Here is a 125,294-nt window from a genome sequence, read left to right on the forward strand (position 1 = left end):
GTCTTGTCTTGATGCGCATGTGCTGGCTGAGGTAGAAACACTAGTATAGACTCCAATGACCTTTCCAGATGTAAAGGGTGGTGCCATGACCATGGCCTGAGGAAGGGGAGGGCTGGAGGGGGAAAATGGGAAAGTAGACTGCAGCGAAGACCTGCCACCTCCTGGGGCGTGTGGAAACAGCAGAGTGAAGGCTAGGCACGGAGCCTGGCTGCAGTGCCAAGGGTGAAAAGGTGCTAATGCAAGGTTAGTCATAAGAGGGGGTATAGCTCAGGGGTAGAGCATTTGACTGCAGATCAAGAGGTCCCTGGTTCAAATCCAGGTGCCCCCTGCTTTGCTGACATTTTTCAGTTACTGAAGCAGGGGCTGTAATTTCAGCCCCTTCCCCTCCCTCCCACATTTGAACAGTAAATTGACGTGCTATGTCTTGTTACAAAACCTCAGGGTTCACACTAGGACCAGCTCCAAGTATTCTCCCCTGACCATCACGCAGACAGTAGATTAGGGGGTCCTATTTCTCTGAAGAGGCTGAAGAAGTGGTCCCAGCCCACCCCCACCTCCCCCAGGGGACTCTTGTCCTTCATGGCCGGTGTGCAGACTGCCCGCTCCCATCTCCTCAACCTCGATGTAGCCTCCAGACAGAAGGCCGCTTTGCTGTTGCTGCTACCACTTGAGAAGTATGGAGGGTGCTTATCCCTAGTTTCCAGAGGTGACTGTAAAGATTGGAAAACGGTGGTAAAAGCAAAACCTTTTTCCTCTCCCTGGGAATTTCTCGAGGTGTTACTCCCGCAACAGATTTGACCACTTCTCCCTCCTTTTTCTCCTACCACATTTTCTTTCTTCTTTTTTTCCTTTGATGAGGACCAGTTTTTAAGTCTTTATTGAATTTGTCACAATACTGTTTTTGTTTCATGTTTTGTTTTTTTGGCCATGAGGTATATGGGATCTTAGTTCCCCCACCAAGATGGAACCCATGTCCCCTGCATTGGAAGGTGACGTCTTAACCACTGGACTGCCAGGGAAGTACCCCACACTTTCTATTTTTTAACTCTCAATCGGTATTTCCTTAGTGAGAATGCCTAGAAGTAGCTGTTCAGTTGCTAAGTCGTGTCCAACACTCTGCAACCCCATGGACTACAGCACGCCAGGCTTTCCTGTCCTTCACTATCTCCTGGAGCTTGCTCAAACTCATGTCCACTGAGTCAGTGATGCCATCCAACCATCTCATCCTCTGTTGCTCCCTTCTCTTCTTGCCCTCATCATCAGTCTTTTCCAGAGAGTTGGCTGTTTGCATCAGGTGGCCAAAACAACGTATCTAAAAGTCCAGATAAAATATTTAAGACATATAAATGGTATAAGGACCCATGTTAAAATTACATTTTCTTTTTTACTACTAGCATAGAGAAATAGAATGGATTTCTGTTTACTCATCGTGCTTCTGGCAAACTTGGTATTAATTTATTAGTTCTAATAGCATATCAGATTCCATTTCTATATTCACAATCATGTCTTTGGCAAATAATGATAGTATTACAAAAGTTCCAGTTGAACTTTTTACTCCTTTGTTGAACTGACTAGGAACTCTGGTTCTTTTATGCTGTGCCTCTCCTATTACTCCCTTAACTCAGTTTCGGAAGACTAGATATGCTTATTGTTAAATGCATTATATTTCTCAGCACTGTCTCTTCATGTCACTTGGTATGACTATGTGATGTTATTTCTCCTTTAATAGATTGACTATAACCTCCAAGAAGGCAGGGATAGTGTATTCTTTGTTTTCCATTGTATCTAGACAAAGTAGATGCTCAATGAATACTTATATGTTGAGGCAATGAATAAATGAGAAAAATGTTAGTAATGAAAAAAATCTTAGTAAAACAAAAGAATAAACGGTATAAAAGATTCCCTCGTAGCTCAGTCGGTAAAGAATCAGCCTGTAAAGCAGGAGACCTGGGTTCAGTTCCTGGGTCAGGAAGATCCCCTGGAGAAGGGACTGGCAACCCACTCCAGGATTCTTGCCTGGGAAATCCCATGGAGAGAGGAGCCTGGAATCGCAGAGAGTCAGACATGACTGAGCGACTAAGCAAAGCACAGCATTCCTTAATGCACAAGGTAATTTGAAACACTCTTTGCTATGAAGACAAATTAAAAGCCTGGAAAACTATTAAAAGCAGCTCATTAAAAGAATCAAAGAGCTAACTTTAGACAATGCAAGGTGGAGATTTGGAAATGATGGGAAAACAGGAAGTTAAAGCTCCAAACTACAGGCTGCTTTGGCCCTGAGTGTGAGTTTTTCAGTACAAAAGAGGCAACTGGGATGCTCATGGAACTTGTGGAAGCCTCTCAGGACCAGGGGAATGAACGTCAGGATTCTGCCCCCACCTGGAGTAGAGACACCGGTAGAAGCATCTCTGGCTTTGGGCTGGGATCCTGAGTCCGGTGAACTGAAAGAAAACAGTCACTGCAAGAACTCTTGGCTGAGAACTTTCCTGGTGGTCTAGTGGTTAAGACTCTGACTCCAATGCAGGGGGTACAGGTTTGATCCCTGGTCAGGGAAACAAGATCCCTTATGCTGTGTGACACCACCAAAAAGTTTTTTTTTAAATGAGGTTGAATTGTTTTGTTTCTTCAAGAATAAAAGTCCTCAAGGTTTTATTTTAGATTCCACATATGATACCATACAGTATTTGCCTTTTCCTGTCTGGCTTATTTCACTTAGCACAATGCCCTCCTTTTCCATCCATGTTATTGCAGACGGCAGGATTTCCTTCTTTCTAATGGCTGAATAATAATCCACTGTGTATATATATACACCATATTTTCTTTATCTGTTTATCCACTGACAGATACTAAATCAGCATTTAGAGAAATACAGCTTTGAGCAATATACTAGAAAAGAAGAATAAACATAAATAAAGAATCCATCTAAAAATTTAGGGGGAAAAAAATAAAAAGTTAGGGGAAAGACTGGATGAAAGAATACTATGAGAAACAAAGGAAATACAGGAAAAGAAATCAATAAAATGGAAAACAAACACACAGCAGAGATGACTGCCAAAACCAAAAGTTAGCCTTTGAAGAACAAAATTAACTTTTGATGAAACTGATAAGAAAAACAAGACAACAGACAAAATTAACCAAAAGCAGGAATTAGAAAGAAAAGCTGCACAATCTTTAGACTTCAAAATAATAATCATAGAACATTATGAAAACTAACGTACAAAATTTTAAATCTAACAAACCTGTACAAAGAACTTACCATGTGGAAGGCACTCTTCTATACATTTAAAAAATACTAAATTTATTTATCCTCACAAAACTCCACAAACTAGGCTCTATTATTTTGCTCATTTCTATTATCATGCCCAGTTTATATATGACAAAACTAAGACTGAGAGAGTTAAACATGTTTGCCAAGGTCACTCAGTTACGATCTAGAATCTGAATCCATCCATCATGTTTTAAGAGTCCAAAGACTTTACGATTTTGTTATGTGGAAATTTAGCAAGTACTTTAAAAACACTACAACTTACCAAAGCTGACACAGGAAGAAACAGAAAAGATGACTAGTCCTCTAAGTTTTAAATAGTTATTTTCTTAAAACAGTTATTTGAAGCTCCCTCTCCCCCAAATCCAGATAAGGGTTTTACTGGTGAGTTTTATCACATACTTAATGAGAAATAACTTTATTTTTACATAAAAATCTTTCTAAGAATAGAAAAGATGTATATATTCTAAAATTTCTTTTGTGAGACTAGCACAAACTTGATATCAAAACCCAACAAGGATAGTATAAAAAATGTATGTCAATATCACACATAAACATAGGTTCTGTGCAAAAAATTTAATTATTGTCTAACTGAATCCACAAATATATCAAAACGATAGCACTTCATGACCAAGGTAGGTTAATATCTGGAATGAAAATTTGTGTTTAATTTTATAAAATACAGTAAGTGTAATTCACCATGTTACTAGACTAAAGGAGAAAAATTATACAAGTATCTCAAAAGGTACAAAAAAGGAGTGGTTTTGAGAAAATTCTACATTGATCATGATAAAAAATTTTTTTCTGCAAACTAGAAATAGAAGTAAAATTCCTTAATGTGATAAAGACCATTTACAAAAAGTATAGTCCACAACATGTACTTAATGGTGAAATATTGAAAATTTTTCCTTTGAAATCAGAATAAAATAAGATATCCACCATCAACACATTAATTCAACATGATATTTGTGGTCCTAGGAGAAGGCAATGGCACCCCACTCCAGTACTCTTGCCTGGAAAATCCCATGGACGGAGGAGCCTGGTAGGCTGCTGTCCATGGGGTCGCGAAGAGTCGGACACGACTGAACAACTTCGCTTTCACTTTTTACTTTCATGCACTGGAGAAGGAAATGGCAACCCACTCCATTGTTCTTGCCTGGAGAATCCCAGGGACAGGAGCCTGGTGGGCTGCCATCTATGGGGTCGCACAGAGTCGCACACGACTGAAGTGACTTAGCAGCAGCAGCAGTCATTATAATAAGGAAAGAAAAAGAGGTGAAATAAAGATTGGAAAGAAGAAATTGAAATTTCAAATTTCTTAGATGACATGATCATCTGCATAGGAAATCTAAAAGAATCAACAAAATATTAGAATTAATGAGTGCTTAGCAAGACTACCAATATATATCCTCCATTCCCATACCCTCTTTTGCTTGGCAAAATTATAGCTTTTAGAATGATATACTAGAAATTTCTGCATGTAAACTTTAAAACTCTAAAGTTAATATCTTCATCTTCTTCCCAGACGACACAAAGACATCTTAATTCTTATCAGTGCTTTCCTAAAATATTATTGTTAGCCAGTATTTTCATTCTATCTTTTAAAAAACTTTATAAATTAGACACTAACATTCTTTGGACAATGACTTTTAGATCTACTAGCATATCTACCAGTTTAATTGTTCAACATCCCTTTTGCATCTCAGAGCTCCCATATGGAATCATTTTACTTTTCTCTAAAGCATATATTTTAGAATTTTCTTTAGTGAGCGTCTGTTGGCCGTACGCTCTCCAACAGCTTGCGTCTGTTCACAAAGAATGGTTTGGCTGGGAATAGAATTCTAAGCTGGCTGTTGTCTCCTCTCAACATATTGCTTGCGTTACTGCACTAGCTTCTGGCTTCTTTTGCAATTGTTGAGAAATCAGCCAGCAGTTCAGCTATTCTTCCTCTGTTGGTGATCTCAGATTTCTCTCTGGCTACCTTCAAAGGATAAAGTCCTCATCTTCAGCCAGGAGATCAGTGTACACCCTGGATCTCATGGTAGACCTGGGGAGGATCAGAGGAGGAGGACAAATGCATCATTTGAGCAAAGCTGCCTTGGTCAGAAGGGTCTCCTCTGACTCTTCACCTGCTACAGAAGCCAGATTCAGCAAGAGGAGAGGAAATTGGAACTCACTATAAGTGACTAAAAGAGTAGGGGGCACCCAGATTTGAACTGGGGACCTCTTGATCTGCAGTCAAATGCTCTACCCCTGAGCTATACCCCCTGCCACACTAGCCAGGTCCAATTAGCACCTTTGCCTGTGCTGCCACACCCCGAGCTGCCCCAGGCGTCCCTTCAGGATGGGTTGCTGAGTGGCCTGACCTGCTCTACAGCTAATTCACCTCCCTGCCTGAGAAGAAGCAACAGGTTCCTTTCTCCCATAGCTCACAACCTCTGCACCGTCAGTCCTGGAGGAGGGCGCAACCTGGGGAGCATTGCCCTGAGGCTGGAAGGATCGACAGAGGTTTTCGTGCTGAGCACCTGAAACCCAAAGTCCCCACTGGCCTGGCCAAGCATACAACACCTTGAAGACAGGACACACATGGACTGGATATGGGTCAGAGGTCTCTGCACAATGCCACACCCTAGGACGCAGGCTGGCTTCTCTCTCATTGCTCCGAATCTCCATAGAGTCAACCCTTTCACTGTTGGGTGAGATGAACTGTCAGAAGCAGCGACTGTCTCTAAGCTCCCAGCCCGCCTTTCCATGTCCTGCTCTGTGATCTGGTCTCTGTAAACCTCTCTTGTCCCTTGCCAGCTGGCTTCCTGGTTGGTCCTGCCCCCAGGCCTCTGGGGGACACTGCAGGGCAACAGTAGCTGTCCTTTCTGCCTGCTGGGGTCCTGTCCGTCTCAGCTGGTGGTCACAGTCCATCCCAGGGGATTGCCGCCTGCAGATTGGTGCTCACAGGCCAGCTTTGTCAGGTCTCCTCAGGGACACCAGCACCTCCCTAGGAGTGGGGGTCCCGGATCTACAGAGATCCTCCCCGGACTTGGAAGACCAGACTTCATCCTCCTCTTACCATGTCCACGGCCCGGGAGTGGGAGAGGCTTCTTGCAGGTCCTCCCTCCCTGATACTTCCCCTTCACCCTTTTAGTTCTCTGATTTCTGATTCAATTTTGCCCCCCTCCCCAAAAAGATGTGTTGAATCCTAGCCCCCCAAACCTCAGAATGTGTCCTTACTCACAGAAGAACGTCAAAGATGTGATTAATTAAGGCGAGATCACAGTGGATTCGAATGGGCCCTTAATCCAGTCAGATGGAGTCCTTATAAGAAGAGAAGAGACACACGGGGAGAATGCAGCCATGTGAACACAGAGGCTGAAACTGGTGTGATGTGTCTACAAGCCAAGGAATGCTGAGGATTGCCAGCCACCACCAGAAGCTAGGAGGAGGCCAGGTAGGTGCCTTCCTGAGAGTCTGCAGAGGGAGCCCAGTCCTGAATTTCAGTCTTGTAGCCTCCAGAACTGTGAGACAGTAAATGCTTGTTGTTTTAAGCCATCTATTTTGTGGCACTTTGCTACAGCAGCCCTAGGAAACTGACACACAGATGAACAATTATTTATGTTAAATTCTGTTTAAATGACCAGTGTGGTTTTTGTCTCTGGACTGGACCCTGGATAATACAGAATCTGGAACCACTAGGGCCCCAGGAAACAGGGGATGGGTATGGTCTTATCCTTGATGTTCAAGGCAGTGCTGAGTGTCTGACTGGAGCCTGAATCCTAAGGGTGGCCATCTGGGTGGTCCAGCCAGGTCTCCTTTGAGAGTGGTCTCTAAGACTCCAGTGTCAATTCAACCCAAGGAGGAAAAGGGAACTCTTAAAGGGGGCACCTGGACTTGAACCAGGGACCTCTTGATCTGCAGTCAAATGCTCTACCACTGAGCTATGCCCCCAGGTGGCAATGATGATGTGTAATTACCAAAATTCTTTACAATTCCACTCAGACAGGCTGCCATTCTGATTCAGCAGAGTCGTCAGTCCTGCTCAACTGTACACATCCCTCTTTATGCCATAACCATCCTCCTTTTCCAAAAAGGACCATCATTTCTTGGCTCCAGCTTGGAAGGTCCCTAAAGTCTGTACCTGAAGATGAAGCCCAGATGTTCATTGGCAGCTTTTCAGTTGTGACCACTTTCAAATAACCTGTAGTGTAGGACAGAGCTGACCCTCTCTCCTAGCTCACCTCCAGATTCCCTGTCTGTATAAGGCCCTTGAATTTTTGAACTGTTATTTCAGCCTTCAGTCTCATGTATCCTTCCCACCACTGCTCACTCCTCCTCCCTGTCTTTCCTTTAGCCATCCCCTGCCATCCACGCTGATGTCAATTTTCAGAACTTTTTATGTCTTTGGGTTTCTCTCTCATTGCCCAGTCACCGTCTTTTGTGTCATTTCCCAAAGTGGTCCAGGGGCTTGGTTGATGCTAGGGCAGTGTTGGGTTGAAGGTAGAAGGACTCGATATTAACTCGATATTGGTGCATAACAACACACCCTCAAACTCAGCAGCTTAGAGCAGTGAGTCTTCATCATATCGTGCAAGTTTCAGAGACTCTGGAATCTGGGTGTGGCTGAGCTGGGCAATTCTGGTTCAGGGTCTCTCATGAGGCTGTGGATAAGATGTCAGCTGGGGCTGCAACCATCTGATGGTTCACTTGGGGTGGGAGGAGCTGCTCTAAGCTGCTTACTCTCACGGCTGTTGGAAAAAGGACTATTCCTCATGGACTGTTGGCAGGAGGCTGATTCCGACACAACAGGGCATCCTCATGACACAGCAGCTGACTTCCCCTGGCATCAATCTCATCCAAAAACACCCTCACAGACCCACCAAATTTGACCAGGTATCTGGGCACCCCGTGGCCCAGTCAAGTCGACACACAAAATTAACCATCACATAGATAAGCATACATTTAGTTTTGTAAGAACTTACCAAATGGTTTCCCAGAGTGGTTGTGCCACTTTACATTCCTAGCTGCCATACACAAGTGACCCAGTTTGTCTGTATCCTCACCAGCATTTGGTATTATCACCTTTTTAATTTTAGTCATGCTCTAGGTGTGTAGTGATGTTCCACTGTGGTTTTAATTTGCATTCCCCTAACAGGTAATGATGATGACGTTTTTTCAAGTGCTTGTTTGCCATCTGTATATACTTTTCTCTGAAATGTCTGCCCATTTTTTTTTGTGCCCATTGTCTAATTGGATTTTTGGTTGAATTTTGACCACTTCATGTATTTGAGATACAGTCCCATTTTTAATATTTCTATATTCAGTAACAGTATTTAGCCTTGTTCTGTGTATCTTTACTAAAACCAAAAGGGATAACACAGAATGTATAGTTCTGTGGAGCTGTTAGTTCCCCAACATGGATCAAATCCAGGCCCCCTGCAGTGGAAGCGCAGAGTCTAACCCCTAGACCACCAGGGAATTCCAGTAGCTTGAATTCTTTTGCATACGACATCATATTTTGAGAGCTATCTTTGTCGCTCCTGTTTCTGGTACATTGACTTGTAGGACGAAAGAGGTAATAGTAAAAGCAACTTCATTTTTGCTTTCACTATCCCTTTATACTTTCTCAATGAGCTGTTTCTATTGCCCAAGTGACTTCTTTTTAAAATTTGGTTGTGCCACGTGGCATGCAGAAACTTCCCCGACCAGCAGTGGAACCCCTGCCCCCTGCAGTGGAAGCGTGGGGTCCTCACCACTGGACTTCCAGGCAATTCCCCTGCCCAAGTGATTTAAAGATCATGCATAGGTAGCAGAAAGTCCTGTGGTTGCCTCCTGAATTCGTAATTAAAACATCCAATCTCGAGAGTTCCCTGGTGGCCTAGTGGGTTGGGGTGTTTTCAGTGCGTGGCCAGTTCAATGAGATCCCACAAGCCGCACAGTGCAGCTAAAAAAAGAGAAAAGTTCTGCCTCCTGTAAAAATCAATAACCTGAAGCCCTCTTCCTTCCTTTTCTTTCTAGGCCATTAACTCCACACCCAGGGATCGAACCTGGGCCTACTACCATGACGGTGCAACACCACTACCCCTAGACCACCTAGGGATTCCAGCAGAGACACCCTCAACTTCTCTCCACCCCTAGAAGTGGGAGGAGCTGAGACATAGTCCTTCCTCTTTCTCCTCCTCCAGTATTCTTTGCTAGCCCAAGAATTGGGGAGGAGGGAAGGGAAAGAGGAGAGGTGAGGAGAATGAGAAGGTTCTCCCTTGATCAGAACTGTAGTCAAATAACGTTTGCTTTCCCTGGGCCTGGCAAGTATTTGAAATGACTTCTTGGGCATTTCCACGAAATTCCTCCCAGGCCTCCATCGGGACCATTCCACTGCTCCCGTGACCTGGCAAAGCATTCTCAAAGCATTCTCCTGGCGTTCCAGGGTCTGTGCTGCTCAGACTCTCTGCTGAGGCCTGTGACCCGTCCTTGCACAGAATTTGATTTGCTGCAAAATGGCTCTCTCCTGCGTGGCCTGGGGAAAAATACTCGGGTGCCTTCTATTTCCACCCATTCCGGTTAAACAAGGGGATTCCCAAGAGCGGTCGGCTCCCCTACACCCACAGAGCTTTGTGCTGGACACACCTCACTGCAAACCCCAACTCCGGGGTGCGTGAACCAAGGCCTTGAGTGGACCCCGCGCAGCCCCTTCGCTAGACTTAAGGGTGATCCTCAGACTCATCTCTTCAGAAGAGTGTTCTTCACCAATGCTCTGACCTCCTGCAACCTGACCCTCTCACACAGATGAGGTGGTGACTCCTGCCCTGGGGACCTAATACCTATTGTCTCTTGGTCACTCAGTTTAAACTTTCTTTTAACTGTTTTATTTTATATATTATAAGAATTCAGGAAGTTTTATTTATCTTCCTATCCTACTATTAAAGGACACACTAAGAATGTTCCCTGTTTTTTGGCACATTAACAGTAGAGCTGCAATGAACATCTTTGTACTTATCTCCTGATGCATTTATGTAGAATTTCTCAAGGGAAAATACCCAGAAATAAAATATCTGGATTTTATGCACACTTATAATTTTATGACTACAGTTTTCTGTAATTTTTAATATTTATTTTACTATTTTTATTGCCAAGATTTTCTCCATGAGTGTAGCAATTATACTCGCATTGTTAGCGAATGAAAATGCCATTGCCCTCCTCACCAGTTTTTGATCTAGTTAGACTTCAACTTATCCTAAATTCTGAAAGAGGATAAAAATGGTGCCTCTCTATCATTTTAACCACTTTCCATTTCTCTGATGTCTAACAATGCTGAGCATCTTTTCATGTGTTTATTTGTCATAAAGATACCTCTTCTCTGGGGACTTCCTTGGTGGTCCAGTAGGTAAGACTCCTCATTCCCAGTGCAGGAGACCCAGATTCTATCCCTGATTCTGCATACTGCAACTGAGACCTATCCCAGCCAAAATGAAGAAATAAACAAATAAAATATTTTTAAAAATCCCTCTTCTGTGAATTGCTTATCTGTCTTTGTCCATTTTTCTATTGGGCTAACTTTTTTTCCCCCTGTTTGCTCTATAGGAGTTCTTATCTTTTTAAATAATTTAAAAAATTTAAATGGTGGTAAAAAGCACATGAAAGTTACCATCTTAGCCATTTTAAAGTGGACAGTTCAATAGTGTTAAGCATATTTATAATATTTTGCAAAAGATCTCCACAAACTCTTAATCTTGCTTATATTCTAGTGCAAATCTATTCTCCAGTCGTGTGTGTTACAAAATTCAGAGTCTCTTGTTTAAGGAATGTTTTGTCATATAAAAATGTAAATTTTGATACAGCCAAATTTATCTTTTACAGTTTGTGATTTTGAAGTTGTGTTTAAGAAAGCTTTCCCTGAGTTATACATATTTTATAAGCAATGTTTGTGGGCCTCCCTTTCAAAATTCGTACATTGAAACCTAATCCCTAATGTGATGATATTCGGAGGTGGGCCTCAGGGAGGTGATTAAGTTATGATGGTGGAGCCCTCCTGAAAGGGATTAGTGCCCTTATGAAAGAGACCCAGGAGAGCTCTCTTGTTCCCTCTGCCACTTGAGGACACAGCAAGAACACAGTCACCCACAAACCAGAAAGAGGGTTATCATCAGACACCAGACGTGCCAGCACCTTGATCTTGGACTTCCCAACCTTCAGACCTGTGAGAAACAAATTTCTATTGTTTGTAAGCCACCCAGTCTCTGGTATTTGGATATAGCACCCCAACAAACTAAGACAATTGCATTCTGTATGTTCTAAAAGTCTGAGTCTTTACTTAGGTCTTTGAAATTTAGTTGCTCAGTCACGTCCAACTCTTTTCAACCCTGTGCACTATGTAGCCTGCCAGGCTCCTCTGTCCACGGAGTTCTCCAGGCAAGAATACTGGAGTGCATTGCCATTCCCTTCTCTAGGGCATCTTCCTGACCCAAGGATCAAACTTGGGTTTCTGGCAGTGCAGGCAGATCCTTTACCCTCTGAGCCACCAGGAAAGCCCTATTTAGGTCTTTCATCCATCTGTTTTTTTTTTTTTTTTTTGTAAAGGAGTGAAGTAGGGATTTTATGAGACTTTTTTAGAAGCCAGTTATCCCACCACCCCTAATTATATAGTCCATCCTTTCCACATTGGTGACGCTATCTAGGTGTTATATTCTGAGGTCATGCTTCATCTGGAGCAACACTGTCCAGCAGAAATATAATGCAAGCCCCAAGTACATTATATATTTTCTAGTAGCTACATTAAAAAACAAAAATAATTGTTGAAATTAATTTGAATGATCTATTTATTTAACACAAGATATCTAAGATATTATCACTGCTACATGTAATTAATATGCAAAATCAATAATGAAATCATTTGCATTCTTATTCTTGGTACTAAGTATTCAAAAATCTGATGTAATTGCAAAGGAAATTTCCATGTTTTCTGATTCTGCAGAACCTTTCAAATCCCCTTGTTGTGTATGGAGAATTTCTTTCTTTGCAAGACCTGTACTCTCAAAAAAGAAGTTACAAAACTCTGTTCTCAGGCTCCTTTGAGTTTCTGGAATAGGTCCAGGCTTCCATCACTTCATGGCAAATATAAGGGGAAAAAAATGGAAGCAGTGACATACTTTATTTTCTTGGGTTCCAAAGTCACTGTGGATGGTGACTGTAGGACCAAATTAAAAGATGCTTGCTCCTTGGAAGGAAAGCTATGACAAACCTAGACAGTGTATTAAAAGTAGAGACATCACTTTGCCAATAAAGTCCGTACTATCAAAGCTATGGTTTTTCCAGTAGTCATGTACAGATGCAAGAGTTGGACCGTAAAGAAGGCTGAGTGCTGAAGAATTGATGCTTTAGAACTGTGATGCTAGAGATGCTTGACATTTCCTTGGGCAGCAAGGAGATCACACCAGTCAATCCCAAAGGAAATCAACCCTGAATATTCATTGGAAGGACTGATGCTGAAGCTGAAGCTCCAACACTTTGGCCACCTGATGTTAAGAGTCAATTCATCGGAAAAGACCGTGATGCTCAGGAAGACTGAAGGCCGAAGGAGAAGGGGGCAGCAGAGGATGAGATGGCTAGATAGCATCACTGACTCAGTGGATATGAGTTTGAGCAAACTCTGGGAGATAATGGAGGGTAAGGGAGCCTGGCATGCTGCAGTCCATGGGGTTCAACAAAAAGCTGGACACGACTTAGTGACTGAATAGCAACAACCAATAATAAGATGTGCTTGCGTAAGGGTTGAAGAGGGGAGAGGGAGGTATAGAGTCCAGTTTGCTTTCCTGGATGGTGTCATTGTCCAGCATTCAGGGCTTGAGTGTTTGGTGCAGGTGTGGTGCACAGGCTGGTTTCTGGTGAGAATGGAAACTGGCATCTCCAGCTGGGCGACGCCAGCCCCATGCTGGCGGGTCCCCATCAGGCTAGTTCTGCAGCTTAGCTCAGGGCACTGTTCCTGGAAGGTTAGTCTGGAGACTCATTTTCCACCACTCCTACCTAGTGAGATATATATGTTTCATAAATGTTTACAGCTTAATCGACCTTCTGTGGCTGCTACCCAAGTGCCCAAGGGCCACAGCAAGCAAAAGCCTGTCGTGCTCTACTGCTGCAGCCCTAGGATGCTGAGAGAAGGACCTTGAAGGACATTAATGAAAGCAGTGAGTTTCCCACTGCCGCTGCTGCTAAGTCGCTTCAGTCGTGTCCAGCTCTGTGCGACCCCATAGACGGCAGCCCACCAGGCTCTGCCATCCCTGGGATTCTCCAGGCAAGAACACTGGAGCGGGTTGCCAGTTCCTTCTCCAATGCATGAAAGTGAAAAGTGAAAAGTGAAAGTGAAGTCGCTCAGTCGTGTCCGACTCTTCGCGACTCCATGGGCTGCAGCCTACCAGGCTCCTCCATCCATGGGATTTTCCAGGCAAGAGTACTGGAGTGGGGTGCCATTGCCTTCTCCATGGAGATTCCCACTACCTTTGGTCAAGGACAAGCTTTATTTTTATTTTCTTAAAAAGCTATCACAGCTCAATATGAGTACATCAGACCTGTGGACTTTGAGACCCACTGCAACCAGAGCTGGCCAATGTCAGATGGTAGAATTTCTGAACATAAATGAAGGGGTCGTGGGCTGGTTCTTGGACCCCACTTTGAGCAGCACTGGTCAGAGGGCAAGTGCTGACCACGCATTCCTCTGGACTCTGGGGAGGATGATCACTCTGCTAAGTTGCCTTTTCACACTGTTCATGGGGTTCTCGCAGGAAGCATAGTGGAGTCGTTTGCCATTTCCTCCTCCAGTAGACCACGTTTTGTCAGAACTCTCCACTATGACCCTTCCATCCTGGATGGCCCTGCAGGGCACGGCTCATAGCTTCATTGAGTTACACAAGACCCTCCAACACAACAAGGCTGATGCACGAAGGAGAACGATTGAAGACAAAAGGAGAAGGGGTGGCAGAGGATGAGATGGCTGGATGGCATCACTGACTCAGTGGACATGAATGTGAGCAAACTCCAGGAGACAGTGAAGGATAGAGGAGCCTGGTGCGCTGCAGTCCCTGGGGTTGCAGAGTCAGACACGACTTAGCAACTGAACAAAAACAACAACTGCCCGGTTATTTGTGCCTGACCTCTGTAGAACTCTCTTTTCCAACTGCTGGAAGAACTACATTCAGCTGCTGATAACCGATTAGAAACGGCTATTGCGCTCCTCCTGCGCTCTCTCAGCATAAGACCACGCGTTTCTTTTTCTTTTTAATTTATGTTTTTAGTTTTATTGAAATGTAGTTGATTTACAATGTCATGTTAATTTCTGCTGTACACAGAAGTGACTCAGTTGTACATATGTATTCTTTTTCATATTCTTTTCCATTATGGTTTATCAGAGGATACTGAATATAGTTCCCCACACTATACAGTAGGACCTTGCTTATCCATCCTGTGTAGTTTGTATCTGCTAATCCCAAACTCTCAATCTTTCCTCCCCTCCCCGACCCCAGCCTCCACAAATCTGTTCTCTGTGTCTGTGCGTCTGTTTCATAGATATGTTCATTTGTGTCATGTTTTAATTTTATTTACTCATTTTATTTATTTTTGGCTGTGCTGGGTCTTCATTACTGCATGGGCTTTGCTCTACTTGTGGTGTGCAGGCTTCTCATTGCGGGGATTTCTCTTGGTATGGGGCTTCCCTGTGGCTCAGATGGTTAAGAATCTGCCTGCAGTGTGGGAGATCTGGGTTCGATCCCTGGATTGGGACGATCCCCTGGAGAAGGGAATGGCAACCCACTCCAGTATTCTTGCCTGGAGAATTCCATGGACAGAGGAGCCTGGCGGGCTATAGTCCATGGGCTTGCAAAGAGATGGACCTGACTGAGCGACTAACACTTTCACTTTCTCCTGGTGTGGAGCACAGGCTCTGTAAGAGTGCGCAGTTTTAGTAGTTGTGGCACGTGGGCGCAGTCGTTGCAGCTCCGGGGCTCTAGAGCACACACTCAGTAGTTGTAGTGCACGGGCTTGGTTGCTCCGAGGCATGTGGGATCTTCCCGCATCCGAGATTGAACCCCTGTCTCCGGAATTGGCAGGCAGATTCTTTAGCACTGAGCCACCAGGGAAGCCCTGTGTCATAGTTTAGATCCACATATAAGTGATATCCTATAGCACTTGTCTTTCTCTTTCTGACTTACTTTACTTAGTGTGATAATCTCTAGAGCCACTGATGCTGCTGCATTATCCATTCTTTTTAATAGCTGAGTAATATACTCTACTTTATACCACATTATACCACATATATGGGTATATGCCTAGGAGTGGGATTGCTGGCTCATGTGGCAACTGTCTTTAGTTTTTTGAGAAACCTCCATACTGTTTTCCACAGTGGCTCCACCAATTTACATTCTTACCAACAGTGTGAGAGGGGTCCCTTTTCTTCACACCCTCTCTAGCATTTAGTATTTGTAGAATTTTTAATGATGATGTGAGGTGGTACCTCTCTGTAGTTTTGATTTACATTTAAACAACAGAATGGGAAAGACTAGAGATCTCTTCAAGAAAATTAGAGATACCAAGGGAACATTTCATGCAAAGATGGGTTAGATAAAGGACAGAAATGGTATGGACCTAACAGAAGCATAAGATATTAAGAAGAGGTGGCAAGAATACACAGAAGAACTATACAAAAAAGATCTTCATGACCCAGATAATCATGATGGTGTAATCACTCACCTAGATGGTGTAATCACTCACCTAGATGGTGTAATCACTCACATCCTGAAATGTGAAGTCAAGTGGGCCTTAGAAAGCATCACTACGAACAAAACTAGTGGAGGTGATGGAATTCCAGTTGACCTATTTCAAATCCTGAAAGATGACGCTGTGAAAGTGCTGCACTCAATATGCCAGCAAATGTGGAAAACTCAGAAGTGGCCACAGGACTGGAAAAGGTCAGTTTTCATTCCAATCCCAAAGAATGCTCAAACTACCACACAATTGCACTCATCTCACATGCTAGTAAAGTAATGCTCAAAATTCTCCAAGCCAGGCTTTAGCAATATGTGAACCGTGAAATTCCATATGTTCAAGATGGTTTTAGAAAAGGCAGAGGAACCAGAGATCAAATTGCCAACATCCGCTGGATCATCGAAAAAGCAAGAGAGTTCCAGAAAAACATCTATTTCTGCTTTATTGACTTTGCCAAAGTCTTTGACTGTGTGGATCACAATAAACTGTGGAAAATTCTGAAAGAGATGGGAATACCAGACCACCTGACCTGCCTCTTGAGAAACCTGTATGCAGGTCAGGAAGCAACAGTTAGAACTGGACATGGAACAACAGACCGGTTCCAAATAGGAAAAGGAGTATGTCAAGGCTGTATATTGTCACCCTGCTTATTTAACTTATATGCAGAGTACGTCATGAGAAACGCTGGGCTGGAAGAAGCACAAGCTGGAATCAAGATTGCCGGGAGAAACATCAATAACCTCAGATATGCAGATGGCACCACCCTTATGGCAGAGAGTGAAGAGGAACTGAAAAGCCTCTTGATAAAAGTGAAAGAGGAGAGTGAAAAAGTTGACTTAAAGCTCAACATTCAGAAAACTAAGATCATGGCATCTGGTCCCATCACCTCATGGGAAATAGATGGGGAAACAGTGGAAACAGTGGCAGACTTTATTTTTTTGGGCTCCAAAATCACTGCAGATGGTGATTGCATCTATGAAATTAAAAGACGCTTACTCCTTGGAAGGAAAGTTATGACCAACCTAGACAGCATATTAAAAAGCAGAGACATTACTTTGCCAGCAAAGGTCTGTCTAGTCAAGGCTATGGTTTTTCCAGTGGTCATGTATGGATGTGAGAATTGGATTGTGAAGAAAGCTGAGCACTGAAGAATTGATGCTTTTGAACTGTGGTGTTGGAGAAGACTCTTGAGAGTCCCTTGGACTGCAAGGAGATCCAACCTGTCCATCCTAAAGGAGATCAGTCCTGGGTGTTCATTGGAAGGACTGATGCTGAAGCTGAAACTCCAATACTTTGGCCACCTCATGCAAAGAGTTGACTCATTGGAAAAGATCCTGATGCTGGGAGGGATTGGGGGCAGGAGGAGAAGGGGACGACAGAGAATGAGATGGCTGGATGGCATCACCAACTTGATGGACATGCGTTTGAGTAACTCTGGGAGTTGGTGATGGACAGGGAGGCCTGGCGTGCTGCAATTCATGGGATCGCAAAGAGTCGGACACAACTGAGCGACTGAACTGAACTGAATAATTAGTGATGCTGAGCATCTTCTCATGTGCCTTTTGGACATCTGTATGTTTTCTTTGGAGAAATGTCTATTTAGGTCTTTTGCCCATTTTTTGATTGGGTAGTTTTTTAAAAAAATTGAATTCTACGAGCTTTTTGTATATTTTGGGAATTAAGCCCCTGTTGGTTGCACCACTTACAAATATTTTCTCCCAGCCCAAATGCATGGCTGTCCTGCCCCATACATTTCTATTGTGCAAGAAAGGAATTTCTTGCAGCAGGGGGACTTACAGGCAAGGAGGGCTTCCCAGGTGGCATCACTGGTAAACAACCTGCCTGCCAGTGCAGGAGAGTATGAAACTCGGGTTCGATCCCTGGGTCGGGAAGATCCCCTGGAGAAGGGAATGGCAACCCACTCCAGTATTCTTGCCTAGAGAATCCCATGGACAGAGGAGCCTGGTGGGCTACAGTCTGTGGGGTCACAAGAGTTGGACACGACTGAGGGGGCGTAGCACACAGGGAGGCAAGGAAGCAGCCAGATGCACACGGTCCCCTGGGCTCTCTTTATCCCGCAGAGAGGTGGATGTGCAGGAGGAAGAACTGAAAGTGAAGAACGGAAGGTGCATCTGTAGAAGGACCTTTCCCCTGCCCTGCTTCAGCTTGTTACAGGGGAGCTAAGAGGGCCTTGGTGCACCTGGTTGACTGTAACAATGGGATGTTCCTGGTGTAAGGAATGGCCTTGTTAGAAAAACCTTTTTTATCAGCTATCTCAGACCTACTGAGCTAGGTCATTGATGATGAGCTTGAAAAATCATTGATAGGGAAAGGGCATGAGCCTCAGAATCATTTGGATTTGTGTCTTCTCTGGAGACAAGCTAGAAATATCTGTCTGTCTTTTGAAAAAAAGTGTGTGGAGGAGAGCAGACCAGGGCTGTCTGGTGACCTGGCCACTCCAGGTGTCTTTAGGGACACCAGTTCTTTTCATCTTTTTGATCAGCCTTCTTTTAAATCTGGGTCCTGTTCTCAAGCTTGACTCATGGTCCAAGTTGGCAGCTGGCATTCCAGCCATCACATCTGTGCTCCAAGTAGGAAGCATGAGTTAAGGCCCTGAAGAGGACATGTTTGTTCTTCTTTAAAGCTTTCTCAGAAACCTTGTCTGCTGACTGCTTCTTATTCTTCATTTCCCTGTCCTAGCCAAAGAGAGGCCAGAAAATGTGATCTTTTAGCTGGAAACATAACCACTTAGTATAAAATCAGAGTTCTATTTCTAAGAGGGAATAATGTATTTTGGGTAGTTAACTAGTAAGTCTGCCTCCTACACACGACACATATATTTATACACACATATATATACATATATGTGTGTGGAATACAGCTTATGCTTTTTTTTTTTTGTAAAGAGGATAAACTATGGCCAATACCTAGGGTCTGTATGTTGCATAACTCCAGGGACAATGTGACTGGGGGAGTTGTGCAATATACAACCTATGTGACTGTACTTGGCTGCCCTGGAAATAACCATTATCTCACCAACCTTCTGTCTATAAAGACCTATCATATGAATGCCTGGTGTTTTTAGGAGCTAATAAAATATTTTGCTCTGCTGATGAATTGGTATGTTCTCACTTCTGTTTAATTCCCAAAAACTCAGAGATACTGCCTTATTTATTCCCTTCAATTTTTAAAAATTGTGGCAAAATACATGTAGCATAAAACTTATCATCTTAACCAAATGTTTAAGTAAGGACTTCCCAGGTGGCACAGTGGTAAAGAATCTGCCTGTAATTGTAGGAGACCCAGTTTTGATCCCTGGGTTGGGGAGATCCCCTGGAGAAGGGAATGGCACCCCACTCCAGTATTCTTGCCGGGAGAATCTCATGGACGGAGGAACCTGGTGGGCTACAGTCATGAGATGAGGAGAATCTCATGGACAGAGGAACCTGGCGGGCTACAGTCCATGGGGTCGCAAAGAGTTGGACACGACTGAGTGACTCAGGATTATGAGTCAGTGGTATTAAGTACATTTATGTTGTACAGTCATCACCACTGTCCAGAACTTTTTCATTTGCCAAACTATACCTCTGTCCCCACAAATCGATAGCTGGCCATCCCCACCTTCGCTGGCCCCTGGTACCCACCAGTCTCCTTTCTGTCTCTATGATTTTGATGACCTCATACAAGTCAGTGCTTGCCTTTTTATACTTGTTCCATTGGTGGACTTTTATTGTATCTTTTATTGCAAGCTGCCTCAGATCCTATTTTTTGAAGCTAGCTTGGGATAAACAAATAAAATCAGGATGGTAATAATTAGACACAAGGGAAACACAGAGAAAGCTTCGGGCAGACTTCCTCTATGCCTCCAGGAAATCAATGTGGCTGAGGAGGCGAAAACACAGCACATGAGAAATGTCACAGGAGGAACACTGAAGACTTTACGACTTGTTGGAAATTTAGATTCCTTGAGGCTAAATGCATAAGAAGGTGGGCCCCTGTAAAAGTAGGAGGTACAACTTCCACTGGAGTTATGAAAAAAAAAAAAAGGAAAAAAACCAAGAGGCAGGGAGCACCTGGATTTGAACCAGGGACCTCTTGATCTGCAGTCAAATGCTCTACCCCTGAGCTATACCCCCAGTCACCCACATGGCTATCATAAAACAATTCCATAACTGCAGCCTTTCCCAAGCTTCACTCTCACCATTGTGTGTCTCCCTAGGGAGTTACCTGAGCTGCTTCTCTGGGTGCCCACCTCCACACCTGTCAGAACTGCCCCCCTTCCTCAGAGTCTCCACATCTATGCCCACCAAACATCCGTCCTCCCAGAGCCCTTCTCACCCGCTCCCTCACTATTATCAAAATACTGAGTGCAAGAGGAACTCCACCCAGCCCCTTAATGTCTAAGATGCTTCGTTTCTCTTTTCTTTTTCTCCATCTCCCACTCTCTGGTTCGGTTTCCTTTCCCGGGGATCAAGGCCTGGGACCTATAGGAGGCTGTCACGGTCTTGGTTTACTTCAGGAGAGGCACCTGGCCAAGAAAGCTGCAGCCCCAACTTTCCAGGGGGCAGAGAAGAGTGGGCAGGGATGGACCCAGAGGTCAGCACAGGTCCAGGGCCTGGGACGTGGCTCCGGCCTGCTTCTTCTAGAACTCAGACAGCCCCTGAGGTACAGCTACGCAGTCTCTAGGATTAAGACATCATTGCATTTCTGTTTGTGTTTTTCTTGGTTATGTTGTGCTATCCAATTGGATAAGATTTTCTGCTCTTTCATTGAGATTATTCTGAAGTGAAATTACCCTTCAAGGGCTTCCCAGGTAGCTCACTGGTAAAGAAACTGTCTGCTAATTCAGGAGACATGAGACGTGGGTTCGATCCCTGGGTCAGGAAGATCCCCTGGAGGAGGACATGGCAACCCACTCCAGTATTCTTGCCTGGAGAATCCCCATGGACAGAGAAGCCTGGTGGGCTACAGTTCATGGGGTTGTAAAGAGTTGGACATGACTGAAGTGACTTAGCACACACATAGAGGTGGGTGGTTCTTTGGTCAAGGGTATGGGAGTAGCTGCGCCCCTGTTGAACCTCCAAACAGACTCTCCAGATCCATTTGTAGGAGAACGTAGACTTGTCAAGGCTCCAAGACTCCATACACATCCAATGAGGCACTGCAAGGCAGTCTGCCCTTCTTGGGGGGATTAAAAAAGAGGCTAAGAGTGTTGATAAGTGGGTGATTTTTTCCAGATTTATAAAACACTGGATGAACACGCACATACATCTTGGCCCACTTCTCAAATGATTTCCCCAGGGTGAATTCCTAAGAGGCCGTCGCAGGGCCTGGAGGAGCTGGCTGGTGCTGTGGCTTACAGCCCATCAGCAGGCGCCAATCCCAGGGGTTCCCCTGTGCCCTGCCCTTCACCTCCCAACCCCCAGGTCCTGCCGGGTTCCGACGTGCACTCTGCCCCGGGCTGGAGTCCGAACCTGGCAGCATCTCGGTGCGGTCATCAGGTCTGGAGCTCGGCTCCCAGACCTGCAGCGTCAGACCCCTTGGACCGGCTCACACGACCTCCTTAATCAGGCTCTAAAGGCTCGATGCACAGTAAGCCAGAATGCCCTGGAGGTTACCCCGGAAACCAAATTAGCTATTTGAGGGTTGCTTCCTGAGGCTGCAATCAGAGCAAAAGGGAATTGAATGCTCTTGAGTGTTTCTCGGGCCACGGAAAATGATTATGCATTATTCCTGTTCCAAAGTACCGTTCCTTCTTTAGAGGCCAGAATGCTCCGGCACTAAACTGCGAACGTCAGCGTGTGCGCAGGCATCTTTCCTGGATCCCTGCATCCTGCCATCCGGCCTCGACCACGGGCCTCCCTCTCCCCCACCTAGTGTCTCAGCTCTGTGATCTGCTCATTGTTGATATATCATAATCCACGGATTGAGGGATGGAGAAAACTGTTTTTCTGCAAAAACAACTCGATCTCGATTTTGTGCCCTGTTCTACCCAGCGGCAGAAATTTAATGAGTCAATCTCAGGACTCCCCCAAGCATCACCCACCCCATCTCGCATCACACCTAAGTTATGAAAGGGCTTTCCCAGTACCACAGTGCTGGGGGTAGGTGGGATCTGGTCCTGCACATCGTCTGGACCACGCTGTGACCTTCTGATCCCACCCTGGTCCTCTCTGCATCTCCTCCCGGGTTCCCTGGCTCTCCCGGCCACACCCAGGCAACCTCCCCCAGCTTCCGCAGGCACAGAGTGGGTGCCGATCTTTATTCCCCTAATCCCCCAGCACCCACACTGTTGGCATTTGAAAACTGAGCACTGACAACTTGCCTTCCACACGGTCATCCCTTCCTTGTGTTGTTAAAGACATAAGATTTACCCAGTTGGGTTGGGGCGGGATGGGGTGCGGGTTGGGGGTGGGGTGGAGAGAGCAGCCTTCAAAGACAAGAAACCTGGCTTACGAGCTCTTTTAAGACCCTACTTCCTAACTGAGCTCTCCATCTCCCCTCCATGACCCCGTTACTCTCCATTCTTCCAAGATGACTCTTACAAGACCCAGATGGCTCTGGGTCTTCCTAGGAGGACATGGTACTAAACGTTTTCCATGAGTCATCACCTTTTGCCTTCGAGCCAACCGCATGACATAGGTATACAGTAAGTCCTCTACTCGAGAACCTTCACGTTGCAAGCTTTCAAAGATGTGAACCTGCACTGTCCTGTCCAATCACATCAGCTGCGGATGACACTGCAGACGATCCTTCAGCTCCACCATCTCCCGCCTCTTCTTCCTCCTCCAGTCACTCTTCTTGCCTGTTCACTCAATGCCAGCCCCCGTATGCCAGCTATTGTCCTGGACTACTGTACTTTTCAAAGAATTGTACTATAAGATTAAAAATGGTGCTTTTGTGTGTTTGTTTGTTATGTATTACTTATGTGAAAAGTATTATAAACCTATTAGAATACAGTACTACATAGCCAATTGTGTTAGTTGGGTACCTAGGCTAGATTTATTGGACTTATGAACAAATTGGACTTGCAAACATGCTGTCAGAACAGAACTCACTCGTTCATACGCAGGGGACTTACTGTAATTATTATCCCTGATTTACAGATAAAGAAATAAAAGTTTAGAGGAATTCAGTAACCCAGATAGTCTAACTCCAGAACTAAAGCTGATGACCATATTGAAAGAATTCTCTCTAAAACACAGACTGAATTGGGTATCTGCCTGGCAGTGCTAGGTAAAACATCAGCTGATTCCTTACTACTTGATTTTCTTCTAGAATATTTGGGAGATAACAGCTCATCACCCACTGGGTTGGGCCGTCAGGTTGTGATACCCGCTGATCAAGGCAAAGGTCACTTCGTGACAAACCCAGTCTGTAAAAGTTACTCTGGGCCCCCTTCTTATAGGCAGACCTCTGGGGGCAGCCCTGCTGACGGCCAGTCCCACCATTGCCTGCTGACTCTACTTTGCCTTTCCAGGGGTGATATTATCTTCAAGTTTTAGGGATATCATCATCCTGAATATAAAGAAAAGTGGGGCATTCTAGAAGTTGGAGGTAAGCACTTCCCCCCAATCTCTGGGTGAGATGAGCCTTGGGGGGAACCCTGGAGGACAGGGCCCACCTGGCCTACAGCAGCAGCGCTGAAGTTCCCCCAGGTGTCACCCATCTGTCACCTCGCCTGTGCTGCTGGTGATACCACTGAGGCTGCTCAGGAGCCAGAAACCACAGTGACTTGTTCAAGGGGAACTAAGATCCAGAGGGGAATCTTAGTGGAATAACCCTCCCCACCCCACCCCCCGAAAACCCAAAAACTCTTAAAAAAAAGAAAAAGATTAACTGGTGTGTTGAGGTGTTGTTAACCTCATTTTAAATTCCCCCATCAAACATTCATCTCATCATTTTGGCAGGCTTTGGGGATACTGGCTTATGACCATCACCTCCTTAGGAGATGTGAATGGTTCTATTCAAATCCTCTACCTTTGTTAGCTTAAATTCTTTTGTAAAGAAGCCTTTTTTTTTTTTTTTTTAATTAACTCATTAGTTCTGTTGAAATATAGTTCATATAGAAGAGGTAGAACAAATGCTTGATTCTTCCCTTTAATTTATGAGTTTTCAGAATACTGAATTGACTCCTTAGCCATCTCCGGATCTGACAGAGAGGCCTCCAGTAGTCTTTGAGCATTTCCTTGTATTGTTGTGAGTGTGGACCTATGTGTATGTGTCTTCTTGTGTGAGGAGACCAAATGAAATTGCCAGACTGGGTGGGCTGCCCTGGGAAAGCCTTTAAATCCTTTTACTAAAAAAAAATTTTTTTCTTAAATATTTTTAAGCCATGCCACATGTGGGATCTTACTCTCCCCACCAGGGATTGAACCCCCTGCCCCTGTGTTGGAAGGGTAGAGTCTTAACCACTGGACCACTGGGGAAATCCCAAAGAGAAGACTTTAAATAGAAATCAAGGCCAGTTGTGGAGAGTGATTTGTGTGCAAGGTGGAAAGGCTCAAAGGCTTGATTACGGTGCAGGGAGGTGGGACTCACTGGCGAACGGCTGGTTGGAGCCTCCCAAGATGGGAAAGGACCATTGGAGGAGGCTGACTTCTAACAGCACACAGAGTCTTTAGGAAGAATTCCTGCAGAACCAGGAAGGGCCCTGGCAAAGGTCCTGGGCTCAGCCCTGAAGGAGTGTGGCCCTGGAGGTACTGCTTGACTCAAAATGAGCACACCTGGGCTCGGAGTGGACCTCTGCACAGACTCTGGATTCTGGCAAAACACATCAGAAAGGGGGAGGATGTTCAAACTACCCATGCTGGATTCCTCACCAATCTTACTGGATGAGATCTCATTTAATTTGATTATTTTAAAATATTAAATTGTATCTTAAAAAGATAAATATGAACTCACAGAACTCATATGCTACAATGTTCAAAAGATATGAAAACGCATGCAGCTGGAAGCAACCAAAAGTCCTTCAGTAGTTAAAAAGTCCTTATTGAATGGATAAATGAATTGTGGTCCATAGGACAATGGAATAGCCTTCAACACTAAAAAAGAAATGAGTTCTCAAGCCAAGGAAAGACCTGGAGGGAACTTTCATGCATATTACTAAGTAAAGGAAGCCCATCTGAAAGGCCACAGTAATACTGTACAACATTCAGGAAAAGGCAAAACTATGGAGACAGTAAAAAGATGAGCAGTTGCCAGGGATTTGCAAGGATAGAGAGATATACAGGTGGAGCACAGAGGGTTTTCAGGGCAGTGAAAACACTGTGTTACAGTGTAATGATGCATGTGTGTGTGTTCTCAGAGGGCTCAGTCCTGTCTGGCTCTGCGACCCCATGGACTGTAGCCCCCAGGCTCCTCTGTCCATGGGATTCTCCAGGCAAGAATACTGGAGTAGGCTGCCATTTCCTTCTCCAGGAGCTCTTCCCAACCCAAGGATCAAACCCGAATCTCTTGAATCTCCTGCATTGGCAGGCGGATTCTTTGCCACTGTGCTACCTGGGAAGCCCATAATGATGGACACGTCTTTCCAAACCCACAGAATGTACACCACCAAGAGTGAACCCTGATGTAAACGGTAGGCTTGGTGACTATGTGTCACTGTGTTCATCCACTGTAACAAATGTCCTGTTCTGGTGGGGGATGTTGATAATGCGAGAGGTTATCCATATGTAGGGGCAGGGGATATGTGGGAAATCTGTACATTCTTCTCAATTTTGCTGAGAATGTGAAACTGAAAAAAAAAATCTTAAGAATACATTTAAAGATTAAAATGAAGAAAAAAAGTACGCAGTGAAAATTCTCCCTCTCTCATCTAACAAGACTCTCTACAAGCATCCCTGGGGAACCTGTGTTAACAGTTTTTTATGTTCTCTTCCAGATAGTCTGCACATGTCAGTAAGGAATGCACTCTCTCCTTGGCTGCATTTATAAACACAAATGATAGCATAACAATCCTGTGCTGTTGCATCTTGCTTTTCTCATCTAATTTAATTTTGTGTAAATCATGGCATTGCTTACCTGGGAACATTTCTCTTTCTAGGACTCCAACCAGCCCCCAGTGCTATGGGGAATATAGCCCCAAGTAAGGATGAAGGGTGGGGGTGCGGGGGTGAATAATTCCAGGCAATAATGAAGGAAAGCTTCCTCAGCGTTGCTGCTACAACAAGGTCCAGCAAAGGGAAATTTGGGATAATTACAGGGGGCACCCGGATTTGAACCGGGGACCTCTTGATCTGCAGTCAAATGCTCTGCCCCTGAGCTATACCCCCTACCAGAAAACTTACCCTCTCTGCCCAGAACTTCTCACTTTGGTGAGACACCTGTGACAGCTATAATAATTTTAAGATCTGATGTTTACTGAGCATTTATAATGTGCTAGATAAACTGTTCTAAATTTTCATACATTGTATATAATTTTTTTATTTTTTTACCATATATAATTTTAAAAATTATCGTGGTGGTGAGTGCCATCTCCACCACCACCTTCTTTATAGTAACAATGACACAAAGAACTGAAGCAACTTGTCTGGAGAATCCCATGGACAGAGGAGCCCGGCGGGCTACAGTCCACAGGGTCACAAAGACTGGGACATGAAAGCAGCAACTTCACACACACGCCCCAAATCACAAAGCTTAAGCTCAGCTGGTAAAGAATCCTCCTGCAGCGCGGGAGACCTGGGTTCAATCCCTGGGTTGGGAAGATCCCCTGGAGAAGGGAAAGGCTACCCACTCCTGTATTCTGGCCTGGAGAATTCCATGGACTGTATAGTCCACGGGGTTGCAAATAGTCGGACACAACTGAATGTGTCTTTCACTTTTTCTAAGTAACAGAGTTAAGAGTTTAAGGACCACCACTATATGCTGCCTCAGCTCAGCTGCCCTGGAGGGTGAATTTCAGGGCCTTGGTGCTTCGGGGCTGAGCCTCCTCCCTGCCCTGTGAACCCAGCAAACACTCTCCATTTTATAACAGAGTTTTAGGGAACAGACCTAACCAGTGCCTTGAAAGAACTCACCAGGGGCTTCTGGAAGTCAGATTGCTTGAACTGAAGTTTCCTAAATTTCTGAATGAATTACCTTCTTTACAAGTAACACTTTCACATGGCACAGAATTGAAAATGTATGAAATAGGAGATTCCCTGGCCCAGTGGGTAAGACTCCATGTTTCCACTACAGAGGGCATGGGTTTGATCCCTGGATGGGGAACTAAGATCCTGCATGCCACACAGCCAAATAATAAGAATAATGAATAAAAAATAAAAGGTACAAAATAGCATCCAGAGAAGAATCAAGACTCCATTCCATCCCAGTCTTCCAGCCACCACATAACCATTTTACTGGTTTCTTGTTGCATGTACACCTTTGAAAGGGAACATTTTCTCTTAGTACCCCAGGGTTAGCTTAATTTTCATTTATTGTACTGCTTATATCTGTACATACATGTGTACACACAACTAGATATAAATGCTTCACACTCAACACTTTTAAGACAAAACAATTTTAGAAGATCAATACAAACAAAATCACAAACCCAGTAACACTCAAGTTAACTGCAATTTGAATAGCAGATGAAATCATTTTGCTAGAAGAGGCTCTTTGCAATGTGCTTGTGAAGCTGCTCATGCCTAGAGACCCAGGGGTCCCCCAGCTCCTCTGCTAACTGCCTCTATTAACATGCCCTCTGACTCTCAAGGCTCATTTCTCATAGACTAAAAGCTGTTACCAAACTCAGGGTTGGCTGCTCACTGCTCAAAAGTCAATTATCGAGAGGCAAGTAGAAAGGAAGTATGTTTTAATCAGAAAAGCTGGCAGTCTGGTGGATTCATGAGAAGGTGGACTCATGTCTGGAGGCCAGCTCCGAACTGTCTGCTCAGCCCTGACAGTTTGTAAAGGGGAAAAAAGCGGGAAGAAGCTCAGTGAATCATGGAGGCAGGAGGTTGGGTTGCGTGTCCTTCTCCGTCGTGTGTAACTCTCTCTCCAGGTGTTATCCTGCCCGTCTGATCTGCCTGCAGGATTGCTAAGGGAGTCGTGGGGGTGGAGGACTAGTTGTCTTTTAATTCTTCTTTTAATCTAGGAAAAGAATCGACAGGTTAGGCAAGGCATGGAGAACACAAGTCAAGAGCGAGGTTCAACTGCCTAGTGATCTTATTCCGACGAGGAGGTTCTTTCAAGGTTAAGCAGTCAAGGACTTCCCTGGTGGTCCAGTGGTTAAGAATCATGCGCCCATTTCAGGGGACACAGGTTCAATTCCTGGTCAGGAACCAAGATTCTGCATGCTGTGGGCAAAAAAATAAATAATTCTTAAAAAAAAAAGTTAGAGGCGGACAGAAATGGGCAAAGAGGGAAGGGGCACAACAGCTGCTTTCAAAGTCGGCCTCTGATCTTTGGTCATCCATCAGTGATACAGCACAGCATGGTACAGGGCATGGCAGCCCACTCCAGTGTTCTTGCCTGGAGAATCCCATGGTCAGAGGAGTCTGGGGGCTACAGTCCATGGGGCCACAAAGAGTCGGACACGACTGAGCGACTTAGCGCATGTTGACGACATGATCAGAAACTTGAGTACATGCATCACACTGGGCTCTGACTATAAAATGGCCCTGCAAACCAGCCACCGTGTGCCTATATCGAGAGAGTTAAGACTGTTATTAAAATATGAATAGAAACTTTGAAAGAATCGTAGGGAAACTCGAACCACCGAGAAGCACTAGTCTGTTGTCCCTTTCATGCCCGGGTACGTTCAGGCTGCCCACAGTGTCAGGACCAGGCCCCAGACTTGACTTCTGCTCCAGAATCTTGTCAAGCCTCCCTCTCTTTCATGAATCCCATCCCTCTTCCAACCTCTCCATCACCCAGCGAGAGGAGCCCTTCTGAGGAGCACCCGCATCCCAGGGAACACGAGCTGGTAACCTGAAGAACTACATCAGTCTTGTTAGATGGGGCCGCTTAAGTCTGTCCCTGGGGACAGTCCTGCTTTTGGGTCTGTTGTCCCAGCATCCAGTTCATGGAATCAAAGTGAAGCTTCGGAAGTTCATTTTGTCCACGGTGAAACACCTGACATTGTGAAGGCTGTTACAAACTCCACTTAAGAGTTCAGGAGGACTTCCTTGGTGGTCCAGTGGTTAAGACTCTGCTCCCCACCAATGCTGGGGGCCCAGGTTCTATCCCTAGTCCGTCAGGAAAAGACAAAAAAAACGGGGGGAGTGAATTCAATAGAAGATAGAACTTTGTTCTTGCTATAATAATACAAAAACGCAAGTTTTGAAGCCCAAGATTTTAATGTAAACAATGTTCTTAGCAGGGATGCTGTCAGTAAGTTCTAAGCAAATGAAGCAGAAATGTTGTGGGCACGGTGGTGCACACATAATTCACAAGTGGATCTAAATGGGCTGTGATAGTCTACCAATTCATATAAAAGCTGAATTGTTTTTAAGTTTTTTAAAAAAACTAAATTGTTTTTGTGACAGGGCTGATTTAATACAAGAAAAGATTTCATGATGGCTGCATGTGGGTGTGCGTGCTAAGTCACTTCAGTGGTGTCTGACTCTTTGCGACCCCATGAACTGTAGCCCAATAGGCTCCTCCGTCTATGGGATTCTCCAGGCAAAGATACTGGAGTGGGTTGCCATTTCCTCCTCCAAGGGATCTTCCCAACCCAGGGATCAAACTTAAGCCTGAATCTCTTATGTCTCCTGCACGGCAAGTGGGTTCTTTACCATTAGCGCCACCTGAGAAACCCAGCAGTAAGTGTGAGAAAGTACAAATAGCTACTGAACAGACCTGTATTGTAGGTATCCTACAGTCAGTATCTCAGACACACCCGTCCCCAATAGCACTAAGAATTTAGAAATGTCTGAGCCTTTGAAGAACTACTTTGTGAATTAACCCAAGTGTCCCGCAATGGTATTGGTATTAAACTTTTTTTTTTTTTTTGCAAATATATGCACCCAGAATTGTTGTGTTTTGCACAAACCTTCACTGGTGGCTCAGATGGTAAAGAATCTGCCTGTGATGCAGGAGATCCAGGTTTGATCCCTGGGTCAGGAAGATCCCCTGGAGAAGGGAATGGCGACCCACTCTAGTATTCCTATCTGGAGAATCCCATGGACAGAGGAACCTGGTGGGCTACAGTCCATGGGGTCCCAAAGAGTCAGACACGACTAGGCAACTAACACATTACAGTTACACAAACCTGTTGGAAGTCTTTAATCAAAGTTTTCAACAAATGGTGTGCCCCCAAACTTCAGCTTTTGAAACCTTTAGAGAGTTGCAATAAATGAAAATAAAATTTGCAAACAGAAAGACATTGAAATGTATTCTTGCAAAAGCAAGAGAGAAACTGAACACATTAAACAATGAAAGTTCACATGGTGTATAAGATTTAATTCTCAATTTCTAAAATTGCGCTTGCAAAGTCTCAAAAGAATCTTTGGCTGAAGTTCTTCATTTCAATTGAATAAATTTACATTCTGTACCTGAAGGGAATGAAATTTTCAAAGCTTGGAACTTTACAACATCTAAATTTGGTGAAATATTCTGGAGAATCATACTCATTTCAAGAGCTTTGTATTACAAATATTTCTGTGGAAGAAATGTACTTTGAGGGACTTGCCTGGCTGTTCAGTGGTTAAGAATCTCTGTGCTTCCAATGCAGGGGACGAAGTTTCAATCCCTGGTTTGGGAAATAAGATCCCACATGCCACATGATGTGGCCATTAATTTAAAAAATTAAAGAAATGTACTTTGAAGGGAAGCAAAAAGACAAGACCTGTGAAAATTTTGTGGCTAAAATGTGTATATATTGCAATATAAGAAAATTGCAACTGGGTACTTTTAAAAGTGCTTCTTAATATTTAAAAATTTTTTCTTTTGTGTTTTGACTATACACCATGTAGCATGCCTGGTTACGACTCCCCAGCCAAGGATTGAACCTGTGACCCACACATTGGGAGCACAGCATCTTAACCATAGGACTACCAGGGAAGTCTCTGAGAATACTTTTCAATTAGCCTACTTTGCTCTGAACTTACCAGTTACTCCAGCACCTGAATCAGAAGTATTTTCATTAAACATACTTGGTCTGCAGAAAAAAGACAATTGAAAGAGGCTGTCCAGGGACTTGGAAACCTGTGGGTCTCCTGCGTCTCCCCAGAGCTGCCTTGGACCCCAGTCTTACATCTGTCCTGTGGGGAGCAGCCCTCCCTGCTCCTGGCTAACTTCCCTCGTGATGATGAGGAAGGTGGGGCAATGGCTCCTCCCTGGGGCTCTTTCCATCCATCACACCCTGGGGAGCAAGAGAAGCCTCCTGGGACCCTGACCAGCACCCGGCTCCCCGTTTCCTTGAAAACTGCAAGAAGCCAGTGAGGTTTCCCGTGCTGCAGAGCTGTCCCCAGTCCACAGGTGGCTGGTCCAGATGAGCAGGTACCTTAAGAGGACATTGCAGCCAGATTTCAAAGATTTACCTCATTTATAAATTTTTATATTGGTCATATGCTGAAATGATAATGTTTTGGATATACTGCCTTTTAAAATGTGGAGGTCTGGGGCATTCCTTGGTGGCCCAGTGATTAGGACTCTGCACTTTCAGAGTGCAGGGGTTTGCTCCCTGGTTGGGGAATGAAGATCTCACAAGTTGCAGAGCATGTCCCCTCCACAAAAGGAAATTAGTTTTGCTGATGTTGTTTTACTTTACTTTTATAAAAACATTTCCCCCAGTTTTAATGAGATGTAATTGACATACAATGTCATGTCAAAGGTGTACAACATGATTTGATACATGTATATACTGACAAATGATCACCACAATAAGTCTAGTTAACATCAGTCACCTCATATAGTTAATTTCCCTCCTTGTGATGAGAACTTTCAAGATCTACTCTCTTAGCAACTTTCAAATATACAATAAAATATTGTTAATATAGTGACTACAGTCACCAGGCTGTACATCACACCCCAGGACTTATTTATCTAAATCTGTACCTTTTGACCCCCTTCACCCATCTTCCCTTTTTTACTTTAAATATTTAAGGTGGCTTCTAGTAAATGTAAATTCAGATATGTAGCTTACATTCTGTTTCTGGAGGGAGGGCTGGTGTAGACCTTGGCCTTGGCAAAAACAACCTGGCTGGTGGGCTGAACAGATTGGTTTGCCTGTCATCTCCAAATCCTGATCTTTCAGGTCTCCAGTGGGGATGAAAGGACAATGCAAAGACAGGAAGGAATCTCTTTTCTGATGGGAAAGAGTCGGCGGGTGTTTTCAGGGTGGAGGGGTTGCTTGAACTACAGGGAGAGTTACAGGGACCCAGGGAAGGTCGACTATGACACCAGGCTTGCTAGAGCCTGGAAACTCCAAAATGGAACACCAGAAGGGGGCACCCGGATTTGAACCGGGGACCTCTTGATCTGCAGTCAAATGCTCTACCCCTGAGCTATACCCCCTGCTGATATATAGCTCCCTCAACTCACACCTTTATGCTGCTGTAGCTACATCTGGACCCTGCCAACCTCTGCAGTCCCCACCATGGGCTCCAACACCCATGGTCATTCCAGACTGGTCCTCGTGCTCTGAAATCCAACCGGTCTTCCTCTTCAGGTTGGTGTGACGATTGATTTGGTCACAGTCTTCAGCCCACACCCGGAAGTGCAGAGTTTGAGGCCCTCTGACCCGGAAGTGCAGAGGTTGAGGCCCTTTCGGCTTACCAGGAGAAACCGCAGGATGCCCGGAACCTTCTCACACCTCCAAGCTCGGGTCCGAGCCCGGCCCGCCTTGTTAGTCCTGCTCTATCTGCCCTTTGTCCTTCGCTCTCGTCCTCCGTCTCCTCTTCTTCGCTGCCTATCTTTCCTCTTCCCACCGCCCTTCAAGCTCCTCAGGGCTCTGCTCTCCTAACCGCCAGACCTCAGCTAGTCCTCCTTCCTCCAGTCCAATCAAGCAGTGCCTTTTCCCCAAACTCCCTTGAGATGTAATCGGAAGACCAGGCCTAATAAATACAAGGCAGATCATTTATTTCCAAAAATGAAATAGGCGACGAGAGCTAAGAAAATTGTGAGCATAACAGGAGAGACACTGGAGGACTTTTCTATTGTAATTATTAGAACATCTAAAAGAGCGGAATGACAGAACACCTGACACCCGGACCCGGGAAAACATTACAAACATGATGAAAGATCGTCACATGTGCCTGAGCAGTGTTGACGGTCCAACAACCCTTTGACGCAGGCCTTTGATCGGTACACCCGCGGCAGAGCGGAGGAACCCGAGGCGCCGGGATGTGCAGTAAGCTGTCCAAGGAGACGTGATTAGTAAGCTAGATGCAAACTCAGGCCGCCTGGCGCTGGAGCCCACACACTTAACCCCGTGCTTCACAGCCCAGAGTTAGAGCAGTCATGAATTCAGACGGGAAAGGAAAGGTTATTTACATAAATCAAACTGGGAGAGTTTAATTAGCTATTTGGGAAAAATAATTAAAGTGGCAACGCACCTTCTTTCTGTACATCAAAACACAGCCCAAGAGGATTAAAGCATTGTGTATAACAAAATCAAACATACAGGAGAAGAGAATATAAATGAATACCTAACTAATGTCTGAACAGCAGGGAAGGTGTGGAAGAAATTACGACAGAAAATATCAGTAGTTGTGCTACATAAACATGAAGAGTTTAGGAATATGAACAAAACTGGGAGATTAATGGCAAGTTGGGAAAATATTTCTGTAATTTATCACAGACAAACTATTGCAATAAATATCCTTAAAAAAAATCCTTAATATGTAAAAGGCCCACTTAGGCCATCAATGCATTGATGTGTGCATGCTCAGTTGTTTCTGACTCTTTGTGACCCCATGGACTGCTGTCTGCCAGGCTCCTCTGTGCATGGACGTTTTCCAGGCAATAATACTAGAGCAGATTGCCATCGCCTACTCCAGGGGATCTTCCTGACCAAGGGATTGAACCTGTGACTCCTGGAAATGTCCTGCAAGTCTCCTGCATTGCAGGCAGGCTCTTTACCACTGTGCCACCTGGGCTTCCTTTAGGGAACTGAGGTTGTGCTCAAGCTCAGTGAATCAGGGTAGAGCTCAGACCAAAGAAATGCAAATTAAAATATAACATTTTCCACCTATAAAATGAGGGAAAAATTAAAACATTATCATAGTAGTAGTGTAAATTGGGACTGTAAATTGGTATACAACCTTTCTTGGGAAGGGCAGTGTCAAACCAAAGATTAGTTAAAACAATTAATTCTCTTTGACTTGGTAGTAATTTCCTTTGTTGGAATCCATCCTTAGTAAAACCTGAAATATGAATAAACGTTGGCTCAAGGATATATAAGACCCCTTAAGTGTTATTTAAAATTTTTAAGCAAATATAATAGAAACTGACATGCCCAATACTAAAGAGGTAGTTAAGTGAGGTATGCTATATCTCCATGATCAAAAACTATTGGGACTTCCCTGGCAGCCCAGTGGTCAGGACTTCACACTGCAGGGGGCACCGGTTCACTCCCTAGCTGGGGAACTAAGATCCCACAAGCTATTTAAATTTCATACAGTTCACAATAACACACAAATTACACGTTGTCATGTTTCTCAGTCCTGACCATATTAGAATCTGTGTGTGTGTGTGTGTGTGTTCAGGCACTCGGTTGTGCCATGGACTGTAGTCTGCCAGGCTCTTATGTTCATGGAATTTTCCAGGCAAGAACACTGGAGTAAGTTGCCATTTCCTATGCAAGGGGATCTTCCTGACCCAGGTGTTGAACCTGCAACTCTTGCCTCTCCTGCATTGGCAGGCGGATTCTTTACCACTGGCCACCTGGGAAGCACTAGAATTTCCAAGGGAGGTTTAAAAAACCCCAATGCAGGGAAGAAGGGAACAGCTCAGTTGAGTGAATGACAAGGTCAGTGATATTTTTTAAAGCCAGGGTATTCTGTGTTAAATGACAGCATTATCTCAAATGTAAAAATATTTTCAGTAATGTTTTATTTTCATAAACTACCTAGAAATGTAAAAAAAATTTTTTTCTTTTAAGGACATGGATATAATATTTCTGAATCCAAATCAGGGCCTCTTAATCTATACTCAAATGCCCTCCTTCAGGCTACAGCCTCAAAAGACCAGTTCCTCCTCCTGGCCTCCTCCTCCGCCTAGTCATTCCCAAGACTCCATCAGGAAGCTACTTTCCATGGCTTTTCCGGAAGCAAACCTACGTGCTGGGATGCCCAAGTCCATGGACCTCTGGCATCGCTGTTCCTCTTGCTGATGCATTTAAATTTGTATTGTTCATTCCATGGCATAAAGGTGAGGACTTTCTATATCCTCCAAATTTTCTGCAATATAATATATTACTTTCAAAATCAGAAAAAAAAATTTAAGCATATTCCCTTCTGGTAATTGCAAGCAATACCATTTGCTATGATATAATTAATCAATAATTGCTTTAAGACAAAAATCTGGATACTAATTTGGGAAATATGCATTATAATTTACATATAACCCATTTAAGCTTTGATAAGGAATAATTATTTCCATTTTGCAGATGAGGACACAGTCTCAGAAAATTTCCAAGACACTCAATTTCAAGACCTCTTGGCCCAAGTTCCGGGCTGTTACAATACCATACTTCTTCCATCCTTTTGTAGTAAAGGTTGGGTAACTGAAAGAACAGGAGGGTTGAATCATCCTCTGTAATCACCTCTGGGGATCTGAAACAGTTACCACCACATCTGCCCTCTGGTCCCCCTCCATGTTAGGCTGGATGTCAATCTAAAATACTGATAAAGGCTCCGATATGTTGAGTGTTTACTACCTTGGAGGTACTGCACATACCTCTTCTAATCCACTCTTTGAGGTAGGTACAATGATTATTTCCTATGAAGTAGCTCAGATTATACCCATTTTGTAGATGGGAAAACAGATACTGGAGGGGTTAACTGTCATTTAGTCATTCAACAAACCCTTGGGAAGCACCCATGGTGTTCCAGGTTCTAGTCTGGCACTGAAGTGCCAGTGAAGTGGCAGTGAACAGGCAAACAAGGTCCTTGACGTCATGGAGCTTGTATCCCGAGAGGTTAGAATGACAAACAGGAAGACAAACAAATGAACAAAATCATTTCAGATACTGAAAATATTGTAGGAAAATAAAGCAGGTGGATGTGATGGAAGATGACGGAGTAGGGCGGTGGTAAGACGGAGTCATCAGGAACTGGAGCTGAAGTCTGAATGGTAAGGAGGCAGGGTGTAGAATGGATGCAGAGCAGTCCGGGCTGTGGGTAGAGACCACAAAGGCCCTAAGGAGGGAGCTGGCTTGGCAGGATGGATGGAGGAATGTGAACAGTATAAAGGGACAAGACAGAGATACGAGCAGAGGACACTGAGGTGGGGTAGGGGCAGCCTCTTGAGGTCTTATACGTCATGACAGGGTAGGAGTGGAGCCTGCACTGAACGCAGGTTTGTCTCCCTCGGGTCCAGGGGCCACTGCCTCGGAGACCTTCCTGACGGGCTCTTCAGTGGGCCCGACACAGGGCCTGTCCCCTCCAGTCTGTCCGATTGAGACAGGCTCCCCAGCTCAGTCTATAAGCGCCTGTGGCCACGCATTTTGGTTTGTTAGTGTTCACCCAGGCGGCCTGGTTCCTGCTGTCACTGGACCGACTTTCTGGAGGAGCAGGCCCATTGGAGAGCGACACGCTGTGACTCACGCACTTCCTCAGATGTCCTTGTGATGAGTGCCGGGAGCCTGAAAAACAGAACAGGGTGACCCTCGTCTGTGCGGCTCGAGAGAGCTTCTCCGAGTCAGTGACATCTCCAGAACACCCTGCGGGAGGGGACGTGAGGTGGACATCGGTGGTCCAGGAGGACAGGGGGCGGTGGCGGCTGAGCCAGGGGAATGGAGAGAAGGCAGGGCGCTGGAGTGGAGACGGCCTCTTGTGGGTCGGGCAGCGTCCCCTCAAACCCTTGTCCTTTCAGGAACCTGGGATGTGGCACTCCTTGGAAGTAGGGTCCTTGCAGATAGTTAAGTAGGATGAAGTCCTACAGGATCAGGGTGAGTCCTTTATCTAACATGACTGTCCTTATATGAAGAGACACAGAACTAGAGACACACAAGGAGAACGCCAGGTGAGGAGAGACGCAGGAGTGATGTGTCCACAGGCCCAGGGACCCGGTGGGTTGCCCGCAGTGAAGGGAGGACTGAGGCATGGAACAGCCTCCCTCAGAGCCTCCAGGAAGAACCAACCCTCATGTCAGCTGACCTTGATTTGGGACTTTTTTACCCAAAAAATTTCTGTCGTGTGAAGCCATTCAGTTTCTGGTACTTTGTTACACAGCCCTAGGGAACTAATACGATTCCCAACCTAGGGCTGGAGAGGCAGGCAGGGTCCTGATGGAATTTTGGATTTCACTCGCAGAGCAAAAGAGGACCTGCACTTTTAAAGGCCCCCTCTGGCTGCCCAGTGTTCCAGAAGCACTGACATCCATTGAGATGTCAGCCCCTCAGTATGACCCAGGGCTTGGTCGCCAAGACACTGCCTGACCTGATCATCGCTCAAAGGGAACCACATGCGGCCCTTAAATGCGGGGTGATTCTCAACCCCCATCCTGCCCCACAAGGGACCACCTTCCCAGTTTCCCAGCTTGGCCAGCCGCTACCCTACCTAACCTTCCCTCCATCGCACAAGAAGCTGAGCCGGTGTCCCTCCTGAGAACTGTTTGGTAACAAACATCAAAAGCCTTAAAAAAATAAAAAAAGCCAATACCCTTTGACAGGGCACTCTAACTCTTGGAAATAACTACACATATTGGAAAATATATCAAGAAGCAAACAAATAACCAGTCGGGGCCCATCGTCAGCTTCTCAAGGTCCGCCTCCGCGTGGTGTAAATACATCTGCCACTAGCTTAACCGACTCGAGTCGGAGAAAAGTGGGCGAAACGGAGCGCAGCGCGGGACAGGGTCCGCGTCTCTATAATTCCCGGGTACATTGCGGGGGCCACCCCTTCCTCCTTCGTTCTCCCGGGCTGGCGGGGATTTCCTTTCCGCTCTTCTGCTCGGAGAGGCTTGGAGCCTTCGGGGTGCGGCACGTCTCGGCGCTCCGCTCCCAGAGCCGAGGCCTCCCCTCCGCACCCGCGGGCTCCCAGCACCCGGATCTGCACAAAGAACGCGCCGCGCGACGCTCGGGGGCCGGCCGGAGCGTGTGGGGGCAGGAACACAAGAAAACCAGAGGGGCTTCGGCCCCAGAGGGCTGGTCCCCGGGCGCGCCAAGACGGCGCCGGGCCGCCAGCTCGGTAGGGGAGGCCGGGCGCGCCTACGAGAAGCTCCCGCGCAGCGGACCCCGGGCTCCGGGAACAGCCCCTTCCTGGGCGCGCGACGGCGGCCCCGCGCCACCACCGAGAGGCCCCCGCGTTCCTAGAGCGGCCGCGGGCGGCCAGGTGCGGCGCGGCGGCCTCCGGGCTCCGGGCTCCGGCCGGCAGGGGGCAGCAGGCGCCGGCCGCCGTCCCACGTGGCGCCCGCGCCCCAGCGAGGCCCAGGGCCTGGCGGTGGCCCGCGCGCGCTCTGGGCGGTTCGGGCCGGCTGGTGAGCGGGGAGGGGTCGGGTCGACCGAGGAATCTGAAAAATGCAGGTCCCTATAAATTAAATTTACAAAATAATACACATTTATTTAGAACATAACCGTATAAAGCTATAAAAATCCAATCTTTAACTAAAATATATATATATATATATATTTTTTTTTTACAAAATTAAGGCCTGGCTCCATCATCCTGCGGCGTCGCTCACAGAGCCCTGGGGAGACAGACGCCGTCTGTTCCCATTTCACAGGGGCTGACTTGGGACCCAGATTTTTGAGGGAATCCATGGAACTGGGAGGCCCGAGAGGAAGGCTGAGGATAGGCGCGGCTATCCCTCCGGGAGCCCGCTCTGAGGGTCCCCAGGGAAGGGGCTGGGGGCCTGGGATTGGGAGAGGACTCTAGACAGGGGTCCCGATATCTGTGTGTGTGTTACCTGTTGCCTCCGGAATTGCTGCTGTCCTGTGCAAACACAGGAGTGCCAATTTAATAGCTCAGCCAGCCCCGGAAAGGGGGAGGCCTCCCTGAATGCCCCTGCAGTCTGGCTCTGCTGCCTGCCTGCCCTTGGACTCCTTATCGGGTCTCTGGGTGACCTTCCTTGGAGAGGCAGGGTAGCCCAGAGGGATTTCTGTCATCACCCTAAGCCACCCTGCGACTGTGGTTAAGAGGATCGGGCCGTGACCTGGGGACTCTACCTGATATTTGGGCTGAGATATCAGAGGGAAGGATAAATGTTCTGTGGCATCTTTTACAGGCTTGGATTAGCTTGAATGAGGAAATCATCTGCATCCCAACTGGACAGAAGTTCTGGGTTTTACTTGAGCATTTTTACTTTTTCTTTCCTGCACAATTTCACCTGTGTTTTATTCCCTGGTTAATTTAACAGTAGAGAGCCTCGCTTGGGCCAGACGTGAGGACCAGATGCTGGAGCCAGCACAGGGATGACCTGAAGCCTGCCCTTGAGAAGGTTGAGTACATATGGGCTGCCCAGGGCCCACGCCAGGGACGCCCTGGAGCCCAGGACAGTCGGGAGGAGGGAGACCCTCAAAGCCCCCCTGTAGTCAGGTTGTGTGTCCGAGGTCCTTGGGCTACAACTTGGCCTGATCCTCCCTTGCCTCTGCAGTGGAAGTAAGTGATAGCTGTAAAAATAACTTCTGGGATCCTTACAGCTTCTGACAGGGCTTTTCTGGACATCTGTGCTGCTATTTCCTTCAGCCTTCCAGGAATTCGTGGTGGGTGTTAGCCCGCCAGACTTCTCTGGTGAGATTTATAGGGACTCACTGCAGAACCTGATACGGACATCTGCATGGTAATGTAGAGGTTATAGAGACTAGAGAGGTGCTGTCGCTGTTGAGTTGCTCAGACGCGTCCAAAACTCTTGTGATGCCGTGGACTGCAGCCCGCCAGGCTCTTCTGCCCATGGGATTTCCCAGGCAAGAGTACTGGAGTGGCTTGCCGTTTCCTTCTCCATTAGAGGTGTAGGTGTACCCTAAAAGGAAGAAATCACCTTAAACGCTGTGCCCGATCAAAGGAGTAAGCATGGAATGTGTCACTGGATACATTAAACACAGAGTTTGGATTGAGGCTGGGAAATACTGAAGTAAGGGAGAGGGTTGGCAGAACTTGCTGGGGGGCATGGGGTGGGGTTTAAAGCAACTTCCTCCTCAGAGACCCTCTCAGTGAAGCCTCCAAGGCCGGGAGGGCTGAACAGGTGGGTGTAGCAGCCCACCCCCCCCAACCCCAGCCCCTCTGCCTCCAACTATGTTACATATTTAGCTTCTGAAAATGGTTTTATTTAAACAGGGAATTCTGGGGCTAAAACCAAAAGCTTGAAAACAGACAGATGACGTGCAGAAAACTTGGCTGATCGTTATAAATTTGATGAAGATTTTGTGTCCTGACTCTGAAAGAGTTTCTAAAATATAGATTTAGTTTCTACAGAGAGAGAGGGAACACTTCCAAGCAAGCCATTTAATTGCACAGGTGCGGAGATGGCTTCAAGTCTTCCTACTGGGTGGTAAATAAAATGAACCTCTTCCGGTACGTTTACGGATGAGACTTAATACTTTCTCTTGGAGAAATAATGGGCTCATTCAATTCTGAGATAAGTTTTTATTCTTTGGGACTCAGACGTTTCCTTTACAGTAAGGAAAAAAAAACAACAATGCTATTTTCATTTTTGGGGAAAGGGTTGTAAATTAAATTCTGAAAGTCAGTTATATGACAATAACATACTAAGGCAAGTTAATCCTTTTGGTAAAATGAACACCCAAGCATGTTTGTATGCAGTTTAGTTTATGCTTATTGCTAGACTCTGAAGAGCTGGCACAGGTCTGGGCAAGAAAAATGTGTGTATTTCTTCTCAATATGTCTACCCTTTGAATTAAATATACTAGAGGTTGATGTTACTTGGATGTTGACTTGCTTTTTTAGTAGTACTATGAGACATGAGGTTTAATTTTTTTCCAAACTTATTTCAAAATGTGTCACAAACCTTTGGCTTGGTAAGGCATTGATAAATTCAAGATAAAGTGGGAAATGAGTAATAACAACCAATTAAAGGACATTTGTTATTAAATTGTTTAGGGTGTCGCTTTGCAAACCAACTTGCTGCCTTTGCTTTTGGACTAAATCAATGAGGCAATTTTCAGTGATGATAATCAATCCATGTAAGATAATACATACCCCAATTTTTTATCTTAGGTTTTAGAATTTGTTTACTTGATGTGCAGAAAATTTGGCCATGGAACCGTGGTTCTTGGATCATACCTTCTGTGGAAGAAAAGCAAATGTCATGCTTCATAACCTGTTTAATTTTCTTAATTGAATTTAGCTCAAATCCAGTGAATTTCAATCCTTTGAGGGCGTAACTTTCGTATTTGTGTATTCTGTAAACAAAGAATAGAATGTAGTTCTTAAAAAGCTTTTATGCTTATTAGACTATACTGATTCTAGAAGGAAACAATTTGTTGTCCCACTATTCATTATTTAAATAAAATTGCTAGTGACGATAGAAATTTTCATTGGCACATTTTGTCACTAAAATTCAACTTTTCAGGAATTTCCTGGCGGTCCAGTGGTTAGGATTCGGTGCTTCCACTGCAGGGGACCCAGGTTCAATCCCTGGCCGGGGAACTAAGATCCAGCAAGCCATGTAGCACCTCCAAAAAAAAAAAAAAATTAGCTTTTCCTTGTCCTAGATAACGGTCAATAGTAGTGCTTCTATCTTATATCTTCAAGTTATTTTGAGAACTGGTTTGATAATTTCACAAAGAGAAGCAGTGAGTTTCATTCATTGGCTGTAGCAGAAGAAATGGTGCGGACCCAAGAGGTAGCCCAAGCCCGAACCGAGTGAGTTAGGGCAGGAATTCGGTTTTATTGTGGAGCAGATGCGTGGTCCTGGTGCTCATCTCTGTCACCCAGCTCCTTCTCTGACTGTTGAATGGCTTTGTAGGTCCCAACATAGAAACACACACAGAAAGGGAGCCCCTCGCCTGAGCAGTTAAGCCTCTTCCCGAAGTCCCCACAGAAGAGGGGAGCTTGGTCCAGAACGAGGCGGGCTGGCTTGGTGCTCAGCATCTCTGCCTTCATGTTGGGTGAGCCCCGCGCTGTCCCCAGGTTGCTGGGCGGTGGCCTGGCCTGTCTGCCAGGTTCAGAACCTATATGCTGAGTCCACGGGAGAGTCAGAGCTGCAGTTTGAGAAAAAGGACTGTCTCGCCTTCTGTATAAAGGAGCCAGGAAGAAGAAACTGGGAGGCAGGCTACAACAGCAGTTTGCAGCACCCACCCTACCTTTAAATTCTGACCACGTGACCTTAGGATAATCGCTTCACCTCCGTGAACGCGTCATCTGTAAGAGGGACTATGCATCTTGATTTCACACGATGTCAAAAGAGAAAATGAAAGCATTTACTTAGCACAGTGCCGGGAACGTGGTGGGACCCAGTGAATCATACTGATAACTACTATTAATGCCTCGTAAACTCAAGGCTAGGTCTGGTTTCTGACTGGAAGTTTTCACAGTAGGTCCCTTACTAGCTTCACCCTTAATTTAACTCACTGTTTTGCTTTTATTTTTTCTTCTGCCCTCCCGCCTTCCCTCTCCTTCCTTCCTTCCTTGTCTCCCTTCCTTCTTCCTTCCTGTCTTTTCTTGCTTTAAAAATTATTTTAGCCTGGAGTTACCTTTGGTAGAAAGCAGAAATAGAAGGCTAGTTGGTGTTTTAACTAAAAACACCCATTTCAAGGAACCCAACGAGAAGTAGTCAGTGCAGAACTGATTGCAAATCTACATCTAGCAGTCCCCACGACGCCCGGCGAAAACAGTAAGAGGCTTCAGCAGCTGAAAACGCTTTCCAGAAAGCCCGAGGAGAGGCCTCGGCCTGACTCACTGTTGCCCTGGCAACAGGAGGGCCTGGAGGCCTCCGTCCTTGATCCCTTAATCTGAGGAGCCGCCACAACACCGCCCCCAGAGAGGTCCCCACAGACACCTGGCTCGTTACAGCTACCCTGCCTGCAAGGAGGGTCAGGGGAGAGATGGCGGCGTGGCCCTTCCTGCCCCCGACAGCGGCCTAAAGGTCTCCGTCAGCCTTCACAGGCCTCAGAGGAGAATCAGGCCGCAGTCTCCGGTGGGTTCTGAGTGCTGTCAAGGCAGCGCAGGCTTTCCTAATCCTTTTGTGTTTCTCCATGGCGCGCAGCACAATGCTCTGCACACAAGGGGTGTCTACCAAGTGCGGCGTCCGCGTGATGCCAGCGCCGCGGCCGCCCGCTCACCGCCCCCTCCCGGGTGAGCCCGCGGCAGGCAGCGACCACCGTTTCTGCAGCCGCAGGCAGCGGCTCCCTGACCCCAAGGCCTTTCCGGCCCCTAAGATTCTTTTTTTTTTTTTTTTTTAACTCTCTTGCTACGTTCGTGATTTTGGCAAACGTTCGGCACAGACCAAAATTCTGCTCGGTATTCCCCTGATTGTACCTTAAATTTTTAAATCTGAGGGTAAAATGCGGGTAATTTTGAAAAGAGAGGCTCCGACTTCTCTTCTGTCAATAACCATTCGGGTTATTTGGCCGAACACTTGGGCTTTGGTGCCAAGACGGCTTGAGTTCAAGTCTAGGCTCTGCCACCGTGATTGCTGTGTGACTCTGGGCCAACGGAACCTCTCTGGGCCTCAAGCTTATAAAATGGGCTTCACTGATAAAAGGAGCATGTGGTGCACACATCCGAGCTATAAGGCCTTCGAAGGTACGTGTGACCTTCAACAGCGAAAGGACTTCGATAGATGGCAGTTATTCTCTTGCGCACACAGCCCTGCGGGGCCAGTGCAACTGACAGTTCAGGAGTTTGAGTCTGGCTTTCTAATAAGTTAAGGGCCCTGGGGAAGGGCCATGAGGGTACCACTACCCAGGAAGGTGGGTACTACCCACTGCAGATGCTGGCGTGTGGCTGAGATGTGAGTTTAAACCCCTGTCTGCTCCCACTTCAAGACTAAGTGCAGTTGTCTGTGTGATTTAACTTGAAAGTCCTTCCATCAAAGTAATTTTCTTTTTCTGGCTGGTGGGGAAATTGCCTTTCTCAGAGATTCATTCTTTTAGGACACAACATCACCTCACTACCTGCCCAGACTTCTGCTTTTACTAAAATTAAGCTATCATTAGTTTCCCTGGTGGCTCAGATGGTAAAGACTCGGCCTGCAATGCGGGAGACCTGGGTTCGATCCCTGGGTTGGGAAGATCCCCTGGAGAAGGGAAAGGCTAATCCACTCCAATATTCTCGCCTGGAGAATTCCATGAACAGAGGAGCCTGGAGGGCTACAGTCTTTAGGTCACAAAGAGTCTGACAGGACTGAGTGACTTTCACAGCCATAAACGAATCTGAAATTAGCAGACTTTCATTCAGACCGTGGGATGTGCCAGCATCTTTGCTACATATTTATTGTTATTAAGCCTCGGAACAATGCTTTATTGTCCCCGGTTCACAGGTGAGGGCAGGGTCAGTTAATTAGCTTGTTCAAGGTGACATGGCTATAATGTTTAAATCCACATCTATTCAACTCCAGGGTCCATCTCTACTTACAGTGACCCCTCTGTTTGATGCTGGTCTGTGGCTGCTGTTGGGCAGATGGAGAGCGGGGATCACAGGGGTGTCCAGGAGTTGGGGAAAGGGTGGGGGGACCTGGAGTCCAGGTCACTGGACTGCACTGGACTGGAGTCCAGGTCATTGGACTGGTCACAGAGCGCTGGGCTGCGAGGAGGAATGGGCATGAGAAGGGGGTTAGAGCCAAGGAAGGGGAGGGGGTCTCCCGATCAGGTCTGAACAGCCCAGGCACCCTCCAGGTCTCAAATTCCAAGACTAGTAAAGATTTTGAGCAGCAGGGGCCTTCTACCAAACCTCCCCAGAACACCTCTGCTCACATCTCTTCAAGGCGTCAAACATCCCTGTTTCCTCTGTCATGCCCCTCACCCCCAGCAGCAGATCATCCGCGGACCCATCCTCTGACCACCCACTGATTCCCCCTCACGTCTGACTCTGGATCATTCCCATCCCCACCCCCATCGCAGCAGCCCCCTGATACCCACTTGCCCCCGTCTCTCTCCTGCTCAGCAGTTGGCAATGGCATCTCCTACAAGATCAAGTTCAAACTCCACACTCTCCAGTCTCAGATCCAAGACTCCCTCCGCAACCCTGTCTAGCCCCAGCCAGCCCGTTTGGCCCCGTTTTCTCTCCACAAGCTCTTTCTCCAGTTCATGGATTTCATCAGCTGATCCCTGATTCTGCTGGGCCCACTTTCCACGCTTCAGCCACCAAGAATACCCACGGCTGGAAGGCCTTTCTCCTGACTCAAATCTGTGAAATCCTCCAGTCTGGATCCCACCTCTGCACACAGAGGAGCTGCGCTGTGTCTAAGCTGCCCCCTCCTGAGATCGGCCGTGCATTTATGATGGGCTTGGCACGTAAGTGTTTCCTGCGCACAAACCTAACGACTTGATCCTGGATCTGAATCTACTCTACTCTCCAGCTGGTTCTGCAGGTCAGGGCCCGACTGGCCGCCTCTCCAGCCCTTCACGCCAGCCCGGGGCCTCTGCCCTGCCTCTGACTGCTGGCCCTATGTCCTCCCATCCTTTTAGAAAATTTCAGTGGAAACAAACATATCATATCCTTTTGAGTCTGCGCTCTTGGGCCGTCACGTCCCCTCTCTCGTGCCTTACTTCGTGCATCTTTATAAGAGAGGGTGTTGATGACCCCCAGTGGTAAAGAACCCACCTGCCAATGCAGGAGACACAAGAGACGTGGGTTTGATCTCTGGGTCGGGGAGATCCCCTGGAGTAGGAAATGGCAACCCACTCCAGTGTTCTGGCCTAGAGAATTCCACGGACAGACAGAGGAGCCTGGTAGGCGACAGTCCATGGAGTTGGAGTCGGACACAACTGAGCAAAAGCGAACAGGGCCCCTTCAAAGTCAACTATGTAGCACCTTGCCCCTTCAAAGTCAACTATGTAGCACCTTTGCCTTCCCCTTTCTGAACCCCCTGTAAGAGTATCTCATCCTCTGCTCTCTGCTTCCAGACTCAAAGACTCAGTCCTCTACCTTCAGCAACTCTTGGCTCTCAGGCTCTCTGCCTTCAGAAGTCTGGCCTCCCCAGGTTCCATCGCTGAGCCGGGCACTCTGCCTGCCTCTGTGAACTGTCCCTTCAAATGGCCTGAACCCTGCCAAACTCAGGAGCAGAGCGAGAGTAGATAGCTCTGTGGGCCAGTAACCTGCCAGAAGTTTCTTTCTGAGCCCCACTGGAGGACGATTGGAATCAATACCTAGCGCAATGAGGGTGCACTGGCGCCTTTAACAAGTCCAAGGAGAGTAACTTTGATGAACATACACATGAGAAGTGTTCTGATTGGTGCCTTTTGTGGTTTTCCCAAATTGGCACCAGGTGCCTCTGCACCCCTTCCCTTACCCACACCTCCCCCCTCAGCCCCAGGCCACAGCCACACCTCCACCAGCTGCGTTTCCAGCCAGGCAGGAGGGCTGCCTGGTCCCGAGGGTAGCGTCCAGCTTTGCTGTCGGTCTTCTGGCCTCTTCTAAACCTGTCCCCTCTCCCTGCCTCCCACCTGAGCCCCACTGTCCTCTGACAGGGATGGTGTGCGCTGGGGGCTCCACCCTCCAGTCGGCTCATTCACGTGTCAGGCCTGCCTCTCCGCGCCCCCTGGGCCACCCAATACGAGGAAGCGGCACAGAAAAGGACTCAACGGAACCTGTCCTCTGACACTGGGCACATGCCCCTCGGCCACCTCCTCAACCCCTCCCCTTTTACGACCAAACAAAAACGGCAAACAGGAAACGCTCGTCTTTTAAAAATTACTCTATTATTATCAAATAGAACCACAGTATCCAAAATGTCATTATAAAGTTCTATCCCCAACTAAGTGGCCCTGCCCCGCCCCTCCGAGTGGCCGGCGGCCAAATCACGCCCCCCGTGCTGATTGGTTTCATCCATTTTATTGTCAAGGAAATGAACAGCCCGAAGGGGGTTCCCCAGGTCCGCGCTCTCCCCCCGCCACTGGGGCCCCCCGGGGGAGACGCGGCCGCCCCGCGTCCGGGGGGGAGGAGGGACGAAGGGAGAGGGGGTGGGGGAGGGCTCACGGCAAAAGGGCTGGGGGCGCCCCGTGCCCGCCCGCCGGGCTCGGGCCGGGCGGCGGGCCGGGCCGCGCTCACTCGCCCGTGTGGGTCCGCAGGTGGTACTTGAGCGACTGCTTGTAGCGGAAGCACTTGGCGCAGTGCGTGCAGGGGTAGGGCCGCTCGCCCGTGTGCGCGCGCTGGTGCTCCAGCAGGTGGTGCTTCTGTGTGAAGCGCTTGCCGCACTCGGCGCAGTGGTAGGGCCGCTCGCCCGTGTGGATGCGCCGGTGCTCCAGCAGGTGGTGCTTGCGGATGAAGCTCTTGCCGCACTCGGGGCAGGCGTGCGGCCGCTCGCGCGAGTGCACGCGGCAGTGGTTGGTGAGCTTGGACTTCTCGCTGAAGCTCTTCTCGCACTCGGGGCACTTGAAGGGCCGCTCGCCCGTGTGAGTCCGCTGGTGGCGCAGCAGGTGCGAGGGGCGGCTGAAGCTCTTGCCGCACAGGCTGCAGATGAAGGAGACCTCGTGCTTGCCCGCATGCACGCGCTGGTGGATGACCAGGCTGATGTGCAGGCGGAAGCTCTTCTTGCACTCGGGGCACGTGTAGGGCCGCTCGCCCGTGTGCGTGATCTGGTGCTTGGTGAGGCTGGACTTGTGGCTGAAGCTGCTGTCGCACTCGGGGCACTTATAGGGCTTGGGGCCGCCGCCGCCGCCACCGCCGGAGCTGGGCGACTTGGGGCGCGGCTTGAGCGCGTGCTTGGGGGCGAAGCCGGGGCCGCGCTCGGGCGAAGCGTAGCCGCCGCGGACGCGGTGGATGCGCTGGTGCAGCGTGAGCTGCTGCTTGTGGCGGAAGCTGACTTCGCACTCGGCGCACTCGTACGGGCCCTCCTTGATGTGGTTGCGCTGGTGGATGATGAGGTTGATCTTCAGCCGGAAGCTCTTCCCGCACTCCATGCACGTGAAGGGCCGCTCGCCGCGCCGGTTCCGCTGCTGCTGGCTGCCCGAGCCCCGATTCTCGCCCGGGTGCCGCTCGCCGTGCGACGGGGGTGCCAGCCGCTTCACCGCCGGGTTCCCCAGCTGCAGCGGCGGGGGGCTCTCCTCGCCCTCTGGGGACAGCTCCCCCGGCAGCGGCGTCGGGTACAGGCCGGCCTCGTACCTCCCGGACAGCTGCCCGAGGGACTGCAGGTGCTGCGGCAGCTCGTCGTCCTCCTCGTCTTCCTCCTCCTCCTCCTGCTCCTCGGTCTTGATCACGATCCCCTCTGCTCCGGGGGATGGGGGGGAGAGAGACAAGACGCCGTTAGGTGTCGCCTGGCGCCCCTGACCCGGCTGAGGCAGCCCTTTCGCCCACACACACCGCGTGCGCACCGTCGGCCCTGAGGCCTTCGCACCTGCCTGCTTGCTCCCAGCGGCCCAGGGAACCCGGGCTAGCCGCGGGGCTTAGTTTAGCAAAGGGCCCGTTCGGGCTCGTCTGACCAGGCCCAAAACAGGCGGGTCGGAGCCCTGTCTTGGAATTTTCTGCGGAGGAAGCAGGGACGACGGGGTCCTCATGGTGGGACGCCGGCGCTGCGTGTGCCCATCGCCTGGCACCTCTAGCGGGTAGGGACTCGCAGGTAAGAAGGAACCCGCACGCGGAGCCGTCCTGGAGGCGCCCGGGTCCAGGGAGCCAGAGGCTGGCACCCTCAGGACCTATGACTCTCCAAGCCCATCAACACCCCTGTCTTATTTAAGCCACTTGAGGGTCGGGTTTCCACCACGCGTGTCCAAAGGGTCCTGACTCATCAAGTTCGCAACCTCTTCCCCTCTGCCTGAACTCGGCTCAGCCTCGCTGGCCTCCTTTTTGGAATCCACCTGGAGATTTCTCCTCAGGTGCCTTCACTGCCCCCCCCCCCCCCCCCCCCGCCCCGAAATCCCCTCTCCTTGGAGGTCTCCAAATCCTGCCCATTGCTTACCACCCAGCCCCCATCCTGTCTCCCCCTGAAAACCTTCCTTGACCTTCCGAACCTGTACCCCTCAAGCCCTCCTGAGCCCACAGCAGGCGTGGGGGTGCCTCCTGAGATAGCACCTCACCTACATGGGTGGATGGCTCACTGCCAGCGGACTCCACCAGTCCTGACCCTGGAGCTGGCTGGGGTCTGGGCCAAGTGTTCCATGAACACCCCAAATGGTTGCTGTCCTCCTCTTGGGCCTCTGCTGGCTAGCCTAAGAGGTTGTCTGTTTTACAGGGTTCCTGGAGAACGGAAGTCCGAGAGCCTGCCAGCATCTGGGTGAATTTTCTCAAGCGCCTTGCTCTTACCTGGCCCTCCCTAAACACTGAATTGGGGAGCTCTATTCTTAGTGGCCAACTTTGTGTGACATGAGAAAGGCATTCACTTTCGAGTCCACCTGTGAGGTGGAAGATGAGACAGTCTGACACTTGTGGAATTCTTAGGAGCAAACAACTGAACTTTTTCACACCACTTTGCACCTACGCTCTCTCATGTTCCCAATATCCTATTACAGGAGAAATCAAGCAAGAATTATCCCTGTCTCACAGACATGGGGCATCCAAGCTTGTGGCTGTCAAGTCACATTTCCAAATAAAGTAAATAAACTGAGACCTCTTCAGCACTTGAAACTGAAGGACCAGCTAGTCTGTCCCCTCAACTGACAGGGAAACTGAAGCTGGCAGTGTTCGTGAGCTAGCCAAAGTGTTATAAGTCTGTCAGTGACCGCTAGGCCACAGCACTTCTGGCTACTCCTTTGCACCCTGTAAGTGGCAGTGTTAAAATTAGAACACAGGTGTGCCGAGTCCCAGCTCAGGCCTCCCCGGCATAAGACAATGCTGCCTCAGTCCAGTCAGGACGCTCAGCAGGAAGTGACCCAGAACATCCCTGGAACACGATGCTTAAAAGATCAGGAAGGAGGAAGCAGCTTCGGAGGTTGGCAACTCACTGCTCTGGTGTTGATCCTGAAAATAGGGTTGTTTATGAAAGGCAGAAGGGAAATATGGGCCTTGGAATATTGGAACTCTCCTTGGGTTTCAAAGTTGTATTTTCTCAACAAAATAAGAATGAAACAGTTGGGCCTAAAATTCAAGACTTGAAATCCCACAAAGAATCTTAGAATATTACTAAGTGGTACTAGTAAAATTAACAGAAATGTTCACAGGGCAATCAGTGCAAGGGAGCCTCACAATTTGCCTTGTGTCTTTCGCTATTCTCTAATGAAGGACAACGTGTTAAAAAGGTTTCTTGACTATCATGCAATTATTTAAAAATAAAGAGTTAGATCCACATCGTTTGACCAAGAACAATGTCCATGATGTTTTATTGTGTGCAAAAAGACAAACTGCAAGGCAATAAAATAAAGTGAAAAATATTTAAATCATCATTTCTCCGTATAAACATGAACTGATATGATGGCTAATGACTCCCAGTATACTAGACTTTGATAAGTCTAGTATCTTAATGATGATTCAAGAAAAATTCAGGTTCATTTCATTTATGCACATAGTTGTACAATTCCCGAGTAAAACAATAGCTAAGTCTAGTAGCGTATTTAAAAAATACACCATGAGGATCACAGGGGCTTTTCTCAGGCCCGCATGGATGGGTCAGCGTCACAGAAGCCATCCTGGCAGCGCTCCTGAGAGCACACGTCCTCACAGGGAGCAAGGGTGTGCAGACTGGTGACCTGGAGGCTTTGAGATTAAACAGAAACGAGGCCTAGATTCCGCCAGAAAAAGACAGCACGGTCTCAGCCGTTTGCAAAGATGTGCGATCCAAGATGGAAATCTTCAAACCAGTTGAGGCTTCTAGTGTGACAGGGATGACCAAGGACAGACATATCAGGAGACGGAAGTTCTCGCCTTGCCACCAGTGTGTGACCTTCTCGGCCTGCCGAGGGAGGGGCCGGAGAGATGATCTCTGCCATCCCCGGAGGTCCTCGTCTGACCTGGTCTTTGGCTGCAACACCCTCTTTCCTTGCCCGGGGATGGATGCTTTTAAATCCCGGGGCAGGGGGCCGGGACCTAAGGCCCTGCTTGGTTCGGTCACAACTGTTGAGCTCTCGGGGTCACACGACCTCTCTGAAGGAGACCTCGGCTTCCTCCCATGCAGGCACCCCCACCCTGCCCCTCCATGGGCCTGATGACACCAGCTCCCCCCACTCACCCGCACAGTTCCTCTGCTGCACCAGCATCTGCTTGAGCTCGCTGAACTCGCCCGAGCCCTCCGTGGATGCTTCCAGCGGGTTTTCCGGCTCCTGCATGTCCAGGTCCGGCTGCTCACCGCACGGGTCCCCCAGCTCTGAGTCCTGGAAGCCATGCTCCTCCACCTGGCCCATCAGGGGCTCCGGAGTCTCCAGGCTCTCCGAGCCTTCGTCGTTGGTCTGCACCTCAATCTTAATCACGATCCCATCATGAGCTGAGAAGGCGGGCGGGTGGGGGCGGGAGAGGACAAAAGAATCCAGAACATGTTCATTCCACCTGCTCAGGTTTTTGCAGCCCTAGAATTTATATTTTCAAAAAGTCTTATTTTAGAGACCCTGAAGAAATATCCCGAGTTGGTGGTGAGTAGGCATAGAATTTTCTGGACACCGTGTAGCCTTGAATATAAACTGGAGTCAAGTTAAAATAGAGGCAGTTTGTTTCCACGACCCCTTGTAATTTTATAATAAGATAGTCATGCTTTCTTTTAAAAAGAGACCCCAATTCCTTTTCCCAGGTTAGGCCCGAACAAAGCTAACAGCATCTCTCTCTCTCTCCACCTCAACCAAGTTAATAAAGACAAGGCTAATCATGTGGTTGGGCTTCCCAAGTGGCTTAGTGATAAAGAATTCGCTGCGATGCTGGAGATCCGGGTTCGATCCCTGGGTGGGGAAGATCCCCTGGAGGAGGAAATGGCTACCCACTCCAGTATTCTTGCCTGGGAAATCCCATGGACAGAGGAGCCTGTCGGGCTACAGTCCATGAAGTCCCAGAGAGTTGGACATGACTTAATGACTAAACAATGACAATAGTCATCTGGTCATTTGCACACCCTTTCAAGTCCTCGCCAGGTGTCCTACATCAACAGACCAGAGCACCCCCCACCCCCAGTCCCCTCTCCCAGCCTCCATTTATAGGCACAAGAGAGGGCTGCAGGGTTGTTTTCAGTTAAATAGCATCTGATTACACACATGGCCCTGACATTTTTTTTTAAATCTGCTTATATGTCTGTTGTAGGCTAATTTCAAATGTTGTTACACACAGGCATCACTTTACATAAATGGGATTATAGCACACATTTGTGGTTTTCAGTGCAGTATTTTCCCCCTTTTAATTTGCCTCCCCTTCCCCTTGCTCCCCACTTGACAAGTATGAGCGTCTCAGGTAACTCCCGTAACGGACTTCACACTTTTCTCTATGCTTATTGAATGATTTATCATAGCACATTTACATTCATGTTTCTTTTCTAGCCATTGGTTGCAAAAAATAAAACTGCCTTACACATAATCCTGTATGTTCCTTTTCTCAAATATCCTGTAGAAATCCCTTCACAGCAATTTCTGTAGGCTAATGCATCCTTTTAAAAGCCGAGAATATTCCACAGTGAGGATCATATAGCAATGTGTTCAATCATTTCCTTATTGACAACATTCACTTTTTGCTCCTAGGCTTTTGCCCTGGTGAACAACACTGCCATAAACATGTGTTTATTTATATCTCTAACTGAAAGGAGTGCTTTTATTTTTAGGAGAGTGGCGGGAGTGGGACTGTAGGGTCAAAAATTAAAAATATTTTCGATTCTGACAGATGTCATCAGCCTGCTTATCCACAGGGCTGTGACAATTCACATCTCTACCAGCACATTCCCCACGTCCCCGCTGGCAAAAGACATCACTGCTCTTTTTAATTTTCCTCGGTCGGACGGGTATAAAGTGATAACTTACTAATACTTTACTTCCCTAATGAGGGTAATGTGAGTGTCATTTCTTGGTCTTTGAGAGTGGATTCTGTGTGAACTGTGTTCTGTCACTAGGTCAGAGACCTTTGATTCCTGTATTAAAGAGAACCCATTTCTCTTACTGGCATTTCAAATATTTCCCCCAGATTCATCATTTGTCTTTGCCTTTGTGTTACCTTTTATCATAAAACTTTCCTAAAGTTTTCATTTTGTCAGTTATGTCCCTTGTCCTTTTTATGGCTTGTGGGTTTTCTATTTTATGAGAGTTAAGCAGGTCTCCTCTGGCCCTAGGTGGTTCACCTGGTCTCCCAGATTTTATTCCCAGGTCCTTATCATTTTATGTTTTACCTTTAGCTCTTTATTCCACCTGAAATTTACTTCATCTTATGTACAGTGTGAGGTAGGGGCTCAACTTTATTTTCTTGCTTATGGATAGAGCTATGCCAGCATAAATCCCCTCAAATCACTTTGTTAATTAGGGAAACTGTAAACATGCAATGCATGAACATATTTATTTTTTGAACATTTATCCCATAGCTGTTTACTGAGCACCAACTACGTGCCATGTGCGTTCCAATGGTGGAACACATGACGGAACAGAACAGAGCTCCCTGCCTGCCTACATCTCACATAAGGCCATAAACATAATTAATAAACTAGATGGTATGTTACAAGGTATAAGTGCTGCGGAAAAATGAAATGGGACCAGGATCCCAGTGGATGAAGCTCCTCATTGTCCTTTCTTTGACACGTTCACTTGTCCCGCCCAAACAAAGTGGACCACATCACCAAGAAAGCAGACTGCTAATCATACTAGCAACTGATGCCACATGGCCTAAAGCTGGGTTCTTTCTGATGCCTGGCAATCCTTTAAATCCTATCTGATCAGTGGACTAATTAAGTCCCAAACGATGGGGAGTACACTGTGTAGAAAACAGTCCGACAGCCTTCCACGCAGCCCGTGCCTACTTTCCCTCTGAACTGAGCCACCAGAGATATCTTCATCCTACTCTCTGTCTTACAAAAAAGATAAGTCATCCACACTCACACCCTGGCTTCCTCCTGCTCCAGCTTGACATCATAGCCTGGTCTCCTGTGTCCCCTCTCTGGCCTCCCCTCTTCTGGGCTCTCTACTACATCACACCGGCTCCAGCATCAGAAAAGTATCTTCCCTGACTTCAGAAACGCCTGGAAATATTTTGCTTGCCTCCTCCCTAAGATAATTTTTTAAAACCAGGTACTTGTTTGCACCTTCCTGAATAAATACATAGAATGCTTCAATCGCTGCAAAAGATGTAATTTCTGGAGTATTGTAAATATTGATATTTTAAAATAAACTCTTCCATTGCCATTTAACGTTGCCAATGGAATCTTAGAACCCTGGCAATTTAAAACCCACCATTATTCACTTAAAAAATACACGAACAAGTTCTTCTTTGATACTTGAAATTTTAATATCATTCCTTTTCACCTTGGACTTCTATTTCCATTCCCACTTTACCCACAGAATTTTATCCTAATAGAACATATTTTTGTGCTCAGATGCCTTTTACTGATCACCTCATCTACCACTCTGCCACAGAAATGTGCATGTAAATGGAAAGATTAATTTTGCTTTCATTTCTAATAACCACAGGGCTCTAAGAGTTACTTTTCTGCCTGGCTTAAGTCATCCTTAGTTATTACTATTGTGGAATGAAAAATAATTATTCAAGATGGGAAACCAAAAACCTGGAGGAAGTGAATCTCTTACAAAGATGGATAGGGACTTTCTCCCCAATTAGTTCAGTTATCTGAGAGTGAATTATCTCTTGAAGGAGACAGAGTTCAGAATAAATTCTATTCCTACTTTTCATTTTTATAAATATAACCATTGGGAGAGCTCATTTGCATAGATCTGGAGATGGGCTGGCGGGAGCTTTGTTATGGAATCATCCCTCTATTCTGTGAACTTCTGAATTACAATGCTGCAAAAGCACACGGTTAACATATCATCAAAAACTGTTTTTAATGACCTATTAGCTGACAACTTAATTAGGTTCTCTTTCTATTTTGTTGAAAGCCAGGTATTCCAAATATCTGACTTCCAAACGAATTCACCATCCAGGCCCCTGAGCCATGCACTTCTGGTCCCCGTCCCCGCAACAGTCTGGCTTGTGTCTTTGTTTCATGACCCCAAGGGTGTTTTATACCTCAGAGAAACACTCCACAGTAAGGCAAGATGGGCAGGAGGTACCTGTTCTTTATTTTCAATAGTGGGAGAGCCGGGAGCTAAGGAACAGCACTACTGGGACCGCAAGCGTCCAGCGCCCTCGCTGATGCGTTTTATGAACGAGAACAGATGAATGAAGACTTGGAAACGGGACCTGAAAAGCCATCTGTGTTGTCCCTTCTGGGAAAGCCACTTGTACCCCCTGAGCATGGGTGTTCCAGCCTGAAGACCACAAAGCCTTCCCATCCCTTTGTTGTTCAGTCACTAAGTCATGTCTGACTCTTTGCGACACCATGAACTGCAGCATGCCGGACTCCTCTGTCCACCACTATCTCCCGGAGTTTACTCAGACTCATGTCCATTGAGTAATGCCATCCAACCGTCTCACCCTCTGTTGTTCCCTTCTCTTCCTGCCCTCAATCTTTCACAGCATCAGGGTCTCTTCCAGTGAGTCAGTTCTTCACATCAGGTGGCCAAAGTCCTGGAGCTTCAGCTTCAGCATCAGTCCTTTCAATGAATATTCAGAGTTGATTTCCTTTAAGATAGACTGGTTTGATCTCCTTGCAGTCCAAGGGACTCTCTTGAGTCTTCTACAGCACCGCAATTTGAAAGCATCAATTGTTCAGTGCTCAGCTTTCTTTATGGTCCAATTCTCACATCTGTACGTGACTGCTGGAAAAACCATAGCTTTGAGTATGTGGACCTTTGTCGGCAAAGTGATGTCTCTGCTTTTTAATATGCTGTCTAGGTTGTCATAGCTTTCCTTCCAAGGAGCAAGCGTCTCTTAATTTCATGGCTGCAGTCACCAACTGCAGTGATTTTGGAGCCCCCAAAAATGAAGTCTATCACTACTTCCACTTTTTCCCCTTCTATTTGCCATGAAGTGATGGGACCAGATGCCATGATCTTCGTTTTTTGAATGGTGGGTTTTAAGCCAGCTTTTTCACTCTCCTCTTTCATGTCCTCCTTTAAGAGCCCCATTCCACCAGACATCCTAGGCTGATCTCAGCCCATCATGACTGTGATCCTCTCTGAACCCAAGCCGTTGTCTGCTCCTCTATGGCATCTAATTCTTTTCCCCTTGAAGTGGGCAGCAGGTATACATTTTTGTGCCTCTCCCCTTCTTTCTGGGCAGCAGAGAAGCCAGTGTTTCCCACTGAAAAGTTCTCTCCGCACTGAACAACTTTTGAAACAGTACTGACAACCAACAACCAGACTGCATTCATAAGTGGTAATCTGTTCTCCCATTTAAAAAAAATTAATCAAAGACAAATACATTGTGGGAACATAGTTTATGACCAAAGGTAGCATTTCAAACCACGGGAAAGGGATTAGGTAACTGGAGTGGAGACAACTGGCTTCCTGACTAGAAAAATCTTCACATATCTCACCTCAAATAAATTATGGATGAATAAAACTTTAGACATAAATAATGAAATCACACTAGGATTAGGGGAAAAAAACAGTTTTTTCCCCTCCCCCGCCCCCTCTTTCTTCCTTTCTATAAACAACGTTGAGCTGAGGAACAGGCTACTCAGAGACCCTCTGGGACTTCAAAGATTCCTTCCAGAAGCTACCTGATCAGTTACACCAAACATGTTGGATATGCACAATACTATAATCTTTAGTATAATGTGCAATCAACTATAACCTTTAGGTTATATTTTTTTTGGAAAAAAATATATTTAGGTTATATTTTTTTGGAAAAAGAATTTGTAGATTTGCCTTGATATTGTTTGGTGATAAGAAATATTTAATTTGTGATTGGTTTTTAATCTTGTAACTACATTTCTTCATAAGAACTCTTCTGAGATGGGAAAAATCTCTGCTACAAATTGTTTTCAAAGGTATTAAATGTTGTGAACATATTTAATTATTAATGAAGTGGGTATAATGTTATTCTGGGAGACAGTTAAACATTTAATTATTTACATTTTGTAATTTTCAAATAAAGACGTCAAAGATATATTTTTGGAAAAAGCAAGTTGCTAAACAATGTACATCTACGCTGTCTGAAAAAAATTTTTTTTAACATAGAGAAAGCATTTATTACATAATTAAGGCTCTGTGTATATGTGTTTGAATACATGCACATAAATTGAAAGGAATAAGCCGCTCTTTTTTTTTTTCTTTGGCTGTGCTGTGCAGCTTGTGGGATCTTAGTTCCCCAATCAGGGATTGAACCTGGGCTCTCTGCAGCGAAAGTGCGAAGTCCTAACCACTGGACCTCCAGGGAAGTCCTAAGCTGTTGACTCTTGAGAGAGAATTATGGAAACTTTCATTCTTTCAGCTTTTTTTCTTTTTGAATTATGTTGATGCAACTTCAGAATTTCATTGGAAAGTGAAAACCAGCATTGCCACATTAACTTTCTCTACAAGCTCAAAGCACAGAAATGATGGCTGACACAGGCTTTCCAGCCTTCTCATGGGTACACTTTCTGTTAGATTTTTTAAACTTTGGTATATTAATTTTTAAAATTGTCTTTAAAAAGTTTATATATGCACATAGGTCAGAGGGTTGAAGAGTTCTTAAAAACTCACTTTTAAAAAGCTCCCCACCATCCTTCAACTTGCTCCCAGAGGCAGTCACTTCCCATCCTTCTAGCTGATTCTTTTGTCATTCACCTTCATACCTCTCTGTAACATAATGACACTGCTACTCCTTGAGTTTTCAGTTTTAAGCATCATCTACTGACTTCCTAGAGCTGGAGGTGAGGACCATCTCTTCCTCATCCATCCACATCTTGTCCAAATCCCTGATTCTTCCCAGTTTGTGATTCTGGTTGGATTAATAATGGGTGTTTTTATTATTGGATTATGTAAATACTATTTAAAATTGAATCATGTAGCACACTTATAAGTACTTTTCTATGCCTGTAAACACTTTTCGATTTCCCTGGAGGTAGTTTTCTTTTCTTCTGCTTATTGGTGTTTAGTTGCTCAGTTGTATCCGACTCTGGCAACCCCATGGAGCCCGCCAGGCTCCTCTGTCCATGGGATTTCCCAAGCAAGAACACTTTTTTTCTGATTTTTCTATTATCTGGATGGTGAACTTCCATCTTTTGATTTTCTTATTCTCTATTTTCTTTTCTGTTGTCTTATTCTATTTTTCTGGGTCATATACTCAATTTTATTAAACACTGCTCGTTCAGTTCAGTTCACTCACTCAGTTGTGTCCGACTCTTTGTGATACCATGGACCTCAGCAAGCCAGGCCTCCCTGTCCATCGCCAACTCCCAGAGCTTGCTCAAACTCATGTCCCTAGAGTTGGTGATGCCATCCAACCATCTCATCCTCTGTCATCCCCTTCTCTTCCTGCCTTCAATCTTTCCCAGCATCAGGGTCTTTTCCAATGAGTTAGCTCTTTCCATCAGGTGGCCAAAATATTAAGAGTTTCAGCTTCAGCTTCAGTCCTTCCAATGAATATTCAGGACTGATTTCCTTTAGGACGGACTGGTTGGATCTCCTTGCAGTCCAAGGGACTCTCAAGAGTCTTCTCCAACATCCCCAGTTCAAAAGCATCAGTTCTTCGGCACTCAGCTTTCTTTATAGACCAACTCTGACATCCATACATGACTACTGGAAAAACCACAGCTTTGATTAGATGGACCTTTGGTGGCAAAGTAATGTCTCTGCTTTTTAATATGCTGTCTAGGTTGGTCACAACTTTTCTTCCAAGGAGCAAGTGTCTTTTAATTTCATGGTTGCAGTCACCATCTGCAGTGATTTTGAAGCCCAAGAAAATAAGCTTGGTTCTCAGTCATCCATTTATATTAAAAGTCGAGTACTCAAAAGTGAATTGCAAGTCTGGTGTATCCAGGTAGGGCATGGTTTCCCAGCAGGATGGTTTGGCTAGGTCATTTCACTGGGAAATCTTCTGGGCTGGCCCTGAGAGTCTCCAGATAAAGAGTTTCCTAGTACCCTGCCCTGAGGGTTAAACTTGGATGTGAGCATAATTTTGGGAGTCAGGTTAGGGAAGAAAGCTGGAGATGTCAAGATCTGTCTGTAAGCTTCACTCATTCCCTTGTTTTCAACACAGTACCCATCCTCTCAATTGTGCCTGATGTCCACGCCCAGAGATGCTTTTGTCTTCAGAGAATAAGCCTTGGTCACCCATCAGGGTGGGGTGAAGCCATCGAGGGAAGTGGCCGTGTTTACTGGCCTCGTAAGATGTTTGACTAGTGCTCTGCTTTTAGCCTCACCTTCACCCCCATTTCCAAAGCTACCTGGTATCTCCAGTGCTGCTAGTTGCCGGGTCTTGAGCAGGGCTGGGTGGACTGCAGATTGGGTTTCCTCCCAGCTTCCTTGACACCAGTTTTGGATTCAGCTTTCTAAATCAGTGACCGCTCAACCATCTGCTCTCAGCCTTCCAAAACTCAGCTGCTGCCGTCTCCTCGTCCATTCCTTTTAAAAGTCCCTTCACTCTTGTTTTGGGGGGGAGGGGGAGGTAGGAGTAAGCACATGTTCAATCTGCTACCTTTAACTTGGAGTCTTTCTTCATGTGATTTTTTTTTTTAATTATTCTTAGTGAATAAGAAGTAATATACGCTCATTTTAGAAAATTCTAGAAAGCATAGTAAAATATGATTTGGTTTATATTTCCACCCAGTTTTTCCCCTATCTTTTGTGGACGTCATTGACTTCCTACTGCATTTACATTATCCGCTCCTTTTTTTTTTGACCTTGCCACCCGGCTGCTGGGATCTTGATTCCCCCAGCAGGGATCAAATCTGGACCCTCAGCAGTGAAAGCACAGAGTCCTAACCACTGGACCTCCAGGGAATTCACTACATTATCCATTTCTATATCCACGTCTCATATCAACTGGCTTCAGACAGGCTTTGGCAATCCTCATCTTAAGCAAACAAGGCTCCTTACCCCACCCACCCCATCAGCGTTTCTGCTCTGCACTCACAGCTACACTGGGATGACCTCCACTTCCTCATCATCTGTCCACTCTTCAGCCCACTCTACAGGTGTCCACCCTGGCCACACCACCAGTGCTTCTCTTGCTAAGACCACTGATGTTGCTAATGTGCAAATCCAGCGGACACTTGGCAGTCTGTGCCTTGAAAGTGAAAGTCGCTCAGTCATGTATGACTCTTTGCGGCCCCATGGCCTATACAGTCCATGGAATTCTCCAGGCCAGAACACTGGAGTGGGTAGCCTCTCCCTCCCCCAGGGGATCTTCCCAACCCAGGTATTGAACCCAGGTCTCCCGCATGGCAGGCAGATTCTTCACCAGCTGAGCCACCAGGAAAGCCCAGTAATACTGGAGTGGGTAGCAGATTCTTTACTGACTGAGCTATCAGGGAAGCCCATAAGTAAGGAAGGAAGAAAGTCTTTGCCTTACTAAACCACAATGCAGCATCAACACTGTTCACCCTGCTCCCTCCCCGGGGAAACACTCTTCTTGAACGTCGACGCACTATCCTAATTTCTTACTACCTTTCAGGCCACTCCTCCTATTTCCTGTGATTCCTTTGGTTTCTTCTTCTTTTCCCAAACCCTACAACAGTGGTTTTCCACCTTGGGCTGCACATGAGAATCACCTTGGCATTGTTTTAAAAAATACTAACACCTGGGCCCCACCCGGATATTCCAAATCGCTCTGAAAGTCAGGGCTCCGGGGGCACAGCCTGTGTTCCTCCTCTTCCCCTGTCCAGGCTGGGAAAGATGATCTCATCCATGCTACTGAGGCCCCCAGGTCCATCTCTAGCTCAGGTCTCTGCTGGGAGCTCCGGTCTCCACACTCAGCACCAGCTCCTGGACACGTCCTGAGATCTCACACCTAACGTGTTCCTGTCTTTTCTCCGGGTCAGAGCCTCCCGTTGTCCTACCCCCTCACTCTTGTCAGGACCTGGGAGTCATCCTCAGGACCCCCTGTTCTCGTATTCAACATCTACCGCCACCCTTCACAGACATCCATGTCTGTCCCTGGCTTAGGCCAGATCTACCCAGCCCACGGAGAGCGCCTCCTGCCTTCCAGTCCTCCTTCCCCATGAGGAGTTCTCCTCCAGGAATTCCCACTTGTGTTTCCACTAAAAATCCCACCTCCTCTGAGGCTTCTGCCAACCAGCCAGGCTCAGTAAGGTCTTCGCCACTGTGGTTCCCAGAGCTCTGGAGCCTGTCTGCATGGCGCTGCCATAGCGGCCAATATGTATTTTTATATACATGGGGTGTTTAGGTTGTTAAAACCATTCTCTTGACATAGTACCTGGTACAAAAAGTATTGGATGAACTAAACAATAAACAGACAAGTAAAAATACAGTGCAAAAACGCTTCACATATGATTTCAGTGGCTCTGTGACACTTCATCATGGTGTAATATAATATTTGTTCAGCCTTATTTTTAAAAGATTTTTTTCATGTGGACTATTTTAAAAGTCTTCATTGAATTTGTTACAATACTGCTTCTCTTTTAGGTCTTGGTTTTTGGCTGCGAGGCATGTGGGAATCTTAGCTCCCCAACGGGGGTCAAACCCACACTCCCTGAATCAGAAGGCAAAGTCTTAAGCACTGGACCGCCATGGAAGTCCCCTGATATTTGTATATCTTAATCCATATTTTTGGATTTTTTCTAGGCTATAGACTCTCAGAAAAAAAATTATCAGGTTAAGTAAATGAATATTTTAAATATTTAAAACATATTTTAGTCCAAAAAATATCAAACTGCTTTGTAAAAAGGCTGAAGATACATACAATCTATGAGAACCTAGATTTCAGCCATGGTTTCCGGTGTGTTTGCTTCACTCCGCTAATCTGTCAGATGACAGTGGTCTCCGGCTCCCCCAGCCCCCATTCACCCCTACAGGGCTGTGAACAGGAGCCCCGGCTCAGGGGAATTTGAGGAGGGCCAATATCTGAGTTGCCTTCAGGCCTCCTTGCCCTTAGGAATCCGAACCATAAATGACAGTTTATGGACTGCATTTACTCAACCAATTCATAAGATGGTGATATTCGGTGTACTTAGAACCATGAAAGTTCTCAATCTTCTAGCTGTTTCCCCCTTGGTATCACACTTGCAGGTCTGGCCCAGGGCTGGCCTGTGGCCGCCCTTCCAAGGGAGAGGACACGCGAATAAGAGGTGACTGCTGGCGTGTTTGGGGTTCTGATACTGACTGGGAACTCAGCCAAGCCTGCGGCCCCGAGGCCACAGCCCCACACACAGGGGTGCCCTGTGGACAGTGCTTCCTGCTCCACTCCTGTCCTCTGCTCCCGTCGGGCTCCACGGTTAGTGGAACAAATGGCACATTCCAGCTGCACAAGGCAGCCTCTGTGAGGCCACCGCTGCCCACAGACGCTCCGGCTCGGACACACTTGTGCCAGAACCAACCCCGCCTGGGGCCGAGCTGGTTGAGGTTATTTGCTCTTGATGCCGGCCCCACTTGGTGGGAGGCCCACCTGTGATGAGAGTGTGAACAGGCCGACAGAGGACAGGATCCATGTTTCCGTCCTAGCACTTCTAAGAAGATGGTAGAAAGGCAGCACCCGAACTACAAAACCCCACGGAGACATCAGCGGGGTTCTAGGATCTTTACCACAGACCGCCTCTCCCCTCTGGTTTTCTGCCTCCCAAGCCCTCTTTCTGATTTCTCTTCTTTTGCATCTCTCCATTCGCAGCGACACTGGTTTTGGATGCAGCCACTCAAACCTTTGACATCCAGACTTATTTTCCTCCAAACAAGTGTCACACCCTGTCCCCAACCCCCTCTCTCACCTCATCTACTTTTAAACCCATCTTTCTGCTTGCCAGAATGAACTCAGGACCAGCCCCTTCCCTCCATTTAAATCTCTAGGCAAATCTCTAGAAAGTATTGATGCTTTAGGGTTTCTCTGAAACATGCCAGCATTTATTTTCCCTTGGGGTCCTGCCTCTTCCTGAAATTACTTCCACTCTTACTCCACGTGGCCACCTCCTCCTGGTCCCAGAGCCAATGACATTCCTTCATACGAGACCCAGCTTTTGACCCCAGTTGGCTCTTCAGCCAGATTATCCTCCTTGTGCAAAAGACAGGATCACCAATGACGTTTGGCTACAAAGGACAAGGACTGCCCCCACAGAAGACCTTTGGGTGAGTGACGCAAGCCCAAAAGCAATGCTGAAGAAGGGGCTCCAAAACCACCTGTACTCTGAGAACACCGCGGTGCCGGTGTGGGGGCTTCTGAGTGACCTCTGTGTAAGGAACCGCTCCCCATGCACACAGACAGTGCCTGGCGTCCCAGGCCGCTGGCCCCTGCGGGTCAGCACGCCGGGCCCTGGCTCTCAGCACCCGTCCCGTTTCACAGATGAGAAAGTAGACCTCCAGAAGACCAAGCAACTAAAACCACACAGCAAGGATGCAGCAAGGCCGGGGCTCCGGGGCAGGCAGCCTGCTGCTGGCTCTGCTCCCGAGCCCACGGCGGTCCTGCCTGCACCTCCCTGCCGCCGCCACCTTGCCGCCTTGTCTGGACCCCGCCCGCACACTGGAGGACCTTCAGGTCAAGTCCCTCCACTCACCGGCCGCAGGCCCAGGGACGTGGCCCTTCTCTGGGGAGCTCGAGGCTGCACCAGCGTCAGCATCCTGACAAGGGAACGCCTTTCTGTCAGTTCTGGTTTTGTTTCCCGCAGAGAGCGAGGTGATGCTCGGTCAGGTCAAAAGCCCCCCGAGACCACAGTGTTTCTAGTTCCGCCACCGGGGCCGCTGGTGACCCGGAGGCCCCAGGGCCTCTGGGCCGCCCTCCTGCACTGGCCTGCTGACACAGCCCGCCGGGGTCTCCTGTGGGCCACACACCCCACGCCGGGCCTCCCGGGCGCCAAGGCCTCGGTCACCTGCAGGCACTCACCAGCACTGGGATCGGCAGGCGCCTCGCCCTCCTCGGAGTCCTCCTGCTCCTGCATGGCCGGCCTCTCCCCTCGTTCCATCTGTGACATGAGGTCTGGTTTGGAAATTGCATAGTCTGGGCAGGAGGAAGAAAAGAAGATATTCTATGGGGTGAGGTCGCACTGGATGCTACAAAACTGTCACCTGTGTGCGTGTGACACCAGGCGCAGCTGCCCTCCTTGAGGCTGGCAATGCCGCAAAGGGAAGGGCCACGTTTCCAGCCCTTCTCCTCAGGGCATGCTGAGTGTACGCACGTGTGTGTGTGTGTGTGTGTGTGTTGAACCCATCTCAGGTCTTCCCAGCGGGACCAGCAATGGGGCGCCACTTGACGACTGATGGGAACTGGCCCTCAGTCATCTGTGGCTCACAGGTGGCCAATGCCTGCTCAGATTTTCATGACAAAGGCAGAAGATACTTAAAATTTTATAAATGAAAAAACTAATCTTAATGCAATCTAGAGGTCATGAAACAAAACACTGATAGGTTTTTTTACATTACAAAAAGTTTCAAGTTCTTCGGAAATAAAGTCAAAAGATGACAGAACTCAAAGAAAATAGTATCTCACATACATTCGTAAAATATAAGGCCAAGGGTTAACATCCACAATTTTATATATATATATATAGTCTCTATGGTTACGGAAATAAAAATATCACAGGTAGAAATAGGTAATTCATGAACACATAAAAAGATGCACAAGTTCCCATACCGATACAAGTCAGTAGCATTTTTTGTCTGTCAGAAAAGACAAATCTTTCCAATAGGAGAACCTCTGTTGGGGTAAGGGTGTGGAGATGGCGCTGTCACACTGCTATGTGAACACACACAGCCCTGGGGATGGCCCACAGAAATGCCCGTGACACTGTACATAAGCACCCTCTTTCCTTGGCAAACCCACCTCCTGGAATCCATCCTGTAGAAATACTCGCGGAAGTGCACAAACCCAGAGAGATCCTGACTGCAACCCTCTGCAGCAGCGAGCACAGGCCTGGGCTGTGCTCATCAATAGTTCAATATCAACAGAACAACGGTTCACCAGGAACACTGCACTGCCCTTCAAGCAGGCCTGTGGGCTGACGCGGGAGCTGTCTCTGGCTACCGCTGGTAAAATAAGTGAGGGATCCCATTTGTGCAAACCACAAACCACACGTGCACGAGTGCACAAAATGATGGGAAACAGTATAGGCCCCAGGGTCCACGGTGGCTCCCGTGGGGGAGCGGCACTGACTCGAGGGTGGGGCTGCTCGTTACCACACAAACCTGAAGTGTTGCATTCGCACAATTATGCATATACTTTAAAAAGAAAAGGGGAAAAAAAAAAAGGTATCCCATGGAGAGGTACAGATGGATAAAAGTAACAGTTCCAGCAAGGATCAAATTTTCTATGCAACAGCATATTTAATGTTTTTCTAATTTTGTGTGTGTGCGTGTGTGGGTGTGTGTCCGAAGAGTTCCCCACATCAGAGAAAAGGATACACGTAATACTAAAGCTTATCTTCCTAAGTATTCATCCTCAAATACTCTCATTAACAAAGATAATAAGAATATACAGATTTGGGGGGAGGAGAGATCTCGGTGACATTGTGACCTCCCGGTGGGGACCTAGGATGTTCCTTTAACCCCCGGGGTCACACCTCTTCTCTGCACAAGGGGGACGAGAGCTCTCAGTCAATGGCAGTGTTCAGGGCTGACACCTGTCCTAACTCTCGCATGGGAAAGGTGTGCTGTTTAGGTGCAGTTCTCACAAGGCACCTCACACTTTGTTCAGTAAGGGTCTGCTGGACAAACTAAGTTTAAGTTTTATATATATGTATATACACACACCACTGATGTTCAAGGTTGTCCCCCTGACCCCTGTGGCTTCTCCATAGAGCGTTGTCTCTGTTTACCAACTGTGTTCATCTGTGCTGCATTGGTGCATGTGGGTATATGGGTGCCTGTTCTTGTTTGTTGTGCTCTTGAAAATGATTTCTCGGCGCTCAGAGGCCCCAAAGCTTCCTAACGAGCCCCCAGCAGGCCGGCAGGAAGCCGCGGGCAGACAGTCGTCTTCTTACCCATGGAAACCAGAGACTCGTAGTTGCCGCGCATCACATTCTTGTACAGCTCCTTCTGCCACTCGGACAGGTTCCCCCACTCCTGCTCCGAGAAATGGACGGCCACATCGTCGAACGTCACAGGGACCTGAAACCACACAACAGGCTCAGCGTGGCCCCACCGGAAGGCATCACAGGGCCTGGGCTGCCGGATCCCAAAGCGGAGAACGGCTCCCGCCCCCTGGGCCTGGGTCAAAACTCTCAGGCCTGGAGCAGAAAAGGTCCAGCTGTGGGTTTTCACCAGGGACCTCTCTAGAAATCAGGAGGCTTCAGCTACTGTCCTGGCCCGAGAGAGTCAGGGCCTGGGGCTGTCTGGTCCCCTTCTCCTCTAAGAGGACAATCCCTGCTGCTGTAAAGCGTGGTCTGCAGGCCAGCAGCAATGGCACCGCCAGGGAACATGCTGGAAATGCAGACTCGGGCCCCACTCCAGACCCACTGATTCAGATTCAGCATTTAGTAAGAACCCCAGGTGATTCAGCCACTTACCCTGGTGGCTCAGATGGCAAAGAATCTGCCTGCAATGCAGGAGACCTGGGTTCGATCCCTGGCTGGGGAAGATCCCCTGGAGAAGGGAATGGCAACCCACTCCAGTATTCTTGCCTGGAGAATCCCATGGACAGACGAGGCCACAGTCCATGGGGTCATAAAGAGCTGGACACAACTGAGCGACTAAGACACACACTTCCAGGTGATTCATGTACATAACACGACCTGCAAAGCGCCGGCCTAGACAACAGGGTCCATGAATCTTCCCCCGTCCCTATCCTGGCCCTGCCCTGAGGCTGTGCAAAGAGACAGTAGCATAAAACAAGCAAACAAACAAACAAAAAAAAAAAACAGAAAGAAAACCAGTCCATGTTCAAGTGCTCTCCCCTGGGAAACAATATTAAAACCTAACTGTCCTCTGGTGTTTTAGGACATCTCTGAAAAGCACATTTTTACTGGCATTAACATGACTTATAAGTTAACTGATACAAATGTTGCACATGACAGGGCCCTGTAACATTTCGCCCAGTCCTTCTTCCACCCCGCCAAGAAACCACACCGGTCCACACTTGTCCACAGCTCAACCACTTGGCCTTCAATGTGCCTTTCATCCCCAGATGTCACGACTGAACTTCCTCTTACCCTGACACTCCCATCACTAGGACGTCTCTCTGATCTATAACCTATGCTTTTCAGCAACAGGAGGAATTCATTTGGTCTGGGTGTGTCCTGTTCTTAGTGGAGTTGGGGACCAGACATCATCAGATTCTTTTCCTTCTTACCCACAGCTTTCCTTTTCTTTGATACTAAATTCCTAAAATCCATGCCAGTCCCAGTCACTCCTTGGGAAGCCCCGGCTGGGATAAAGTTACCTTGGGAACTTCTCCATTGCTGCCGGGGGGCAGCCGCAGGATCCAGAAGTTTCTGTTCTTCAGCAGGTTCTCCATGTTCTCTAGCCGCCTCTGCAGCAGCCCGTACTCCTGGAGCAGGGTCCCCAGCACGACCCACTTGCTCTCCAGGTGGTTGGCGAACTCCACGGCCGTCTTCTCACAGTCGGCGATCTTCTTCTCGTTTGTGCCGGTCCGGCCCTCCAGGGTTAGGAGCCGCATGGCTTGGGCCTCCAGTTTCCTCTCCACCGCTTGGACGGCAGCCCACACGGCCAAGCGGGTGATCTCCGCCGTTGGGAGTGGGGTGTCCTTCTGGGCCGCAGCAGAGATCTGGAAGGGGGTGTCCTTTTGGGAAACCGGGCTCTGGAGCAGGGGGTCCATGTCGGTCTCGGGCACGGTGGGGGACAGGGTCAGGGGGTCTCTCTCAGGAACTTCGGGGGAGTGGAGCGGGGCTTCTTGATGGTGGGCGGAGTGGGAGAGAAGGGACATCTCTTGTTCGGCAGTGGCGGGGGGTGGATACGGGGGCTCTTCTGGGGAAGTCAGGGGGCCCTGGATCCGAGTGTCTTGCTCGGAAGCGCCAGGGTACAGGAGTGAGGGTCCCTTCTGGAGCACCGGCGGCATTCGGCCAGAAGTCTCTTGCCTGGGGGCGCCGGGAGTCTGGGGTAGGCAGCCTTGCCGGGAGACAGCGGGAGACAAAGAAGGGAGTTCTTTGGGGGGAAGCACGTGGGATTGGAACAGAGTTTCTCGAGGGAGTCCGGCTGGGGCCTGACGTGAGGTTTCTTCCTGCAGGATGTTGGGGAATGACAGAGGGGAGGAGCGCTGGGTCTCCATGTCCAACTGCTGGACCTGTGTTCAAGGAGAGAAAGGACAGCATTGAAGGCCAAGAGTCTCCAGAAGGCAAATAAATTCCAAAGATAAACACCCACATTAAAGGGGCTTCGGGCTTTGTAACAATACGATACGCTCCATGGACATGAGTCTCTTCTTGAGACCCTCACGCTGATCTACGTGTGGATGATACAACTACTATTAACAACAAATAAAAGATGGTAACACCACCTCTGCTTCTATAGAGCCATCTCCCTTTTCACAACATACACCATGCAGGAGTCATCTCACGAGTAGAGGTGTGGGAGAGGAGAAAGGTTACTGGCCTTGAGCTGGAACACTCGTTTTCAGCCCCGTCTATACCAACGCTGCCTGGGTCGCCCTGGCCCGGCTATTCATCTTCTGTTCTCAGAGTCCTCAGTCATTAGACAGGGTCATAATATCTCACCCACCTGCTACCTCACTGAGTTTTTCAAGCAATGAGCACTAAATATAGAGTAAAGCTCTGAAAAGCAATAGAGCGGAATCTTATCAATGCCGGGCTAGCCGAAGACTGCCAGCAAGGTGGGGCTGGTTCTACAGAGGAACTTACCTCGAAGGTGAACACAACATCCAGCCCCACCACTTCTATTTGTATCATCAGGCAGTAGTGGTACCCATGTTCTTTTCCTTGTTTTGACCAACAGTAAGGACACACAATTACCTAAAGCTTCCCAGACCTTTTGATAAAAGCTGAATTGTTGACTTAATAACATTTCTCAGAGAGTTGATACAGTATAGGTTTGCCTTTGAAACATGTTCTGCAGACCCAGCCCCTGCTGGAGAGGCTGAATGGGCTACTGGGCACACGGGCTGGCTCCTGTGACATGCAGAGAAGAGAGACACTGACACAGGTATGGTGGGCATGGCAATTCAGAGCCAAGGTTCCCGGGCAGAGGGTCCCCAGCGGTAGGTGGACCCTGGTTGTCGGGGTCCTCCCCATGGTTCATGAGGTGGGATGGAGGAAAAATGGAGGCCTGGCAGGATGGGAAACAGAGCTGAAGTCAGCCAGTTCCATGACCTGTGTCATGGTTGGTGGGGACTGGAGCCAAAATAAAGACGGACTCCTTCAATTACTTGAAGGGGGTTTCAATTATTCACACTTTCCCCATTCCCTGCCTTGCTATGTCCATGTTCAAGGAAAGCTTGTATCATCACAGAGGTGAAACCAAGGTCTTCTGAGTGACCAGCGCTGTTTCTATCTATCCAGACAATCAATATGTTTATTGGAACTGAAAAGAACTTCTTCTTTATCTATGTTTGTCAAGCATACTCTTCTTTCAATGAATCTGCTGAATGGCCAGTTATTACGTGCCAGATAAAAGTTATCTTTAAAGTAACTGAAATTCCTTTTTTCTTCATTTGAAAATTAGCATATCCCTGGTGTCCAGTCTGAAATACAGTATGTGCTCAACACATGTCTGCTGAATGAAAAGTATAAATGACAGGGTTACAAAATGTTACTAGAGTTAATAATGAGGGGGGTTCCCTAATAGCTCAGTTGGTAAAGAATCTGCCTGCAATGCAGGAGACCCCGGTTCTGGGTTGGGAAGATCCCCTGGAGAAGGGATAGGCTACCCACTCCAGTATTCTTGAGCTTCCCTTGCAGCTTAGCTGGTGAAGAATCTGCCCACAACATGGGAGACCTGGGTTTGATCCCTGGGTTGGGAAGATCCCCCAGAGAATGGAAAGGCTACTGACTCCAGTATTCTGGCCTGGAGAATTCCATGGACTGTATGGTATAAAGCAGGAAAAAATATAGAGTTAATAATGAAGTTCTTTGAATCATCTATCAAAGATGATTCATCTAAACCTATTTATACCTTCTAATGCTTTCTTTCATTTGTTCATTCATTCATTTATGTGTAGCTTAACTGAGACAGCATCAGGCTTTTAAGACAAGGACTGAAGATTTCAAGACCTTGTTCAGGCAAAAGGTTTCTGAGGTAGTACAATCCAGCAACTTTGCAGGGAACCAGATGTGAAGGCTAACTAGTCAGGTAAAAGCTGACAATTATTTGGCCTTTATTATGTCCCATGAACTGTGTTTTACAGGGTTTATCTAATTTACTCTTCACAAAACCCTATAAACAGGGACACTTAGAATTCTTATCCACACTTAGCACAGGAAGGCGTGGAGGTTTGGAGAGGCTAAGGAACTAGCCCAAGGTCACACAGCCGTCTGGCTCCAAAGTCTGCGTTTCAGCCTACGCTGTAGGTCGCCTCTGGGCCTCACGTACCAGCTGAGACAGCTGATCAGTGTGTGTTTTGAATCCTTTTTAACTCTAAAATTCGAAGGCTTGGAGATTAAACAAAGACCTGTTGGAAGGCCCTGCCCATGGACATTCTGATTTAATGGTGGGGTCAGAGACCCCTTCAAAAAGCTCATGAAAACTATGGATTCTCCCTCTCAAAAACACACATGAGCACATACCCAAAATTCAGCAAGCACTCTCAAGGGCATCACAGACCCCTGAATCTGAAGGCTCATTCAACAACTAAGCCACCTCTCAACTCTTCACAGGCGAGGGCGTGACCAGACAACCATCTGGGATAGGAATCTCAGACACAGGGAAAGTGATGAGCCTAATGCAACACAATAGGTACAGGTATGGCCCTGTCCTCACAAGGGGATTAGGGTATTTGCCTACAACTAGTAGGAAGAAGGGAAAATCCCCAGGGGCCAAGTGAGTCTCCCAGGCGTGATCCAGGGGTTTAACTGGAAACAATGAAGAAAAGCTTCAGGACAGTATATAAAGCCATTAGAGCAAGGCATCTTTACTAAGCAGTCTAATCAGAGCTCAAAGGAAAACACCAGTTCTTTGCTCTCTATTATTACAGTGTCTCTATCCATTTCCGGATTCTGAGCACTGTAGAGCCATGAGGGGCCACAGGAGAGCATCCCCTCCACTGCCCCCAAATAAAAGCCCCTGGCTCTATTTTCATCAGTCCCAGTAAACTTGTGGCTTGATATTACACAAAGCAGAAAGAAATGGCCAAACGGAGGAATGGAGCTGTAAATATGATATGTAAGATTAATAAGCTTACATTCTCAAACTGCTGGGGACAGGGAGAGAATTCCTCTGGTTCTTATTTCATAGGAGTTAACCCACCCTCCCTACCCCATGTGTCCTAAACGGATGGGGTCTCCAGGATTCATTCATTAGCAGAAAAATTCATCATACCTATCTTGACTTATAAAGCCATGCCATTGTCTCCTATGACCCAATGTGGTTCACTCAGAATTATATACTATTCAAGGGTCCTGGAGACCTAGGCACTTAACAACCATTTTGTTTTATTTTTCATAGCGTTGCTTTTATTGTTATCATTATTATTATTTTAAGACCTGAGGCTTTTCAGAAAGCCCTATATCCCGACCCCTTCCTGTACCCAACAGGAAACTGAGGCTCAGGGCTCTGCCTCCCATGCAGCAATCCTCCTCCCAGCACGACTACTGCATTTTAAAGAGCAGCTCGGCGGGGAGCTCTGAGACTGATTTTTAAGAACGGCCCCCTGATAGGGGCACACCAACCCCCAAACCCTTCGTAGCTCGCTTGCCCAGACCCCAACCGTCCGGACACCCAGAGTTCGACCGGGCCTCCGGACGCAGAGAGGCTGGAGGCCGAAGCGCCCGAGCCCGAGGGTCACCTGCTCCCCACGCCCGAGAAGCTCGGCTGGGCGCTGCCCAGCCTCCCACCCGGCCATCACCTACCCCCCGACTCCGACGGGCCGCGGCCCCAGCGCGGCGGCCCAGGCCCCCGCCCCAGAGGAGGCCGCCGCCAGGGCCGCCCCCCTCCCCGTCCAGGCCCGCGGCGGCCCGGAGGCAGGTATTTCTGCGGACGCGGGCGCCGAGCCACGGATGACTCGCTACGTGACCTTGGGGGCAGGCAGGGCCGGTCGCTGCCAGATGTCCGTGCCTCAGTGTCTCCGCTCTGCGAAATGGGGAGAGCCGCGTCAGCGCCGCGCTCCGGCCGCGGAAGGCTCGGCGGGGCCGAGCTCTGCGGAAAACGTGCGGCGGCAACCCCGACGGACGCGGCGCCGGCTCCGCAGGGAACGAGGCGCGCCGCCCCGGCGCCCGCCTCCGGGCCCGCGTGCGTGCCAGGCCCCGGGCGTCCCCGCAGGCGCGCCCGGACGGCCGCCTGCTCCCCGGCCCGGCTCCCCGCCCGCAGCCGCCCCCCCAGCCCCCCGCCTTCCCGAGCAGGGGCGCGCGAGCCCTCCAGGCCCCCCGCCCCCACGTCGCGGCGCTTCCGTCCCTTACCGAGACCCCAGGCCGGGCCGCCGAGCCCGGGACGCGCAGGCCGTCCCCAGGGCCCCGAGTCCGCGCGTCCGTGCGAGCGCGGGCTGCCCTCGCCGGAGCCGGGGCCGCCTCGGCCATGGCCCTGCGCTGTCCGGCCCGGAGCCGGAGTCGCCGCCGCCGCCGCCGCGCGGCCCCACGCAGGCCGGCCCCCCCACCCCACCCCCCGGTCTCTCCGCAGGCGGCGCCCGCCCGGCCTGGCCTTCCCCGCCCGGGCTCTCGCGGCCGTCGGGCCCGGCCTGCTCGGGGCCGGCGGGGACGGAGCGGCCGAGCCCGGCGGCGGCGTCGGAGCGGGGCGCGCGGCGGTGCGGGTGGCCCCGGCGGGCTGCGCCCCGGCCGCGAGCTGGGCCCCGGCCCTCAGCACCGGCCCGCGCGCGCGCGGCCCCTCCGCGGCCGCGGCTGCGACCCCCCGGCTCCGGCCCCGGCCCCGGGCTGCGAGCTGCGCTGCCGTCCCGGCGCCTCTTCAGCAGGGGAGCTGCACAGCAGCTGCCATGTTGATACAAACTGCATCCTGGGAGGCATGTCCCTCTCAGGCCGTTTAAAGAGAAACACTCCGAGGCTCGTCGGAGGCTGCAGGAACCCAGACAGCTCCATCTACAGCCGGTAGGAGCGAACAGTGTCGAGCGAGCAGCCGGGGCGGCGACGGACACGCCCTGAGCCCCGGGGCCAGCCCGTCGTGCCGCCCGGGCCGAACCGCTCGGGCCTCCCGCCTCCCCGACCCCCGTGGGCCGCCCCCCCGCCCCCCGGCCTCTCACCTGGGGTCCTCGCCTCGCCGGCCACCCTAGGGCGAGACCCGGAGGCGGGAGAGCGGAGGAGAAATAACCGCGCGCGGCCGAGAGGCGACGTGCTGGGGTCTGGAGGCGGCTTGATTGGCTCCGACAGCCTTCCTCCCGCCGGGTCCCCCCCGGCTCCTCTCAAACCCAGAACCCGGGTCGTTCCCTTTTCAAAAACCTGCGCTTCACAAAGGGATCTGAGAAGCCCGTCACGCCAAAGAAAAAAAAAAAAGCCCGGAGTTCATGTGACCGGGCTCTGTGCAGCCGGGGTTCCCGGGGAGCCAGGGGGTTGGGTGCTTTTTTTTTGTGAGACGCGCCCGGGGTGTTTGTTTTCGACCTGAAAGGACGGAATGCGGAGGGAGGATCGGAGAGGGCCTTGGGGGGCTGGCAGGCGGGGGTAGGGGGGCCCGAGCCGGCGTCTGGGAGGAAACTGAGGCCGGGTGGTGGGACGTGACTTGTTTACCTCAAGTGCCTCTTTCGGTCCCTGGGAGGAATGCTCCTTCGAAGGGTGGGGGAGAGCGTGGACTCGGCGACTCCCTCTTTCCTGGACAGGTTCACCTACACACACATGTATTTATGAAGTACCTATCGAGGTAGCAAGGGCGGGAAATGACACGGAAAAGAAAGTATAGGCAGGCGATGAAAACCCACCTCGAAGTAACTGAAGGAGAGAGAAAAGTAGAGTCTATTTGTTTACCTAAAGGGGAGGGGGGGAAGGGGTGGTCAGGGCCGGTGGGCTTGCCCTGAGAGACAACAAGAACCAGACTTAGTCGGCTGTCAGATCTCTCTTTAAAAAATGGGAAAATAACCGGTAGAGAGAAGGCCAGGGCCACCGAATCCTTTTTTCCCCTTCCCTTCCCTGGTGCTTTTCCTACCATGTGTCAGTATACAGTGCATGCACTGTTTTCGGTATCCAAGACTTTTACTTGAATAATGTAGGTCAGTCCATATCCTGTTGGAACTTGCTTTATTTCCATGGATCAGTATGTTTCTGAGATTGAGTCATGCTTAAACAAGCATGCCTGGGTCGTTCGTTTTAACCACTGTATAGTATTTCATTGAATAGATAAACTCGTTTACTTTCCACTCCCCACAGGGGAATCCCCGTAAATGTCTGTTTGCCCACCCGGCAGAGTGGTTCTCGTAGGGACACTGAGACACAGACGCTCGGTGCTGGGACCGGAGCGCTTTCATCCTCCCTGGACTCCCCAGAGTGCTCACCAAAGAGAGGGGGGCCCAGTGACACGCCCACCAGCAGTGCCTAGGTCCCCATCCTCACCAACACTTTCTGATAATGGACGTTAAACCTTTGCCAGCACGATGAGTGTGAAATGGCAGTTCATTATTTTACTTATTTATATTTCCCTGATTATTAAGGAAGTTGAGCATCTTTTCATGTTTGCTAGATATTTAGTTTCTTCCTCTGTGAATTTCCCCTTTATATCCTTTGCCAATATTTCTGTTGTAAAGTCTTTTTCTTATTGATTTACAGGCTTAAAAAAAAACAAACCCATATTCTGTATATTAATTCTATCACCAAACACTTAAGGTGATGCATTTAAGTCTCCCATCTTACTACTTACTCACCATAGTTGTTTTCTGTGTTCCATGCATTCAATCATACTTTTTCCTTTTCTTTTGCCTGTTTTTGGATTGAGTGTTTTTCTTAGTAATTCTGTTTTCATCAGTCACTAATTAGTTATACATCATTTTTAATGGTTGCCCTACATTTTACAATATACATCTTTAAGTTTCAACAGCCTGCTTCACATAAATTATACCACTGCACCTGTGTGCTTTAACCTTATAGTTTATCCACTGTCCTTTGGGCTGTTGTTTTTAGACATTATAACCAGCATAATACATTGTTGGTCGTGCACATTGCAAATATCTTCTCCCAGTCTGTCTCCTGTCTTTTTAAATTTTTCAGAAAAGAAATTTCTTTCTTTTAAAAAAATATTTATTTGGCTACGCTGGGTCTTCTGCAGAATGCTGACTCTTTAGTTGTGGCATGTGAACTCTTAGTTTGGGCATGTGGGATCTAGTTCCCTGACCAGGAATAGAACCCAGGCACCCTCCATTGGGAGCTGGGAGTCTTAACCACTGGGCCACTACAGAAGTCCCTGTCTTTTCTGTTAACATTTTTCATGGTAATATATGTTACACAGATATTTACATTTAAATATAATTAAATTTAGTACTTTAACTTTAGGGTTTGTACTTTTATTTTTATTTTCTTCCCTATTCAATGCCTTAAGCATATGTCTCAATTTTTTATTCTAAATTGTTTACAGTTTAACTTGTACACAGATCTTTAATCTAGAAGTGATTCTTTTAGCTTTTAATGTAAGTTGCATCTCTACTGAGATATAATTCGCATAGCATTAAATCCCTTCATGTAAAGTGTACAATTTGGTGGTTTACTATGTTCACAGAGTTATGCCCCCATCACCATGGCCCAAGTGTAGAATATTTTCATCACTCTGAAAAGAAACCCTGTACCCAATAGCAGTCATTCTCTATTTGCCCCTACCACTCCCACTCAGTCCTGGGTAACAACTAATCCACTGTCCGTCTCTATAGATTTGCCTATGTGGACAGTTCAAATAAATAGAATCATGTAATATGTGGTCAATGTTTACTGGCTTTTTATACTCACATAATGTTTTTAAAGTTCATCCATGTTATAGCATGAGAGTATATCACTCCTTGTTATTGCCAAATAATACTGTGTTGTATGAATAGACCCAATTTCATTTATGAGTTCATCACTTGATAGGCTTTTAGATTGTTTCTACTCTTTGTTTTCAAAAATGCTGCTTTGAACATTTGTGGACAAATTTTTGTGTGGACGTATATTCTCATTTCTCTTGGGTGTAAACCCAAGAGTAGGATTATTCTTACTTGAACCAACTACTTAATATTTTCAGGAACTGCTAAATTGTTTTCCAAAGAAGCTACACTTTATATTCCCACCAGCAGTGTAAGAGGGTCCCGATTTCTCCACATCCTCACCAATACTTAATTATCTTTCTTATTATAGCGATCTCTGGGTATGGAGTGGTATCTCACTGTGGTTTTTTAAAAAATAATTTGATTTATTTATTTTTAGCTGCTCTGGGTCTTTGTGGCTGCTTGGGCTTTTCTCTAGTTGTGCCGACTGGGGGCTACTCTTCATTGCCGTGCTCAGGCTTCTCATTGCAGTGGCTTCTCTTGTTTTGTTTGGGGCATGAGCTCCAGTGCAGGCAGGTTTCAGTAGTTGCAGCACGTGGGCTCTAGAGCACAGGCTCAGTAGTTGTGACACTCGGGCATCGTTGCTCACGGCATGTGGAATCTTCCTGGACCAGGGGTGGAACCTGTGTCTCCTGCGTTGGCAGGCGAAGTCTTTACCACTGAGCCACCAGGGAAGCCCCTCAACCGTAGTTTAGATTTCCATTTCCTTAATGGCTAATGATGTTGAGCATCTTTTTATGTGCATGTTGGTCATTTGTATGTCTTCTTGGGAGCAGTGTCTATTCAGAATCTTTGCCCAATTAAAAAATTTTTTTTAATTCCTGTAAAATACACATGATATAAAATTTAGCATTTTAACCATTTTAAAGTGTACACTTCAAAGTCAGTAGTATTTAGTACATTCACACTGTTGTATAGCCAATCTCCAAAACTCTTTATCTTGCAAAACTAACACATCATACCCATCCAACAATTACTCCCCATTTCCCCCAGCCCCAGCTCTGGGCAACTACCATTCTTCTTTCTGTCTCTTTGAACCTGACTATTCCAGGTACCTCATGTAAGTAGAATCATACATTATTTGTCTTTTTGTGACTGGCTTATTTTACTTAACATAATGTCCATCATCAAGATTCATCCTTGTTGGGAATTCTCTGGTGGTCCAGTGGTTGAGACATAGGCTTTCACTGCTGTGGGTCCAGGTTCCATCTCTCGTCGGGGAACTAAGCTCCTACAAACAGCCAGGTGCAGCCAAAAATAAATAAATAAGCACAGACTCCTCGGGGAGATCCCCCATAGTCCAGTGGTTAAGACCACCTTCCAATGCAGGGGCTGAGTGTTTGATCCCTGCTCCAGGGACTGAGCAAAAATTAAAAAAAAAAAATAGATTTATCCATGTTGTAGCATATGTCAGAGTTTTCTTCCATTTTAGGGGTGAATTATATTTCATTGTATGTGTAGATCATATTTTGCTCATCCGTTCCTCTGTGGCTATTGTGAATAATGCTGCTATGAACATGGTTGCATAAATATCTCTTTGAGACGCAGCTTTCAATTCTTTGGGGTATGTACTCAAAGCTGAATTGCTAGATCATATGGGTTCCATTTTTAATATTTTGAGGAACCACCATAATGTTTTCCATAGCAGTTGCACCATTTTACTTTCCTATCAACACAAGGGGTCCAATTTCTATGCATCCTCACCAACACTAATCATCTTCTGTTTTGTTTTGATAGTAGCCATTCTAACAGGTGTGAGGTGGTATCTGATGGTGCTTTTGATTTGCATCTCCCTGCTTCCCTGGTGGCTCAGATGATAAAGAATCTGCCTGTGATGCAGGAGACCTGGGTTCAATCCCTGGGTTGCAAAGATTCCCTGGAGAAGGGAATGGCAACCCACTCCAGTATTCTTGCCTGGGAAATCCCATGGACAGAGGAGCCTGGCGGGCTACAGTCCATGGGGTGGGAAAGAGTTGGACACAACTGAGCAACTAACACACACATATTTTTCACTATGAATTTAGTTCTGTAATTGTATAAACTTTTGCTATATTTTCTCCCTCAAGATTAACAGTTGTATATTTGACACATTAATAGTAAATATTGTGTAATCAATTTAAGTTTTTTGCTATGAACTTATTACAATAGGAATTGTTCCAAAAAACAAACATGTAAGGCAGTATTAAAATGTCAGCAAAATGTGTTTTGTTTTTCTTCTTTAACAATGTTTATGTATTTGACTGTGTGGGGTCTAGTTGTAGCACAGGGGATCTTTCAGCTGTGGCATGTGGGATCTGGTTCCCTGACCAGGGATCAAACTCAAATTCCCTGCATTGGGAGCTCGGAGTTTTAGCCACTGGACTACCAGGGAAGTCTCTGTTTTTTTCTTAAATAAGTGGTTAATCTTTTTAAAAAAATATTTTGTATATCATTTTATTATTTATTTATAATTTTATTCCATTGTGATTATAAACAGTGGTCTGAATAAAATTGCTTATTTGGAATTTGTTGTAATTTGCTTTGCAGCCAATTTTTGTAAATATTCCATGTATATTTAAAAAGAACATAAAATATCTATTGTTTTTCAGATTTTCTATATTCTTACTAATTTTTGTCTGTTTTATCAATTACAGAGAAAGAGGTATGTAGAAACATACCACTGTGATTTTTCTCCTATTTTTTCCTCATTCTGTCATCCTTTGCTTTTTGTATTTTGAGTTCATGCTGTTAAGTACATTATGCGTGCTTAGTCACTTCAGTTGTGTCTGACTCTCTGCGACCCCGTGGACCATGGCCAGCCAGGCTCCTCTGTCCATGGGATTCTCCAGGCAAGAACACTGGAGTGGGTTGCCATTTCCTTCTCCAGTGATAAAGTATGAAGTGAGTGAAGTGAAATCGCTCAGTCCTTTCCGACTCTTTGCAACCCTATGGACCGCAGCCTACCAGGCTCCTCTGTCCATGGGATTCTCCAGGCAAGAGTACTGGAGTGGGTTGCCATTGCCTTCTCCAAGATACATTGTACCTTACTTTTTTCACATCATCAGTTCAGTTCAGTTCAGTCGCTCCATTGTGTCTGACTCTTTCTGACCCCGTGGACTGCAGAACACCAGGCCTCCCTGTCCATCACCAGCTCCCAGAGTTTACTCGAACTCATGTCCATTGAGTTGGTGATGCCATCCAACCATCTCATCCTCTGTTGTCCCCTTCTCCTCCTGCCCTCAACCTTTCCCAGCATCAGGGTCTTTTCCAGTGAGTTGGTTCTTCACATCAGGTGGCCAAAGCATTGGAATTTCAGCTTCAACATCAGTCCTTCCAATGAATGTTCAGGACTGATCTCCTTTAGGATGGACTGGTTGGATCTCCTTGCAGTCCAAGGGACTGTCAAGAGTCTTCTCCAACACCACATTTCAAAAGCATCAATTCTTTGGTGCTCAGCTTTCTTTCTAGTCCAGCTCTCACATCCATACATGACTACTGGAAAAACCATAGCTTTGACTAGACAGACCTTTGTTGGCAAAGTAATGTCTCTGCTTTTTAATAACTGTCGAGTTTGGTCATAGCTTTTCTTCCAAGGAGTAAGCGTCTTTTAATTTCATGGCTGCAGTCACCATCTGCAGTGATTTTAGGAGCCCAAAAAAATAAAGTCTGCCACTATTTCAAAACATAGTGACCTTTTTATTCTAGTACTGGTTTTTGCCTTAAAGCTTGTTTTATCCAGTTGTATTGCTATGCCAGCTTTCTTTTGATCAGTGTTTGAGGATGTGCCTTTTTTCCTTCTCAGTTCTTTACTCTGCACTATACTGTGTCCTTAAGTTTTAGGTATTTAGTCACATGCTGTTTACAGAATGTCAAGTGTGTTTTTACCTTTGTCTGGGAATCGAGGCTAAGGCCCAGAGCTGAGGACAAAAGGCATTAAACCACCCCAATTTTGATTTCGTGCAGCCCAAAGGCATGGGGACAGTCACCTACCTACAGAGCTTGTGAGGAGGCACCACTTCCGAACTGACACTGTCCCTCCTGGCCCCCCACCCCCCGCCCCCGGAGCATAAATGGGACTACAAGAGAAGGGGTTTCTGGGCCGTCCCTCCTCTTCCACCATGTAAGAGAGATCTGGGTCCACTTTTGTGGAGCCCAGGAGTGTGGCTCAGGGCTCGCTTCCATTACAGGGAAGAAGAGGAGGGTACGTGATACATGTCTCCTGAAGTCTGTGGGAATTGTGGAACGTGGAAGCAGACAGTTTTTAATGTAGCAGTTTCTGAAGGTTTTAAACATCACCAGGAAAACATGAGGCTACTCCCACTCCATTCAAGTTCCCCTCAATCTCTGATGGTGCACTGTAAGACCCAAGCAGCTTCCTCGCCTTCTTGTAGAGCACAGGTTAGACAGGGTGGGACAGGGACCCTGCCACTGTCCACATCTGCACGGGGCCACAGGCCAACCTGTGGCCTGGGAATTCTTCCTGCACCCACCCCTGGGAAGAATTAGGGGCAAATGTTTCTGGTTACCCCTCTGGGAGTGAGTCTCAGTGCGAGAGAAGGACGGGGTGAAGCTGAGCCCTGCCCCAAGATAACCTCACCTATCGCCTCCCGAGAAACCACCACAGCAGCAGAGGTCTGTGGCCTCCAGGTGGAACCCAGAGGAGGGAAGGCTCTGGTCAGCACACACAACCACATCCTCCTTCAGTTCCCTTCCGAATGCTCCATGCCTTGGCCCAAAGTGAGGCTTTGCAAAGGTCTAAGCTAGAGTGTGGGCTTCCCAGGTGGCGCTCGTGGTAAAGGTCAATGCAGGAGATGTAAGAGATTTGGGTTCGATCCCTGAGTCAGAAGGATCCTCTGGAGGAGAGGATGGCAACCCACTCCAGTATTCTTGCCTGGGGAATCCCTCGGATGAGGAGTCTGGCGGGCTACAGTCCATGGGGTCACACAGAATCACAGATAACTGAAACGACTTGTCATGCACACACGCAACCTAGAGTGTGGGTAAAGGAAGCTGGGAATACGGGACAGAGAAAGGAGGAAGGGTTTGATGAGCAGACCATGTGCTCTCCTCACTTCAAGCCACTAGTGCCCCAGACAGATCTGGCCTGAACTGGAGTAGTAGGGGCCCAGCTCTGACTGAGTTCAAACATGGTTCAGACTGGAGGCTGGAATGAGACTTTCTGACAACAGAAAGTTTCGGAAACATTTTGGAATCTCAAAAAGATGTCATTATTGTACTGAATAACCAGTAAGAAAAGAAGGGTCAACATAACACAATTAAGGGGCAGTCATTGGAAAAAAGGAAACTATTTTATGTTTATGCCCCCAATGAATTAATATTTCTCATAAAACTTCATAGAGCTGGATTTTTGCATAGTTTTATAATCTGATAATATGTCTCGATATGTATTTGGCTGCACCAGGTCTTAGATTTGGCACATGGGACCTTTGATCTTCATTGCAGCACGCGGGATCTTTAGTTGCAGCATGTGAACTGTTAGTTGTGGCATTGAACTCTTTAGTTGTGGCTTGTGGGATATAGTTCCCTGACCAGTAATGGAACCCAGGTCCCCTGCATTAGGGATATATTTCCCTGACCAGTAATGGAACCCAGGTCCCCTGCATTAGGAGTGTGGAATTCTAGTCACTGTACCACTAGGGAAGTCCCTGACAATTTGTCTTTAAATGAAGAGCTTATTTTCTTTATAGTGAATATAGATATATTTGGATTTTTTTCTGTCATCTTATTTTGTGATCTTTATTTTACTGTAACTTTGCTTCTTTCCCCCTTTCTCTACCTTCTGTTAGACTAATCGGATTTTCTTTAGTCACCTCTTCTCTCTCTGCTATGAGCCATTCTACCTCTTTCTTTTAGCAGCTATTATGAACATAATAAATATGTATGTTTGACTTACAAAGTCTAAATGTAGTCTCTCTCTCTGCCCTTCTCGTGAGATCACCAGGGCTATGGAAGGCTTTCACTGAAGTTATGCTCCATCCTTCTTACATGTTGTGTGGTATTATAGTTCCATTTGTTTTGTATCTCCTAAACTTGTCTTTATTGTTGTCTTATAAAGTCAATGCATGTTGAGATTTACCCATGATTACTAAATTTCTTTTGCTCATCAGTTTCCTTGTGTTCTTCTTACTGCATTCAAGTTTCCACTTCTCAAAGTATAGTCCTCAGTAGTTTTTCAGTGAGGTTTTATAAATGGTATATTTCCAATTTTTATCTTCTGAAAATGTCTTTATTTGGCTTTGTTTGTATGTGATAAATTGATCAGGGTGTGAAATCTAGGTTGACAGTTATTTTTCCTCACCACTCTGTAGGTGTTTGTCCACTGTCTTCTGACCTCCACTTTTGTCATAGAAGAGTCTATTGTCAATCTAAAGGTTCTTTCTTTGATGTGAATCTGCCTTTTTCTCTGGTTGCTTTTAGGATTTCTGCTTTGCTTTTGGCGCTCTAATTTCACCACAGTGTTTATACATGTGGATTTACATTTGTGTCTCTTAGATTTGAGGATTTATGTCTTTCATTAATCCTTGAAGAATGTTAGTTATCCTTTCAAAAATATTTATTTTCTTCTAATTTCCTAATTATCTCTTTCTAGATAAGAAAATCTGATTTGATAGATGTATGGTAGGTGTTCCTAGTCTATGTTCTCAGCATGTGATGTGTTTCTGTCCATCATTATATCTGTCTTTCATTCTGGGTACTTTCTTCATCTATCTTTCATTTAAGTAATTCTTCCCATCTGTGTCTAGATGTGCTGCTTAACCTTAACAAGTCCATTGATTTTTCAATTTTCAGTGGCTCTATTTTCTTCTGTTTTCTTTTTAAAAATGTTTGTTTTTTAATAGTATCTTGATTTTTCTTAAGGTTTGTTGATTTCTATTAACCTTGCTTTTTCTATGCTGCTTCCTTTTTGCCCCCCCCCCCTTTTAATAACAATGTATGAAGTTTACTTACTTTTAGTCACACAGCTTTCGGGATCTTATTTTCCCAATTAGGGTTTGAACCTGCATCCTCTGCAGTGAAAGTGCACTGGCTGGCCAGGGAATTCCCTGTCCTTAGTTTTTATAAAGTATAAAAATATTCACATTCTAGCCTATTTTGAATTGTTTTACCTAAATTCAAGTTCTTGGATACTTAACGTTGCTGTTTTGTTTCCTTTGGATTTTGCAATTTCTGATTGTGAGCTTATATTGAGCTGGGTTTGTGGTCTGGATTGTGGGATAGTTCCTCCTGTTTTTGTTTCCTTCAGCCAGAAACCTCAAGTACTTTCATTGGCCTAGGTCCAATTTTAATGTCAGTTTATCAGCCCTGAGGGTAATATAAACTTGAATCCCAGTCTCCGTAAGGTACTAGCTGTGGTTTTGGATTCTCAAGGAAGATATTACCCCATCCGTTACCATCACTCAGAGCTTCAGTTCAGTTCAGTTCAGTCGCTCAGTCGTGTCCCACTCTTTGTGACCCCATGGACTGCAGCACGCCAGGCCTCCCTGTCCATCACCAACTCCCTGAGTTTACTCAAACTCATGTCCATTGAGTTGGTGATGCCATCCAACCATCAGCTAAGTTCAGAGCTTAGCTTGAGATAGAAAGCCTTTTGTCATCTGTGGCAGCCATGGAGTCATGCCACTGAGATCTCTGTTCAAGAGCTTACCATTCAGCTACAAGAAGTGCAGTTAACTGACCAGTTACTAATGTTGTTCAGTCACTCAGTCATGGCTCATGGCCTGCAGCATGGCAGGCTTCCCTGCCCTTCACCATCTTTCGGAGTTTGCTCAAACTTATGTCCATTGAATCGATGATGCCATCCAACCATCTTGTCCTCTGTTGTCCCCTTCTCCTGCCTTCAACCTTCCCCAGCATCAAGGTGTTTTCCGATGAGTTGGCTCCTGGCAACAGGTAGTCAAAGTATTGGAGTTTCAGCTTCAGCATCAGTCCTTCCAATGAATATTCAGGACTGATTTCCTTTAGGATTGACTAGTTTTATCTTTTTGCCATCAAGGGGACTCTCAAGAATCTTCTCCAACATCACAGTTCGAAAGCATCATTTCTGCCCAACACAGGACTCCTCTAATGGGCAATATTTGCTCTAGAATCCTTTGTTCAGTTGGCTGAAACTTTGTCAAGGCTGCATCATGGTCTATTCCTGCTGGCCAAACCTGCTTCTTCTCCTCTTTCCTTTCACAGATGCTGGTTCTGTGTCCTGGTCTGAGATGTTGCCTGCAAAACCCCATTTCCTCCTCCTTTTACCTTTATAGGCATCATTCTCCAATAATCCTCTTGTACTTCAAACTATGTCTCAGCACCCACTTCTCAAAGCCCCAAGTAATATGTTGTCTTTTTGTGTTAGGATGCATTTTTTCTGAACCATACATTTTCTGAAGATGAGGCCTTGCAGGGACTTTATCTGGAGGTGTTAGTTCCAACTTCTCACCTTGATGGGCCCAAGGCCTATATACTCTTCTCTCCACCCCAACTCTAGGTACGTACGGCCGCTACTCTCAGGCTTCCAACGTGGCTGCTCTCTTTTATCTTCATTTCTGGCACAATATGATTTCCCTTTATTCCTTTTTATATTAGCTCTCTATTTGAAATTACATTTATTATATCCCATCTGGAATTTCTAGGTATTTGTATCAGGAGTGTGCTCAGTATTTTATATTTATTACTTTTTGACCAAAAACTTTAAGACATACATTATTTAAGTGTATATACTTAATGTCTAAATTGTGCTTTTAAGATTTTTAAATAATCACGTATAAATTGTACAATACTCAGGGTGAAGAGAAACTTGATACACAAATCAGGAACTTTGTTTTTACAACTGTCAGGGAATAAAGTTATCCCTATGACTTATAAGTCTATTGCTTCTTTTTTATTTTAATTGAAGTATAGTTGATTTACAGTATTGTGTTAGTTTCAGGTGACAGCAAAGTGATTCAGATATTTTTCCATTATGGGTTATGACAAGATATTGAATATAGTTCCCTTTGCTATATAGTAAATCTTTTGCTCATCTGTATTATGTATAGTAGCCTGCATCTGTTAACCCCATACTCCTACTTTCTGTCTTTTCACCTCTTCCCCTTTGGTAACAATTTGTTTTGTATGTCTGTGACTCCTGTTTTGTAAATAAATTCATTGGTATCATTTTTTTAGATTCCACATATAAGTGATATCATACAGTATATGTCTTTCCCTGATTAGTATGATAATCTCTAGGTCCATCCATGTTGCTGCAAATGGCAGTGTTTCCTTATTTTTTATTGTTGTTGTTTAATCGCTAAGTCTTCTCTCTTTGTGACCCCGTGAACTGCAGCATTCCAGGCTTCCCTGTCTTTCAGTGTCTCCCAGAGTTTGCTCAAACTCATGTCCATTGAGTCGGTGGTGCCATCCAGCTATCTCATCCTTTGTTGCCCCCTTCTCCTCCTGCTGAGTAATATTTCATTGTATATCTTTATACATTTTTAAACCAATCATCTGTTTATGGGCATCTGGGTTGTCTCCATGTCTTGGCTATTATAAATAGTGCTGCTGTGAACATTGGAGTGCATGTATCTTTTCAAATTAGACTTTTTGCATTTTCTGGATATATGCTCAGGAATGGGATTGCTGAATCATATGGTAAGCCTATTTTTAGTTTTTTTTAAGGAACTTCCGTCTCTTTTCCATAGTGACTGACCAGTTTGTATTCCCACCAACAGCATAGGAGGGTTCTTTTTTCTCCAGACTGTTTCCAAAATTTATTATTTGTAGACTTTTTGATGAGGGCCATTTTGACCGGTATGAGGTAGTACCTCATTACAGTTCTGATTTGCATTCTCTAATGATTAGTGATGTTGAGCATCTTTTCATGTGATTGTTGGCCATCTGTATGTCTTCTTTGGAGAAATGTCTACTTATGTCTTCTGCCCATTTTCTGATTCTTTTTTTTTTTTCTTTATTGAACTGTATGAGCTGCTTGCATAGTTTGGAAATTACCCCCTTGTTGGTTGCATCATTTTATTGCTTCATTTTTACACATATGCCTTTATACTGTTTGCAGGAACACATGATATGGAGAGCGTCCAATGAGATGACAGATGGTGTCTGAGCAAGTGTCTATGGAAAACAGGGGAGGCATTAATCCCACCTGCAGAGACTGGGGAAGGCTGGGTGACACCATGATCTGAGGGGTAAGAAGGGATACACCAGGTGGATGAGGGCGGTGGGGCAAAGGGAGGCAGGATGTGGTCTGCAGTGGGAACAGCACTTGCAGAGATGAGGAACAGCATGATGCTCTGGGAAGGGCAGGTGGGTTTGGTTCACCTATAAGGTCAGATGCAAGGGGAGCTGCAGGAGATGGGGCAGGGAAGGAGCCAGCTGAGTTGCTGCACTGAAGTTTAGATTCTCAATGCAGGTGATGGAGTCCCTGGAGCACTTTAAACTGGGAATGAGAGGGATCACATCTCCCAGTTAGAAAGGTCACCCTGGGTCTATGTGAGGGAAGCAGCAGTTCAGGATGGGGTCAGCATCACAGACTTGCCCAGAAGGACTTCTGGCAAGCCTTTGCTGATGTGGAAGAAGGACTGATACACAGAGAAAAAGAGACAAGGTGACAGGAACATTAGAGGAGGGGACATCTTCCCCAGGAGGGAGACATAGAAGAGTAATGGCTACACGCAGCCAGCACAGTCTCCATGGGTCTTGGTGCTGTTGAAGCGGTTAAGGTGCAGCTGACCCACCTTGTCCTCAGTCTGCCTGTAAACATGACAATGATGTAGCACTACTGCTTAACAATGGAGAGTTGGAAGGGATGGGGACCATTTTTGGAAGGCTAGGAATGAGAACAAAGTTGTAGAAAGATGAAGGTAAAGAAAGATGTCAACAGGAGGCAGGCAGCAGATGGGTACCTTTTGATGGGGAACAGAGGGTGGCCAGGATGAAAGAATGACTGGGGATGATGAATCTCAACTGTTCTCACTTTGGCACGTTATTTCAGTGCCAGAAGACACCTGAGCATCCCAGGAGGATTTGGCCTGGCCTTGGAGAGGTGCTGAGGGCTATCCTGAGATCTGGGAAGCTGTCCACACCGTAATTCCCAGAACCTGTGGCTGTGTGGCCTTACAGTATGCAAAAGGGACTTTGCAGATGTAATTAAATTAGGATCTTTGGATGGAGAGCTCATTTCTGATTATCTGGGCAGGCCCAAGGAAATTGCAAGAGGCTTTATGAGAGGGAGGCAAGAGGATTCAAGTCAAAAAGAAATGTGATGACAGAAGCAGAAGTTGGAGTGATTCTCTCTGAAGATGAAGAAGCCATGAGCCAAGGAATGCAGGTAGCCTCTAGCAGCTGGAAAAGGTGAGGAAATGGATTCTCCTCTAGTCTCCAGAAGGAATGCAGCCCTTGACTTTAGCTCCATGGGACTCATTTTGAAATTCTGACCGCCAGTAATGGTTTAAGCCATTTAAGTTAGTTCAAGCCACGAAGTCTGCGGTAATTTGTTAAAGCAGCAGTGGGAAACTAATACAAAGGACCACTGTGCTTGGGCCTCAGTGGGATTCCTAGAGTAGCAGTAGAGAAGGGTTCCCAGGAATCCTTTGGGAGTCATGCTGGGGGCCCCCATTCCACAGTGCCTGTCTGGTCTCCCTAACTGACTGAGCACCCCCTTCTGGAAGGCTTGAGACTGAACTAACTCCATCTCCCCTCTCCACTACCTAAACCCTTTCCTCCCATGCCCTCTGTCTAGAGACTGCACCCAAGCCAGAACATAGGAGTTGTCCATTCATGAGCCATGGGGTTTTAGCCTAACAGGCATGCAGCGTGTAGGTCGGGGGATATGAGGACCCCGTGAGGATGGGTGAGGGTGTGGTGGTGGAAGAGAGGCACCACGAGCTGGGCAGACACCAAAAGTGTCCCGGTTGACTTCCAAGCACTAGAGACATGGCCAGTGGGGGCCAGGGTGGGCCATAAGCACAGGAGACAGGTCAGAGCTGCTGAGGAGGAAAGAGATGCCATGGCCTGTTCCCACCATCTCACCATGGGTCTAGATGACTTCCACTCCTCTTCCTTCTCTGCCTCCCATGCCCTCAGTGACAAACGAGTGGATTTTTTTTATTTTATATTTTCGTTTTCTTAAAAAACCAATGATCAAAACAAGAGAGTGTAACCAAAACATGAGATAGGATTGCTAACAACTGTCAACTCTGGTTGGTGGGAATACGGGTGTCAGCCAGCCTGGCTCAAGTCCATCAGGTAGACTTCACTCCAAGATCAGGGTTACAGCCACTACAGGCACCCGGGATCCTTTCCTGGCCTCTGCCCAGCCAAGAAAAGACGCAAAGAGAAAACATCCGGCTTCAGTTTTTCTTTTTGATATTCTGCAATTTTTTTTCTTCCCATCTTCATGTACATGGTATCATATTATATTAAACTCAATGACAAAAACCGTGACTATATCCTGAAGCAAAGGGACTGGATGTGGCTTTAGTTTCTCTCGGATGTCAGTTTTATCTCCATAAAGCCAAACTTCTCTGGATTCTCCCATCCCAGCTCTCAGGAACAGTCGCCTCCCTGGGCCCATTCACCCTGAGCAGAAGGACGGTACAGAAGAAGTTGACCGCGGGTGATGCACGCAGAGGCACCAGCACCAAAGACCAGGTTTAAGAATGGAACCCACCAAACCGCCTCGGTGCTGGTTAGGTTTTATTTTTAACAGGATGTCTCCTCTTCATTTTTTTTTCCCCAAAATATCAGTTATATCAATATTAGAAGTGTAAACAGGTACAAAATATACAGTACATAGAAACAATTTTCTTAACTAGTCTATTGCCTAATAAAAGTACACACAAGGGAGCTGAATGAACAGGAGCCGTGGTCTCCCCATCCTCACTGGGAAAGGAGATCCTGGTGGGGTCAAGGAACCAGCGTCTGCCTCAACAAAACCGGAATGGATACTCATGTGGCAGGGACAGCGTTGGGGTGGGATCAAGAAACCTGAGCCCATTTCTAACTCCACCTTCTTTTAAGATGCCAGCCAGCCAGGGGGCAAGCAAGCCCTGCCTCGGTCCCTGGGGTGGGAGGGGAAGGAAGAGCAACCACGGTCACAGAGGCCGCGGCTCCTCTGAAGTGTGAGGCCTGACCACTTCTGGCTTGGGCAGTTAGGGGGCAAATCTTTTAAGAGGGCAGCGCGAAAAGCTGTCCTCCCCCAGACTGCCGGTCCAGGATGAACCGCGCGCCGAGGCTGACCCGAGGCTCGTGCCAGCTGTCTGCACTCACTGTGCACACGGAGGCAGGGTGCGCGAGGCTGAGCTGAGTCCCCCCTCGGAGTTAACTTTCTGCCTCCTCTCTTTTGGGAAAGGATGCTCCTCTGGGTGCTTCACTAGGTCACAGGAACGATCAAATGAGATTCGGAGCAGAAGCGTTTGGACAGGGAGAAGACACCACACGAGGAGAAAAGGAAGCATCCGGCTGGAGCGGAGGACGGCAGCCCCCGTGGGGGGCTCGACAGGCCAGGCTCTGTGGCCGGCTCTGCTCCTGCCACCCTCCACCCCGCACCCCCCGCCTCACCTCTGCAGCCCTACCGGTGTCTTCAAACAGCCCTCCATCACGAGGCCCCGAGTCACGTGCGCCCCAGGGCCATGGGGCGGCAGGTGCCCGCGGCAGGGCCGGCACTTGTGCGGAGGGCCTTTACAGGTGCTGGGAGACGCCGGGCCACTCCGGCTCAGTCGTCCTTGCGCCCGAGCTGCGACTGGACGTCCACGGCGCCCTGCTGGCCCCAGGCAGAGCCGGGTCTCCACTCCCCTGGGGCTGTGTGCGCGCTGAGACCGGCCCATCCCCCAGGGGTCACTGGGGCCAGGGAGGTCCGAGTGCCTCCTCGCCCACATCCCCGGCCAGCCAAGCTCCCGGCGGCTCTGTCAAGACTCCGTAAGGACACAGCCCACAACACACACGCAATCCAGAAACCAAAGGTACACTGTTAAAGTTTAAACTGGTGCTACTACTATTTTCCAGCTTTGTCTTCCAAGAATTAAAAAAAAAAGTTTCGTAATTAAATTACTTAAGATTCTATGCTGCTCAGTTTCACAATCAGAGAATTCTACTTTGTTTAGAGGTGGAAGCTGGGCCGTCTGGGAGTTTCTCCTGCTCCAGTGAGCAGTTCGGCAAATGGGAATCTGGTTTCCCCTCCATGCGCTGTCTGTCCGGCTTCGAGGCTTTGCGCACGCCGCCCGGCCATCTGGAGAGGCGACTCTTTACACAGGGGCCTGCTGGGGCCCGAGGGCTGGGCGGCCGCGCGGGGCTCAGAGGTCCCCACCGTCGGTGGGCCCCAGGACACTCAGGCCACAAGTCCAGTCGGTCACGAGGTCCGTGGGGGCCAAGGGTCCTTTGGCGGCGGGGCTCTTGAAGGGGTCGGGGGGTGCAGGGGGCAGCGGCGGCAGCGGCTGGCCGCGGGCCGGCTTGGCGCCGGCGGTGTGGTTGCGCTGGTGCTTGCGGAGGTGGTCCTTGCGGATGAAGCTCTTGCCGCACACGGCGCAGGCGAAGGGCCGCACGCCCGTGTGCGTGCGGTAGTGGTCGATGAGCTTGGAGCGCTCGGTGAAGCGCTTCTCGCACTCGGTGCAAGGGAAGGGCCGCTCGCCCGTGTGCAGCATGCGGTGCCGGATGAGGTGCGCGGGCCGCGTGAAGCAGCGGCCGCACTCGCCGCAGCGCAGGCCGCTGCCGTCCCGCGCGCCGCCCGCCGCCCCGGGCACCCCCTCGGGCTGGCCCCCGCAGCTGCGCTGGTGCGCGCTCAGGCTGACCTGCAACTGGAAGCTCTTCCCGCACGCGGCGCACGTGAACGGCCGCCCCCCTGGGGGCGCCGCCGGGTGCTTCTTCAGGCCTGGCTTGTGGCCGAAGCCTTTGGTCCGGCCGGGGTATTTACAGGGGTCGTTGAAGGGTCTCGGGGCCTGGCCGGGGTCCAGCACGGCCTCTCCGTTGTCGGAGGAGGAGAAGGGCAGCCCCTCGGGCCCGCTCCTCGGGTTGAGGCCCGCGGGAGGCTTACACCTGAAATTCCAGCCCCACCGGACCCCCCCGAAGAGCCAGTCTCCTGGAGGGGTCTCGTCCTGGGTCACTGCGGGGCTGGGATCACCCAGGTCGCGCTCGGGCCGGGTAGGCTCTCTCAGCCCCAGCACAGGGTCCTGGCTGGGGAACGAGCTGCCCTGGCTCTCCCAGGCTCCTTCCTGGACAGGACTGGGGAAGAACCTTGTGGCCTGGCCTGGTCCGAACAGTGTCCCATGGGCTTCTAGGTCAGTAGGGTGCACTGGTGTGGCCACCACCTCTTCTTCCTGGACTTCTGTTTTTATCACAATTTTTACATCTGCTGAAAAAGACAGAAAGACCAGGTATCATTCTGTCCCCCTTCCTGCCTAGAAAGGGAAGATCTGATACTTTCATCTGGATATTCAGCCCCACTACGGCCACTCTGAGCCCTAATCTTCAAGCCTCAGGATCCAGTTCAGCAGAGGTGCCCCAGGTGGTCAGGCAACTGCCTCAAACTGTGGGTGAGGACATCGTGTTCCAGAACTTTCTCTACAGGTAAAGCAACCATCATATCTGCTTACCTTGTTCTAGAGGCTTCACCACAGGTAAGGAACCACTGCATCTCCTCATTACGTCCCATTATCACTTTGGCTAGTAAGGCTAATCATGAAGCTATTCCAAGGAACTGAGACCACTGGTGGGAATGCACAGAGCTGGGCTCAGGCACATCTGAGACTGGGCCCTGGCTCCCCAAAGAGCAGCTGCAACTCCTCTGTGAATACCCTTTTCCACAGGGTTGCATGAAGATTAAACCAGGCCGCACATGTGAAAGCACTGAGCATGTTGTTTTCCATGCAGCAAGCATTCAGTAAATGTAGCCAGCTAGCTAATGATAAAAATATTCATGAAACAGTAATGTTTGGTTTTACTTAAATGTACTTGAATTTCACACTTTCAAGTTTTATATCTGAGATCTAGGCTTTCAGCACAATTTTGGGGTGTTAAAATATGATAGAAATTATTGAAGTAACAGCTAACTAGTTTTCAAAACAGAACAGAAAATTAATACATAAATATGGCAGTTCTTTTGAAAAGACTCATTTGAAAAGACCCTGATGCTAGGGAAGATTGAGGGCAGGAAGAGAAGGGGACGACAGAGGATGAGATGGTTGGATGGTATCACTGACTCGATGGACATGAGTTTGAGTAAGCTCCGGGAGTTGGTGATGGACAGGGAAGCCTGGTGTGCTGCAGTCCATGGGGTTGCAGAGTCAGACACGACTGCGAGACTGAACTGAACTGATGGCAGTTCTTTCCAATTTGAGCTGGTGGACCTCTGTCTTTGGTAGTGCTAATACCTAAGAATTGGTTCCGGTTGGGTTTGGCTTTTCCAGGCCAGAGAGGGGCCAGGATTGCTGAGTCTGGGCAAGAGGTATATATTCTCTCAAGGGATCAGCCTGTCAGGACTGACTGGTTAATAATAGAAGAAAGGAACTGTGGGAAACATGGACATTCTCAAGAAAGGCTGTTCAAGTCTAAGAACTTGGAAGGAGAGAAAGGCCAGACTGCACAGAGTTCTCGGATCACTGGCCTCTAAATGCCTCCTGGCTGGCGGGTCTGGCGCCTCAGAGGCAGAGGCGAGCACTTCCGGCTCTCCACGAGCACTTCCGGTCCTCCCGCCATACCCCGTACCTTCTGTGGAGGCGGCCGTGCTGAGTTTCAGCGTCCCGTCTGAGCAGGCGGAGGAGGGGTGGTGGGGAGGGAGGTCGGCCTGCCAGGAGGTGGGCGGGATAGTGGTTGAGAAGTTGGCGTGGACGCCTGCAGTGAAGAGAGAGCAGGCGGGCGGGCGGGTGGGTCAGGGAAAGAGCGGGGAGGCAGGTGCCCGGGGACCCCACCCACGGCAGCTTTCCCGCCCGAGCGTCATGGCCCCACCTCTCCTGAACCAGCTTTTGCCCCCTTCTCTGAGGCACCAGGAAACGCAGATGTCACTGACTCTTGTCATACAGCACCCCCCCCCCCCTTTTTTTTCTTTAATTTTTTTTGGAGTATAGTTACTTTACCATGTTGTGTTAGTTCTGCTGTGTTAGCAGTGAGTCAGTTATACGTGTACACATATTCTGTCTTTTTCGGATTTCCTTCCCATTTAGGTCACCACAGATCACTGAGTAGAATTCCCTGTGCTGCACAGTACGTTCTCATTAGTTGTCTATTATACATAGTGTATACACGTCATTCCCAGTCTCCCAGTTCATACCACCTCCCCATCCCTACCCCCTTGGTAACCCTATTTGTTCTCTACCTCCATACAGCCCCTCTTAGGAGGCAGCTGGTGATTTAAATGCTCAGTGCTGGGGCAAGAAGAACAGGGGTGTGGCTGGTGAGAGTGAAGCAGAGAAATACCAGGACAAGAGCATCTCGGAGCCAAGAGGGACTCGCAAGATGTCATCTGGAGCAACCCCTGCCATGAGGTGGGGAACCTAAACTAGTCAGGCTAGATGTTCCAGAGCCCGCAGCCCTGCCGAGGTGCTTCCAGGAACTCCTCCTCCCAGACCTTGCCCTCAGTCTCTACATCTGGTTCCCGTTGTCTGCTCACAGCCTCAGCCACTCACCAGAGGCAGCGTCGGTAGAGACGTCTCCTGCTCCAGAGTCGAGCTGGCTGAGGCCCCACGGCTCCTCCCCGATATCTGGCTGTCCAGCTGCCCATGCCTCCACACCCAGAGCCTGCTGCTCCTGGAGCTGGAGCTCACCTTCTTGCTTGATCTGCATTAAGAGGTCAGGGGCAGGAACTGGGGGCCCTGAACCTGAGAAAACAGAGGATGCGTGAGCGACAGCATCAGCAGCCCTGGGGTGGACACACTTCCAGCCCAGGAAAGGCACACAGGGCCTTGCAAAGGTCAAAGAGCCTGGTGGGAAGGGAAGGCAGGAGCTCAGAGGAGCTGCGGGGCCTTCCAGGCAAAGCACGAGGTCACATGGTAGGGAGCGCATGGGTCAGGCAGGGAGACAGAACACATGCTCAGGGCTGGATCTCTGGTCCATGAGCAAGGCTGAACTGCACCAGGGAGGTCCTGTTCTCATTTTAAACACACATAAAATCTACCCCCTGTCCCCACAACCTTACCCATACACATGTATGGGCGAGCACAAGAGAAAGAGTCCAGATATATAAGAGTCAAAGGAAGAACACAAAGTCAAACAAAGAGTTTGAGCGAGAAGCCAACTAGAGTTGCTGAAACAGGATGCAGGCCTTAGGGGCTGGGCTTTGATGTCCAAGTGAGGAGACAGCAGGGCTGAGCGGCCTGCATCATCTGGCAGCCATGAGGCTCTGTCCTGTTGGGGAGATGGGGACTAAGACCATCTACAAGGAAAGGCAGGCTATGAGGAAGCTGCCTCTTGTCCAGGGCCATGGGTAGGAAAGCCATCCAGAAGAAATTTTAAAAAATTAGAAACTTCATACTACCCATATGGTGCAGAAGCCCTAAGTTGAGAAATTCACAGAAAAGTTGGCTAAAAACCATGGCAACCCAAGAGAAATCCAAACCAAGGCAAATGCAAACCTGCCCATCAGGGCATCCCCACAAGGCAGGCCTTCCGGGGCCCCTACTAAAAGACTAAACCTACAAACCAGAAGTGGAGCCAACTGGCACGAGAGCCACAGAGAGAGTGAGCAGAACTCACTCCCACAAACTACGGGAAGAAAAGAATAGATAGAAGGATACAATAGCATATGTATGTTTAAAACAGTCAAAGAAATGAAGGAAGACTCTCTAAGACAAGGACAGGAAATTATTTTTAAAAAGGCAGATTTGAAAGAGAACCATACAGACATTCCAGAAATGACAAAAGCAGTCACGGGTATGAAAAACTCAATGACTGGCTCAACAACAAAATGAACACAGTTGCAGAGAAACTTAGTGTCTCAGAAGATGGAACTGGGGAAACAGTCCAGAGCACAACACTGAGAGATAAAGAGATAATATCTTCTGTAAGAAGAAAATATCTTCAAAGTGCTAAGGGAAAATCGCTTTCAACTCATTTTATGAGGCTAGTATAATTTTCATGGCACAATTTATACTAGAGAAACAATTTATAAAATCATTTATGAACAGATATGCAAAGATCCTAAATGAAAGAATTACAAATCAAGCCCAGTGATATGTTTTCTTTTTTTTTTTTTAAAACCTCCCACCCCAAGTCCAGTGATATGTTTTCAAAAAATAAGACAATACATTAAGAACAAACTGGATTTATCCTGAGAACTCAAGGAGAAGCTACTCCTGAAAAATGCAGTAACACAACTCACAAACCGATTAACGGAGAAAACCATACAGTCATTTCAACGGACACAGAGGCAACACTCACCTCTAATGTTTCTGTCTGACTGGTTCGCTGTGCAGAGGAACTCTTCTCAGTATGCAATATTAAAAATGATGGGTAAAGTGTAAAACCCCCAAAGTTTTTAAGCATGGATGACCTCTAAGAAAGCCTAGGTCAACCATGGTAAATTGCCAGGCGTTTCCCACTCTCTGCTGGGCTGTGATGGACTGGGCCCACCTGTGAGAAGCCTGGGGCTCAAACAGGAATGGAGGTTGGGCTGGAGACCCCTCACCACCACCACACACATAAACCTGGGCCCAAAGGCAACATCCCCAGTGCACTAAAAAAGGTGAAAACCTGCCCTGTGGAAGGAGCCTGCCCATTCTGGCCTTTGGTCTTGGCTGAATGGAAAGAACAGCTTCCCCGGGGGTTGACACAGCCCAGGTCGGTGCTCAAGGGTTTCTGGTGCTGGGCCTCACACGACAGCGTGACAGCGTGGCCCCAAAACCTCGAGGCCAAGACTGTAGTGACCTGATGACCAGCTGAGGCAAAGATTCTCAGGACAGCATTTTAAATAGCTCTCAGGCATTAAAGAACCCCCAAATATAAACCACCACCTCAACAGGAAAACCAGTCACCTCAGCCCATCAGAAATCATTAGCTGCAGAATACAAACCACAAAGACTGGACATGAAAAACCTCATACACAGAATCTGAAGTTTAATACACTCACAGAAATAAATAAGGGGAGCGAGAGCGTAATGAATAAGGGATGGATAAACAGCTGTAACATAAAATAATTGAGATTTATAAACCCAACCTGGAGGTTAAACAACAGAATGGAAACGATTGGATAGAGCGAGGTGAACCAACTAGAAGAAAAGATCAGAAGAGATGTTTCAGAGCTCAGTGAAGGGACAGAGAGGAAGATGGGAAGAGGTCAAAATTATGAACCAATGTGAACGGTTCCAGAATAGGAAAGCAGAGGAAATGGGGCCAGGCAGTATTCACAAAGACAGTGCTGCAAAACTTCCCAACTGTTGAAAAATATCAGTGATTGGAGCAGGATAAAGAAAGAGAAATTCACAGCTAGATACTCTAGTGAAACTGCAGATCACCAAGACTGATATCCAAAAGGCAGGGGAAAAAAGATTACCCGCAAGAATATTGGCTAGCAAATCATCTTCAAAGGGCTAAGAGAAGCTAACAGTCAAACTAGAATTACGTCCTTCAAATGTAGAAATGGAAGAAGGACATTTTCAGGCACATATAAACACTATACAAACCCACACAACAGTTTTTATCATCACCAGATCCACACACACTCACAAATAACAAGTGTGTATTTTAGAAGATAAACATCTCCAGATTATTTCTAAAAGAATAGAAACAATACATAACTTCCAAACTAATTAAAAATAATAGAAGGTCCTATAACTATTAAAGAACTTATATAGATAAAAATCTCCCCTAGAAAGAAAAACATTCAAAGAATAGATAACTCCAATATTACACAAACTCTATAAGCAAATTAAAAAAAGAGGGAATGCATCATAACTTTTATCTTTAATATCAAAACCAGACAAAGCCAGTCCGAGAAAGGAAAAGTATAGGCCAGGCTCACTCATGAAGAAAGATTCCAAAATTCTAAACAAAATACTTAGCATATTAAGTCTAGCACTGTTTATAGGGGATCATGAGTAACTTAGACTTTTCCCCAAGGTTGCAAGGTTGGTTCAACATTAGAAAAATAATGTAATTTACCATTCTAGGAGGTTAAAGAAGAAGAATCATATAATTGTCTCTCTTTGCAACCCTATGGATTGTAGCCTGTCAGGCTCTTCTGTCCATGGAATTCTCTAGGCAAGAGTACTGGAGTGGGTAGCCATTCCCTTCTCCAAGGGATCTTCCCAACCCAGGGATTGAACCCAGGTCTCTTGCATTGCAGGCAGATTTTTTACCATCTGAGCCACTAGGGAAGCCTATAATCATCTCAATAGATACCAAAACAGCATTCCATAAAAATTCAACAGCTATTCTTGTTAGAAATATCTAGTCAACCAGAAATAGATAAAACTCTTTTAGCCTGATAAATGACACTGATCAACAAAACCTTTAACAAATATTAGACTCAGTGTGAAAAGTCAAAAAGCATCCTCTTTAACATCATGAACCAAATGGACACCTGTTGTCATCACTTCTGTATAAGAATTTTCTGGGAGTTCTCAGCCAGCACAATAAAACAAGAGAAAACTAAACATAAGGGTTTGAAAACAAACAAAAAATTCATATTACTCATAGGGGATATGATGATCTTTTTAGAAAACCTGAGAATCATCAGACAATTATTAGAAAAGTTATTAGGACTAATGAGAATTTAAGCAAAGTTCTTAGAAATATCAATAAAAGACAACTGCATTTTCGTTTACTCCTAGGGTTTTAAGGGAGCACAACAATCACCATTTTTCTTCCCTGTCATGGATCTTAACAATCAGAGAACTAAAACCCAAGAGGAAGCTGGTGAGGATAAACTCTTCTTATAACTGATAAACAGGGATGCAGCTTTTATCTGTGGCAAGAGGGGTCCTCAGTACTGACCCTGGATCAGGAAGTCACCTACTGGACCATGGTGAAGGAGGCTTTCCCAGGTACAGCAGCATGTCCCTGGGGGCGGCCTGCTGCCCAAGGGAAGAAGGGTGGGCAGGGACTGTGCATGTCCAAGCCCTGCTCCCAAAGTCCCCGACAAGGTGCCTCCCTGGTGGGATGCCTAACCGTGTGGGAGACAGTGAAATGTTACATAACCGAGCCCTGTCAGAGGAGAAAAAGCACTGGGAGAGGGTGCTCCCTTACCCCACGACCCCAGCACACACCAGCAACAAACAGAAAATGCACCTTAAAAAAAGGCACCACTGACAACAGCGATTCAAAACATGCAAAGAATGGAGGAATAGAAGATATAATGAAAAAACGTTACAAAACTTCGCTGAGCCGTTACAGATGAGCTGCATGGAGGGACTTGACGATCTTCACAAATAAAACCCTTAATGTAGTAAAAAGGTCAGTTCTCTCCAAAACGATTAATAGAATGAGTGCAGTTCCAACCACAATCCCAACTGGATTTTTCATGGAATTTGAAAAAGCAATAGGACGTTTACCTGAAAGGACAAAGGAAGCCCAGAGTGCCAGTGAAAAAGTACCAGGGTTCCAACCTCCTGTGGCCATAAAAGTCTGTTCTGGATGGATTAAGAACTTGACCATGAAAGGCAACATTTTAGAAGAAAAATAAGATGGTGTATTATGACCATGAGGTAGGGGAAATTTTCTTAAGATATAAAAAGGACAAACCATAAAGGTTAAAAATCAGAAAGTCCAGGTATGTTAAAATAAAAAGCATCTGTTCTTTAAAGTGAAAGTGAAGTCTCTGAGTTGTGTCTGACTCTTTGTGACTCCATGGACTGTAGCCTACCATGCTCCTCTGTTCATGGGATTTTCCAGGCAAGAGTACTGGAGTGGGTTGCCATTTCCTTCTCCAGAGGATCTTCCTGATCCAGGGATCGAACCGGGGTCTCCCACATTGTAGGCAGACGCTTTACCATCTGAGCCACCCTGGAAGTCTACTGTAAATGGAGAAGAGATATATATATATAGCAAAAAAATTAATATTCAGAACAGTAAAGAACTCTTATAAATCAATATGGAAGGGGAAAACAAAAGTGTACAGAAGGCATAGGGCATTTTACAGAAGAGGAAAGATAAGTGGCCCATAAACAGAGGATATAATGTTCAATCTCATTAATTAGGAAAATACACATTTGAAACTATAAATTTTAAACCATTTCACTGCCACCAGATGGGCAGAAATTAAAATGGACGGCATAACAGGGTGCACTACTGCTTCAGAGCACAATGAGACGTTACCGGAAGAGCCGAGTGTGCACTTTCCTACAACCCAGCAGTTCTGCGGCCCAGTCTCTACCTTGAGAAACTCTTACACATGCGTAAGACTTTCCACCACAGCATTGTTCCTGAAAGCAAGAAAGTTAGAAACAGCACAAACACCCATCAACAGCAGAAGGAAAAGACGCATTGTGTGCTATATTCAAAAATACAAACTATAAAGTGGTGGAAATCATGAAAAGGAATGAACTACAGCTATACTACATCAATGTGGATGACTCTCAAAAACATAAAAGTCAAATGAAAAAAGCAAGTTGAAGAATATATATATATATATATATATATATATAGAGAGAGAGAGAGAGAGAGAGAGTATGATCTCATTCATAGAAAGTTCAAAAACAGGTTAAACAATGTTGCTGCTGCTGCTAAGTCACTTCAGTCATGTCCGACTCTGTGCGACCCCATAGATGGCAGCCCACCAGGCTCCCCTGCCCCTGGGATTCTCCAGGCAAGAACACTGGAGTGGGTTGCCATTTCCTTCTCCAGAGCATGAAGTGAAAAGTGAAAGTGAAGTTGCTCAGTCATGTCCGACTCAGCGACCCCATGGACTACATACAGCCCACCAGGCTCCTCCATCCATGGGATTTTCCAGGCAAGAGTACTGGAGTGGGTTGCCATTGCTTTCTTCTAAACAATGTCACTTAGGAATACATACACAGGTAATAAAAAGGCAAAGAAAAGCAAGGGACTGATCTCAGAGGTCTGCATTTCTGTTTATCTGTGAAGCGTAAGGGAGGATGTGGCATCTGGGAGGGACAGTGGGTACTGGAAGGTTGCAAGATTCTGGTTATGATCTATTTCTTATGCTAGAGGTTGGGAATATGGGGGATGTTGACTAATTGTTCTCTCAACTTATGTATTTTATGTTATGTATATTTATTCTGTATGTGTTTTTTATGTTATATAATACACAGTAACAATGTATGAAAGGAATAAAACAATATTTAAAAAAGAAGCATTTGGTATAATATGACAAATTTGTTCAGGATTAAAAACCGTAGCCAGAAGTGGAAGGAAACAATCTTTAATAGTTATCTTGAAAAGTCTACGGCAGATTTTTTAATGATGGCCATTCTGACTCGTGCAAGGTGATACCTCACTGTAGTTCTAATTTGTATTTCTCTAGTAATGAGCGATGTTGAGTCAGTCCTAATGAGGTGGATGAACCTAGAGCCAATTATACAGAGTGAGTCAGAAAAAGAAAGACAAATACTGTATATTAACGCATGCATACGGAATCTAGAAAGATGGTACTGATGAACCTATTGGCAGGGCAGCAATGAAAACGCAGACATAAGAGAACAGACCTGTGGACACAGTGGGGGAAGGAGAGGGAGGGACAAGTTGAGAGAGAAGCATGGAGACATACGTCACCATGTAAAACAGACAGCAAGTGGGGGTTCGCTGTGTGACACAGGAGCTCAACCCGGTGCTCTGTGACAACCTAGAGGGGTGGGGTGGCGAGGGTGATGGGAGGGGGTTCAGGAGGGAGGGGACATATACATGCTCGTGGCTGATTCATGTTGATGTATGGCAGAAACCAATATGATATTATAAAGCAATTATCCCCCAATTAAAAAACAAACAAAAAGCCTATGGCAAAAAAATGACCCTAAATGCTGAAACTAGACAGACAAGGATGCCAGCTATCACGGCTGCTATTAATATTTAACCATGTCCTATACCCACTGAAAAACCAGAAAAATAAAATTAAGAAAATTTCAAAAGAAGAGGTAACTTTTGTGCTATCCATGGATGGCACAACTGTCTATATAAAAAAACCTGAGAATCTAAATTGACAAGTCATTAGACGTAATGAGAGGTTGAGAAAATGTTTTCTTTCACTAAACAGAGTCAACGGCATAAGTGCACACCTGCAACAACTATTTAAAACATGTAATTAATTTAAAAATCTCATCCACAATAGAAACAACGATCAGGAGAAAAGCATTAAAGCCTTATGCAGGCGCACGCAGAAGGCGACAATAAACAAGTCTTCCTGTGGATAAGGGGGCTCCATATTGCAATGACAGGAGTTCTCCAGGAGTGAAATTATAGAGGAAATGCAATTCCAATCAAAATTCCAAGAGGATTTCTGAGAACTTGACATAAAGATTCTGAAATTCATATAGAAGAACAAAGGTTCAGGAATAGCCTACTTGTTTAGAAGAACAAGTAGGGAACATGTAGTCTACTAGATTTCAAGATTTATTATGAAACTAAAAACAGTGAGAACTGGTACAGAGATAGAGATAGAAGAAATGAGTGAAGACACAAACGGTGCGTGCATATATGGAAATCTGGTTCATGATGGAACAGACATTACACATGGAGAAAAGGAAGAATATCCAGTGAACTGTGCTGGAAAATCAGATGTCTTGTGGGGAAACTTCTAAAAAATTCTCCCTTGCAATCTACACAAATATGAATTCTAGTTGGATTAAAGACTTTAAAGGGAAAAGCAAAACTAGAGGGAGGCAGGAAAGGATATTTTAAGGCAGAAAAAGCACAGATCGTAAAGGCAAAGACTGGCGTTAACGACTCTGCCAAAAATTAAAACTCCTACCCAAGGACTACAAAGTTAAAAGACCTGCTACGCCTGCGAGACAATAATCCATAATGCAAATAACAGATAAAGGGTTCATATCCAAAACCATATAAACAGGTCCTGAATCAGTAAGATAATGAAAAACAACAGCAGAAAAACAGAAAAAGATAATTCACTGGAGAAGAAACCAAATAACCATCTGAAGAAGGGGCTCAGCTCTACTCACAGCTGGGGAAATGCAAATTAAAACAAGATACCATTTCACTTCCATCAGACTGGCAAACATCTAACTCTGAAATGTGGGCAAGGAAGTAAGAAGACAGGCACCCGCAAGTGCTGGGGAGCACGGATACCCACGTAACCACAGGGTGGGTGATCTGTGGTTGAGGGCAAGGCAGAGGTGCGGGCCGGCATGCCCTTCCTGCTCTGCTCCCTAGAGGAACACCAGCACCGGACACAGAGACGCCTTTGAATGTCCACTCGACTACCACTTGTGACGGTGAGAAATTAGAAACCACTCACGTGCAACTCAGGGGAGGGATGGATAATAAGTTGAGATATAGTTGCTTTTGGAATACTGAGCATCCATTTTAAATGAATGAACTTGATTTATATGCATCAACAGAGATAAGTATGAAATACAGAGTACTGATAGATATAATGACATTTATGTGATGTTTTCAAGATACACGAAACCATATTCTGTATTGTTTATGGCTACATATATACATAATAGAAGTTTTAAAATGTGGATAGAGAGGAGAGACATCGACTTTTGGAGAACTGGTTACCCTGGGGAGGAATGAGACTGAGAGATCTGAAAAGGAATTTAGATTATATCAGAAATATATTATTTCACACACACATACAAATGATGAAACATGGTACACGTTCAACAAATATTAAATTCGTACTCTGTGCTATATATATATACTCTGTGCAGTATTCTAGGAGCCCAGAATGATTATATGAACAAAATCAATAGAAGTTCTTATCCTCTTGAGATTTATATCCTAACGAAGTTGGGGGTGGTTACCAGACAAACAAATCTATAAATATGAAACATGTATCTTCTATAAATACGAAATATATTGTATTTCTACATACGTAATAGTATCTTTGTCCCCATAAAATCCGTCAATATAAAATAGTATCTGGAGAGCACGCCTGGCGGAAGGCAGGTCCAGGTGCAAGGCTCAGAGCCTGGCCCAGTGTGGTGCTCTGGGAGAACAGCACAGAGGCTGGGGCAGGGAGCGGGGGCCGGCGGGAAGAGCCTGAGGGTGTGAGTCGGTGGAAAGCCAGCAAGGCTGTCTGCCGTAACACGGGAGAGCAGACCCTGGAGGGCCGGGGAGACGGGCAGGAAGTACCTGCCATAGGCTACGCAGGAAACCAGGGGCCTGAGAATCTCAGGCAGTGCTAGCAGGGTTTCCCCGACGGGGCGGACGGGTGTGGATGAGGGTCAGAGACAACACTGGGTTTGGGGCTGCAGCGGAGGATGGAAGCTGCTTGCTGCCGGAGGGAGTGCCTAGGAGGAGCAGGTTTTGATGGCGGACAAGGAGCTTGGCGAGGCACGTGTTCCAAACAGGATGTCCGTCAGCTGAACACGGGGACACGGACCCCACAGAGTTCAGGGGAGAGGTCTCAGTGAGAGCACCCGCTGGGATGACAGGGTGTGGGTGCTGGGGGGGGCGCGCTAAGGGCACCCCAATGATGATAGGTCAGAAAAGGGGGGGCCCGGCAATAGCAAAGGAGAGGCAGGAGGAAAAGCAGGAAAAGCACCCCTGGTGCCCAGTGGAGGGGAAAGGTGCTTGCTGGGGACTGAGTTCCACAGAGCACCACCATGGGAGGACTTCACGGTTGCAGAGAAGTGGAGAGGAGGTCTGTTGAGGGGCTACACCAAGCCCAGAGACGGGGAGGGTGAGCCAGGGACCAGGCTGGGAGGGGATGAGGGGCCACGTGGCAGGGGTGCCCGCAGACGAAGGTGAGTGCCCGGAGGGGGTGTGGTGGGGGGGGTCTCGCCGGAAGCCGCCGCCATTTCCAGGCCCCTATCTCACTCTCTCAGCATGCTGGAGAGGCCAGGGAAGCCTTCCCATGGAGGTCGTCAATGCAATAAAACAGACCAGGGAAGCTCCCACCCTGGGGGGCAGCTGGCTGCCCGTGTGTCCTCACTGTCTTCCCCACCCAGGCAGCACTCTGCTCTTCGTCAAGGTCTCGCTTTCAGCACGGTCCCCGGCACCTGGGAGATTCTCAAAACATGTTTGTTGACCTAGGCTGGTGAATGCTTTCTGGGCACAGCCTGCCCCTGGGAAAGGGCAAATCGAATTGTGATAACGGCACACGTGGAAGGCACATTTCATAAATTGCCAACTAAACACATAAGACTGTTTACTAAGACAGGTGTTCAGACAAGAAGGAAAGCCCCAGGCAGGTGGTGCAGACAGACGAGGGGTCTTGGGAGGAGGCCGGCTTGAGGCTGCAGGGGTGGGAGGGTCTCCCTGCTTAAGGACAGACTGTCCCGGACCCCCGGCCCAGCAAGGTCTTCCCGTCAGCCGTTTGGCTTTTCTCATGTGTCCACCTGTCCTTCCCTTAACTTTCAAAGGTGCTGACTGGCCCAGGAAAACCTGAGACTGTGGTGTCGGGTATCCAGATTCACCTGAAATAAATCGGTGGCTCTGGTCGGACTGAAACATGACTAACGGGTCAATGTTCTGTGACTGCTAATGGGTTTCAGTGAAATCTGGTTCTCAGGTGGAGGCAAGGCTGACTCTTTGAAAAGCTATGAATGAACTAAATCCTGTCTTCATGACCTTCTACCTTCCTGTCTGCGTCCTGCTCCCTCTTCCCCTGATTCCAAGCCACGTGCACCATCTCTTTCCTAAATACTAGGTTTGCTACCTGTTTCCTTACTGGGAAGCTGAACGTGCTAAAGGTCATAAGAAAACTCGGGTTTAAAGCATTGCTGTTTTTCCTCGGCTCTCCCTGGAAAGAAGGTCATGCCTGCCCTGGCTGTGTCCTCCCCTGGGTCCACCCGACCCCCTGCTGTCTCCCCGGCCATCCCCACCCCTCACCTGGACTCGGGTCCACGGGAACATCTGGAACCTTGGGGCCAGCGCGACGCCAGCTGCACGGCTCCTTCCCTTGTTCGATCTGGGAGAGGACCTCGGGCTTGGAGATGGCATAGTCTGAGGAAGGACAGAAGGGTTAGCTTTGGCCACGTTCCACTCAAGAGGTGGGGACAGGCAGCCCGGGAAACCAAGGTGGCCTAGAAACCACACCTCTTGATTGGTATAGGCGGTGGCTCTCAAGCACAGGTGAGTCTGTCTCCCAGGGGAAACTGGTCAAAGTCGGAGATGTTTTTTTTTTTCTGAGACTGGGACGGGGCAGAGGCGCCGCTGGCATCTGCCAGCAAGAGGCTGATGGCCGTCCTACAAGGCCCAGGAAGGTCCCCAAAACAAAGCCTCATCTGGCCCAAGACACAGTGCTGAGCATAAGACACGTTGATATAGGATCTCCGGGTTAAGAAGCAGTTGTTGTTGTTTAGTTGCTAAGCCGTCTGACTCTTTGCAACCCCGTGGACTGTAGCCCTCCAGGCTCCTCTGTCCATCGGATTCTCCAGGCAAGAAGACTGGAGTGGGTTGCCACTTCTTTCTCTAGGGGATCTTCCTGACCCAGGGATCAAACCTGCATCTCCTACACCGGCAGGTGGGTTCTCTACCACGGAGCCACCAGAGAAGCCCCTAAGAAGCAGTGCCTTCCTGAAAACTGTAACATAACCTCACCCTGTTCCTGCTCCCACCTCACAAGCATGCCTTGTTGCCTTCAGACCTGCGGTCACACAGACACCATCCGAAGAGGTACTAAGTCCAGAAGAAACAGTCCAGGCCCTCTTGGGGGGTATTGCATGAGGGTAGCGGCGGCAGCCCCAGGGTCGGGGAAGCCTCCAGGTACAAGGGCAGCACTGTTTGTGAGAAGTCTGGTCTGCCCGTCTGCTCCTCGATCAAGGCCTCACGTCTCAGTAAAAGACGGCGAGAGCAAAAGCCTCCTCAGACAGGGACTGAGCGTACAAGATCTGAGAGTCGGAGGGGCCTTCTCCGCTCCAGGTCTCAGCAAGAGACAGAAACGGCTGTGCTCTGGGCCTGGTTAGGAGAGGGGCCGCCATGCCTCTCGGTTTGGCAACCCGTGAACTTCATCAGGCAAAAGACAGCCTTTGACTCAGTCACCCCGGGCTCAACTTCAGTAAGAGGAGGGAGATAACTGTCCATGGTCGAGGGTCCCAGTGATTTACATTCCTTGCGATAAAAAACCACCAGCAGGAAGAAAGAGGTGGAGATCTCCCTGTGCTGCCCGTGCTTAGTTGCTTGGTCGTGTCCAGCTCTTTGCAACCCCATGGACTGTAGCCCGCCAGGCTCCTCTGCCCATGGGGATTCTCCAGGCAAGAATACCGGAGTGGGTGGCCGTGCCCTCCTCCAGGGGATCTTCCTGACCCAGGGATCAAACCCAGGTCTCCTGCATTGCAGGTGGATTCTTTACTGTCCAGGAAGCCCAGGAATACTAGAGTGGGCAGCCTCGCCTTTCTCCAGGGCATCTTCCCGACCCATGAATCAAACTGGGGTCTCCTGCATTGCAGGTGGATTCTTTACCAGCTGCGCTACCAGGGAAGCCCTGAGACTTCCTTAAATCACATTTAACCAAGAAATGAATCGCATGCCTTACCCAGGGAGACCAGCGTCTCGTAGTTGCCCCTCATCACGTGCTTGTATAGCTCCTTCTGCCACTCGTCCAGCTTGCCCCACTCCTGCTCAGAGAAATACACGGCCACGTCATCAAAGGGCACCTGGAACCACAGGGTCACGCAGGCTCACCCGCACGCCGACGGGCAGGGGCCGGGGGCTGTCCCACCCCCGGTGCCCAGGGCTTACCTTGGGGGCCTCGCCCTTGCTGCCCGGGGGCAGCCGCAGAATCCAGAAGTTCCTGTTCCTCAGCAGGTTCTCCACGTTCTCCAGCCGCCTCTGCAGCAGCCCGTACTCCTGGAGCAGGGTCCCCAGCACGGCCCACTTGCCCTCCAGCTGGTTCCCGAACTCCACGGCCGTCTTCTCACAGTCGGCCAGCTTCTTCTCGGCCATGCCCGTTCGGCCTTCTAGGGAAAGCAAGCGGGCGGCCTGCGATTCGATCTTCCTCTCCATGGCCTGAATCGTGGCTGCCATTGTCCAGGGAGAAATCTTTCGGAAACAGAGAAGAGACCAGCATCAATCATTCCACCTGCTGTGTTCCGTGAGCAACCTCTCCCCGAGGCGTCAGGGAGCTGGGCTGGGAAGGGGTAGTAGCGCGCATGGCGGGATGTGGGGGTGTCCAGGCCGGACCTCCGCCTGGGGGGTCAGCTCCTCTGGGTGGGTACCCTCCAGGCCTCTGCAGCCCACCTGTGGAGACCCCAGTCACGGCACTCAGCGCCCTGTACAGTTACCTCCCGCCTCCGCCTCTGAAGGCAGTGCTGTGTCTGCCCACAGCACACTGAGGCGCCCACGGAAGGCGCGCGGTGCAACTGTGCTAGATAAATAGTGACTGCAAGCTACTGGTATGTTTTAGTGGAGAAATAGTAAACTGCAGGTTTACTAGCGCCCAGCCAGCACCTCCCATCATAACCGCACAGGATCTGTCTATTGACGATGACCTAGCAAAAAAAAAAAACAGCTGGTTCACTGAAACGACACAAACACGAGCATTGCTCAACTGCTCTTTTAAAAAAGCATCTCGTGTCTCTTTAATAAACACAGAAATCCAGTAACCAATTCCTCTCCACCCTAGGACAATCTGATTTTGTCCCTTTCCCAATCACTACCCTCCTCAAACTAAAAATCATCATGACTGCAAATCTCCCCCCTCCACCCCCAGCCAAGAGTTAAGACTCCGATCCAACACGAGTGCCCTGCCCTGGTGAGACTGACTTTTTCCCTCTGTGTTCCACCCCTCCCAAGGGGAGAATCAGTTTCAGATATTCTTGGTGCTGCCCCAGGATCAGTGACACACCTTACAGACAGGTGAGGAAGGTAAAACATTCGCCATCAGGTTAGACTTTATATGTGCTGCAACCATAGTAAAGATACAGAGACTCCCCAGTGACCTGCCGGTCACAGTGACCTGCCTGGCAATTTTGCTTTGGGTGGGCTGGACCACTAGACACCCCCTACACACACACACACACACACACACACACACACATCTGAAGGTAGGACCCATGGGTCAGGGAGGAAGACCTGATATTTATACCTTCTGGCAGTGTCTGAGGATCAATGGTACCTTACAACACTCTGAAAATCATTGCTAACCAAATGTCTGGTGACTATCTGCAAAGTTAAAAAGTGACTCATAGGAACCAGTGAGGATTCATTTAGACAGTTGCTGAGAACCAGGACATGGGTGGACACCTCAGAAAACAGTGACAAGACAGTTTGAAAACAGGTTGGAAAAACTGTCGAGAACAGAGCATCCAGGATCCTGGGGTTGTCTGGAAGGCTGCTGGACCGATGACCTCTGACCTGAAGAAGGAAGACTGATCTCAAAGGATGGGGAGGAGCTGGACTGGCAGAGAAACAACTGGATGTGGGCGGGTCTCTTGCTCAAGAGATAGGTGGTTCTGCCCTGAGGCTGTGGGGACCATGCGCGTGGGCCTGGCACCTTGGGCTGGCTCAGCCCTGCCTCTGAGTGCCAGGCGCCCCTGGGCGCGGGGCCAGGTTTCTTCCCTTCCCCTCGGTCCTCCTCTGGTGACCCATCGCCGACATAGGGCCCCAACTGCTAACAAGTGTCTTCACTTTATGGCCCAGCTCAGTATCCCCTAAAATCCTACATAACCTTCTCCAAGAGCATCCGACTGCCATTATCATTATCTTCGTGTTGCAAGAAAAGGGCCTTTGCATAAACACTGACCTTATAAACAAAAGCACCGCCCAGTTTTCTGACATGTTAACGGGGGCCCAGGGAGCCTCCTGGAAGGCTTCCACACTATTTGGTGGGAGGAGGCCACTGCTCAGGGCCCTCTCCTCACTGAGGGGTGAGCGGACGACATGGGGCTGGCCTCAAGGCTCCTGATAGGGCAGCGGAAACTCTCCGCCTGGGAGCCGATGGGAAGAGAACGGCCAAAGCCTTCAGTGGCTCCCCACCCGGGATGGTGCAGTCCAGGCCCTCACACCCCTTCCAACTCTCCCTGCGGCCTCTTCTCCCCCTGCCTCCCTACCGAAACCGCCTTTTCCAGGCAAACGGACTCCTCCTCGAACACGCCGGCCGGGGCCCGCCTCTCCGTGTCCAAGCCTCCTTCCTATCGGAAAAGCTGCACCGGGTCCGCGCACAGGCTGATGAAACCCGAGCCTTCGCCTGCAAGCCCCGCTCGCATCTCAGCAGCCCAGGCCCGGACGGTGCCCTCCCCTGCCTCTTTCGCCCTTTCCTTCGCCATCACCAAGAGTACCTGTCTGCCTGCCCCGAGGCGCCGAGTGTCCCGGCACACAGAGAGACCCTCTCTTCCCACGCACTTGCCGGCTGTGCGATCCTGGGCAAGTTAACTTCTCTAGGCCTCGGGTTTTTTTCATGACAGTGAGGACCTACCCCCCTCCCCCGCCCCCAGGTTTGCTGCGAGGACAAAATCACGCCTAACGGCTGGTGCCGCGCCTGCCTCTACGAAACCGGGGGGAGCAGCTGTCTTGCCAGCCCCGAACCTCCCCCCCCACCCCGGGAGCTGGGCGCGCAGAGGGGGACTCGGTGCCTGGGAGTCGCGGCCGCTCCGGACACCTCCCAGGTGCCACCAGGCCGCTGGGGGGAGCTGGGGGGTAGCGAGCGGTGGGCAGAGAAAGGAGACGCGGGGTGGTGGTGGGGGGCGCGCGCGGAGATGGGGGGGGCAGCGGATGGGGCGGGGGCAGGAAGCCCTGGAGGATAGCAGGAACTCGGCGAGGGGCGGCCTGCGGTGCGGGGACGGCCGGTTCCGCCCGGCTCAGGCTCGGCCCGGAACGGGGTGTGTGGGGGGAGCGCCCAGCCGGCGGGCGGGCGCCGTAGGCCCCGGCGGACCCCGAGTCCCGCTCTCCCGGAGCCCCAGGCCCGGCGGCCCGGTCCGGCCCCCGGAGCCCCTCCCTAGGGCCTGCGGCGCCGTGTGCTGGGCCCCGGCCACCCCGGGGGCCCCCGAGTCCGCGCGTCCGTGCGCGCGGGCCGCCCTTACCGGAGCCGCGGCCGCCTCGGCCATGGCCCTGCGCTGTCCGGCCCGGCCCGGAGGAAGTCGCCGCCGCCGCCGCCGCCGCGCGCGGCCCCACGCAGGCCGGCCCCCGGCCTCTCCGCAGGCGGCGCCTGCCCGGCCCCGCCGTCCCCGCCCGCGTCGCTGCGCTCCTCGCTGGCCGGCCCGCGCCCCTCCGCCCGCAGACGCGCCGCCGCCGTCAGCGCCCGGCCGGTCCACACTGCATCCTGGGAGCCGGCGCAGGCCCGTGAGGCTTCCTGGAGGCAGCGCGGCCGCACAGCCCCACCTGCAGCCCGGAGAGGCGAACGGCAGGCGCGGCGCCCGCCCCGCCCCGCCCCGCCCCGCGGCCCGCCTGCCCGCCGAGCCCCCGGACGCTGCCCGGCCAGCCGGCCCAGCTAGTCCCCGAGTCCCCCAACCCCCGCCCCGCTGACTTGCCCACACTCCCCCTCACTCCGACCCCCGGCCCCTGCCAACCCACCTACTCACCGGCCGCCTGATCCACCGGCCCGCCGATTCCCCGGCTCCCTCGATCTACCGGCCAACTGGCCCGCCACCCCGATCCCCAGATTCCCCGACGCCCGGACCCACCGGCCGCGGCCGGGCGCGCGCGCAGAGCCGCCGCCTGGACGCAGAGTTCGACCTGCCCGCGGGGCCGCGAGCGTCTCGGGCTTCGGTCCCCCTGCGCCCCGAGGGGCTCGGCGACCGAAAAGAATCTCCCCGCTGCGGGGACCAGCCGGGCCGCCCTCCCGGTGACCGAGGCGACGGTAGCCGCCCCGGTCTCCCGCCCCATGCCAGCCCCGGGAGGCCCGCGCCGTCTCCCCAGGGGCCGCAGCCACGTCGCCTCTGCGGCTTCGGGTCGTGGCCCCCGCACTCGGGGCTTCTGCGTGTTCACTTTCTTGGCCAGCCGTCCCTCCTGTTCACCTTCGAGTTGAAATGAAAAACGTCCTTCCAGCGATAGGAATATAGCTCACTATATCCCGGTAGGCAGCGCTTGCAACTTTCTCTAACGTCTGGGTGACCTATAAAAATGTTTTTTAATGCAGTGGACAACAGAACACAACACCAATACCTGAAATTATTTCGCTCAAGAAGTTGGTAAGGGAAGATGTTCCTGACATTTTAAGAGAAGTCTGTCAAGGATGGTTATATAAGTTTATATATAATATATATTGGGTATATCATGATTACATAATCATTGGCAGCTTTGGAAGCATATGGTCTTAAGCAGTTCTCTAACAATCAGACCACAAGCCATTTTACTGCATTTTCTAACTTAAATGCTTTACGTTTTGTAGTAACGACAGTAATGTTTTAAAAATATTTTGTAATGACAAGAATTGTATTTTTAAAACAAGGAGAGAAAAATAAGTCGCACAACTCCTCTAAAGGCGAACGGGAGCGGGTGGGCGGAAAGCGCCTTTGACTGACGCCCCCGTGTGGCCGTGCAGATGCATTGCTGCCCAGCATTTCCTCTAAACCGGACTCTGCGCGGAGAGGGACCTGCGCACCACGTGCTCGGTACTCCTCAGGGCTGCGGCTCTGGCCGCCCCGGGCCTTAAGGCGCCCTTTGTTTTCTCACCTTCACCTGGAGCTGAACATACCGCAAGTGGTCATCCCGCATGCGCGCTTTGTGTATGAAGGTGGACTCTCCCCAGGAGGAGCGGGAGTGGGGAGGTGACACTTTACTCACAGGGTTGCCTTTGCGGGAGGTCTTTTTCGGGTGCCTGACTTTTTCTCACTGATGCTGGCCCAGCTGGTTTCTGATGTGCGACCCCCCACACCCAACCCTGCCTGTCAAATGTGGGAGTGTGATAGGGGATAGGGGTTTCCCGATTGGAGCCCCTGCACCCTTTGGCCTTTTGGAGGAAATTCCTGAGCAGGCAAAGTCGACCCAACTCACTGCAGGAGAATGTTCTGGAATCTGCCCCGGAGTCCTTTACCTTTTTTTTTTTTTTCTTTTCCTTTTAGCTTTTCTTCCATATCATCTTTCCTTCCCAAATAACCCATCCGCTGTACCAAGGGTGCACCCCTGAAGCTTGTATAATTGGGGAATATGAAGAAAAAAATCTTCACAAAATTCCAAGTTTTAAAAAGTCAGTACACAGCTGACATAAGGGATGCTGTCTGAAGCTTCCTTAGCTTCACTTAAAAAAAAAAAAAAGCCATCAGAACCTAGCCAAGTCTTGTCTAGGTTGGGCCTTGTGCAATGGGGCTACTGTGGGGAGAACCTGGGTTCCAGGACCTGAAAGTTCTATTATTTACTGGTCGAGGTCCTTGGGCCCATCTGCTAGCCTCTCGGGGGCTCTCCTTGCTCATATGTAAACCCAGATTAGATCAGGCTATTATGCAAACCTTCCTGGGTCTGACCTTTCTTTTATCACTCATTTACTTTGACACTGGACCCAGTTGAACACTACTGGGTCTACTCCTCTCACTGTGGCCTATTTGGTGGTGACTCATGTACTACCTTGGGCTTCCCAGGTGGCACTAGGGGTAAAGAACCGCCTACCAATGTAGGAGATGTAGGAGACTCAGGTTTGGTCTCTGGGTTGGGAAGATCCCCTGGAGGAGGGCAGGGCAATCCACTCCAGTATTCTTGCCTGGAGAATCCCATGGATAGAGGAGCCTGGCGGGCTACAGTCCATAGGGTTGCAAAGAGTTGGACACAACTGAAGTGACTTAACACACACGTACTAGCTTGCTTATGTTCTCATGACACCATGTATCAATCAGCTGTATCAATCAACTCCCGGATTACCTTGGAGAAGGGGCTTCTTCATTCTCAAGGAAACAGAGGTGTCACCTCCATGGTGATGTGTCCCCTCAGGGTCCCAGTGCTTCTAAGTTGGGACCCATTACCTGCCTCATGGAGGAGGAGAACTGCACGGGGGCAGATGCAGCCTGGCCTTCAGTGACCATCTGTGTGTCCCTCGAATGAATTCTTCCCAGGAGAGAGGATCTGATTGGGTGGGTTCTTTCATCTAATAGGCAGTGGCCCTTTTAAGCTGAGACAAAAGCCAAGGCCCCCAAAGCTGGTTGGAGGCTAGAAGAGCACTGCTAGGTTTACATTTTGTACTTGGAAAAATTGCTAGCAGCTTTATGTAGGGAGCTCTACCAGAGGTTCCTCCAAAGGAAGTTGTGGGCATGAAAAGCCTGTCGAGTTTGTGAGCCTTGTCCAATGTCAGTCCTTGTCTCCTACTCTGGCCCTTTGCGCTGGTACATCTCTGGGGAAGGACAGTGACTTGCTCCCTTTGTATTCCCCAAGACTGGTAAATAGCCTTGCACACAACTGTAAGAAACTGTGTGTGTGTGCATGTATACATGCATGTGCACACACATACACTAAATATATATATTTTTTCTTTTTTCTCCGGAGTCAACCTTGTAAAGTAGATAATGTTTGAACTGGATCTTGAAGGATGTTAATAATCAGAGAACGTTTCAGACCAGATGATGGTAGCAGAGATGTGAGCTGGGGAACAGCATAGAAAAAAGGGGAGCCAGAGGGCACAAACGCATTTTGGAGAAAGAACGTGATCAGTTAGGACTTTGAGTCACAAAGGAAAATAGACTGAGTCGTATTGTGACAAGCTTTACAGACTTTATTCTGGGGGTGGGGGTGCTGGGTTGGATAACTGTGGTTGAGCAGGGAATAAGCCAGTCACGGTGCTGACATGGAGACGTCCCTGAAGGTGACGGGCAGGAGGGGTAAAGAGGGACCCAAGACTGGTGAGGCGGCTGCTACTGCAAGAGTCCAAGCGTGAGGTGAGGTCAGTTCTGACCAAACGTAGCAGGAGTGGGATACCATGGAATGAACAGACTGGAGACCAGCACTTCACAAACATTTGACACCATGGTGCTCAAGGCCGGACACAAGACTGTGTGGGTCCTATGGGTCTGGACACTGCCTGAAAAGCACTCAGCAAACCGGAAGTTGTATTGAGTGGCCATGCTTTAACGATCCAACCTAGACAGCATATTAAAAAGCAGAGACATTACTCTGCCAGCAAAGGTCCGTCTAGCCAAGGCTATGGTTTTTCCAGTAGTTATGTATGGATGTGAGAGTTGGACTATAATTAAAGCTGAGCGCCCAAGAATTGATGCTTTTGAACTGTGGTGTTGGAGAAGACTCTTGAGAGTGCCTTAGACTGCAAGGAGATCCAACCAGTCCATCCCAAAGGAGACCAGTCCTGAATATTCATTGGAAGGACTGATGCTGAAGCTGAAACTCCAGTGCTTTGGCCACCTGATGCAAAGAACTGACTCCTTGGAGAAGACCCTGATGCTGGGCAAGATTGAAGGCAGGAGGAGAAGGGGACGACAGAGGATGAGATGGTTGGATGGCATCACCAACTCGATGGACATGAGTTTGAGTAAACTCCAGGCGTTGGTGATGGACAGGGAGGCCTGGTGTGCTGCAGTTCATGGGGTCACAAAGAGTTGGACACGACTAAGCTACTGAACTGAACTGATAAATCTTGTAGTCACTCTGCAACACTCTTATGATTATTTGAATTTTTAAACATTGTTTGCCACATGAACCACTGAAAGGCTTATGATTCGATGCTTCCAGTGGCTCCCTCGCTGCTCCCCACCTTCATAGGCCTCCCCCTGCCTCAGTCTGAGCAGCACAGCTCCAGGGAGGCCCAGTTTCCCCCGTGATGGCATCACTCTCAGCCAACCTGGAGGGAGTTCCTGGTGTGGCTTTAGAGAGCCAGGGGCAAGGTGAACATGCAGCAGATGTGTGGGGAAGCTTCAGTGCCCTGGCATCCATGATTGCCTGTCATGCTTTCTAGAACCTTCCATGGCCTCAATTATTCCAATATGCCGGTGTCAGAGCTTGCCTACGCTAAGGATGTTGGTGCCTGACAACAGCTTTGACACTGACTCATCCCAGGGCTCCTGCATCTTCCCTAGGATCAGAGCTATGAGCCTCAAGAATGAAGAATCAAACCCCACGGGATTCCAGGCTCTCTCGACAGAGGCAAAGCCTCTAGGCCTGGATCTCCCCAGAGCAGACGTGAGGTCGCCTTCAGCCAGTAAAGATGAGACACACAGCAGAAGAATTTAAGTGGGTCTCGCCTGTGTGCTCAGTTGTGTCCAACTCTTTTGAGACCGCATGGACTGCAGCCTGCCAAACTCCTCTGTGCATGGGATTCTCCAGGCAAGAATACTGGAGTGGGTTGCCATGCCCTCCTCCAGGGGATCTTCCCAACCCAGGGATCGAACCCTCATCTCTTGCATTTTGCACGCAGATTCTTTACCACTAAGCTATTGAGGAAGCCCCTTTAAGCAAACCCCAGATGTGGAAAAAATCCAGACATATTTTCATACAGGCATCAGAGTTTGTTTTTAGGTTTATTTTAAAGAATGACTAAGGTTATTGAATTTCCCCATAACTAAATTCCCCACAGCTTTTGGGAATAGTGTTTCAGTTAAAAAGAAAACAAACATTTCTCACCATGTACATTCAGGAACACTTACTGTGCAGACCATGGCCTACCCCAGCAATGACATTATTAATCATAAGAGAAACAAGCTTATTACTCAGATTATGACTCAATTTACAAGAGACATTGAAGTTTTATAAGGTTGACCCTTGAGTCAGCCGTTTTTGATGACCTTGTGATGAGAATAATGCCGCCTCTGGCTTTGAAGATGAAGCCTGTCACATCAAAGGCTAGTCAGATGAAGTTAGGAGTATTTTATAGGGACACCAAGTCCTTTCTAGCGTGGCGAGGGACAAAACTTACTCAGTAGCACTTAGTCAACAAGCCCATACTAAGTACCTGCAGGTCGTCAGCCTGGAGAGTATATAATCAAGGTGACCACATTTTGTAAACAAAACTCCCAGGTTTTCAGTATAACAAAGAGTTTTTATGTCACTTTCTGGTGCTAAGAGATCATCTGGGTAATGTAATTTTGGGCCCTCAAAGTAGAAAAACCTGGGACACTTCATGGATTCATCTGGATAAAAGAGAATATTTGAAATGATCATTGTTCCAGAGAAAAAGCACGCAAGGCGGTTTGATCCACTGACACTGCTCAGGGTGAAGCTCCATGATGGACGTGAAAACAACATTCAGTCTCATGCAGGAGGTGTGCTAGGTCTTTCCTGCAAGGGCAGGGTGGTTTCCTAGAGAATAAAGGGTCAGTAGGAATTTGCTAAGCAGACAAGGGGTGGGGGGCAAGGAACATTCCAGATAGGAATCAGAAAGTCTGAAGCATGGAGAATGGTAAATTATGACCCTCTTCTCAAGAACTCACAGAAATTAGAAAATACTTTGAAACGAATGATGATAAACATAGAACAGATGTAAAATATGTGTGTTACACCTCAAGTCACACTTAGATGGACTTAAAAGTTTTTATTTATTTTTGGCTGCACTGGGTCTTCATTGCTATGCACAAGCTTTCTCTAGTTGCTGTGAGTGTGGTTTTCTCTTCATTGTCGTGCACGGGCTTTCCATTTCAGTGGCTTCTCTTGTTGTAGAGCATGGGTTTTAGGTGTGCAGGCTCAGCAGATGTGGAGCACTGGCTTAGTTGCTCCGAGGCTTGTGGGATCTTTCCGGACCAGGGATTGAACCTGTGTCCCCTGCATTGGCTGGTGGATTCTTAACTACTGGACCACCAGGGAAGTTCCCTCATTATTTAAAGTTCATTATTTTAGCAAAATGAACACACAAGTGATATTATGTCTTTTGTGCCTCACATCAAGAAGAAATGATGAAAAACAAATTTTAATTAAAAAAAGGAAATGATGTTAGTTTGTTACATTATTGATGAAGTTGAATTTGAATAATGAATTGAAGTGGTGTTTGGCAGATTTTTCTGTATCCTATTCCCTGATAATTTTCATCTAACAAATTAAGCACCCATTAATGATTCTTATCTTTTACAATGATGGTCATAAACTGATGATTTTATATTTTGACCCTTCTTTTTCCATTTAATTGACTTGTTGGTAAAAATTTTGTAAAGCTTTCCTTTCTCTACCTAAAAAAAATTTAAAAACCTTAGTAACATGGATTTATGGATTCTTTAATGAGTTATAACATTTGCACATGTGTGCTAAGTCACTTCAGCCATATCCAACTCTTTGTGACCCTGTGGACTGCTGCCTGCCAGGCTCCTCTGTCCATGGAATTTTCCAGGCAAGAATACTGGAGTGGGTCGCCATGCCTTCCTCAGGGGATCTTCCCAACCCAGGGTTCAAACCCACATCTCTTATATCTCCTGCATTGGCAGACATGTTCTTTACCACTAGCAATGGCTGGGAAGCCCCAGTGAACTATAACACATTCCTCTATTTGTTTTGATGCTCAGCTTGTCCCAAATTTAGCTAGTGGTGAGCCTCTTCAAGCTGGCCCTGTGCTCTGTTGACATGTCCCCATCAGTTCTGGGGCATTTTCCTACTTCCTAGTACAAAATGTTCATAGTTCAGCTTTTAGGTTTTTTGCCCAGCCGTGGAATCAGCCAGATCTCCAAGTTTCTGGCTCTTTTTAATGGCATTTAATAACTACAATATGGGCATCAGGAGCGCTCACTGCAGCTGAGATGTTTCTAGTGCTTTTCAGAGAGCAGAGTTAAGAAGCGTACGTGTGTACTTGTATGTGTGCATGCATGCACTGTGTGCATGTGTATTCACATAGCTACTTACAATTCCAGTCCAGCTCCACAGTTCTTCCTTGCCTGTCTCCATTCCATATTTATATCTCTTGTCTCAGGATTAGAACCCTGGTTCCCCCAAATATCAAAAATTTATTCATTTGCTCAAAAACATAGGTTTTGTAAATTATACCAAAACAACTTTCAGTTCAGTCATTCAGTTGTGTCTGACTCTTTGTGACCCCATGGACTGCAGCACGCCAGGCCTCCCTGTCCATCACCAACTTCCGAAACTTGCTCAAACTATGTCCATCAAGTCAGTGATGCCATCCAACCATCTCATCCTCTGTCATCCACTTCTCCTCCTGCCTTCAATCTTTCCCAGCAGCAGGGTCTTTTCCAATGAGTGAGCTGTTCACATCAGGTGGCCGAAGTGTTGGAGTTTCAGGTTCAGCATCAGTGCTTCCAATGAATATTTAGGACTGATTTCCTCTAGGATGGACTGGTTGGATCTCCTTGCAGTCCAAGGGACTCTCAAGAGTCTTCTCCAACACCACAGTTCAAAAGCATCAATTCTTTGGCACTCAGCTTTCTTATAGTCCAATTCTCATATCAAGTAAAGTAAAACAACTTTACTTCTAAGTAAAGTTCAATATCTCTTTTTCCCCTTAGTATATATACCACTGAATGTACTTTCTTCTTTGTGGTCAAATTATCAGTGTGACATACCCTTGGGTTTCTGGGTTTTGTTTATATTTTCAGGTTTGTCTTTCCATACCTGAGGGTTTTTTTTTGGAAATGTAATAAAACATTTAAACGATTCGAATTTGAGGCTATATAAAAGTGTACACTCAGGAAGGATCAATTCTCTACTCCAGTCCTTACATCTCATTTCCATTCTCCCCAAGTCATGTTCTATTTCTTGATGTGGATGTGAGATTACATGGGTGTATTTTTTATTATTATTCATAAAGCGGAACGCCTTTGATTTATGCATTTTCTGTACATTTTACACACAAATGAAAAAGCGAAAAAAATAAACCCAGTGAGATGTGCCAGTCAGTATTCATCCGAGAAGCAGTATCACCCTAAGTATTATTGAACAAGGGAATTATAGAGCCTTACGCAATTTATCCTGAAGTAAAAATCCAGAAGGGGGAGTTGGAGGATCAAAGAACAGTGAAGATCCTGCCAAAAGTCAAGACGTAGCTGCGATGAGAGGAAAGAAGAGGGGAAAGGCTGAGATGGACAACAGAGCCCCTTGTCTACCCCTCAGGACAGGGGTGAAGGTGGGGAAGGTGAAAATCGAGCTGGGGGCAAGTTGGTAGATGGAGCTGCTGAGGAAAGGGAGGAAGGCAAAGGAGGTCCAGCGCTTAGCAGTGATTTTTCCAGCTGGTGCCTTCACGGTGGTACCAAGAAAAATGAGACTGCGAGATTGTGAGCAGAGATTTCTGGGGGCTAAAATTGGGAGGGAGATCTATGTGGAAGAGGAGGGCCAAAAGGTGCGAATTTTCTGTAAGGCAAAATTTCCATACCTTCGGAACTTTCTGAGAATCAGTAGAAATTTCAGTGCACAGTGGGTGTGGGCAGTTCAACACAGGTGAAAAAGTATTTATTAGCTACCACTCATAAGCAAGGGGGTATAGCTCAGGGGTAGAGCATTTGACTGCAGATCAAGAGGTCCCTGGTTCAAATCCAGGTGCCCCCTCAAGTAAGTCTTATTTTAGTACCTACACCGAATTACACCTTTAGGCAGGCTCTTCTCGGTGGGCAGACTGGGGGGTGCAACAGTTGGCAAAGGAGATGATAGTAAAGGAGTTGGTAAAGTAGAAAGGAAGGTGTCTAGCTCATCTCCTGGGCTGGGGCAATGGAAAGTCCCAGAACCAGAAGGATGGTTCTAGCCTAGACCATGGGGACTCAAGGCTCATCTGAGCACTAGAACTACCCGGAAACGTCCGAATATAAACATATACATCCCCCTCCGGGCCTCTTTCCAGAGATTCGGGTTTTGTTTGGCTGTCTTCAATAGTACCCTTCCTTCCTTTCATCCACTCACATCACAGAAACACGAGATGATTTTTTTGTTCTGGGGCCACATTTAGCAGCTCCTCTGCTGGATCATCCTGAAAGCCCTTCTAGGAGAACAGCAGTTGCTTTAGAGGACTTGGCATGAATTGAAGGGTGGGGAGAAGCTTCAGGGCCGCCAGGTGGGAGGGGGTCCAGGCTCGGGGGAAGGAGAGGAAATGGGTTTAGTTCACAGTGGAGTTGTCCTCATCGGGCTGATGGAAAAATTTTAAAAAAGGTGCTGCTGAGATTACAGTTATAATAAGGGAGGGGCCTGCATGGTTGAACCACAGGGACCCCATTTTGTTAGCTCCATCTCAGGCCGGCAGTCTTATTCCGTCCCCTCTTTTAACTCACTTATACAGAATGTGTCCAAGACAGATAAATTCTCCATCAGCTTTTACCCTTGCCTCCATCTGAAATAAACCATAGAAGAGTGCCTTTTGCTGATCCAGTGGTTACTGGTCATGAGATCCCCACGGGGGAGGAAAAACCCTGGTTCCCATCGGTGTGGATGTCTTCCTCCCGTAGCGGTCAGTCTGTCTTTAGCTTTGGCCCCTTGAAATCCCCTGGTACCCCATCAGCGGAGCAGGGTGCCACTCTGAATGATGCTGGATGGTTGTCCGCCAGGTCCTACCTGTCATCCGCAATAAACTTTCGTATTTGTACTTTAAGGAGTTGTCTGCTTCTTTTTCCATTCTTGAAGTTCCTTCTCGGTTCAGAGGATGTGATTCGATCTCTCCACCTTCCAACAACTCCCTTTCAGTTAGTTTTCTGTGATTGAAAAAAATGCCTTTTTTAAGCCTCTGGTTCCTTAGAATTGAGTCTTCATAGGATGGAGGAGAGGTCGGATTGTTTAGGTCTTTGCCAGAAAGCCTCTCTAGCTTCTTGCAGTGCCAGGGGAACTTCTCCAGGGCTGACTGGACGCCCATGCCCATTAACACTTATCTAAGAGGCTTGCAGATGTCACCTTTCCCGCGGGTTCATCCCCCCTTCACCACGCACACGCACCGCCGTGGAGGGGAACTGGGAGCTTTGATGCCTCTCTTATGCTCCCCCCATAACCAAGCACAGTGGGGTGCTTGCAGGAGGCCCCTGGGGCTCTGGTTGCTCCATCCTGAGCTGCTTCGGCAGGGTCTGCACAGAGCAAAGAGACTAAAGAAAGGGCAGTGGTGGTGGTGGTGGGCACTGTTAAGGGAGCATGCGGACGGTGACTGGCGGCTACACAGTAGGGGCTGCAATCCACTTTCAGTCATGCCATCCAGTGCCGCGCCCGGGGCTACTTTTCCACCGGAACCTCAGTCACCCGCCTTGAACAGGGACCCTGGAAATGTACTGTGGACGTCAGCTGTCGGCCGGAGCAGCAGAGACTCACAGGGCCCATGGAGGGTGAGGGGGCTGCAACGTGTTTTCTCAGGAAGATGATCTAGGTGACTGCTTCAGTTTTGAGTTTGTTTAGGAATAGGTTGCCGGTCTTACCAGCTCTCCAGAAATTAAGTAGAAAATTTTAGTGTGTTACAGGTGTCCTGGGTGTGACCATGAAGGAGAAAGGTGGTTGTGTGAGTGATAAGTCGCTTCAGTCATGTGACCCTGTGGACTGTAGCCCACCAGGCTCCTCTGTCCACGGGATTCTCCAGGCAAGGATACTGGAGCGGGTTGCCATGCTCTCCTCCAGGGGATCTTCCCCACCCTGTGATCAAACCCACGTCTCCTGCATTGCAGGTGGATTTTTTATTGCTGAGTCACTGGGGAAGCATGAAAGGTGGTTATTAGACACCCATAATAAGTAAGGGGGTATAGCTCAGGGGTAGAGCATTTGACTGCAGATCAAGAGGTCCCTGGTTCAAATCCAGGTGCCCCCTACCACACTGGACTTTTTGTGGAATATTGGAGGAAAGCTGGCAAAGGCAGTGGTTTCCGTTCTGTTCTAATGGATGCTCAGTTATTCACGGTGGCAACTTGTAGATCGCGGGCCAGTTGTCTCCCAAGGAAGCTCTTGCATGCATGCACGCTAAGTTGCTTCAGTCATGTCTGACTTTTGTGACCCTGTGGACTGTAGCCCACCAGGCTCCTCTGTTCTTGGGATTCTCCAGGCAGGAATACAGGCGTGGGTTGCCATGCCCTCCTCCAGGGGATCTTCCTGTTATTTCAGGTCAATAAACTCACATCACGACCACATGGGGGCGCATCTAGCTAGTTCACAGACTTTACTGCCCTGTTTATTCCACTTGAAATTCTTATTTCGTGTGTCCGGATCCTCTCACTCCACTCTTCCTCTCCATTTCTTCATCAATAATTTGTTGTTCCGTTGCTTAGATGTGTCCAACTCTTTGCGACCCCATGGACAGCAGCACAATAGTTAAAAGCGAAAATCATACTCTCTGGCAGGTTTTCTCTTCCAAAGCGAGGGAATAATAATAACCACTAATAATATAATTGTGGGCTTCCCTGGTGGCTCAGATAGTAAAGAATCCCCCTGCAATGGAGGAGACCTGGGTTTGATCCTTGGGTCATGAAGATCCCCAAGAGGAGGGCATGGAAGCCCACTTTAGTGTTCTTCCCTGGAGAATCCCATGGACAGAGGAGCCTGGCTGGCTACAGTTCATGAGGTCCCAAAAAGTCAGACACAACTGAGCGACTAACAGTAATATAATTGTAGCTGCAAATTGCTTAGTTATATAAGATATTTGCCTAAGAGACATGAGGTTACCACTAACTTCAGGAAAATAAAAAAGATCCAGGTTGGGGACTAAGAAGTTCACCAACCTCCCCAGCATCCCCACCAGCATCCGCAGGTTTAATGCACAGATACGAAGGCTGAAGAGACACCTTCTGGTGTAGGTACTGTATGTGTCTCCCAAGAGATTGACAGGATCTCTTCAACTTGCTATTTTGTAGTGCAGAACAAGAGAAAGACAAATTCTAAAGGCCCTTCCAGCAATAGATGTCCATGCTTCTCCGGGCTGCTGCTCTCACCACACATGGAGGAGAAGGGGGAGATGCAGGCATGTGAAGGGGTAGGATTGTGGGGCTCCAAGGCCTGGGGGGGGAGACCTCTATGGGCTGAGCTTGTGGAGGAATAAGTTGCTGGTTTTACCAGCTTGCTAGAAACCAATAAAAACTTCCAGTATGTTACAGGAGACCTGGGTGTGACTATGAAGGTGAAAGGTGATTATTAGACACCTGTAGTAAGTTGGGGGGTATAGCTCAGGGGTAGAGCATTTGACTGCAGATCAAGAGGTCCCTGGTTCAAATCCAGGTGCCCCCTGCCATATTGGATTTTTCATTCATGGAGGCTGTTACTCATTCCATTTTCCTTCATTTTTCCACCAGTTCGGATCTTCCTTGAATCAGGAAGCTCCAGGTCAGTGCTAGCAGAGGAGCAGCCTGGGTGGCCGGCCTCTTCCCACGTCTTCCTGCACTAACACTCCAGGTGTCCCGCCTCCTTGTGGCACCTGCGTTTCCTTCTTCTGGGTGTTCCTCATTTCTCCAGCTCTGTTGGATCCTCAAAGAGAAGGCAAGGCCCCCAGTACAGACTGATGGGTGTTTTTAGGGCAGGCTAGAAAGTTGTAGATACAGCTGACTTCCCAGGAACAGACAATAAATGGTAACCCTAAATTACCATCCTCATCCAAGACAGTTTGGCACAGCGGAGAGGGGGTGGGGGTGGGGTCAGACCTGTGGGAACAAAGGCCCGGGAGCCCAGGTAGGGGAGTGTGGGCAGTTATGAAGACCTTTGGGCAGCTCTTGGGCTAAGCCAAGGTGATCGGAAGTGGGTTGGGGGTTCATCAGGCAACTTCTCTCCCTTTCTCCTTGTTGATGACCCAACACACCGACTGAGGCCTGGAAAGTTGTAGACTGGACGGAAGATGTCTTACCAGGAGCCAGGTCTGGCAGCTTCCAGAAAGTCAGTCCTGGAGGAGATCTATAACTTAATTTTGCAGAGTTTAGTGTCACCACACAGATGAAAGGTGTTCATTAGACTCTGCTGGTGTTCCTGGGGGTATAGCTCAGGGATAGAGCATTTGGCTGCAGATCAAGAGGTCCCTGGTTCTGGGACTGGCACAAAGGCGGTCAACAAAGGCACAAAGGGAGATCAATGCAACAGGATAGAGAGCCCAGAAATAAACTCAGGCGTCTACAGTCAATTACTCAACAACAAAGGAGGCAAGAGTGTACAATGGGGAAAAGACAGTCTCTTCAATAAGTGGTGCTGGGGAAACTGGACAGCTACATGAAGAAGAATAAAATTAGAACATTCTCTCACACTACATACAAAAATAAACTATAAATGGATTAAAGACCTAAACGCAAAACCAAATACTATAAAACTCCTAAAGGAAAACAGGCAGAGCACTCCTTGACATAAATTGCAGACATATTGTTTTGGACTGGTCTCCTGGAGTAATAGACATAAAAACAAAAATAAAACAAATGAAACCTAATTAAACTTAAAAGCTTTTGTACAGCAAAGGTTTATTATGAAACCATAATAAACAAAATGAAAAGACAACCGACAGAATGGCAGAAAATGTTTGCAAAAGATGCAATAGACAAGAGATTAATTTCCAAAGTATACAAACAAGTCATACAGCCTAATATTAAAAAAAAAAAACTCAATCAAAAAAATGGGTGAAGATCTACATAGACATTTCTCCAAAGAAGACAACAAGCACAGGGAAAGATATTCAATGTCACTAATTATTAGAAAAAGGTAAATCAAAACTAAAAAGAGAGTTACCAGACAATCCTACCATCCTGCTCTTGGGCATGTATCCTGAGAAAACTCTAATTCAAAATAATACATGCAATCACAACATTGTTAATCAGCTATATCCCAATACAACATAAAAAGTTTTTTTTAAGAAGATGCCCCTCAATGTTGATTGTTCACTGCAGCACTATTTACAATAGGTAAGACAGGGAAGCAAACTAAATGTCCATCGACAGATGAATGGTACATATATTTGTTGTTGTTCGGTCACTAACTGACTCTGCGACCCCGTGGACTGTAGCACTCCAGGCTCCTTTGTCCTTCACTATCTTTAAAGTGTGCTCAGATTCATGTCCATTGAGTCAGTGGTGCTATCTAACCATCTCATCCTCTGCCCGCCCCTTCTCCTTTTGCCTTCAATCTTCCCAGCATCAGACACGTGCAGCATAAGTGGCAGCTTGCAGCAAGCAGTGTGAGCAGTAGTTGGAAGCAGGGTCTTAGTTTCCCAGACTGGGAGTCCTAAAACTGGACCAGAGGAGCCAGCAATTAGGGCTAAGGTCCCGAGTAGTGTCTGCCTAGTCAAGAACGAATTCAGGCAA

General features: G+C 47.8%; 2 protein-coding genes, 2 long non-coding RNA genes and 9 other non-coding genes across 18 annotated transcripts; 5 read left to right on the plus strand and 8 right to left on the minus strand.

Annotated features, from left to right (window-relative positions):
• The first annotated feature begins 256 nt into the window (after positions 1-256).
• On the plus strand, positions 257-328 carry TRNAC-GCA. The gene has a single exon. It is a non-coding gene; the product is annotated as a tRNA-Cys (tRNA).
• A 5,133-nt stretch (positions 329-5,461) lies between these two features.
• On the minus strand, positions 5,462-5,533 carry TRNAC-GCA. Its single transcript has one exon. It is a non-coding gene; the product is annotated as a tRNA-Cys (tRNA).
• Positions 5,534-7,132: 1,599 nt separating this feature from the next.
• On the minus strand, positions 7,133-7,204 carry TRNAC-GCA. Its single transcript has one exon. It is a non-coding gene; the product is annotated as a tRNA-Cys (tRNA).
• Positions 7,205-20,067: 12,863 nt separating this feature from the next.
• TRNAC-GCA lies at positions 20,068-20,139 on the minus strand. Its single transcript has one exon. It is a non-coding gene; the product is annotated as a tRNA-Cys (tRNA).
• Positions 20,140-26,205: 6,066 nt separating this feature from the next.
• Positions 26,206-26,277, minus strand: TRNAC-GCA. Its single transcript has one exon. It is a non-coding gene; the product is annotated as a tRNA-Cys (tRNA).
• Positions 26,278-27,882: 1,605 nt separating this feature from the next.
• Positions 27,883-32,610, minus strand: LOC122438029. Its single transcript, XR_006268428.1, has 3 exons — positions 32,473-32,610; positions 31,036-31,085; positions 27,883-28,075 (listed from the first exon to the last, which is right to left on the minus strand). It is a non-coding gene; the product is annotated as an uncharacterized LOC122438029 (long non-coding RNA).
• TRNAC-GCA lies at positions 32,372-32,443 on the minus strand. The gene has a single exon. It is a non-coding gene; the product is annotated as a tRNA-Cys (tRNA).
• Positions 32,611-46,890: 14,280 nt separating the features above from the next.
• Positions 46,891-73,711, minus strand: ZNF777 (zinc finger protein 777). Of its 3 annotated transcripts, none has more exons than XM_043464033.1 (6): positions 73,543-73,711; positions 67,609-68,469; positions 66,212-66,338; positions 64,120-64,233; positions 51,308-51,559; positions 46,891-48,415 (listed from the first exon to the last, which is right to left on the minus strand). In XM_043464033.1, exons 2-6 carry the CDS (start codon positions 68,452-68,454, stop codon positions 47,256-47,258), a joined length of 2,499 nt encoding a protein of 832 aa, XP_043319968.1. In that variant the 5' UTR covers positions 68,455-68,469; positions 73,543-73,711; the 3' UTR covers positions 46,891-47,255. The 3 variants fall into 3 exon arrangements, with proteins under 3 accessions (XP_043319968.1, XP_043319967.1, XP_043319969.1); XM_043464032.1 differs by lacking the exon at positions 73,543-73,711 and adding an exon at positions 72,752-73,006; XM_043464034.1 differs by lacking the exon at positions 73,543-73,711 and adding an exon at positions 72,370-72,638.
• Positions 73,280-92,270, plus strand: LOC122438840. Its single transcript, XR_006268663.1, has 4 exons — positions 73,280-73,390; positions 86,330-86,459; positions 87,470-87,624; positions 91,669-92,270. It is a non-coding gene; the product is annotated as an uncharacterized LOC122438840 (long non-coding RNA).
• ZNF746 (zinc finger protein 746) lies at positions 88,951-110,588 on the minus strand. Of its 4 annotated transcripts, none has more exons than XM_043464038.1 (7): positions 110,298-110,588; positions 107,020-107,319; positions 106,814-106,895; positions 105,169-105,282; positions 93,888-94,079; positions 92,971-93,096; positions 88,951-91,615 (listed from the first exon to the last, which is right to left on the minus strand). In XM_043464038.1, exons 1-7 carry the CDS (start codon positions 110,319-110,321, stop codon positions 90,564-90,566), a joined length of 1,890 nt encoding a protein of 629 aa, XP_043319973.1. In that variant the 5' UTR covers positions 110,322-110,588; the 3' UTR covers positions 88,951-90,563. The 4 variants fall into 4 exon arrangements, with proteins under 4 accessions (XP_043319973.1, XP_043319972.1, XP_043319971.1 ...); XM_043464037.1 differs by having other exon boundaries at positions 88,951-91,618; XM_043464036.1 differs by having other exon boundaries at positions 106,814-106,934; positions 110,298-110,584.
• Positions 110,589-119,553: 8,965 nt separating this feature from the next.
• TRNAC-GCA lies at positions 119,554-119,625 on the plus strand. Its single transcript has one exon. It is a non-coding gene; the product is annotated as a tRNA-Cys (tRNA).
• A 2,146-nt stretch (positions 119,626-121,771) lies between these two features.
• On the plus strand, positions 121,772-121,843 carry TRNAC-GCA. The gene has a single exon. It is a non-coding gene; the product is annotated as a tRNA-Cys (tRNA).
• Positions 121,844-123,177: 1,334 nt separating this feature from the next.
• TRNAC-GCA lies at positions 123,178-123,249 on the plus strand. Its single transcript has one exon. It is a non-coding gene; the product is annotated as a tRNA-Cys (tRNA).
• Positions 123,250-125,294: the final 2,045 nt, after the last annotated feature.

This window comes from Cervus canadensis, chromosome 3 (genome assembly GCF_019320065.1).
Source record: "Cervus canadensis isolate Bull #8, Minnesota chromosome 3, ASM1932006v1, whole genome shotgun sequence".
In the NCBI taxonomy this organism is placed as follows: domain Eukaryota; kingdom Metazoa; phylum Chordata; class Mammalia; order Artiodactyla; family Cervidae; genus Cervus; species Cervus canadensis.

What these genes read in the sequence shown, in the direction of transcription:
- ZNF777 (XM_043464032.1), bottom strand. Translation starts at nt 72,868, where the DNA reads ATGGCCGAGGCGGCCCCGGCTCCGGCGAGGGCAGCCCGCGCTCGCACG. An exon ending in CGGCCCGGCCTGGGGTCTCG is followed by an intron (nt 68,470 to 72,751) that starts GTAAGGGACGGA and finishes CCTTGAACACAG; the next exon opens with GTCCAGCAGTTGGACATGGA. An exon ending in GCAATGGAGAAGTTCCCAAG is followed by an intron (nt 66,339 to 67,608) that starts GTAACTTTATCC and finishes GTGTGGTTTCAG; the next exon opens with GTCCCTGTGACGTTCGACGA.
- ZNF746 (XM_043464035.1), bottom strand. Translation starts at nt 110,321, where the DNA reads ATGGCCGAGGCGGCCGCGGCTCCG. An exon ending in CTCTACCGACGCTGCCTCTG is followed by an intron (nt 93,097 to 93,887) that starts GTGAGTGGCTGA and finishes TCTTCACTGCAG; the next exon opens with GCGTCCACGCCAACTTCTCA. An exon ending in CACGGCCGCCTCCACAGAAG is followed by an intron (nt 91,619 to 92,970) that starts GTACGGGGTATG and finishes TGTCTTTTTCAG; the next exon opens with CAGATGTAAAAATTGTGATA.